The 144,179-nt window shown below is 40.5% G+C and overlaps 1 protein-coding gene across 2 annotated transcripts; it reads left to right on the top strand.

Annotated features, from left to right (window-relative positions):
* Positions 1-7,649: 7,649 nt before the first annotated feature.
* Positions 7,650-105,577, top strand: LOC311427490 (transducin-like enhancer protein 4). 2 transcript variants are annotated; one of them, XM_084504891.1, is made up of 20 exons: positions 7,650-8,455; positions 8,851-8,948; positions 10,032-10,095; positions 11,561-11,605; positions 39,826-39,888; positions 48,734-48,808; positions 61,718-61,922; positions 62,351-62,367; positions 91,025-91,144; positions 91,680-91,733; positions 92,394-92,546; positions 93,784-93,916; positions 94,206-94,399; positions 94,601-94,677; positions 98,285-98,534; positions 99,615-99,862; positions 100,863-101,010; positions 101,562-101,712; positions 102,051-102,127; positions 103,835-105,577. In XM_084504891.1, exons 1-20 carry the CDS (start codon positions 8,411-8,413, stop codon positions 103,940-103,942), a joined length of 2,325 nt encoding a protein of 774 aa, XP_084361017.1. In that variant the 5' UTR covers positions 7,650-8,410; the 3' UTR covers positions 103,943-105,577. The 2 variants fall into 2 exon arrangements, with proteins under 2 accessions (XP_084361017.1, XP_084361018.1); XM_084504892.1 differs by having other exon boundaries at positions 61,721-61,922.
* The last annotated feature ends 38,602 nt before the right edge of the window (positions 105,578-144,179 follow it).

Consider the following 144,179-nt stretch of genomic DNA (forward strand, 5'->3'; position numbering starts at 1 on the left):
TTTAAGTGCACACGATGAATTTTAAAGATGTTTCCTCAGAAGGGGCAATAAAGTATTATGGAGGAGTGACACATTTGATGGATGGGTAGGTTCTGAAAAAACACATTATCAGTTACTATTTCTTGTTTGGTTCCGGTCCAGTAATTTTTATTTGAACAGGCCACATGCTAGCATGGTTTTGACTGCAGGAAGACTGTTGTTAAAGGAGGTACAGTTTCATCGACTGTATTCAGGTTTACTCTACCTCTACCCCTCTTTTTTCTTTTTCTGATAGGGACTCCTATGGCAGGCACTGTTTCAAGTGTTAAGGAAAAAAAAATAAAAAAATATGTTTGTTTAGCAGATTACTCCTTGTTTTGTTTTCAGTCACCTCCCAGTTCAACTCAGTGTATCTTGCAGATCATTTAGGAAAAAAAGCAATTTTATTGCTTCTCAAGTTTATTTCCCAAATAGTTTGACCCTCTTGGTTTTGTTCCTTCTCTCTTTTTCACCAATATTCATCCAAAGCAGTGTCATTAAACCTGATGGAGTCGCTTCACTTGAGCTATGAGCAATCAGGGAGCAAATCCCCATTCATTGTTTACTTAAGTAAACTTTTCAGAGCCTTCGTGAGATTGCCTCATCAAAAAGGATTAGTTGTCAGGAAGAAAACTTCACTGTTTACCTTTCAAACAGGTGTAGGTTAAAGAACTGCTGATACCTGGAGTACCTGGAGTGAGGATGACTACATTATACCCAGTTACAGAGATAAGAACAGTCCTTCAAATAACAATCATTTCCCATTTACTTTCTTTAACTGTGGATTGTCAAGGTCCACCCACAGCACCCAGTGAAGAGAATGGCATTGTTTACACTCAGTTTTCAAGGAGAGACTTAACTGGAGAGGAATTATTCTTCTTATTTCTCAAGAATTAAAGGTGTATTTAGAGTACAACCCTGGTTCTTCATTGGATGAAAATACACTGCCATTGAATAGAGTTTTCTGTTGTTTTAGAAGAATAAACACATATACAGAAGCTATTTTTTTGAATTAGTCTCTGCTAAACACATTAATCTACTAGTAAATCTAGCTACTAAAAGAGTATGTCTTAGTCATGAATGTTGCTCCTGAGGAAGGTGCAAAGACAATAAAACTGTTTCACAATACACAGTGTCTAAATTTCTGATTCCCAGTGCTTGCTGAGTCTGCAGGACAATAACAGCATGCAAGTCAACAGCAATGTATGACTGCAAATTAAAAGAGCAATGGTGTCTTCTCCCTTTCAGAGCAAGCGGGAAATTTGCAGTATAATGTGGAAAAAGAGATCTTCAAAATCTTACTTGCATTCTGAATACATATATCTCTCTCTATATTTAATTCTCATATATTTTTGATCTGTGTAGTTTACTCACTTTTACCAAAGTAAAGTTAATATAGTCATTATTAAGAACATTAAATATTTTTAGATTCCATATAATATTATAAAGGAATATCACATTAAACTATTTTTTCTTTCTTTTGACCTCTTGGAAAGTACTCCTTTCCTTACGCTATTAATGTGCCTTGAACTTGTAAAATTCAATTGGTTTACATAGTTTCCTTGCACGGCAAGATATGTGGTTCTAATACATATCATTCCACAACGTTAATTCCTAAACAGCGATGCCTTCCTTCTCAACAATTCAATGTGAAAACACATCCCCTTTTAGCTTGGTATGTACTTTTAAAAAGCTAAAGATTCAAAAAATGTGAAATAGTATTCATTGCACCTAAGAAGCCTTGAGTTAAAGATTTAACTCAAAGAATCAGATTTATTCATTAATTAATATGTGCCAGAGGCTAAATAGTGACTTTCATTGATGGTGTTGCAAAGGCTTGGGGAATTCTCTTTACTTTCAGAGGCATGAAGTGTATCTTGGGTAGCAAGAAGGCATGCTAAATCTGTTCTTATCTTCTAACACTGCTAGCAGACTCAACATTGCAGTAAGCATTGAAGCCTGGTTAGGGAAGGTGGTAAGCCACATGTTTTCAGATAGTCACAGCTTCTAGGATGGAAGTCCTCATTCTTCCTGTGTTGGGGGTGACTGCATGTGAGGTCTGTCATGTGAGTGAGTGACTTCCTCCTCATCCTAACTCTGCCTTTCAGCACTTAGCCAAGCCCACACATTGTCTTGTGAAAAAAAAAAAAAAAAAAAAAAAGACAATTACTTTTTTGAAAGCTAAGGAAGATTTGGACCCAAGCCTGCAAATGAACTGATGGATTTTTTCCTGAGATTAACATGTGTCCTGTGAATAAAATGCACTAAGAAATATTGTTGCATTCTCATCAGAGTTGTAATATTTATATAGCTAAGTTGTGACTATAAATGTGACTATAATATGTGAAAATACTTGATTGAGGTCCAGCTTTGCAGATCATGTCATATCATTATCAGTCCATGTTTATTATAAACTAGAAGAATGGAAGAATGTTGATACAAAATGTGGGTTAAACAGCTTCATGGCTATGGCCATTTAACAAATATTGTAGAGAGGCCTTAAGACTAACTCCTTGCCTTGCAGAAAGCACTCATATCTAGAACCTGATAATAAGGTGCATATGAAATTTAGAGAAGCATGGGATTTTGTAAGACTTCTATGAGGGAGTTTTCTTCCCAAATAAATTGCAGTGGTTTTGCCACAGGGAAAAAAAAAAAAAAAATCCTTACTGGTAGTTCTTGTTTTTCAATGAGAAAGGGAGCATTTGTCTACGAAAAATTACTTTAATTTCAAGTATCTGCCTAAGCCATTTTGCACTGTTCACATTTGCAAATCCAACCTCTAGTATATGACAGGCCCTAAAATGCTACCCTTCCTGCTGATAAAACTTCTGTGGAGTTTAACAGAGGTTTTCCTGCCATATCCCAAGAGAATTTACTGTAAGTAGAATTGTGTCATTGCAAGAAGTTTGCATGAAATAAATCAGGCAGGCCTGCAGAAATAAACAAATTAAGACCATGAATCCAAAACACCAATGCCTGTAAAAATTAAAGAAAATGGGACTTTGGCAGTGTTGAAGAATGTATAGACTTCATTAAGAAATCTAGAACATAAAAACTGCTTTGCACAGATTTCTGTTTTTTGTGAGAGGGATACTTATTAACTGACATATAAATCATCATATTAAACATAGTATCATAAGTTCTCCTAATATGCTTATTAACAACATACCCCTATGGTCACTAACAACTAACTTAGGAAGTTGTACACGGTGATGGTTTACTGAGACAAAGTCACTTGATAGCACTTGTAAAACACAAGTACACAAAATGGGTGTCATGTTGTCACATTCTTCTACCAGTAAAACCTGGCTTAACACCCTAATTAAAAGTTTAAAGCAGAGGGAACTTAGTGCCAATTCAACTGAAAAACTCCTTGAGTTTATCTTTTTGAAGGTTTGTTACATGATGTATTTAAATATGTCTACTAATTTAGGACTCAGTATAAAGCATTTTGAATTGATTGATTTGTCAAAGAACTTCTCACCTTTATTTTTGTGAACATGTGTGCGCATGCATGTGTGTTTGTGAGTACACAGCTGACCAAGCAGGGTGACCTGGTAACTTGGTCTCAAATTAAAGTGTAATAAGTTGCAGCAGTAGGCACAGCCCTGTTGGTCTTCAGCTACAGTCATTCCAGACAGGAAATCTGTGGGGTTACATACCAAATGGCCTCAGGATTGGACCTGTTATTAAAAGTCCTCTGGTACTGATAAGTCTCTGTATTAGGGTTATGGCTCAGCTATAAAAAGATCACCAGAGTCTGTGAGTGGGTTAGACAACCTTAGCCGGAAAATAAAATTTCCTCTCTTTTTTTTTTTTTTCTTTTTTTTTTTTTTTTAACCTATCCTTTAACATACATATATAGGCACACATTGTTCTGTTCATTTTAGACCTTAGATTTTAAATGTAAGTAAAAGCAGACTAGTTCTGAATCAATAAGACTGAAATAACCACTTCATAGGAGAAAAAGAATGGATGAGACACTTTGCAGCCCTTAGCCTCTCTGAGATATTTCACAAGGCTTTTTTTTTTTTTTTTTTTTCACCAGCCCAAACTCAACACACTTACTGTGCCTGTAAAACTGCCTAAATATTTCTTGCAGTTGATTCACTTATGAGAAATCTTTAGCAAGATGTGTAAAACATTTAAAAGCTACCTTCTCTACTTGCTAAATAATAGTACAGGTTATATAACCTACCATAAAAGATTTTTCATAAAAGAAGGAAAAAACAAGGAACTTTAAATACAAAACAACCTATATTTAAAGATCCATCAAGGCTGTGTCAGAAGTGACAAAAGACTGGAAAATAGAATGACATTGACATCCTGATCTTAATTCACATCATTTAAAAGTGGCAAGTTATAGCGCACTTTCTCTTAAACTTCAGAGTTTTATGGATCTTGCAAGAATGTTGCAAAACTGGGCAAAAGTGCACATTGATTCATTTGTTAAAGAGTTAAGTAAGTACACACAGTCATTTTGGTAAAGCTCAGCAAATCTAGCTCTGTCGGTAGGACAGAGCAACATAAATTCACTGAAGACAAGAGAATGAACTATGCTGAGGCATAGATAATGTCATTGCCAAAGTGCTCTCCAAAAGAAGAGGGACAGCTTTGATGGCAGAGCTCTGTCTGTTTGTCTGCTAGTGTGCTGAAGACCTTTCGCTCTGGAACTCTGTACTTCACGCAAAACGAAGGCAGGGCTACAGAGAACACAAAATCCTCCTGTTATTTCAGAATTCAGTATCTTCAGACAGAGCGTTTATTTTATAACCGGACTAGTCCTTCTCTGCATTGAGGATCCTAAAATTATGGTCTGAACCCGCCCATCATATTTCCAGAAACACTCACAACTCCACAGAGTCCCATAACTGTTCTGTTCTTGCAAAGCTTTTAAGCACCTGGGTGTCAGGCACAACACTAAAGCATTTGCAGGCTTTGCAGCCATACCTCTGAATGTCGAGACGTGCTCCTGGCATGTGGTGAACGTCCTCCATTTCAGAGGAGCTGAAAGTGCTCCACTGCTTCATGCAGGATGCTTGTGACCAATCCTTTAAAAGCATTTCTGGTGCTGGACAGTTCATACACAAGCAAAGTGGTATTTTCATAATTATTCAGGTGCTTTATCTCCATATCTTCGAACAGTATTTAGAGGCCTAAACTCCACTGGGGCACTGATTATGAGCTCTGTAAATGTGAAAATACCAGCCGAAATGAAATCTGCAAGCATGACAAAGCCTGAGTACTACAATGGCTAATGAAGCCAACCTTGTAGGCATTTTTGGTCACAGAAAAACAAAAGGTGAGAAGAACACATTTTGGTCAATTTCCCAGTGACCCGGATTTTATACTAGACAAAAATGGCTTCAGAAGGGTTTAGAATCACTTGCCACAAAACACTCTAGGTTACAGTACATGCCAGATTGCAAGCAGACTCTGGTTACAAACTCCCCTTCAAAACAGAAAGGTGACAAATTTCTGCCCTGCACCTCCTAAACTCTAGATGGGAATGGAAGATGGATGTCATCACCACCTTCTTCAGGTGGACAGATGGTGTCATCACCACCAACACCAGCATCCTGAGGTCCTGACCACCGGACCTGCCCTTGGTCCGGTGCCAAGGAAGGCAGAACCTTGGTGAAGTGGTCCATCAAGGCCTCAAGCCGCTCAGCAACTACAAGCCTTAGCCAGAGAGAAGGGGGTGGTAAAGAGATTTTAGTACTACAAATGCAAATATGTGTACGTTAGCTACCATTATTAGGGCACTAATTGCTGAGTGAAAGTTTTGAGACTATGGATTTTGAGCACAGGCATCCAAAGTGACGTGACTAAACCACATCTATTTTGCATGCAGGTTTAAACGGCAGATCTTCAGGAGTACAAACTGCTCGGAGGCAAATCTAAGCATGACAGGCGCAGACCAAAAAAAAAAAAAAAAAAAAAAAGTAGCCTGAGCCTATCGCTTGCATGTGCACCGGTGCATGGTGTTGGCTGAAGTGGGGCTTGGCAGGAAAGTTGCCATGGGGTCTTTCTAGGACACGGCACCGAGCGGTGCGGGGCTGCTTTCCGAGAAGTTAGGGCTGCTGGAGGGGGCAATGCAGGCGGGCGGGCGGGCGGGACAGGCCTCCCTGGGTGTGTTCCCTCCAGCCTGCAGACCACGGAAGCCACCGCAGCCGCAGCCAGGCTGCCTGTGGGACCGCACAGCTGTCAGCGATCTGTCGCTCCTTGCGGGTGGCTCACGGGAACAGGCTCCCCGCACCTCCAGGGACACCCGGCCCGTGGGATCCGGCGGCCCCTTCGCTCCCTGCGTGTCTTTAGGAGGGCGGCTTCAAACGTCGGGGCCCCTCCGCCCGGCTCCGGCTCCTGCCTCCTCCTCCTCGCCTCCTCAGGGCGCCGCTTCCGAGAGGAGAGACCCCGTCCCTGAAGCGCTGCCAGCGGGGAAGAAGAACAACAACAAACAAACAAACAATCAACAAAAAAACTTAAATTATGTCACCTTCAGACGACAACGACACCGGGAAAAGAAATAAAATGATTAATAAAAAAATAAAAGAAAAGCACAGCGCGGGGAGCTTCCACCGCGGGCGGGCGGGCGGCCTCCGGGTGGGGGTCTGTGGGGGGGCTGCCGCGCCCTGAGGCGCCGGCCGTTACTCGACCGTTACCCGACCGTTGCGCGGCCGCTGGACGCCCCCATCCTGTATGTGGGGGGGGTAGAGGGGGACAGGGGGCTGTGAGGCGACGCCGCGGGGCCGCGCTGGCCTCTTGCAGGCGAGGCTGCCCCCAATTAGCGCGGCCCCCCCCGGCGGGGGCGATGCGGAGGGGGCGGAGGCCGCCGCGTCCCCGTCCCCGTCCCCCCCCACCTCAGCTCAGCTCAGCTCAGCTCCCGCCGCGCCCCCGCCCCGCGCTCTGGCTGCGGCGGGAGCGGGGAGCGGCGGCGGCCGGCAGCGCCCCACGTTACTTTGATTGACAGGTGAACAAATGTTTCCCCTGTTCCAGCGCCGGCGCTATGGCACGCCGGCGATCGCAAAGCCCCGCCTCGGGCGGCGGGGAAACAGCGGTGGAGAGGCCCGGGCGGCCGCCTGATTGGCCGCGGGACCTCGCGGCGTCACGGCCCCACGTGGGGGCCGGGCGCGGGGCCGCTCCCCCCTCCCTCCCCTCCCTCCCCTCCCTCCCTCCTTCCTCCGTCCCGCACGCCCATTTGTCAGCGGCGAAATGATGGGCATTAATACAGAACGGCGATTAATGCGCGGGCGGCGCTGATTGGTCGGCGGCGACGCCCTTCGTGGGCGGGGCGAAGGAGGGGGCGAGAGAGGGGGGCGGGCGGCGCCGCGGTGCCCGCCGGGAGGGGGAGTCCCGCGCGCTCCGCCGCCCGCGCGGGCCGGCGGTACCGCGGGCCCGCGAGGACTACAGCTCCCAGGGTGCCCCGCGCGCGGCGGCCCCCCGTGCGCCGTGAATATGTATCAGAATGTTAATGACGAGCCGCTGCTAAATTTGGGCAAAGGAGTCACCGCGCCACAGCGTGCTGGGGGAGCGGCGCGGAGCGGCGGCGGCGGCCGGGCTGGGCTGGGCCGGGCCGGGCAGGGCTGGGCTGGGTTGGGCCGGGCCGGGCCGGGCACGACCCCTCCGCTCCGCTCCGCTCCGCGCGGCGCCGCTGCCGCTGCTGCTGCTGCCGGCACTTCCCGGAGTTCCGCCCGGCGAGGAAACAACCAAAACAAACACAAAAGAGAGAGAAATACGTAAATAAAGCAGCCCGGACCGTGGTTTCTTCTTCATCCTTTCACTCCTTTTTTTTTAAAAAAAACATTTTATTTTTTTTTTTAATTTTTCTTTTACCACCACCAAACCACCAACAACAGCAGGGACCGGCCACGCAGCAGCGCCCGGCGCGGGGGATGCGGCCGGGGCGGTAGCAGCAGCAGGACCCGCTCCGCTCCGCACCGCTCCGCGCCCCGCTCCCCTCGCGAAAAGTTTGCAGGAGGGGAGGAAACTGCGAGCGGGGCGCGCACCGCCGGAGGGGCTCTCCCCGCCCTCCTCCTCCTCCTCCTCCTCCGCCGCCGCCGCCGCCGCCGCCGCCGCCTCGCACGGGGCTCGCCGCCCGCCGGAGCGCTCGGCTGGGCTCGGCTGGGCTCGGCAGCCCCGCTCGGCGCCGCCCGGGGGCCCCCGGGGGATGTGGCAGCGGCCCCTGCGCCCCGGGGACGCCGCCGCCGCCGCCGCCTCCGCCGCGCCTCGCTGCCGCCGGGGGTGCCCCGCCGGCACCGGGGCGGCGGGGCCGGGGCGCCCCTGCCCTCCGCTGCCGCCGCCGCCGCCGTCGTCGCCGCCGCCGCCTCCTCCTCCTGCTACTCGCCCGCAGCCCTGATCCCGGCCGCCAGCGCCCCCCGAAGCGGCGTGGATGATCCGCGACCTGAGCAAGATGTACCCGCAGACCCGGCACCCGGTGAGTGGCGGCGGGCAGCGCTCCGCCGCGGGCAGCGCGCACTTGGAGCCATTTTCTTATTGTTGTCCAACGCCGCCGCCAACGCCGCCGCCCCGGGCTCGGACCCCGACCCCGACCCGGACCCGCACCCGCACCCGGACCCGGACCCGGGATGGCGCCGAGTCCCGAGTTGCCCCCAGCCGGAGCGCGGCGGCCCCGGCGTCCCGGCGCCCTGCCGGGGGGTCCCGGCGGCTGCCGGCTGCCGCCTCCCCCCGCGGCGGCCCCGTCGGGCGGGAGCGCGGGGAGCCCCCGCGGGCGGCGGGCGGGGGCGCGGGGGGCCGCGGCTCGGGGCGCCGGCACGACCCGCTCGCTGCCTCTCCTCTCTCTCTTTCTCTCTGTCTCCCCGCCGCTTGCAGGCTCCGCACCAGCCAGCGCAGCCCTTCAAATTCACCATCTCCGAGTCCTGCGATCGGATCAAGGAGGAGTTTCAGTTTCTGCAGGCGCAGTACCACAGGTAACGCCGTCCCGCCGGGCACACCGGGCACCCCGCGGGGACACCCCGCAGCGGGGACCCCCCCCCGGCACCGCCACCGCTCCCGCACCCGCACCCGGGGCGGCGGGGACGGTGCTGAGCTGTGCGAGCCCGTGGGCGGGGGGGCTGTGGGGGTTATTGTATTTTTGCCCCCTTCTTTTCCCCCATTTTTTGTTTTCTTTGTGGGATGGGGGGTGTAGGATGAAAGGGCGTCCGTCGGGGCGCACCCCCCGCTTTTTTTCTGGGAAGCGGCGCTCAGGACGCGCATCTCGCTGTGGCTCGGCCCCCTCGCGCCTTCCATTGACATGTCAAGTGCTGATAACCTGGGAGCGAGGCGGCCAGCGATTTCATTATCCCGAGCCGGAGGAGCGGCGTGTGCTCCAAGTGACAAGTGACTTCTGGCAGGACTACTTAGCGCGCCTCTGGAAGCAAACAAACCGAAAAAAAAAAAAAAAAAAAAGGAAAAAAAGAAAAAAAAAAAACGATGGATGTGTTCGTGTTTACCGCAGTATTCCATAAATTACCTGCGGTATTTTCCTAGTCATCACTAACAGCCCCCCCCCCCCCCCCCTCCCCCAAAGAAAAAAAAAAGAAACAACAAACAAAAAAAAAATCACAGCAACTTTTTGCTTCTTGAAGCAGTGATACACATTTGATTCCTCTGTGGGCTGGGTGGAAACAAGAGGTGTTTCCAAAGCTCGTTTAAATAAAAGCTAGGAAAACCAAAGCATGGATTTCTGAGTGGCTTCTCAAGCTTAAGTGTTATAGGTGAGGACATGTGTGCCTGTCTTCTGTGAACCAGTGTTTTATTATTTTTTTTTGTCAGTGAAAAATGCTCTCCTGCGTACTGTATGCAGTTCGCTTAGGAGGTGAGGATGTTGCACAATCTCTCTTGAAAGATGAAAAGTATAAACCCCACCCTGAACTCCCAGGCAGGTGCTGGAACGTGCATTTCTGTTTGTGTCTTGGGGAAATGCTCGAAAAGGGGAGTACCTTGTGCTTAGAAGAATGTCAGTTTTGTGTTATGAAGTACCCATGTTTTTTTTTTTTTTATGTCTCAAACAGTTTGAAGCTAGAATGTGAAAAACTGGCCAGTGAGAAGACAGAGATGCAGCGACATTATGTCATGGTAAGCAAGCTGCATAACAAATTCAAAATGTCTATTAGCTTGGTGTGCTGAGACTGAAATACGTTCGGATTGCTGGAGGCGAACAGAAAGATTATAGTTGGTGCAGCTGCTGCTGTGGAGGTTGCATCCGTGCTGCCATTATCCACCCTTGGTTTCAGGGGTTTGTAACTTGTTTGTAGCAGTTAGTTTCTACGTGAAATCCGCTCTTCAATGTTTCAAGCAACTGGGGATATTTCTTCAAAGTGGTAGCAGGTTACTTGTCAGCCCTTTTAAGGCGTGTACAACTTCAGCAATATTCCTGGGGACGATGTATTTTTCACTTAAACTGACTTCTCCCAGCTACTGTGCCTCTGTAAAGCAGTTTGGGGTCACATTTTCTTTTTTTTCTGTGATGGCAGTAAGCCCAAATTGCACATGTGTGTCTCTAAACCTGAAGCCCCCGTCCTTAGAAGAACTGTTGCTTCTGGGCTGCTGGTTCATTGTTTTACTGAATTCAGAGCGGCAGGGATCTGAGCTGTGAAAGGGATTTCCTCGATGGTTGTGGTCTGCCTGGTTAAATAACGTGCATAGGAAGACATCCCTAAATACATAATTGCATGATGGATCGTGATAACTCCAGAGGAGCTCTTGCTATCCTCTCCCTTGTGCATCTATGAAGGATTAACTGTTTTCCATTTGTATGTGACAAATAACACACAAGTATTCACAAAAAAAAAAAAAGAAAAAAAGAAAAAAAGAGCAAATAACCTGGAAAAATTCTTAACCAAGAGCACAAACATATGTTAAGGCTTGCATTTGTCTTTTTCATGTCTGATTTGCTTAAGTCTTGGAGATTGTTTGGTACTAACAGAACACACTGACCTGAGTTCCCTGAGATGCTCAGGCACATCAGGGGATATGTAGGGTGGTGTGTCTGCTTTGGCTCTGAATTTACATGCTCTTTCATTTTTCGCATCCCTGCAATTTAATTGTAGCTTTTTTGTGTTCTTAATTTAAAATACTGAATAACCGGTCTGTTAGTCGTTGCTGATTTATATGTGTGTCTGGCTTCAAGCACTTTGGACATTTTTTGGCATCTTTTATGTGTGCTAGAGAATAAAATCTTGAGTATTTTCTGTGTGTGTGTTTTTTTTTTTTTTTCATTTTTTTTTTCCTCTGCTTCTAATCTTTAAGTCTGGTTGTGATTACTTCTTTTGATTTTTTTGTTGTTGTCTGGGTTGGGCTTTTTTGCTTGGTTTATGGCCATCTTTTGTAGATTTGTCAAGAAGCAATGTAGATAAAATAAAAATAAAAAAAAGAGAAAAACAGTTTACTGTGAAATGCTGTCACAAATTCCAGGAGCTCTTCTAGCTAGTAAACGTTTTAGGTCTCTGTGTCTTTGTACAGATGATGTTAGAGTCAAAGCGAATTTGGGAATGGTTTTCACAATTGCAAGGTCTAACAGAGGCATTTTCTTCTCTCATAGTATTACGAGATGTCCTATGGGCTGAATATAGAAATGCATAAACAGGTAGGTAAATATTTTGCTTTGTGTAAGAGTGTTCCCTGTAATTTCTCCCATCAGTCTTAAAACAGATGTCTATTACGTGCGAGCCGCTTTAATTGCATGCTTAAGTGCATTGGAAATTTTTTGTGCTGCACGCTGCTCTGAAACTTGCACCTTGTGTGCGGTGCATGGCTCTGCGGAGGCAGCGGTGTTGTTCACCAGGTGTGTGTTTGCTGTGTTGACTTCTCCACGTGCAGCCCCTGTGCACGCGGGGAAGATGGAGGCAAGCAGGGATGGAAGGGGTCTTGGGTGGTGGTTTCAGATCCGACCAACCTCACGCCATTGGGGTTTGCTTTTTGGAGTGATAGTAACATCGTAAATACACGTTGGGTGCAAAGGGACGTGTGTTTGCATGTGGGAAAGACTTCCCTTTGGTTAACCTGGACAGATTTAAGCTGGAACTACAATAGCTATTGATGCTCAGCCATGTTCCTGTCTCCCTCAGGTCACTTACTTGGACCTTTGTCCAAAAGCAGAGTCTCAGCTTCTCATCCATGGAAAGGGTGAATGAGCTTTCCACAAGGATGTTAGCTTGCTCAGTATTGTGCCTTGAAGTCTAGCACTTAGGCCGAGATTAGCAGGAGATTACTCGGATGGAGCATGGTAGCGTAAATCAGAATTTCTTACTCAGTAATGTGTGTTTTTAACCTTCTCCAGAGGAGAATGAATTAAACATCTGACCTCTTTTCCAGTGAGGGAACTTTTAATATGGTGGAATTTAATACTGACAACTCATTTTAGCAAACGGTTGAGCAATTCGCCAGTGTTGCTTGAGAGTGTAAACTGCAGAAATAAAGAAATGGTCGAATGGGAGAAGAAAGACCATCTGAAAATTGGTTTGTATGCGCTCCTGTTCAAAGTAAGGGGTTTGGAACTTCTCCGGGTTGCTGAAATAGGATTTCTTTATCTTGTTGAGAGCAGACATAGATATCAAATGTTCTTCCCTCTTGTTTATTATTTATTGTATTTTGTATGCCATTAGCATCCCAACCCAAATGACTGGGGACATTTGCGTTGGGTGGCACGCAATCCCGAGGGCAGCAGGTTTTCCTGCCTCGCAGTGTTTCGCGCCCAAGGCCCAGACCTTCAGAAATGTAGGTGCGAAACGTGCATGTGAAGGCTCGAGGGGAGCAGTGAGAGAACTGCTGGCGGGAGCTGGCAGCACTTGCAGCGGAGCAGCTCGTGCTGAGTGGGATGATGCAGGTCGTGGGTGCTGCTGGACGGGCTGATGGCAGCCTCTCAGAGGTGCTGGAGCTGGTGAATGAACGCCCAGGTTGTTCCAGGTTCTGTCTGAAAAAACAGCACTGACATAGTGGGTACGAAAGCAATCCACCAAGTCCGAGTCCTCCTTGCAGGCCACCTACGTAGCAAATGCTTGCATGCACTTGAAAGCAGCCATTGCAGTCAAACTTGTTTATGTTTCTAGGCGCTCTGTTTTTACAGCAGTTAGCTGTATGTGGACTTAAACTGACTGTGCAAAATTATGTGGGACAATGTTGGCTTGCAAGTGAAATGTGTAATTAGATTGTTTTAAGCAGGGGAAACCCGCTTAAAACCAAACCCTTTTTAATTTCTAAACGCTTTACTTCAGAAATTGTATACAATTATGGCAATGGAGACGTCAGTGATACTCTGGAAAAATTAAACACCTAGTTACAACTAAATGTGGGGATTACGAAGGACGGTTTTAATCAAACACCTTTTTCCATTACTGTTGAGTCTGTTCAAATTAGTAGTTTAAGTATTCTGCTCTCATGCAAAACACTTAAATATTTTGTCAGACGTTGATTCAAATCAACTGTGGCTAAGAAACTTCTTCGCTATCATTCCTAAATCTGACGCTAGTTCTGTATCTTTCATGCCTCCCCTTCTATTCCCACAGCATTTTTATCCTTCCTCTTGCTTCAGCGACCGCAAAATATTTCGCATCTTGCTTTATGATCACAGTGTGGGGGCCCAATTTTGTACATATAGGGAGCTGATTGTTTCATTTGACGCGCACAAATCTTTTTTAGTCTTCCACCTTAAATCCCCTTTTCTTCCACTCAGATCTTTGAATTTTACTTGGCTGAAATTGAGCGATTCACCCTCCTCCCCTCTTCCCCCCCCTTTTTTTCCCTAGCTTTCTAAATTCAATCATATCAAAAATCCTGAGGGCAGTTTATCACATTATGAAATACAGACAGCCCTGCAAACCACCTACTTATTATATTTTCTTTCTTTTTTTCACTTTAGCACAGAGGCATATCTGTCTTTATTTGTTTTTCTGGGCAGACAGCCTTGGTTCCTCTTAGGTTCTTTTCCAGATGTACTCGCTGGATGCCCTTGTAATGGAAAGCAGGCAATAATGCAGTGAAGTTGCCCTTCGGCGTAATTGGGCCTAGTTCTCGAGATCAGGTTAGGCTTATTCACTTATTAGATTTGCGTCTCAAAGGGTTCAAGAGCAGGACTCCCTGGAGTCCTTGGAAGTACCCTAGTAATTGGTGGCCCTGATATTTGAAACCTTTGTGTATTTTTCTGTTAAAGCTTCTGTTCTTCTTGGCTGCTCCCAGCCACAGAGTATTTATTTTTAGAGAAATTTTTCACTGGAACAGAAAATGATGGCTGTGATGGAGTCATGACTCTGTGACTTAGCAAATTGATAAAAGGATAAACGTGGAGCGCAGCGATAGTGTGTGTGCACGGCGGGCGGGGGAGCGGGGGGAGAGCATTGCTTTTCCCACCCCTCATGTGATGCTCATCATCAGTCATCCTGTGTTGATTTTGATAGAAGACTATTAAAGTGAAACCTATGGGGAATTTGTCATTCTGAAAGGAAAGCTAATGTAATTAGTACCAATTAAAGTACATTTAGTAAATTGGATTTAATCTTAATTAAGCCTGCATAATGTTGCCAATTTTTAACAATTATGTTTGAGAACATAATTAATTTAAATTTTGGTAACTGAGTAAATAGCATTAGACTGGTAGAATTAGTCATTTGTATTTTTTTAAAAAAGACAAGTGTGGGGTGTGTTGTGACATGTGGTGTTATAGCCTAAAACAGTAAGCTAATTTTTGATATTCTGTACCACTAGGATCAATAGAACTTCAAAATAGACAGATTCCTTCCCCCCCGTCCCCCCCCCCCAAAAAAAAAAAAAGAAAGAAAGAAAAGAAAAGAAAAAGAAAAAGAAAAAGAAAAAAAGCCAGCAAGTTGGGGATTTTGGGTTACAGTATGTACAGATACTTCCCTACAGTTTTTAATTTCAGCATTAGAACAAATGGAAATGTTTGAGTGTGGTCTGAAGATGTCCATTTCTTACCAAGTTGCTTTTTTTTTTTTTTTTTTTTTTTAAGAGGCTCAGTGGATAGTTTATGAATGAATAGTTGAATAGAATGAATAGTGCTGCTCTATGTTTCTAATTCAGTGTTGCTACTTCTTGTTGGTGGTCATTTGGTTTAATTTCTGAAATTAGGCTGTTTTAATGTTATGGTAAACAGTTTATTTAAATTGCTGTAATCAAACGTGCTTTCTGAAGGTTTTAATTGAGAATTGTAATTATCACTTAAAATAAGTGTCTGTATTTTGCTACAGACAACAGATACTTCTGAATGGGACTGATGGAAAGCATAAATAGGATACAGCATTCACTTCTTATTTCAATTATCGTTTTGGGGGTGGCAGTACGTAAATGCTGATTCTTTCTTCGTGGTTAGGCTCTGTCTTTGAACTAATTCACGTGCTGGAATGTCGGATTTCAGCATTTTTGAAGGAAAATTCAGATCTGTTAAGAAGTCAGGTGTTAAAAAATAAATGAAATGACTTCTTAAGATCACAGTAAAGAAAAAAAATAAAAACAAAAACATCACCATTTCAGTCCAATCCATGTAAATTTTATTACGAGACTTGGGCAACAACCATTTGAGTGCTGCTAAAATATTAATTGGATAGAAATGAAAGGGCTCTACTAGCTGATAGGATATCATAATCATAGCTGCAGTAGTCGATGGTAAATGATGATAAATGGCATTAGGAACCTTTTAGCAAACTGTAATAACTACGAGGAGGGAAGCAGTATGGATTTGCATTATATCTGATACCCTCTAGTACCAAGTGGATTGCCAATACTGCTTGTTTAGCATTTTCTAAGGGCAATAGGATATTGATTTCTGACTTACAAGGAACGGCTCTATTTTCACCATTGAAAAGTATTGCAGGTTGTTAAGAAGAAATTGACTTGAAGAGGCCTGACTGCTGCCCATCATGGAGCAAATAAAGCAAAACTGCCGAAGCATGGTGGAGCAGCGAGATGGGGCCCTCAGCAATTTGTTGCTATTAATTTACCATGCTCGACAGCAAATCAATCGGCATCTACTTCATCTGCTGGAGAAAATGCTGTCCAGGGCAGATAAAAGGCCCTGCGTGGTATGGGGAATAGGCTGGATTGGCCAAACGGAGGCTGCAGTTAATGTGTAAATAAGTGAAATCAAGGCCACTGTTGCCGAGAAAGCTGTTTTTAATTAGGTTGGGGCTTTATAGTGAGCTATTTAAGAAAGTAGTATGGAGCTTGGAGAGTAAGGGGAGATTTATTGCCGACTGAGTTAATATATGGGTTGTACTGCATCCCAGCCTTGAGCCTGCTTGCTTCTTAAGCCTTAGTAAATTATTTTGGTAAAAGGGTAAAGATGGGAATCAATTTGTTTAATATAGGGCTGAGTTTTGACCATTTTTTATCTTCATGGCCATAAAATGCATGTATCACAGAGAACTGTGTGCTATATACGTAACAGAAAAGTACTTTTTTTTTGTTTCATTAACAATGGGTTAGACTTGGCATGAATGCGTGTGCATACATGTGTGTGCACACCTTGTTTTTTTAACACAGTCTGCAGGTGAATGCATATTGTCTTCCGTTTGAAGAATAGCTGGAGAGCCAGCTGAAATTATACTGGCTGAATTTGTTCTCCATTATGAACAGTAGGAAAGATTTAATAGAGATACAGGCAGTGGGTAGTCTGAACTGAGCTGGAAAACTTCAAAATGCAAGGGCTTAGACATGAAATCTTGAAGACTGCAGCTCACACAGGACTATTAAGGAGGAAGGGAAAAACAAGTGTTTTTTCCATCAAAGTCACAAAATATAAAAACTAGGTTGTCAAATCAGTTTGACAACTGAGGCTTGTTTGTCCCAGTTTTAGGTTATTTAGCCTCTGAAGCCAGTAGAATAGCTTAGAAGCTTATGAAAAGTTAGAAAACATGTTATTCTGCAGTTAAACCAAAAACCTTTTACTTTGTAATAACTGCTGAGTTCTTAAACAAGATTCTGTGTTTTTTTTTTTTCTTTTTTCTCTTGATACAATTGTTAGACAGCCTTCCTGTTAATTACTTAGAAGTTTGTTGTTTCTGCTTCTCTGCAAGTTGCTGTTGAACTAACCTTCCCCCTCAAACCACAGAATAACATGTATTAGGACAAGAACTTCTATGTCATCCTGGTTTTGCCGTTCATAAGCAAGGGAAAATGTCATTTTCTCCCACTTATTTTGGCAACTCAGGCAGATGCCTAAGACACAGGAAGTAGCACAAAACATGCTGAGCAAACTTTTAAATTAAGACATACGTTCTGTTTTTACTGGCAAAAGGCTGTACTTGACAGTGCTTAAACATAACAGCATTTTTCTGCCTTTGAAAGATGCTAATTGCTGTGATGCTGCCTCACCGGCTGTGTTAGTTTATAGGCATGCTTGTAATTACTGAGGGGGCCAATGGTGATCCTATGGTTGGGGCTGCCTAACGCTTTCTGGTGTAAAAAAATTATTGGAAAAATGTGTATGTGGTTGGTGCTTTTTTTTTTTTTTTATTCCTTGCAAGAAACTGTCACCTTGACTATTTGCAGCAAAGGACCTTGTTGTGGCAGGAGCCCTGTGTTCTTTTTCAGCAGCAGGGGAGAGGAAAGATAGGAGGCAGAAGGAGGTGGTCTGCAGCTCCTGCCCGGCACGGCCGGCTGCCACGGCTGGAAGTACAGCTCCAGCGCGAGGCTCGTGCTGAGCCACCAGAGCTCACCGCCTGCGATGCATCTGACAGAGGAGGAGAGGGAAGCCATGTCACTGTTTCATATTTAATTACATTTGCATCTTTTTCTACGATGAGGTTTCCTCCCGTTCAGGGGCAAAAAAGAAGTACCGAGGCTGTTAAACACAGGAATAAAACATCAGTGGACCAGTTTCAAAGTGAGGCATTTGGTTGCTGGGATGCCCAAGCTTTACAGCATGCGTGTTAGTTTGGTCCTGCCCTATTGTGTATGTGCATTGTGGTGCAATTTTTAGTTACACACTATCCGATCTCATTACCAGTTTTCCTAGAGGACCTCTTTCACTGCACAAAATAGACATTAGGAAAGTAGAATTAAGGTTGCAGAGGCAACTGTAAAGCTGGCTGGAAAATGTTTGGCTGCTTGGCTCTGCAACCAAAATAAATAACTTTTAACATAAGGATTTAGGGATGTGAAACAACAGTGATTGGAAGCTCCTCAAGGCAGGGATTCTGTTTTTGTGTGGCAGTGAAGGGGATGTCCTCACAGGTCAATCACAGCATATGCCATGGAGTTAGTGTATTAAAGCATGGGAGCAGATTTTTTTTGACACTAATACCAAGGCCAACAAACACCAAGAATTCAGAGCTATCAATTTGGTCTTACTTTTATTTTATTTTTATTTTATTTTAATGATAAGATCCAGCATATTACTTGTGGAGTTGATGGAGTGCTGGGTTTTTCAGAAACGCGTGCCAGCGTGAACAGAGTGATTGTAATTGTTACAGAAGTCACTTCTGCTGCTGTCTGCAGATTGAGCACATCTGTTGCCAGTGACTTTCAGAAAACCTATTTAGCCACAAGGCACAGAGGGAGCAGAGCAAAGATGATAACGTGAAACACAGGAAGTATAAAATGATGCTTGCATTAACTAACAGATGACAATACACTTGAAGCTAAACCTATCCATAATCAAGAAATCTGGTTCTATGAAAGAAATTAAATGTTTGAATGAAAAAGTAATCTTTATTTTCAAATGTAAAAATATGAGGTGTCTTTAAGAATACCTGTTTGTGCCTCTGCTTATCTGTGTGTTTTTACAAGTTTGGCTTTGGTTCAAGATGATATTTTTACGTTCCACTGCTACCTTGAAGTACTTCTTATGTGAAAATTTCCCCTTGATATTGTTTATCTTAGTGGTGACACAAATGTTGTAGTAGTTAAGTGTAGTGGGAAGCATATTGGCACAATGTCAAGAGCAGGTGTTTAACTTTTTAATTTTTTTTTTCTTTAAAATATAATTAAAATATATCAGAAGTAGTACATTGAAGTCTACACAGTATTTTCTTCCCTGTGGGGACAGGATTTAGACTTACAGAATCATCTTTACTAGACCAGGACAGGTATGTAATGTTCTGGCATTGAACACTGTGGCGTTATGGCTGAGATGTTTAAATGCACAGATGTCAGGCCAGTCAAAGTTATAGTCCCCACAGTAAACTTGAATTGGTCTCTTTATGGTTATGTATTTGTTTGGTACGCTGTATTGCCAACTCTAAATGTTAAATCATGCCAGTCCCCAGAAAATCATGAGATTGGCTTAAATTAATCACAGGATAAAAATAATGTATTTGGGGTTCTTTTTATTTCCCTTCTAATCTTAAGCTGCCAAACTACACTTGGCTCATGCTTCTTAGGTTTTTCTCCAGCATTCTTCTATAATCGTTTTTTGCTAGTAAAGTGTAAAACATCGTAAGATTCACAATAAAGTCAAGGGAGCTGGATATGTGTTGCAGCTGGCAAATTTTGTCATGATTTCCTGTTCTTGGAAAGTGTGTGAGGTGTACTCTTCTAAGAAAAAATAATACCAAGTTAAAACTATGTACGTACTCAAGTTAGAATAACTTGTTACGTTTTTGAGGATTATGTACCATGATGCCACAGACTTGCTGGTGGTGATTTCCCCTTCTGCATCAGGAGGAGAAGGAACACAGGATGTAGTCTTGAGTGCAGGTCTTCTAACTTGGCCTTTCTTTTGGTCTGCTTAAATGGTTTCTCCACAGGATCTTATACTGCCAGAGGTTTCTGACATTTGCTGGATGAGATTCAACTTCTTCAAAGGAGGAAAAAGCCTCTTGCTATTATGTTTGGGATGTGGAACATTGGCAATGAGAATGTGTGCTTTTCTTTTTCTTGTGTTTGCTTAAAAACCTCAGCAGAGCATCTCACAGTTGAGCAAAAATCAAAATCTGTCCCTTTCATGCTATAAAGAGTCTGCATAATAATAGGTCCTGCCACTAGATTTTGTTTGGCTCGTGTTGAGAGCTCTGTGCATGTTGTGGATGATCACTGAAAGCACTTTAAATTTTTAAAAATGCTGTTCTTTCCTCCATCTTAAATGCAATAAACTTGTCATGTATTTGCTCCCATCTCTTTATGTGCCTGGCTACTCTTGGTGTCTTGGTGGCTTGGGAAATACGACAATGCAGGAACCCCTAAACCTGTTATCTGTGGCTTAGCCCAGAAGGAGCAGTGGCTGCCCTGGGGCTGGCTAGTTGGTAATAATAGATGGGCACCCCCTTACAGTAGGTAGCCTCTGTCTAGAGAGCATGGTAAGGCTGTTGCTGGCCCATCTGATGGGCTTGTTACTTGTGTGGCCAGTGTTTGGAAAGTCTGGCTGGCAAAGTGCTCAATCCGACAGCACTTGGATGGCTGAAGCTGTCATTTGCTGTATTGACATGATAGCATTATTTAAAATTAATCATAATGCAAAGTATAGTGAGTTTTTCACCTGGGGTCAAGGGAGAAGAGGACATTTGAGTCGCTTGTTTTCTTTCTCATGTCCCTCTGCTCAACAGCAGAGATTGAACTTCTTTTTCCTCATTTCTTAGGATGCAGGTAGCTAACAGGGCTTCTAGTTTTATGCATTTGGATATCCAGTTAACGCATGAATTACTCCTATTTATTAGTTGATTCAAATTTTAGCTTCTAAAACCCTGGAGAAAGTGGAGCAATCCTAACATTTATCTTGGGCAACCACTTTTTGCCATTTCTCAGCTTTCCCAGGGATGACTAAGGAATTTGCAGCTGTGCTTCGTGGCCAAAACACTTCTGGACCTAATTTTGAAAACACAGCGGTGTTCTCTTTCCTATTGATATAGGTATGAGAGCCAAAATAACTGCAGTGCAGCCCAGCCGAGGCTTGGGGAAGAGTCAAATATGGACTTCGCAATGTTTGTCCAAACATTTTTATTAAAACCACTTTGCTAGCGACTGTTCAGGGCTGGGTGTCTCTGACTGTCCTCTTTCCTCACCTGGGTGATCTTGCTCAGGGTTTGAGGTGGTCAGGTCATCATCCAGCTGGCTCACAGTCAAGAAGCCAGGGGCATTTTGGACTCTGCAAGGTCATGTAACTCCAATAGCTGAAACAAGATGTGTTGTGGTTTTGGCATTAAGAGAGGTGTGGGGCTCTGCTGGGCTTCTGTGGTATCTGCAGGATGAGGAGATGTGAATTCAGTATTCATCCTGTGTGGAGTACTGTGGGTCTGCAGAGAAAAGCCACTGGTGATATGTGTCCTGTTTCCTGCTGTAGATACTTGTAGAAGCTTCCATATGTCCTTGGGTATCTTAGATCTGGAGAGGAGACCATTCAAATGGTGTGGCAATTTGGTAGTTGTGTTTTCTCTGACTGTGGGCTCACACTCTGTAGCCCTTTGTGAGAATCTCTGAACGTTTCTGTGCTTCTGTCTCCATCTCTGAAATGGTGATGATATTTACATGACAAGAGTGATGTAAGATTTAATTTGTTAACTTACATTATTAGATGAGAGGCTCTAGAGAATCACAGGATATTGAATGAATATATGTTTGCTGTGGAGGAAAGAGGACTCCTTCCAAACTCGTGTCAGCTTTGTAACGAAGTCCAGCAATACCTTTACTACTGTGTGTTTTCCTTTATCCTTATGCCCCAGGAAATAACAATAGAGATGCAAGAGGTGTCCTCCTGCTTGCTCCTCTGTTAATTTTGTATTTGGAGATGAAAGTTGGAAATGGGGGCCTGGTCCTATGATAACATTCGGAGAAGGAAAGCAAAGTGTGCAAGGCCAAAGCTGACCAAAACCCTTACGCTAGATTTTTGATTTGAGGGGGAAGCCAAAGAACAAGGAATGATTAGAGAAAATTAGTTAATTGGTTTTCTTCTCACATCTCATATTTCCCTGCAGTACCATTCACTCTGTATGACAGTCATCCAACTTCACAGTGCCCCCTTGGAAAGACAGCACTGTGGTGATGTGCAAGAGAGTCAGCTAGAATGCCACTACTGTCTGCCCTTTGTAATTTCATAAAGCATGTGACTACGTAAAGCACATTGATACCTCTTCTTAAAATATCTTGTGTTTGAATAACACAAGAAGCTTGGAAAGACTTTGTACGTAAAATACACTCTGTGTGTTTGTGTCGGCGTGTCAACAAAGAATAGATAGGACATTCTTATATGCAGTTTAACCAGTAGGCTTTCTGTCCTAACTGCAGAAAACTGTTACCATCTGAAGAGGTTGCTTATTTGCAGGTCCTATCAATGTTCCTTAGTTTCTGGGGAGAAACAGTGTGTTTTTTCTTTAGTCTCCTCTTAAACAAACAAACAGAAAAAATGCAAGCATTGATGAGGGTCTCTTCTTTGTTGCTTTAAAACACTAACTGTGGGGGAGACACTGATTTCTCTGAGCATCAAAGGACTTTTTTTATGTCAGAGTCAGTTGCTGTGTATTTGTGCATGAATAAACATGGTGATGTTACTGTTTGAAAGTAAGTTACTTACAGGTTCTTGGTTAATGCGATCAAGAGTGATGTCCTGTTTCCTTTGCAGCTGTGTGCTTCCACGTTCTTCTAGAGATGGCTGTTAAATCAAACAAGGCTAATAATGTGTCTTTAACATGGATAACACGAGGAAAAGGGCATTTTCCATGCATTGCTAGAAGACATTTAGCTCTCTCCTCCTCACCACTCTCCGTGGTTTATCTCTGCAGACTGGTGACACCATGATGTTTCAGTTGTTGGCAGCATAAAGAAAGTCTTACAATTCTATGCCTGTGGCATCCTGGAAATTTCTGGGGAAAGTTTGTTTCTGACATTCTTTCTAAAACCACATTTAACTGGAGATGACAATTGTTCATGTTCTCAGGTTTGATCATGTAGATAGATATGTAAAAATCAAGAGCACCACAGAACTGTACTAGAGTCCCGATGAGCATATGTGTGGGGTGATTTTTTTCTGAGGTTGTGGATTTCCACTGAAGATGAGTTTTCAAAAATGTTTATGAGACACTTTTCAGACTAGCCATAGCAGCCTCATTATTATCCATTTTCAAACTCTTATCTCTGTTATGTAATACCTTCCTTTGAATGTAGAAATGTCCAGCTTATTTGTGTATGCAGTGTGTTTTTCAAATACACCTTTGGCCAAATAGGCTTATATACTTTGCAAATGTATGAAATATTTTGTCTTTTATTTAGATGCAGGTTACTTAGCTCTGTTTTCTGCCTGGAACTCAGGTGGGTATTTCTTTTAAAGCATTGATTTTTACCAAGTCTTTTGTGTGGGTGAGAAGAATCCTGGGATAATCTTAGTTTACACATTTTCAAAGAAAAATGCCGCTGTAAGTATGCACTGTATTAAGGGTCACGAGGTTTGTTTAAGCCTGCAACAGAACCTGGAGAGCCTGAAAATCTGTAGACACAGGAAATACCTCTCAGTATTAATATGAAGCAAAGCACAAAGCTCCCAGGTAGATGAAATAAAGCATCTGGGGATTGTGGAGACCAGGTGCAAGTGTCTGGTCTGTGCTGTTAGAGGCTTCCTGAGACCTTGGACCATGCACTGCTCCCGCTCCCAGCTGAGAGGCTGGGGCATTGCAGCAGACACTCTTGCACCACTGGTGGGATGTAAGGACAGCAGAATGAAGGCAGAGGGAAGCTTGCAGCGTGTGGGGCAAGCCGAGTGACTCATCGTGGAGCCAAAGAAATCCAGCACGTACAGCGGGTAGCTCACAGGGAAATGTTGAGGTCATGGGTGTGCCCTACATCTGGCACTGCTTGAAGGCTGAGACACCTGAGGTGGTGCTGCCAGGACATGCTGCCTTCACTTGGTATTCTCAGACCAGAATTACCTTTAGAAGAGTGATTCCTGATTTTCATCTCTCCCAGGAGAGTGAGTAGAGACGGGGCTATCCAGCCGAAAGCTGGTTTGTGTGAGATAATGGTTCAGTAGAGCTGAAAGAGGAGGGATGCTGTGCTATCGCCCTGGAAAGACTGTGGCCAGCTGGAAGGGGTTTTGCTGGGTTCCTGCCCCAGTCCCATTTATATTTTGGCCCACGGTGGTTTTTTCACATGCAAGGATTGCGAGCAGGATCTGGAAAAGGGACTTTTCTTTTGCAGTGGAAGAACTGGGAGTATTTCCTTCCCAGAGTTCACAGAAGCCTATTAGGTAGGGTGTGCTAAGAGGTGGGAAGGAGAAGTAAAGAAAGATTTAAAGTAATGTATGTAATGCTCTGATTAAATTCTTTAACCACTAAGCTGTTACATAGAAGTTTCTCTGTTCTCCACCCCTTTTTATTTTTTTCAAACGTGACTGCTGCTGTGTTTCATGTGGGAATCGTCCTGGCAGGAGTTCCCAGCTCCCTTGGGGACATGGGTGGAGAAGCACTGAGTTGGAGGGGGGTGTTTGCCAGGGCTTAGTTGTGAGCTGGGTTGGATGCCAAGGACACTTCTGAACATGTCTGGGAAAGGGACTTAGAAGCGTTTACTGGGGAGCTTCAGTGCTGGAGACAGACACTCCTGCGTGCTTCTGGTGACTTCAGCGTTGCGTGTTCCCAGAACACGTCCCTGTAGGTGTGTTTAGATGTTCCTCTGTGCTTAGGAATTCTTGAAGAATCATCTTGGGCACTTATCTGCTGACTTTCTGTCCAAATTAGCAGGTTTAGGCATTATTAAAAATCCCATTACATACCTTCTTGAGACTTCACATGTGGCCTTTGCTGCCGGAGTTCTCTGTCTGGGAAGTGGAAGTAATACCATTGCTGAAGCATAACCACAGTGGAATTTTTGGAGACTGATATGTTAAGTAATAAGAGGTGGGATATTATTACATGGGAGTCACTTAGAAGTGGCTGTCTTTACCTCTCTAGACTGTAAGATGCTTGGGGCAGGGTGTTATTTCCCAAGACAGTTTTGTCCTCGTTTTGCCTCCCATGTGTGTTCTGCTGTCTTTTCCATCCCAGCTGCAATTAGCATGCTCCAGTGATGTGCCTTTCGGCAGTAATGCAGTCAATGCTTTAATTTGTATTAAGGAGGCTTGTCCCTTGGTAATCTGTCTTCCCAGCCTCTGTTCTCCATCTGGAAAACAGGATAATACTATTACTACTTTTTTTTTTTTTTTTTTTTTTGGTAGGATTCTGGGAGGAAAGATGAAACTACACAAAGAGCTTTCTCACGTTGTGTAGTGTGTCCCTATCTTCTTTCTGCATGCCCCCTGGCAGGGACCAAGGGTTTGCCCAACCCTTAAAAAATGCCAGAAATAGGGCTTATTCCCATACACCAACTGGCTGCAGCACAGTGGGATCATGTGTCTCTTGTACAAGTCATTTTATTGTCAAGTTGAAGAAAATGTAGGTGTTGATGAAGCCTTTCATACCTCCTGGTTCCAGGCAGAATTAGCCTGGGATAGGCTTCTGGTGTAGATCTCAGGTACCTTAATTTCCAGTCTCCTCAACTTCATTGGAATTACTACCTGTCCATTTTTTGGCAGGGTCTGCAACCTCTGCAACCAATTTTGGCAGGGTCTGCAACCTCTGCAACCAATTAATTGGTTGCAGAGGTTGAAAGAAGATAATGGCAATATGAGTTGTCAGAAGATTAGGCAAACCCTCTTAGTATTAAATAGAGAGGATCACAGCTTTGCTTGAGTCTTAGCACATCAATGCCCCATGTGTGAGAAACTGTAAATGTAGTTTTGATGGTAAAAGGCAGTTGGACATTGAACAAAAATACTAGTCAGAAGGCTATTTTAAATACAAAATAGAAGAAGAGTTTCATATCTGATGTTTTTCACTGAAATACTGCTGTGCTTTTCCACCTTCTTGAAGCAGTGGGACTTAGAAAAAACAGGTCACTGTCTCTATGTGAGCATCACGTTGCTACTACCTTTCTTGGTAACTAATTTTGGATGCAGAACAGCTGTGAAGTTAGTAGGACTGTAACAGCTCTTGGTGCATAGTCTACTTTGGTCTGTGGAGGTGGAGAAAGCCTCGTTTACAACTAGATCGTATGGGCTATACAAAGGTTTTGCAACAGATTTTGAGAGTAATTTTGTATAGCCAAGGGTAGCACTGGCAGAAAATGACATCTGTTTTTAAAACTTCACTTAAATGTCCTCACTTAAGATAATGTGTGGTTTGTGGTGCATGTAGATGGTATCCAGGAGTGTGACTGAAGTATTCAGAGGTGTGCTTTGACCACCTTTGAACAGACTCTCTCAGGTCTTGCTGACTGAGTAGCCTGGGAGTCTGGAGGTCAGCAAGGGTTGATTATGTTGAGTATTTCTCGGTCAATTCTTCAGGTAGTTTAAGGGAACTTCTGTTTTGTGTTCATGAGCTGAAGTTATGCCTGTGTTGGCAAACTCGATGCAACAAGGTTTGATGACTGAAAATCCTATTTCACTTTTCTTTCCTTTGTTGTCACCTATGCCACATGGTATGTTATAATAGTGAAAAGTGACTTTTTCGATAAGGAAGTCAGTCACTTTAAATTGCCTTCCCTTTATATTAAAGGTTAATATTTTCCAACTTAATTCTTTTATCTTCACTGAAGCTCACACAAAGAAAATCCAGTCTGAGCTATCCAGTAGTCATCAAACCTATTTCCCTTCCTCCTCCCCCTGGCTTTTTCCATTGTCTTTGTGAAAAACAGACAGTGATTATTCACGAACAGGTTTGCAAACAAATTGTAGGTAGTTCAGTGATTTTAAGGTTTCCCTGTATTCTGGCAAATTTCTAATGCAAACAGAATCGCACAACTAAGTCTCTAATTGTCATGGGAAACTACTGTTATGAAAGGGAATAATTATAATAGTTTGTGCAAAACAGACTCTCATAAAACAGAATAGATACAACCTTTGTCTGTTTTTGTGGGTAAAAATATTAGGATTTGAATAAGTGCTTTTCATATAAACACTTGCCTGAAACCTTTTTGATTAAAAGGGTGGAGAGATTACAGACCTAGCTAACTAAATATGAAATTAACAAGCCCAGAGACTGCATTTTGGTAAACCATAGAATTACTCCGTGGCAAAAAGCCACATATCCATTAAAAAAAAAAAAGAGAGAGGGAGAGGGGGAGGGACACATGGAAATGTGGTTTTGCTGTCTGTCATGCTGTCTGCTATAACTGAAAAATATACATTGTTTTGAGTCATTTTCTTTCACATTTTTGACCACAACATTTAATTACTTAATCTGACCACTGCCAGGCTAGTAGTCCACCACTCATTTTTACCAGTAAGTGTTTATTATTCTGAATTCACTGCACAATTGCGCCTGGGTGATTTGGTTTACCAGATGATCTAAGCAGTGGCTGCAAAGACTAGTTGAAACTTGCAGCTGAAACAGATCATGATGCTAACTCGAGAGGTGAAAAGGTTGTTGTGTGGTTGATAGGAACATGTCTTGGTTGCAGCATAGTGGAGGAAGTGAAACAGAGTGCCTTCCCATGCTGAGAGGAGTATCGGTATATGTCACAAGACGAGAGCAGCTTGCCAAGAGCGCTGCGGTGTGGTTTGCTCTTTTAACTGTGTTCTTGTTTTCTGGCTTAAAGGAGGAAGGTGTTGAGTACTCACAAGAAGTCTAAGCATAGAGGCTTTGGGTGTCTGAGACTGCAGTTTTCTCTGCGCTTCGAGCTGGCAACAGATGGCATTGATAATGAAGGGGGTGATCCAGCATTTGACTTTATATCTCCTTCTGTGGGTTAACCCTAGGGTAAACTGGGTCTGGGAATGGGATTTGTATTTAAAAAAAGAAAAAAAAAAAAAAAAAAAAAGGAAAAAGGAAGTTTGGGTTAGTTTCAACTTGGATAAGTTCCTGGTTTGGTTCACCACATATCCAAGAAAAGGCTAGCAGCACAAGGGTGGGTTGAGCAGGAGCAGCTGGATTAGAGGATCAGTGGCACATTTCAGTGCCTGTTTTTACACCAATTCATGTGAAAACCACAGTGAAAGCCTTCTGTCTCCAAAACAGGTACAGCGTAACTGGTGAGAGCACTGCCCATGTTTCTGACCCAGCTGTCTTTACAGGGGCGTCATGGGTGCTGAACTGGACTAACTTTGTGGAGGAATCCAAAAGTGACGATGAGAACACATCTTAAGGCAAAACACGTTCGTGCTATTATCACATGGTTAATCTGTTGATAGAATTGATCGTTTACCCCTTTGATGTACTTGCTTTTGACCTATTTCCCATGTTCTAGATGTTTTTGTTAAAGTCTCTGTATGCAGAATGATGAGGAGCACATTTAACATATGGCACATCTTGAGTATTTGTCTGAAATTAATGCAGTTCATAGGAACTCTTCACATAAAGTGTGATCTCACAGGGAGTTACAGCACTGGAAGAGGTTTCACAGAACTTACATTTCTCCACCAGAGAGTTTTCCTTTGCTCCATACCTCACGTCATGCTTTTTACAGCGTTTTCTTAAATTTCATGTTTCTTTAAAAAGTTATGTTAAGTTGAAATCCTTCATGGATAAAAAGTATTTGAAAACTTCTATAATGGTGATTTAATTTCAAGATAAATGTAATTTAGTGTTGCTTGACTCAGAGTCTGTCCTGGCAGGAGTTTTACTGGGGAAATGCCATTCAAATGAATTGAATATGAAGATGTACTTAGTGTATCCAGCTGTCTTGGACAAGCGAATTTCCTGGATGTATTAAGCATTCATGTCTTACAAGTGTCTTAACATTTGCTTTGCAAATGTGTCCTCTTAGAAGGTTAAAAGGCGTATTGTAAACTGCCTGATTATTTTAGATGTACTTCACTAGCGAAACTACCACTTGTTAGATATTCACATTTTGAAGGATAAAATTACCTGTTCTTTTCTAGTCCTCCTCCACTTAAGAGAAAACTGGTGAGTGCTGCAGGGAACTCTGGCTGCAGAAATGCTGAAATCCGAATAGAGTTATTGTCAGCAGAGGTAGTTATGGTCCGCAGTGATTGAAATTATGAGCCATGACAATTCATATCAATATTTTTTCCTCTATAGGAGTCAGGGCTACAGACTGTTACTCTGTTGTTGCTCGCAGAAAAGCAGCATTTTGCTGCAGCAAGAATCCTTTCCTGTTAAGCTAATGGTGGCACCACGTTTTACTTAAAAAAAAAAAAAAAAAAGTTGGTACAAAGCAGTGTTGTCTGAGTGGCGGCAGAGATGTGTGAACTGCTGGAACATTCAGTGTTTCACTACTGTGTGAATCTACTCAGTGTGCCGGCTCCACGGTGCTGTCCCACCTACACTGTGGGCAGCCTGCCCTAGAGAAGAGGAATTAGGATCCTGCTGGCTGTGCCAATGTGTGTGGGGTGAGGTGGTGAAAGCCCCAAGCCGCAGGGCTGGTGGCAGTTCATCATCTCTTGCCTGTCTGCAGGATGCCATGGCATTGAGGTTCTTGGCTGGTAACTTCATTAGAAATGTGGTATCGTCTCATCATCTCAAAACATGATGAAATCAAGAGTTGGCACCTGAAGTTGAAATTTCCAATTATGTTCCGAATAAAAAAAACTTGTGCTCTACTGTACACCCTTAGAATTTTATATAACTTTCATTTGTCTATTGAGTGTTGATTAAAAAAAAAAAAAAAAAAGAAAAAGTTCTCTATAGGTGGGAAAGGGAGAGAGGTATCTTAAATGTAATCAGATTCTGAGATAATGTCTTGATTCCAGAGGAAGGAACTTGGTAAAATACCTCCAAGCGATACAATAGAACATCTATTTATTTATCTTCAGAAAGATTTAACAGGTATCATACTTATACAGGGTTTAAAAATTGGGATGGTAACATGCTTCATTTGGATATGTGTCACTGCAAGCATCGAAAGTGGATGTTTGATTATAGCATTGCTTTAAAATCCACTGCACTATTCTTTCTTCTCTTTGGGGGGCATAATTAAAATTAAATGTTTTTGTGTACTGGCTTAAGAAGGGTAAGATTTTTATCTACTAAATTATGTCAAATACCAAAGTTTGTTACCTTAATGTACGGAAATTACATCTGAGTATTGCTCATTTTCATAATAGAACAGGAAGGTGCAGTGGAAAATGAGTTAAAATGTTGTTTCCTTTGCATAGACTACTTTTCCTTAAGTAAACATTTTTTTTTTTCTTCTTCTTCTTCTGAATTTCTTAACTAAATGATAACTATCCAACACATAGTGTGAAATCTTTGGGCAGGAAGAAAAGATGAAGGATTGGAGACGAAACAAGACAGTGTTGGAATTCTTGTAACCAGACCCAAGAAATCTACTGCACAAATCAGTGTGCTGATTCCTAGTATTTATCATTTTAGAAGCAAACATAAACAAATGTAATTATAAATGAATTGAGCGGGCTTTGGGCTCCAACATCCATGATCTGCAAGGATGTGGTAGCAAAGGCAACCAGAAGTGGAGGACAAGTAGTAACCATATTCCTGATGCAGAAATGTGGGTTCCTGGTCTCCAAATGAATTTGAAAGTGAATAAACTGAGTTCAGTAGTTAGCTTTTTTGTTGTTTGTTTGTTTTGTTTTGTTTTGTGTTTGAATGGAGACTTGCTTTTTTTTTGCCCTTTTTGTAAGTTTATTGGTCAACTTTTTGTAGTTCATTGAAACCTGGGCCAGCACAACGTTTGCTGGAAAAAATAATTTTTATTTTTTATTTTTTTTGTCTGGAGGAAAGCAGAAATGTGTTGACAGTGGTTGCATGGAGTTGGTGGTCAGGACTGGACTTGTACAAGCTCATACACATAACTGGAAGTCTGGCACAATCTTCATAGTTCTAAGGCTTGATAGTGTATCAGCTTCTTAGTGATGACATTGGGAGCATACTGCTCCAAAGTAAACACTGGAACTGGAGAGTGGAGGTCAGATAATGGGGGCCTATTGCTTCTTCTGAATGTTTTCTTTCTTCTTTTTTGTCTACTTGCAAATGAAGGGCGAGTGTTGGTGGGGATCAGGAGTGAGAGCTGGGCACTTGAACCAGCTCTAACTATTTTGTGGAGGGAAAATGATTTTAGTGTTTCTTTTGTGTTAACACTTGAAAAGAGCATCGGAGTCCCCTTTCCTGAGCACTGTTTGTATAAGTTTTAAAAGCATGGTTTTGTCTGAATTAACCTGGTAGAGGCATTCAGCCTTTTGCTAAAAAGCTGGCTGCTTAATATTTTGCCAGTGCATCTAAGGACATCCCAAAATAACGACAAGTCTACTGAGAACGGGTTTTGACTCTCACCTTTCATTGGTTCTTTATGATGTACAGATTGAAACTACTGATCAGCAGTATTTCTCTTTGATTACAATTCCTTCAACTTCTGAGAAACAGAGTATGAACTTGTGATGTAAATAAATAGGGGACTTACTGGACCCGATTAAATGAAACTGTGCATTAAAAGCACTATATCTATGTATTTTTATGGCCACTCTGAGGTTGACTCATGTCATTTCCAGTAGGTACGGAAGAACTGTGTTCAGACTGTTTGGACGGATGTGTGAGGGGAAGGGTCAAGCAGTAAGAGAGCAGTGATGGTGCATGTTCCATCATTTCAGCTGTTACGGGCAAACGTTAAAATGGAAAATTCTGACCTAATTAGTTATGAGATGGACACAAAAGATTGAGCTCAGAGCTCAAGCTGCTTTAGTGGGATGCCACAGGTTTATAAGCTTAAAAAAGAAAGAAAGCTTAAATAAGCTTAAGAAAGAAAAAAAACACAACAGCTATGAAGTCAGATTCCTTGAGATGGTGGAGCAAGCTGGAAACTTCTCATTCTTATAGTATGAGGCCATATTTTACAAAGTCTGTAATCCTATGAAGTGTCCTGTGTGAGGATTGCTGGTAAGTGGTGGTATAGTACCTTTCAGGGTACTACAGTGCTCTACTGATGTCTTTCCTGAAAGACTGCCATGCTTCACAGTGGTCCCTTCTTACTTGTTTCAGTCTGCTTTTTGGGCTGTCTTGGAAGAAGGGAAGTTGAAGCCAGTTTCTGTCGTTTTAAATTCCATTTGCAACCTTTCTTCTGGATGCTCTGCAAGTATTTCTGGCATGGCAAGACAGGATGCAGCTTGCTACCTAGTGGCAGCCTGAACTGAAGATGAGACACTCCAGGTAATGTGTTTCTGTGTCGGTACTTGCTGGAAGACATTGATATTAACAATAAACATGAGTTCCTCAAGTGACAGGCTTGAAGCAAGTTTATGTTACCTCACTTGATTTTCTTTTTATTGTCTTAATCATGAATGGTTCAATATGTATCTTTTCTTGTTCAGTTGAGGTCCATGTCGTTCTTGAGACATTAAATAAAAGCTATGTCTTATCACTTCAGCAGCCCACATATTGGGATATATGTTAGTAAATTGATTTTGAAAATTCTGCCACTCTAGTCTATTGCTTATATTGCTGTCCTCAGTATTTTGTACAAAATAAGCACTTTAATTTATTAAAGAGTAATTATCAAGTTTACAGTACTCTATAGGCTTAGTTGCAATGTTTATAAAGGAGGTTGATTAGGAAAGTGAGGGGAGGTAGGTATGTGTGTTTATTTAGCAGGATCTTGTTGCATTCAACTCTCTAAGTACATTTCATACAAATAAAAAATAAATCTTCTATTGCTCAAGTTTAACGAAGAAGTTTTCTGTTTAATGTCCCTCTCACTAGAGATCTTTGTCCTCCATTCTCTTTGAGTACAGGACTAGATTCTTTGCATCTCTGTTTCCAAACAACATTCCTTAATGGCTGAAGAGGAATTTTATATTCAGGGCTTGCAATATTTTCTCCAGTTCCATAGAACTGGAGTAAGCACTTCCAGACAACAGTCTGTGATTAAAACAAAACACATTCTTCTTTATGAAAGAAGAGTTAATTTTCTGTGAAATACTAAGATTAGCTTTTTTGCTCACTTTATTCAGAATCGTGATATGTCTCATACAGTGTAATAATGTTTTTTCTCTCACTAATTTGTGAAACACTTGTTTAGATACTATGGGTGTGTGCATGTGTTCTTGGTAAGCACTTAATAAACTAGATTGATCTTTTTGGCAAAGGCTGCATTGTGTAAAACAAATTAAACCTGAAATAACAGTTGTTTCAGATTATTTTTCTGAAAGTGTAATTGCATATATTCTTTTTCCTACTGGCTGCTGAAATGGGTTTCCCAATAGTGTTTTATTATTCTGTTTTATTTCAACAATACATATATAGTAGTTTTGTTTCCATTCCACTGACAGACCTACAGCCTCCAGTGGTAATTCTTTACCAGCAATTTTTTATAATTGTAATAACTATGGAACTTCATGAAATGTAGTGGAAATATTTTTCCTGAAGTTTATATACTATAAATAAAATCCCAATTTTGCTTTTTTCTCTGATAAAAAGGAATGCAAATGGAGATTTTTAAAGCAACAAATGGATTCTCAACTCTGTACGTGTTAGAACATTTTTGAGTATTTCAGTATCTGAAGTTTATATGACTCTTGCTTCTCTCTGAGGCTCCAATTCTGTTAAGAATTGGGACATATGCTAAAATACTTACCAAGGTACTTAAACACGTTCCCATATTTTATCATGTGCTTAAGTCCAATTCTTGCTGTGTGCTGCAAAGGTGAATTGAACTAAGTCCATAGGTGCTACCATCAGAGGAATTTGGGAGTGTGGTGGTCTGTTGTGTTCTCTCTCATGCGTGCAGCCGGTGGCTGCTGGGCAGCAGTTGTGCCATGAGCACTCTGACACCAGTAACTAGCTCTGTTCTGGGTTGGGCTGCCTCATGGGGGCTTCTTCTGCACAGCCTTGCCCACAGGCTTATCTGCTGAACATTTTTCGGGAGTACCCAAGTTTTCAGAGGCACTTGTGTATTTGAAGGTCAGATTTTTAAATATACTGGTCTGTGTATGTAGGCAATTAAGCATCATTTAAATACTGCTCCCTCATTGCTTTGGTCAAAAAGATGTTGGCTGAGCTGTGGAATTAAGCAGTTGCTCTTGTGTTGTATCCTTTTAATAATTTTGAGGCACTATTGATTGATACAGGTCCTCATTCCTTTACATGGGTCAGATTCAGGCACAATTATTTTGTTATCATCTCTTTATATGCATACCAAAAACGTAAGGGAAAACATATTTATTAACATTATAGTTAGGAAATGTTTAACCATTCATTTAAAGAAAAAAAAGCAACAATGTAAATTGTTTTGGAGAGCTTAAAACTGTTAAAATAGTGTTTTTTCTTAGGTGGCTCTCAGAGGGAGTCAAACAATACAAGCTTGTGTTAGATAAGTAAAAAGACAATTCCAACTCGAGCCTTCGCTGCCTGCCTCTCCCTCATCCTTTCTGCTTCCATGCTGGTGTGTTTTTATGCAAAACCAAACATCTTTTGTGTTTAGGGAAAGGAGTAATAGAAGTGTCGGTGTTTGTTAACATATTTGACAAACTATGGCAGCAAAAGCTATCCTTTTTATATTTTGGCATGAACAATTGCCCTTTTATTGGGCCATTAATGCTATTTCAGAGCATCATGCTGTATCCACAGGCAATAATTTAGCAGCTGTTTATCAGGAGCTTTCATAAAGCTTTGAATAGTATTATAACATTCAGTAACCCTAACAACAGCATTTCAGAATCTGTGCCGGTTTAAATGGGATATCTGTGAATGTAGTTGTTCAGGGATGCGTGACCCACATAACCTATAAATTTGATTGGAAGTTACAGTGCTGGCATAGGCTGATGGATAGCAGATTAGAGCCCTGATTAACCATGTGATTCACAGGCTGGGAATATATTGTCCTAAGAAAGATTCATCAGATGCAATCAGAATTTCAAGTGGTCAGATGAAATTCAAATGCTCTCTGTGCTTCTTCTTTTTTTTCCTTGTGCTTTTTTTCCTTAGGTTGCCCTCCGTTATTTATTTATTTATTTATTTTATTTCCAATGCTGAAAAATACTTCTTTGATGAATCTGCTCCTCACCCTAAAGCTGTCTGTCTGTTATTCATCAGAAAGCAGGTCGCAGTTCAGTGAGCAGAAGAAAAGATTTTAATAGAAGCTGTGCCAAGGGCTGTAATGCATCATTTTAGGGCCCTAATTACATTACAATGACAAATATCAATGGTGACAACAGCAATAACCTACATCCTTTAATGGCTATGCTGGAAAAGGAGTTTGGGCGCTGCGCCATTAGATTAGACTTGGTTTCAAAACATAGGCCATTAGAAGTGTGTGTCCAGCATTATTGGCCGATAACTGAAGCCCAGTGGAAAGGCCTGTAAATAAATGATGCCTCTCTAAAGCTTGGTCCCATGGGACAAAAGAGGCAAAATTAGATGGCCGTGGAAGCAGCAGTGTTTCCGAGGCAACTTTAGCTTTCAATGTGAGGAATTGGCTGCCTTATTTTATGAAATCATACTTTTTCCTTCTCCTGCCAATTAGGCTGATCGTGAAAAAAACATTGGTATGACATCTAAGAGAAAATAGAAGGTCTTAAACTGGTATTAAAATGTATATTTTTAAAAATCTCTGTCAACGTGGAAATGTAAAGCAGACTTGTGTTTTTGTTTTGTCTCTTACTTTGTACATTACGCCAGTGGGAGTTTTCAGGTCTTGTCTAATTGCGGTTGTAGTAGGCCTACCAAGACGCTAGCCTGCATTATCAGTGTCTGCACCTTCAGATCTTAGGGTGTCCTTGTGAGAGATCCACTCTGACTAGCTTTAGTTGGTTAGCTTTTTGTTACATTGCAGTTGTAATAAGCACTTGAGCGCGTTGCTGTTGGATTAGTCTATGCAGTTAATTGCAAAAGTGCCATGGCAGAGGATACTTTGTATTTACTAGATTAAACTGTCTGTTTCAAGTTTTGTTTTGTACATCACTTACTTGTGTTTTTTTTTTTTTTTTCATATTAAGCAAAAAACAAATACACAAAAGGTGTGTTTTGGCTCTTGAGTTGTTACGGTTTGAGATCATTGGTTTAACACCTAACACTGAGCAAGGCAATAAGAAAACATTCTTGCATCGCTGAGTGTTGTTGTGTTAACTATTCAATTCTGGACCACTGGAAATGCTTACTGCAGACAACATTCCTCAGGCAAAACGAACAGTATCCTCAGGCATCCCTGCCATCTTTACACTTAAAATAATAAGCATTTGTTTAAAAATGCCTTTCACATTTGACGGTTTGAGTACACAGCATGCATCAGGAGACTTTACTGTTAAAACACTAAACATGTTTCATGTCTTTTTTTTAACCATGTGTTCTCAGCTGCTTATAAAGCCACTTTGAATTCTCAGATCATACAGCTTTCTGCCTCTGATAACCTGCTCATTGCTATAAGCTGACAAATGTGCTGTGAGCATACAGCTTGCCCATACTTTTTGCTATAAATACTTGCTGATGGCTAAAGAAACAAATTGTTGGTATGAAATTACAATTTAGAGAAATTGTATGAAAATTTATGAAAGAAGCAAGTTCCCCTTAAAATTTTGTATGCTGCTTTGGGCATCATATTTCAGTCCCAAGCGCTGAATGTCCCTCTGCCATTGAGTCCAGCACCTCTGTGGGGTTTCAGAGTAGCTGGAAGAAGGGTGGACTGAAGTGCATTTCAGATGCTTTTGGCAACACTTGTAGGAACATGAACATAACGTAAACCTAGGTGAACTTCATCTGCAGGCCATGCTTTTGACTAGTTTGTAAAGAAGCCTCTGATTTTTTTCTTTTCTAAATTTAAGGACTAATTGAAGTGTAATTAAAGTCTTCCCAGCAATATCTGCAGGCACTGGAGGGCTAATGCTGAAGTGTAACTCTTTCTGGAATATTTTTGAGATTTTTGAAGACTTCATCCTTGAATATTCAAGAATAGGTCAGTGTCTGTTTTACAGTTCTCAATGTCTGCTTTGGAAACAGCAAGAGGCATCCAAAGACAACTTTCTGAGAAAATTGAAATGCGGTTGCTTTATAGTCAAGCCCCAAAGCATTGTGAAATAATAAAGTGGATTGCGTATCCTTTGTGAAGTCTCCCCATCTCTGGCAGACAAAAGCAGATCATGTCTTTTGAGGTTGTCAGACTGCACAATGTGTCATGTCCTTCATAGCATTTGTGCATGTACCTGGCACTTTCTTTCCTGTGATCTGTGATCTCCAGGGCCAGGCAGTCCATGTCTCAGTCGAGCTGTACCTCTGCAGACCCTCGGTGAAGTCCCGTTGCTTCTCTGGGGTGTTTCCTTGCTGCATGCTTTCTTTGCCAAGGAGCAGAGAGGTCTGCTGAGTGCCATGCGAAGTGGCCTACTCCCAGAACTGGTGTTTTGACTCACTCTTCATCAGGTGGCTCTATCACTGCCTTTTGCATAGCAGCACCATGAGATGATGCGTACTACTTATTACTGATCACTTCCTCCTTTTGCTTCCCTTGCCAGGACCTTGTAGTAGTTATTTTTGCTCTTCAAAACAACTGTCTTTCTGCAAACTGCTCTGAATTTTATTGAAGCATTAGTGCTGCAGGTGGTAAAATTCAAGTGTACGCAGAACCACACAATGAGGAAAGCTCATTGCCACAGGAATTGAAGACCATTTTAACAAGGAAGTCATCTTACTTCTAAAGGCTGTGCCTAGGAAGGGCTTCTCAGCTCTGTTGTGACTGGTCCAGCAGGTCCCATAGCTAGCTGAGAACTATGGCTGAGGGATGTCTCAGCATCTCCTAAATCCCTCACTGAGCTCTTTTTCTTCTCTGTACATTGGGCCAGGTGCTTTCTCGCTGATTCCACCTTCCTGCATGAAAGGATCCCCACTGTTCTGTACCCTGGTGCAGCTGATACCAAGAGGTCTGTTCAGGTTGTATAACTGCTCGTATTCCATCAATGAGTTTGAGTTGTCCAGCTGAAGTGAGGAGTAGTCTTTTGCTGAGCATAGCCAAGGGAAAAGTCACCTGGGGACTGTGTGGGAGGTGTGTGTAGTTGTGACAGGCATTTTATGTGTGGAATTTTTTAGGAGGAGTTGTTCCATAGTGAGGAAAGCATCACTTCCTTCTTATTACTGCTTAAATGGTAGGCCAGAGGGACTCCAGCTTGAGTCACAGACAGCAGTGCTTTGGTGTTTTCTCTTTATGTGGAAAAGCCTTTGAGAGCAGGACATGTAGTTTTCTTTTTGGTTTTAAGGCACTCAGGAGATTCCTTAGGGGAAAAAAAAATGTGGCTGGGACCCAAAATTTGGAAATGACTGAATTAATGGTGCTTGAACTACTACAGCACAGGTACTTTGTAAGAGTGCGTTGTATTACAGTCTACAATTCCTTAATCAAATATTGCTTCTCAAATAATGCAGTACTAGATCACAAAGCCTTTCTGGCTGAAGCTTAGACACACACATCTCGTAGCTCCCTGTATTGCTTAATGTAACAAGCGGTTCATAAATCTCAGGATGAAATAGCAAACACTGTCTATTTAAAGGAGTATTTAGGTTTTGCATTGTAGCATGTCTGATATTATAGGCATGTGTAGACCTTTGAAATCAGCAGATAATTTAGCTTTGTGATGAACATATTCTCAAGTGTCATTTAAGGTGTCTATGCTTGCTGGTAAAACAGAAAACGTCCAGTAGATGAATGTCAAACATGTATTAAAATGCATAACTTTAGTGAGATGGGGACTTGCATAAATCATGAAGATCAGTGAGAAGATGCTGGGACAGTGCAACATTGAGATTGATACATAAATAACCTATGGGAGTTTAAATGGATTTTGGAGAAATGAAGAAATTGTATTGAGAAGTAGCATGTGTAAACACGAATGTGTCACAGTACGCACAAGGGGGCAGAGTTAGTTTCATATGTGCCCTTACCTCCAGCATTCCATGTCTTCTGATTATGTAGCTGTCTAACTGTAATATTCCTTGTACACGGGTTTATTTTCTGTGTAGTACTGTCTTTTTTAATGTTAGTTCTGGGCCTTTCTGTTCTGTCGGTTCATTTCTAAGGTTGTGCAATTTAAGAGACTGCATAGCAAAAAGGCCAGAGGGGTTGTTGATAAAAGAAGGAAGCCCAAATTGCACAAGTTTATATGTCTTTGTCACATGCTTAGTGATTTCGCAAGAGGAAGAGCATTCTGTCCTACTGTATAATGAAGAACTGGCCCTGGTTATAATTTATTATAAGAAAGTTACAATTTATTGTAAGGAAGTCTACATCACTTTAAATATTCTGTCACTAAAGCTGTAATTCTTGTGTTATCTCTCCAAATCTCCTCTGTCTCTATTGAGATTTGCAGATTAGATACACAGAATAAGAATTGATCTGCAGTGTGGAAATAAAGCATCATATATTATCCGTTTCTGATCATGATTATGGTCTGTATCATGAAAGTAACTACTGTTAACCTTGGATTTGATAATGGCAAAAATATGATACAATTATGTAAGAATATATAAATACAAATTTATAAAATATGTGTAAAATTATTATCAGTGAAGTTGTATGTAGTATTGCTAATGTTCTCCCAGTGTACATATAGAAATATTTGGTTTATCTGATCCCTTCACTTACAGTGGCATTGCTGTAATTTGAAATGATACTTCCTTTTGCCTTTTAGGAGAGATTTTAGTGCAACACACGGTATTTTGTTTTTCTTTTTTGTTAAATCTCCTGAAGAGTCTTTCCTTAAAAACAAATGTCTTTGTTTATATAATGAAAATTAACTTCTCTTTGTATTATATGGAAGTTCTAAACTGTAGAACTTTTTAGCCAGAAATGACTGTCTGCTAGGAACTATTAAACCGGCTCCCAAATGCTTCTGCTAAGCTATCCTAGCCAGAAGATGGCTAGAGATGGATACAAACAAAAATATGTCCTGTGCTCATAGATAACAGTTGCGTCTGAGAATTTATATAATTAAAACTTCTTTCTTCTTGTCATTTGCAGGCAGAAATCGTCAAGAGGCTGAATGCTATATGTGCACAAGTTATTCCCTTCCTGTCCCAAGAGGTAGGTAGTAGTCTGCACTGGTACTAATCTAAACAGTTGCCTCATCATATCTGTTATAAAAATGGGACTTTGTGTTGAGACTGTTCATTTATGAATCTCATAGTGCTTGTAGATGACTTTCCACTGCGTTGTCCTCATTGTAACTTAATTATCCTCTCCAATTCTATTATAATATCATTTAAATGTGTTTATGAAATGGAGAGTGTTGTAATGTGTTAAGCAAAATTTTAGTTGTTTAAATACTTTGCTGTCACACACAAATGCAGTTTTGCTCACAATTCTGACGTTGTCAATCTGAAATCATAGGGTAGCTTGCAAAAACGCTAGAAAGGCATGATTTGTGCTACATTCCTGGCAGCGAGCTTTAAAGTTTGGCAGAAACTTCTGTTTTGGTGAAACAAGTCGTGGTGCTCAACAGAGTAGACCTACAAATGCAGCTTTTTTTCTGCCTGTTTTCTCTCTGCATCCCAGATTACTTATTACCGTAAATCCTTTTATGTTTTCTGTGTATTTGGGGAATATAGACAGAAGATTGAAACTCACTGTGAGCTAATTTCTCTAAGCACTAATTTTCTCCAAATTACTCTTTGTCAGTATTATCCCGAGTGCGTGGTAGATACTTGGAGGGGCACTGGGATTTGGGGGAGTTGGTTGGAGCTAGCAAGGGAGCCTCAGAGCTGCAGGTATGTGCAAAGTGAAATGGCAGCGTGGCTCATGACAGGAGATGTCAGGTGCGTGATGGCTTCCCCTGCCCACCCTACTGGGGGAGAGGGACTGGGAGGTGGGGTCTGCCAGTGCCCGCTGGTGCGCGTCTGTTTAACGTGTGGTTTCGCTTCAGTAGCTGAGAAGTCAAAGCTGAAAGCTGTATTTCTTTGTGTTGCATACATAAAACATCATATCCGTGCCTGAGAATATGCTAGGGCTCTTTCCACCACCTTTTCAGCTGCTCCGTAAAGTGCCATTGCATTTCAAGAGAGCTGCTCATCCTGCTACATACCAGGGGCCGTGTGCTCCACGCCAGCATTCAGCTGATGCTGCCTGTGTACATGTGCCCGTGTCTGAAACGAGAATGACGCTATCAAAACTAGGACCTGGCAGTGTTTGTGAGTGCAGCAGTGCTCCTTGCCTATAAAGATGGGTTTGTGGAAACTAAATGATGTGTAATGATCTAGTTAGATTGCTGGGGGACCAGAATTCAAGTGCTGCATGGATCTAAAATGGGTAACTGTTGATTTTGTACTTCAGCTGCTACGGAATTGCTGTACTTCTAGTTAGGGGGTTTTATTTGCTGCTCAGGAATAACACGGCATATAAAAATGAAGTGTAAAGCTGATTCATACTCATGCTAAAGCAAGCATGAAAATGTCACGATTTTGAAACAAAGGCAGGGGTGAGTACTTGGCAGGCAAAGCTGTGATCTTGGCAAAGGCACACGATCAGTATTTCCATGAGACATCTTCTCCTGAGTATGTGATACAGTGTTTAGAAACTCTGTACCACTAAACTACTACTGGTACTGCTATTTTCAGATGAAATCCTAAGCAGAACTCTGGTACACAAGCAAGTTGCACTGCTCTGCCTGTCTGCTTCCAGAACCTAGCCTGTTTTCCTGGAGCGGGTCTGGTTCTTGCCAGGGAGTACATCTGAAGTGAGATGTGTTTTTTTCACAGTGACTGCTAAATTTTGGCCTTTGGCTCTGATTTTGAAAGTGTTAGTGTCTACCCCATCTATGGGGAATGTTTTTTTTGTTTTTTTTTTTTTTTTTTTTTTTTTTAAAAGACACCAAAAAAAAGGGCAGTGAGGTTTTGAGCTTAAGTGTTAGTGGCATCCCACATAGGTGAGCACAGACTCTCTCCTTTTTCTCTGCTGTTTTGCATCATGCTCTTCTCGCTGGTACTAAATCACCCTGGAGTCATTCTCCTGAAAGCTGGTATTGGTACAGTTTGAGTGCATGTATTAGAGAGAGGAGGCACTGTGATGGCTTCACATCATGCTTCTTGCTTTTCCTCAGTCAATGTGAACCTTCCTTGTGATGCTCACATGTTGTAACTTTTGAACTATAAGCTAAAGTCTCTGATTTGACAACCTCCTGGCCATCAAGCCAGGCATGGAGAACATAATTTTAATATAATCATGAACTTAACCATTTCAGTGGCTTTCTCACTAATATACTTGTTGTAAGAACTATATAGATAGACAACAGAGATGATGCGGATTGTAAATTTAGTAAATGATGTTGTCCTGCTTCTGTCATGGGTACTGTACTGTTCAGTAAGGGCTTAAGCGCACTATTGTCAGTATGCTTTGTGACCACCATTTTCTTTTTTAGGCTTTAAATCAAAGCTTTTAGTTAAGTTTTTAGATCTGAAAACAATATCTCTTATGGTTTCTGTGCTAGTGAGCCTTTGCTTTTCAGAACCATGGCCCATAAAGTTTTCTTCACCTGTTTGCATGTCTTGTTTACCAAGTCCTACATCTGCTTCTCTGTGCATGCTCTGTGATGTCAAAGCTCTTCAGGCTACAAAGGAAATGGAGAGGTCAAGAAAAGTTCACAACTTCAGCATTTTTACATGCATTAACAAAGACAAAAGGGAACACTTCCAAAAAGGCAGTGTACACATTTGTCTTGCTTGGAGGCAAACGTGTTTTTTAGTTCATCTAGCAAGAAGGGAGCAGGGCTAGACAGCAAAGAAAGATTGAAACGGGAAGTGCAAAAAAACTTTTCACGTTTCTTGACAGTGCCACCGCTGGTGATAGTTTTCATATCAGGGTTAAGAAAATACTGGTGACTGCATGACTCCTATAAGTACAAACACTTCTTAAAATCAGGTTATTTCGGCAGCATATGCTGACGAGACAAAAGAGAACTGGTCTCCAGTTTTGAGTGTTCTGCTAGTCTTGGTTTCTATCTAATTTGTATCTTTAAGAAGTGAGAGTCTTAATGGAAGCCTCTTTATTTCATCATCTAGATTAATAGAGAATTGAATTGCAGCATGCTTTTGCTGTTTATGCAGTTTGCATACAGTCTAATTGTGGAATAGTGGCTGAAAAATGTGATCAGACTCCTTTGTATTGTGCCTGAGGGAAAAATGAACAAAATACAGTGGTTACATGCACTGATGGCAACATTATTGCCTCATAATAGCACCAGGTTAACTTGTCTTATTGCTTGTTAACTTTGTAAGGAATCAATGGCTTGCGATAACTCACTTAGAAGTAAGAAGTCGTGGCCAAAATCACTAGAGATCTCATGAAAAGGATGCAATTACAATACGTCACCCTACTGTGCCTTACTGCCTGCTTTGTTTCAAGGAGCAATCCAGTAAAATATTCAGGAAGTTCTCCAGACACAAAACTTGAGTTAGTTTTACAGTGCTGTAGATTACCTAAGTATACCTTGAAAATAAATTTTTTAACCTGCCTAAATATGCAGTCAAGTGGTACCTTGTTTTTACGTTGACTCCAGCTTAGGAAGACTGTAAAGAATATCATCAAGAAAGACAAGCTTCCCATTTTGATAAGAAAGAATGACTTTGTGGTCGGGGCATGAGATGAACCTCAGGGGTGATCAGCGTTCAATTTCTGTTACTGTTGCAGACTTCCTGTGTTGCAACAGCCATTTTCCACCTCTGTGTGATGTTGTAAGATATCGGTGTGCTCAAAGTACTTTCTATTATATATGAGGAAGGGGGTGCCTACAAGCTGTAGGTAAATACTTGGAGTAGCTGTTAGCACTCAGTTAACTTAGTGTAGATTGGCTGAAATTGGCATAGGTAGCTGATGTTCATATCATCTGATGATTTAGCCAGTTAGACACTATTCATTTGGGGTCTAAAGCTGTAAATTATGCCTCTACTGATTTATGCTGCTTCTCTGCTGAGTGTACCAGCTGCAGCACAGCATGGCGTTTGCATAACCCTGCAGCTTTCAAATGGAGTCTGGTTCCTGTCTGGTCAACATGGTGTGTGTGACTGGGTGCAACCAGTGACTATTGCCTTTCGACCCTGATAGTGTGCCCTGAGAAGCAAATGATCTCATGTGCTGGAGTGCTGTGTTTGTTCAGTGTGACTACTGTTACTCTTATATCATGGTTACCTGATTTTGAGTAAATATTGACTGTGTTTATATTCATGCAGACGCACCACAAGCTGACTGATTTACAGCTAACAAAGTAGTCGTGGCAGTCTGGAGCTCAGCACAAGCTACAAACGTTGCTTGAGAAGCCAAACAAATGTTCATAGGATTATCCCATGTCGACTCTTGCCACACTTCAAGCATTATGTAGACTGGAGGAAGCTATGAGAAACATTTTCTGAAGGTTCACTATACCTTCCAAGTACCAGTCAACTTAGATAATAACAAGCCAAACAACTTGCTCTTTAATAGAGGTCTTCAGTTTCCCATGCAAAATAAGGTGGTCATGTTTACTTAGAAGCACAATCAAATGCCAAGCAATGTGCAAATAAACACTCAAAAATGAAATGCTGCATGTGTTACCAAATCCAGTCTTTTCTGCTCAAACACCTTTATATTAGCGGACGGTTTCCCTTTTGCAAGATAGATATGGGCCATAACGTGCTTGCTCTTCTCTGTATGTGTATTCCCAGGAGGTGCTTCTAAAGAATTTGGGTGAAGAGCATGGTACACATTATACAGAAGCAGAGCAAGAGTCTTTAAATGTTATTCAAAAGGAAGTAATTGTTGGTCTGGGATATGAGAGGCTGAGAAACTCTGAGAAAACTATCTGCCTTCATCTAGGGCTTGCCCAAGACTAGAGCTGAAACAAGTAAAAGGGAGCTGTCAGGTATCTGTAATCCTTCTACCAAGAAAGGCATCTTATTAGCAATTTATGCATATATCACCAGTAGTTTTCTTAGGATTTTATGAAGTGGTTGTTATCTCTTGTCTGAGTTACAGTGCGTGGATTCAGTGACCCTGCTGGTCCCTTTTAGTTTTCTAAGAGTGCTGTACTCCACTGTAAAAGTGTTTTTTCTCTCTGGTTCTCACTAGTGTTTTCAGCACTGCTTCATCTCATTATGCTGTCTCTAGATCAGGCTTTTCAGAATGACACTGCCGCAATTCTTAAGCAAGACCTGGTTTGTACTCCCGCTAAACAGATAATACAACAACAAAATAATATGAATAAAACATAGCAGAATCCACTTGCTTCTGCAAAGTCAATTGTTCATCGAGTTTTGCATCAGGTTTTGTTAGTGGTGCTGAGAAAGGCTGGAATTAAGTATTTTTAACACCAGCTCCTGTGCATGCTTGTCAGGAAGAATTTCTGCTGCTTGGCTGCCGTCAGCATGGCTCACCTGTCATTGGAAGCAGCAGGGAGCTCTTACATGTTATCAAAAAAAACAAAACAACAAAAAAAAAAAAAAAAAAAAAAAAAAAAAAAAAAACACCAGGTATTTTCCACCATGCTGCAACGCATGTGCAGCAGCCAGGGCTAGGTGACAGACAGTGTGATAAGACAATATGATGGTGAAAACGCCTCCATCCTACTTGTGGTCTCTGTCGCTACCTGCCATGAGACTGAAAGGAGAAGATTTTCCAACAGAAGGCAACTGCAGACACCGTTCATTACAGAAAACAGAAAGGGATGAAAAGAAGACAGAGGGAAGAAGTTAAAAACGAGAAATGATACTAGTCAGGGTGACGGGCAGGGCAGGGTATTGAGTTCATTGCTCTGGCCTGTTAAATGCGATGCAAAATACTGTTTTCTCATATCTGAAGAAAACCAGTTTGTCATTTGCTTGTGTGCAGGGAGGAAGGCTAGCATTAAAGTGTGTGTGAAAGCTGCAAACCTGTGTCTTTCTCGATTGGAGAAAAGAAAAAAAAGTCACATTTTTATTTATTTCTCTATTTCTTACTTGGTTTTAAACCTTTCCATTACCACTTGAGGGGCAGGCTACTGTGTGGTGTTAACATGGTGCTGCAGCAGAATGCCTCCAAACATCTGTCTGGAAGTGGGGCGGTCTGTCCTTCCGTGCTGCCGCCCTGATCACTGACTGCATTGCCTGCCCCTCACCTGGGCTTCGGGTTGTGCTGGGACCCCGCAGCGCTGCCCTGTGCCTTCTTGTTTGCTCTGCTAGATCTAGAGGTCTTTACCCATTACAGGGCTGTGGTCAGTAAGTGGATCCCACTGCTCCCTTACAAGGGGACAAATAAGCTGGGGTCCCCGTGCCAAGAAGGTGCAAGTCAGCGCAGGGACTGCTCAGTTTTCGCTTGCTGTGATGCTCTGTTGTGTTTTGTTTGCATCTGTGACTCAAAAGTAGCTTATGGGTCACTGGGGACAGGCCCCCGGTGGGGTGTCGAGGAGCAGGGAGGGAGCTGGATGAGAGTGGGTTGCTGTGCTGAGTTGGAAATGATGGAGAAGCTAATTACAGACCATCTATTTTGGGTGTTGTGCATACCGTGCCACTGAAGATTAAATCAATGTTAAAGCAGCTAGCAATAGAGAGTTTTAATTGTTTCTACTATACCTAATTTAGGTTCAGTGTTATAAGGCCCATGGGTTTTCTCCTCTCTATGAAGGCTTGATCCCAAACCTATTAGAATCAATGAAAGATGCCTTGTGAGACTGCTTAGGGAATTTCTGTCTTACAATGCTTTTCAGCAAAAATCTTAAAGTGAGATTTTGGTACTTGACCCTTCCACCTTCTGTTCTTCTCACCTGGGAATGAAACGATGTTTTTCCCAAATACTCTTCAGAGCCATTCTTTGTACATTTGCTGTAAAGGAAAAGAAACCATTTAAACTGTTGTGGAGTTGACTTATTTTTTCAAAGCCTGCATGGAAATTGGAGTCATTTCCGCAATAGCTTTGATGTTTTAGGCCAGCTTTCTGCAGGTTCCTCAGAAGTTTTTCTTTTCCTCCCCATGGCCCTGGGAACAGGATTTAAGTAAATGGGTGTTGGAATTGTAAAGAGTGCTCTTATGTACAAATCAAGAGCTACATTCCTGTCTTTATGTCCATGTAAAATGATGGCATTGCCTAGGGCATGTTAGGAAAGCAATGATGACTGTAAACCTCTCAGTAAATGAGGTTGGTTGTTTTTGTTTTTCAAATGATCAGTTGTGGTGTTTTCTTCTTTTCTTTAATATTATTTTTTTTTTATTTATTATTACAGGATCAAACGCTTGATCCTTTTTTGATATAATTGACCTCCACCAGCAAACGGTGTTGTAATTTTTATGGTCACCCTCTTGCCTTATAAAGCCACGTATCACAGGGCTTTCAGCTACATTATTGATGCAAGCTGTACCTGTCCTCATCACGTGATGACCTGGAGATGATAACACATCATCAGGAACTCAAGGCTTGAGAATTGTAATTTCCTTTTTAGCGGTTACCCGTGATGGTGATACATCAGTCACTGCAGGTTTTTTTCCCAAATGCCAAGAACACATTTGCTCATGTTCAGGCCTGCTTTTTGTTCTTTATGTTGGCTGCTCTTAAGTGACAGATTTGGTTTATGTTAGCACTGTAGCTTTAGAAAACTCTAAATGGGACTGCTGTGATTCTGTTTGCAGCAGTATGTTATTTGCTCTCCTGGCATTTCCGTCATTTAATTCTTCTTTGCTTAAAAACAAACAAACCTTAAAACCATTTTCTACCTTCCAGAAATGTTTCTAGATTACCTCTTTCATTATTGCAAGCATCCACTTCTCATAGCTGGGGGTCAACATTTTTCATGGTTATGGGTGGATTTTTAAGCTTGGTTCTCCTTGTCCCGAGAGCTTTTACAGGAAAGGACAATGCGATTTTTGTTTCTGTCTTGCAGACTCTGTTTTCCCTTTGTTACAAAGATAGTAGTGCGGGGAACACTGAGAACTGACATACCCAAGAGTGCCAAACCCTGGTGTAATAGAGCCTTTTTGAAAGGCCCTCACTCCTGTCCGAGCTCAGGCTGCCCTACCATGCTCAACTTGTGGCTGTAAATAAAAGGTGATTCACACCCAGTACCTATCATACAGCCTACTTGCAGTTCGCCCTGGCCCTACATTGCACCAATTTGTCACTCCTAGTGCTGATCCTGCAAGGCTGCATGTACAGATGAATTTGCCACCAGTGGAGCTCCAGACTGGCACGAGTCTGGTTGCAGGATTAGGACCTTGCTTTTATTTGTAGCTGATGTTTTCAGATAAATACCAATCAGTTTTCAGCATACAGCAATTTTGAATTTACTGCAGTAATACAGTATCACTCAAACTGAGATAATATAACCACTGAAGCTTGTAAACTGTGTTGTTAATTAGACCATGTGTTTTTGATGGACTTTTTAAAGCTATTAAAATTTACATGTTGGGGATTGAAATAATTAGTTCTCTTTCACATGTTTGACAGAATTGTGAATGGCATTTTAAATTTCTTTCTTACGGTTGAGCTGCTTTGAAATGTACCAAGGAAGAGAATCTGTATATCCTTCAGTGATGTGGGCACTGTGTGGTTGTTGAAAATACATACCTTTCATTTTCCAGTGTGCCTTTTTTTTTTAATGAAAAAGTTTCCATGCCTTTGAGGAAAGTGGTTTGCTTTTTAAGGTGGCATGTAAATTCAGGAGCACACTGTGCTTGTGAACAAAAGGAAGACAGGTCCCCCATACAGCCAGGTTATAAAATAGCTCTTTTTGGTGGCAAGGGTGTAATTCTTGTCAAGTAATAGCATAAATAAAATCCTACTCTTACCTTATACACAGAATTTGACTGCCTGTTAGAGAACAATTATTTCAAGCCCTGCATATGATTTAAAAGAAGAAAAAGTTGGAAAAAAAAAAAGAAAATTTGTGCGTAGTATTTTTTTTAAATAATTTTATTCTGTTTCTGATCTTCATTTATAGCACCAGCAACAAGTGGTGCAGGCTGTGGAGCGTGCCAAGCAAGTGACCATGGCAGAACTGAACGCAATCATTGGGGTATGTGGTCTTTCTGTTTCAGCTCTAATAGTATTTGAAAACAGCTTTCTTCTTCTTTCTTTCTTGTTTTGAACTTATTTCGATCAGGTGGGCAAAAGCTGGGGGCAGTGGGGAAGAGAGTTGGGTAGCTTGATCTTTGTAAAAAGCTGGTTGCTGCTTGAAAACTTCCACTTGTGCTATGCTGAGAAGACTAAGAGTGTTAATGTCTGTGTTGTATCCATTCCCTGAAGCGGAGTGGCTGTTTTCTGTTGTCCTTTTTAAGCCACATTGCTTCCTTTGCATACTGCTTGGCAGCCTGCTTCCCTAGCCATGCTAACAGATAGCCTTTGTATGATGCGCTGTGCGTTACTGAGGGGTTGGTTTATTCCCCTCACTGTTGCCCATGTGTTTTTCTGTGTGGTGTCCCGAGACCATAAATATCCGCCACACATTTCTCTCTGAATGCTAAGAAATAATTCAGCTACCTTTTGCTTAAATAAAGGAAAAAAAGCACAATAACCCTTCCCCAGTTCATTCACAGGATCCAGTCCCAGTTGTCTAAAAATACAGGTGTGGGGAGCCCCCCTTTTAAAAGCTTTACGACCAGCAGTATTGGCTGGTAGTACAGAAGCCCTGCAAGGTTTATGGGTGTGGGCAGCCACAGTGTTTACATTTTATGAGTGGAGAGGAAAGGCATAACAACAAAAGCCATGGCTGCTCACACTACGTAAAATAAAGGTGAGAAGTCATAGCTTAATAGCACATTATTCACATGTATAATTATGCAGCTGGTAAAAGCAGTTGTTTAAGTTATTCTAATGAAGACACTACAACTGTACTTCCCATATTCTGCCCCCTCCCAAACGCTTTTTCTTTTGTGTATAGATTATACATAAAAGTCTTTTCCTTTTTTTTTTTATTCAGTGTATCAAACACACTTTGAAATGCTAATTATTCCATTTACTTTCATTAAAATTCAAATTGCTGAGTGAAGATGTGGATAAGGGTCGCCGAATAATCAATCTGAAGTGAAGATATTGCTTCAATTATGCCTCTGTCTTTTAACAAGGAAATCAGGACTCTCTGATCATTGCTGACGGTAGTGTAGAGCAGTGGTCTGATTGTAGCTTGTTTTTAATAGGCTGTTTCTAACTCTATTTTGTATCCCTCTGACCACAAGAAAACACCGGTAGTCAATTAGAAGATATAAATGGAAAAGAGTAACCTTTATTTCCTCTGAAGTACCCGTTAGAAAGAAGGGGGTGAATCAGAGCGAGTCGTGTAGAATCATGAATAACATTTGTTGTACGTCTTTTACGCTCCAGTGGGGAGAGTGGGAGATGAATAATTTCCCAATTAGTTTTCATTACCTAACCAAAAATATTGCCTTCTATTAACATTCTTTGCATAAAGTAAGTAGCTAAAGGTTGGCTTCTTTGTTGTAGAAGTTTTTATATGTCTGCTTTGCATGTGTGTATGTAGTGTTGGTGTGTATGTGCATGTACCCTTGTGTGTGTGCGTGTGTACATGCACACGCATGCATACGAATATGTCACAGTCTGTGTACGTTTTTGTCATTCGCCCTTGCATATATTAGGGAGATTGTGAAAAGTACTTAGATTCCTAGTAAATGTTAAGTTTATTGATGTAGAGCATGTGGCATTGTAGATACTGCCTATTGCACTTGTTATTTAAGTTTACCCTGCCTTCATGAACTGCTAAACTACACAGAATAAATATACACAGGCTAGAAGCTTGTCTGGGAGCCTGGCAGTTACTTCTATTGGTCGGCCCCCAGCAGACGGAAGTGAATTTTCTATGTTGTCTGTTGCAGTCTGAATTTATCTTTTCAAGTCAATTGAGATTCCATTGCTTGAAATCTTTGTAATATCTGAGTTTTGTTTCTGTGGATTAAAAAGGGATAGCTCTCATCTCCCTCAGAAGAGTGATTTTTACCTTCCTTTTTTCACTCTTGTTTTATGTTGACTTAAAAAATGCTGTGTAGCCACCTATTTAATTTTAGAGAAACAGGAGCAATACAGACTGAAAATTTCATGTACATCAGATTTAAAGGGAAGTAATCTAATTCAGTCTTTGAGAGATTCATTAAAAATTGAATAAATAAGATAGCAAGTTATCAAGAGAGCTTAAGTTCTAGTTGCATGAATACCTACAATAATTTCATGCCTGCTCTTAGAGAGATTCAGAGTCTGAAAATGTAGCATGGGACTCAAAAAGGCTTGTCATAAGTAAAGTGAATAGCAATAAAAAAAAAAAAAAGCAGAGCACATAATTAGAAATCATGTCTTTTTTATATCTCTAATTATGTTGTTTTATATTATTTTGCTGCTTGGTAAGTCTGACAAAGTTTGTGTTCTTTTAACACCGATATTTAAAAAGCTTCCAGTGTTTGTTCTCTGTTGATAGTTTTTCAAAAGACATCTGTTAATTACCCACTGAATTGTGTATTGGAAGAAGGCAGAAGCAGTGTCTGAGTTTTTGAAATACAAATGTAGCGTAGATTTCTCAGTGTTTTGGGGCCATATTCAGTTCACCTCGTTGATGCTGAACTGTTTTTCGTTTGAGTGGAGGAACTACAGTTAGAGTTTAAAATGGATTTTACTGGAATGGAGTATGGCACAAGAAACAAATGTGCACAAATCATGTCTCTCTTTGTGTTTCACATATATATTTTTATATGAATGTTCTCTGATTTAATGGAATCTGATGAAGCACCTTTTTAACTTTGCAATATTATTCTATCTTCATTGGTAAATGAACCAAATCACTGATCCGTACAGTTTAAATGCAAAATACTGAAGTGAGCCTGGAACCTGGAGAGACTGCTTGTTCTCCTGACAATAAACTCGTTGTGTTTAATGGAATGAAACACTGTTATAATGACTTCTTTCACAGGTCATGTTCAGTTTAAAACTGTTGACGGACTGAAACAAGTTAAATATCATCCATCTTCTTCTTGCGAGATACGGGGAGAAAAACTAAACCAAAACTATGTATCATAAGCATGCTCTGCAAGAGGATTGTAAATCTGCATCTGGTGGTATTTGCCCTGGGCAGTGTGGTGCAGGATTCTTGCGTGGGGTACTTAGTAGGGCACAGTCAGTGTCCCTCTCCAGTTTCGGTGCATCGGCATGAGCAACATGATGCATCCAGTTGATCTTGTCATGTGCCATAGCTGCCGTGTTTTTAAATTAAAAACTGCAAGTTCACACTGTTGGAACAACACACAAATTGTAGCCTTAAATCAGTAATATGATCTAATTAGGAATGATGTTTTCATTTCCTGTATTCCTAAATTGAGCTGTCTAACTCTCTTAAAATTTTTTTTATTTTTATTTTTTTTTAAATCCATTGTACTATATAATCGGAACATGCTGTGTGAATGTGGTTACGTTTTAATAAGGGAGCCAGGGAATTTAACTTGCAACTTTATAAGAATTTTATCAGAGTATGTTTTTTCCCCCTGTTTTAAAATAGTCAGTTTTCAACAGCATTTGGATAGTAAGACAGAAATGGAGGCTACTGCCTGTTTATCACAGAAAGAGATAAATGCACCAAAAACTTAAGAACAGGTATGTGATGGTGTTCAAAGAAAATGCAGTTTAGCACAAGAAATGCTGAACCTCAATTTTTAGCAGTGACATTTTAATGATAGGAAGTCTGCAAAATTATTTGCCATCAATTGTGAAGGCAATAACAAGCCTTGGTGGTTTTTCACACTCTCTGTGTTAAGTGCTTTCAGAATGACAGCGTAAACTGTGTTAGAGAACTCCAAGGAAGTAAAACTGATTAAAATGTTCATGCTTGAATGGTGCTGATGGAATAGTTCATTTGGACTTTCTCTACCTCCTGCAGCTCAAGCTGAAATATTAAAATTCAGTGGATTTAAATCTCTCTCCCCTCAGCTCAGGAAAAAAACATTACATTTTAATAGGTTTTAAACTCATAATTCATTGGTTTGGAGCAGCACTATTAAATCTATTTAAATATTACTTGTATTACTAAGGAAATGATTTAAATGATTTTGCCTTTACCATTCTATACATCTGGGTAAAAGTAAAAAAAAAAAAAAAAAAAAAAAAAAAAAGGAAAGAAAAAAAAAAGAAAAGAAAAGCTTTGGTTTGATTTTTAAGCATTTTGTTTTATTATGTCAGTTTTATTGTCTTCTTTAAAAATAAGCAAATGGCATTTACTGGAAAAAAAGGATGCCTCTGTATTGTGACATATAACCATCAAGCTATAAAGTTCCTTCTTTAATACACTGCTTGTCAAAATCTCAATCCTGTGTTTGAGACGGAAGTGCTTGTTTGCTCCATCTCAGAAAGTATGTAATTTCTGGTTATTTTCAAGTGAGTGTTCCATTTTTACAAATGTGGAGAACAACGCCTGTTTAAGTAAATTATGTACCAACTTTATAGGTGTGCAGGTACACAAAGCTGTGGAAGCATTGAGATGCAGATAGGTGCACACAGGCTATAATAAAAAACTTAGCGTCAGCGCATGCTGTTGTTCCCGCGGCCCCCATGCTCCGGAGCTCCTGCTTCTAGGTGCGAATGTGTGCAATTTAGAGGCATTTCTGCCTCCTCGCGGATAGTGTTTTTTTTTTTTTTTTCTTTTCCTGCCTTTTGTGTGTGCCTGTGCAGTGGGGAAGAGAGGAGAGGTGCTTCTGGCTGAGCCGCAGCACTTGGTGGGCCGATGTTGCTGGTGGTACCTGGGCAGAGGAGGGCTGAGGCTCGGACTGGGAGCAGGGATGCTCTTTGCCACCCCATGCCCGGTGCCCGAGCAGAGAGATGACCATGGGGAGGTGTTGCAAAAGCTTTTCCTGTGTAAACTGTGAACATCTGCATTACGGTTTTTGTGGTAAAGCCATTCCTGCCAAATGTGTGCCTTCAGAAATGGGAAATTCAGCGAGGATGGGGAAAGGCAGCAAAATGCCCAGCTGTGTTGTGGCACTGGCACAAGCTGCTCATCTCTTGGCCCTTTTGTATTGTTTGTGCAAGGGCTGTGCTGGTGTCAAGCAGTGGTTGAAGCTTAGATGCTGTAAAACAAAGTGGCCAGCTGCTGTATATTGTACACAGATTGTTATAGTGGGAAGGTGGCAGACAAGGTTGACTTAATGGGTACGTGCTTTTGGTTGTGTTTAGTTGTGTACCTGAAGAAATAACCAAAATGCACTCCTCCCTGTTTAATTGCTCCTTTGCTCTTTGTATACTGAGAATGTGTGAGACATGGTCTGCAAATTTTTTGACACTGCCTAATCCCTGAAATTGAATCGTAGGAGGAAAAACATTTCTGCAAACATTTTTTTGTTTTTAATTATTCGTCTGAGGTATGGCTGGGTTGAAGACACTGCTTTTTTGGGGGGGCAGGAAGTGGAGAGTTATTTTTTTTTTTGCAGTGTTTTTCCATGTGGCAGCTTCAGAGAGAGACTTATAGGTAAGGCATGATTTAAATAAATCTCTTCCATATGCAGCATTATCCTGATTTAAGGAAGGTGAAAATGAAGTACACAAGATCTTTTTAGGGATTTTTGAGAGAAGTAATTAGAATGTAAATAATTCCAGGTTCCATATTTACTGAAAAAATGCTCTAAGGGTGGATTTTAAATGCTGTTTCTACACTTGGAATGGGCTGCCACTATTTTCCTCTTTATGCAAGCTGTTGTAGCTACTGAATTTATATTGGTCTATCACTGTAGGAGCAGTCAGTAACATGTTTCAGGGCGAAGTGCAGACCACTTATTACATCCCACTGCCAATATGCTGATGCCAGAGGCCCTGCTCGTTATGCTTAAGTAAGTGCATATGACACGAGTGCTACAGCTCACATGCTGTATCTGATCAGGCAGGAGAGCTGACTTCTGCCTCCATGTTTCTCAAGATTTTCCAAACTCTGGCACCACAGCTAATTGACCACCACATCTTTTCTGGGGGTTAGGATTAGTCAATGCAGATTGGAGGAGGATTTTCTGTGGAGATTTTTTCTTTGTGCATGAAGATCCCAAAGAAAGACAATTTGCTGAAATTCAACACAGCATGTATCTATAACTATTGGAAAACTGAAAGAGCTATGTAGTCTGTGCTTTTTGGCAATTGCTATCCAGAAATTTGACTCACTAGGGGTTCACTAAAAAAAAAAAAAAAAAAAAAAAAAGAAAGGCATTAAGCAAATGCATGTATGAGATACGTGATATGCATTTTATGCTAAGACTGCACGGGTCTTTGACTATACCTTGTGAGGAAGTTTAGAAGTGAATTACTGTTGCCACATTAAAAGCTCTGACGGTAGAATCGCTTATAGATTTAGCAACTCAGGTCTCTGTATGATCAGTGGCATTTCTTCCAGCTTTTACTGTTATTATTAAGTTATACATCTCAGATGGTTCTGACACCAAGTCGCAGTGGAGACACCATTTTCCTACTGTCTGTCCAGAGCAGAGAAAATCTCTTCCCAATGTCCATGGGTAGGATGTGAATAGAGTGTCTGGATAAATCAGGTTTGTGTAGATAGGATAAATCAGGACAGCGTGCACTTGTCCAGATCTGAATTTTGCCCTCTGTAAATGAAGACACCCCATTGCTGCTGTCACTATTCTTTTCTCTGCACTGGTCGTTGTAAATGGTTTTGAAGCAGAGGTTTGTTATGCGAGGCACATGTGAAGCCACTGGTGTTTCTTACGGTAAGACCTTGAGCACAGCTGAACTTGGTGCTTTCTGCCTTCTCTTGCAGATGCGAATTTCTTTTTCCCAAGCTAACAAGGGGACAGGGAAGAAGGAAGAGGACAGCTTAAGTGGCATGATTTATGCAAGAATTTCTGCCCTTTATTAAATGATAATACAAAGTGATTTTAAGGAGCGGAATTCTTCCTCCCTCCACTCCCAACGTGAAAATGAGAGAGGAGTCCTGCAAACAGAAAAATGAACTACTGAACTCTGAGATTCTGGGGAAAAATGCACTCGGCCTTTTGTGGCAAAAAGCTTCCCCCCATATCCCCCATTATTAAAATGCTGTCCTCTTTAACCACAGGTCTTTGATTTGGTGGTGGATCATATTTTTTTTGTTGTTGCTTTCATCCTCTCTCTTTGCTGTTTCACTGAGTGAAAAATAGTCATAAGGGGGGAAGGGAGGACAAATGGCGAAACGTATCCTGACAGATGTTCCTGTATATATGATTAAGAACGGAAATGTTCCCTGCATATATTGCCTTTCATCCCGCAATATGATTCTGGAGTTGACTTCTTATTCGTAGATCACTTTAAAGATCTTTAAGGCAATTTGTAGAGATATGAATCTGATAGTTTCTTTGTTATTTATGTAGGAGTTCTAAATGCTCCCCTTCTGATTAATGACAGCTATTGATTTTTCCCTTCCCCCCATAGTTTTCTCAGTGGAGCTTGCTTTCCTTCTGTGGAATCAGTATCCTCAAAGACAGAATATACTGATTCTCAGGGAGGAAGAATTTTGGCATTTGCTTGATGGTTTTTATTTATTTACTTACTTATTTTTTTATTTTTATTTCTGTTCTTTTAATTTATCTCATTTTTCTCCGTTTTTATGTTTTTAATTCTTTGTCCTGGATTTTCTAACCTGTGCATCTGTTTTCCTTTGTGAGCAGAAACAAGCACTGTGTTTGCTGCAGATGAGCTGTGTGTGAGGGTACTGAGTTCCCACCAGTTTCTGATGCCATCCTTTCACATTGGGCAGATGCAAAATGATCATTCTCTTACAAGTCTGATCTTAAGGATAGTAGGTTGCCATATCCTACATCTTTAACACAGTCTCTTTAAGACAAACTAATCATATGATATATGTGCGTGTAGCTCCAGGACTGTTCCACTGGAAGAGCTATTGCATGACTGTACTTCTATGCTGTTTTGCCATGTTGTACCTTAACATTAAAAACAACAACAACAACAAACTGGTTTGGGATGCTATGCCAGCAGATAAAGGAGGCAGAGACAGTGCTCATTATGTCAGGGGGTGCTAACAGGCATGACAGATAAAAATTCATATAATTTGAAACACGCTTAAAATTGTGTGTGCCAAAGCACTTCCTTTTCTTGCTGGTCTTTGAACCATTGACACTGTTTTGCACTCAAAAAAACCACTCAAGCCATTGTTTTTATCTCTTTATATTCTTTACCCTGATTAGCGTTTTGTGTGTATGCTATCATAATAATGTTTCTCTCTGAACAGTCAGTCATTTCACCTGAATAATTTCATGAAGCTAAATTAGTCAGATGCTTTAGTGTCCCCCCAGCAGTATATATAGCAGGTTTGTGTGTGATTACGTATCTTTTTGAGATGTTAGTTTGTTAACATTAGAACTGTCTTCGGGTTAGAGGAGTATGTTCAGGTTGTTTGGATAATGGCTGTGCACTTCCAGGGTCTGTAAAGGAAAAAGTGGTAGATTACTGTGACACAGAGCTGCTTGGAAATTATCCAGTAAAAACTTGAACCTTTTCCAGGAAAATAGGTTTTGAATGTGCTGACTATAACAAGAGAGCATTAGAAGCTAATTTGTTAGTGGGTTTATTATCACATTTTGCTTTAAATTTGATCTCTTAAGATGTGTGGGGAAAAGAATTAAGCTAAGCATCAATATTTATAATTCCAGTTGTAAAAATTAGTGATACTCAGATAAGAACCTTTTACAAAGCCTTTTTATGCATTTGTTTAGACGTGGCTTTGGGAATTATTTTTTCCCTTGTCACTGTAGATTAAGTAGAAGAAAATTCAGAACATTTAAAAACCAAAACCAGATTAATAGCAACTAGATGTTATCTTTATTTGATATGGCTTGGTAATTGTTGAAATTTTTATTTCATTTTTTAATGACAAACTGATTTGAGTGACTGTCTTCCAAAACTTATTACCAAAAAAGTGAAGTTTTCTTTTTTTTTGGCTTCTTTCTGACTGCTGATTTTACCCTTGCTCTTATATTTTTGTGTGTTGGATATTTCTTAAAAACAATCCAGTAGCATTCTATAGGGCATGTTTCTTGGTTGGTAACTGTAGCTGTTTTTATTTCTAAATAGTTCTAGAAAATTTACAGCATAATAAAGCATGGTGTACTGTTTTTGCAAGTTTTCACCTGTTATGAAAATGCATGCTTGATTTGATGCATACTGTAGTCAACTGTTCTAGGGTTGTCTAGTTAACCATATGCTAAGAGTTCACAAATGACATGACTAAGGATAATAAATTAAAGAGGAGATGGAGGAGTGGGAAGTGAAAGCATTACAGCAACATCAAAAAATTGTGTGGTTGCTCAATTGGTTTATTTTCAGGCATTCCTTGCAAGTTTTTAAATTGTATCAGATTTCATGATCTAAATTCATTCTATAGGCAGAATGAATGTAACCTGCTTTCCACAGGGGCATATTTGTGGGGAGAATATCTGTCAGTTTTCTTATTTCATATCTTCGGCATTTTGAGGACTAGAGAGAAGACCACATTTTTGTTTTTGTTTTTGTTTTTGTTTTTTCTTGCTACTTTGTAGCACTAACCAGATGCCTAGTGGGTAAGGAACTGCCCATGTTAGAAGTTTTTCTAACTTTCTCTGTAACCAAGCAGCTGTGTACAGGCTGGTCTAGAAGATAATACTCGCTATTGATGTTGATGGGTAGTGAAAAAGCAAAACCAAGCTGTGAATGTTGCAGACATTTGAACATAGTAATAGATTTCAAAGGTTTGGATATAGCAGCTGGGAAGGTGCTACCACTTCCTGGCTTTGCCTGGAGTATGTGTGTTAGAAAACAGTGCTTAATTATGTTGTAATTTACTTTTTTTTTTTCTTCTTCTTTTATGATTGCCAGCTTTGTCCCCAAAAGTCATTGTGTTCTGAGAGCAAAAGTCTGCCCAGTATTTCACTTGTATTTTTTTCATTTGTGTTTTCAGACCACTTTGGACATGTCTTACTTTGGACATACAACATTGCTCAACATGTTGGAGGAGCTCATAGTCCTTTTCTGTACTGATGCAGCCCTACTCCCAATCCACATGTTGTTGAACTTCCAGTCCTACCCCAATCTATAACTATGCACCACATTATCTGCAACTGCATGGCATAAGCAAGTGGGTCTATAACAGAATTTGGGCTGTTAACTTAGGTTAGCAGTCTGTTTTTCATACCAAAGTGTTTTCTCTGTGCCATTGCAGTGTAACTAAATCACACCAATTTTCTGCTGTATCAGTGAATGGCACTGTGCTACTATGGGGCCATCTTACATGCAGATTTCATGTTCCTATCACTTTCTATGAAAGATCTTCAGAGTCCCTTCAGAAAAGTTGTGTGCATGGTTTTCTGTGGCAGGAAAGCTGTGGGTTTGTTTTGTTTTGTTTTGTTTTTTTTTCACCTACTCTCTTCAGTTCTTTTCAGAGGTGTCTGCAACTCAACTTGCAAGGGAAAACATTTCAGTTCTTGGCCAAGAGAATCTGGGCCAGCCATGCAGTTCTGGGTGATCTCAAGCAGCTGCACTGAGGCGTCATTGCACATGCTAATCTTAATGCCCAAGTTATGTCCAGGAGGTGTTAACGTTTGGCATAGCCAAGATGCAGAGCCTGCGGTGCTGTATGGCTGAGTTATGTAGAAAAACTCCCAACAAAATCCAGTAAAAATGCCATTGCATTTGTACGGCCGTTTTCTTCAAGCTCCTTGGAAACCATCCTGTGTCCACAGAGGAGGTCATATAATGCAGATTAGGTAGATTGGTAGGCAAATGTCTATGGATTGTACAGAACTGTGCAATGAGTGACCCTTACTTGTATACTTTGATCAACAGTGAAAGAGTTAACAAGAACAAAACTCTGTCACTGCTGGTATTCTCTAGCTCTTATCAAAGCCACTGGCAAACTCAGGAAGACATCTTCTTGCATTGGTTTATAGCACATTTTCAAAGAGGAACGGGTAATCCATGTTTAAAATGAAATCCAAGATTCTGGATTACAGGGGCTTTTGTCTACTCATATTCTTTCTCTGTTTATCATCTCTCTCTGTCCTCTTCCCTCCACAAATCCAGCATGCCAGCTTGTTCTCTTGCTGTAAGGTAGCCCCATGCAAGTCCTAAAGCTAAGCAACAAACAGTTGTCTCTTGTTTCATTTTGTTGTAGTTAATTTTCAATTCTGAGCAATGAAACATCCTTCCATAAGAGCACTAAACAAACAAAAAGTGTTTGATACTTTGTGTGAAAAAGGACACTTAACTAGAGTGACATGGGCTCGCAAATAGGGAGAGGATTGATCTTTCTTTCCCACCTGCAAGAATCTTGTTTCTTTTTCTTTTTGTGTCTTTTTTTCTTTGTCCTTTTTTTTTTTTTTAATATTTGTGTTATTTTTTCCCTTCCTTTTGGGTCATTCATTTTCCATCCCTGGCACTGGGCTGAGTCAGATGCCATGTACGTGCTACTGTCACTCAGATTCCACAACCTAGATTGTGTTTTGAAAACTAGGAGAAGGATCTCTGCCTTCACAGGAAAGTGTGTGCGTGCAGGGTGCTGCATGAGTTATGTGGCGTGCAGTATATATGACTTGCATTCTTTTACTTTCAGCTCACCCATATGTAAAGATTCATGCTAGGGAGGGGAGGGAAAAATCAAGTGAACAGTATTATTGCCTCTCGATTGATTAGAGAGTTAGGCTGTGAGGTGGGAACTGAATTTAGATTCAAATGAAAAACAAATAAAAGAAGAACTTGAATCTCCGCAATTAGGAATTTAAAATGGAATGTTTTTATGCAAAGTGAGTTAAGTTTTTATTTCTTCCTCTTCCAAAGTCCTTTATGAAGATGTGCAGGGAAGAGAGCAATCCTAGAGGACTTCTGATTTGATTTACCACGAGTCCTGAGAAGTGACTGCTTGGAAACTAAGAGAAAATTTCAAAGCTAATCTAGTTTCTGTATGAACAGGAATTAGTTGGACAGTTAGTGGGCAAGTCTTGGACCTAAACAGATCTCTCTTGGGATGTATTTAACATAACATTTTTTTTTTTTTTTTCATGCCTTCCCATTCAGTAGCAACAAACTATCTACCCACGATGGTTAGCATAGCACAGAGCTTGATGCAGCCCTGGTTGAGGTCAAGCACTCCAATTCGAACCTCTCAAGGGCTTTCTCTATGTGTTGCCAGTGTACTGGTAAAAATGACTTTAAACTCTTGTCAGCGCAGTTACTGGTGCATGCATCACAGTCCCACTCAAATAAACCTGTCACAACACAGAGTCAGCAGCTAGAGAAGAGTACAAGGGCAGGCCTCTAGCTTTTCATTCGAGCATCACTAAACGTGCACAGAGTGCCCAATTATTTCAGCATTATTGAGCAAGCCTACAGGAGGACCCAAGCCTTGCTACATTAGATTTTCTTTAGTAATTTGCTCAAGTACCGCTGAGGACACTTAAAGGGCTTAAAACGGTGGCTGCAACCAGTTTCCTTTTCTGGATTGTTAATTCAGGTTTTCTCTTTCAAATTAACTCTCACTGCATGCTGTGCAGTAGCGCTGGGAGAACTGTTTAACACTAATTTTCTCAATTTTCAGCTTTTTTTTTTTTTGCAGTATATAACTGCTTTTATAGTTACATATGTTTTGATTAGGCATGTACGTGGTGTGTTTCTGCTAGCAAGAATAAAACGTAGCAGCTCTATCAGAGGAATAAAAAAAAATTCACTAAAACTGAAGAAAATCTCTCTTTTTTTTTTTTAAATTATTTTTGTTGTTAGTTCAGCCTGAAGTTTACAGATTGTGTTGCATCCAAACATATGGACATTTTTAAAATGCCAAGATGTTTGTGAGAGTTGATACATGGGTTGATCGGATGTATGGGTTGATCTGATCAGTTAGGTTTGATGTACAGGATCAGTCAGATAACCCCCATCTCCCTGAACAAATTCAATATCTGTGTTTCATTTTTCACAGCAGCAACAACTCCAGGCCCAGCATTTGTCACATGGACATGGTCTGCCCGTGCCGCTCACTCCGCACCCCTCAGGCTTGCAGCCTCCAGCCATCCCACCCATTGGCAGCAGTGCTGGTCTTCTGGCACTGTCCAGCGCACTGGGGGGTCAGTCCCACCTCCCGATCAAAGATGAAAAGAAGCACCATGATAACGACCACCAAAGAGGTAGGTGCTGCCAGATACGTACATGGCTTCATTTGTTTCTCATTCCTTCTTTCTTTTACTTTTTAACTCTCCATATGTTTTGAAAAACATGCAAACAACAAAAACAACAACAATATTCACAAGTAATTTTCTAAAGCTAATTGCTTAAGTATTTATTACCTTGTAGTAGCCAGAAAGTGTGTTCAAAAGGTGGAGTTCTGGTTTTATAAATCTGGCTGTAGGGTATTAATAATTAACTGTACAGAAAAGTTAACATCTGTGCAATTTATTATTTAACAGATATCAAGATTCTTTCTTCTGAGAATGATAAATGTGTAATTTTATGTAAACTAACTAGTACTTTTCTCTTTCTCTCTCCTTCCCCCCCACCTGCTCATCCCTGCTGCTGCCTCCTCCCCTCCATGCGTGTGGGGCTGCTCTGCATGCAGACAGAGACTCCATTAAGGTAGGATTCCATTTTGCAGGTGGAAGGATAGGCTCAAAAGAGCTGCACAATGCATTTTTCTGACATGTGGTCTGGAGTGGTGGAAGAAGTCACTGAGTGAAACCAGGGTGTGACCTTCATTATCAGAGTCCTGAATAGGCTGTGTATCACACATTGCTGGTCCTAATGCAGCTAGGATTGCAGGTGATGTACCATCATCCAGTGAGACTGGTGATCAGATCTCTGCCCCTTAGCCAACTCTCAGTGTTGAGGCTGTTCTCACATATGGTAAAGAGGACTGTCCTGAGTCGCTGTGTAAACTTAGGAGATAGAAAGAATTAGCCAGTGGTTTTAAGTCTTCAGAGGCTGTAAAACTATAATTCTGATATATCCACATAATACCATTTGCATTGCAGTTATGGAGAGCTGTGTCACTTGCAGGAAAGAAGCAGGGTCCCACCTGCTGTGGTTTCAGGAGCTGTTGGCTGACTAGAGTGAAAGGATCTGCAGAAAGCAGCACTCACTCTAAGAATCCTATGTTTCTCTTCCAGAAGTCAGTTTTCACACTCTTAATGACTCTGTGGTATAGATACGTGCACCATCCTGTGAATGATAGTGTTTATAAACAGCCTTAATACATACCTTGCAGCTCATGTAATTTTGAGCATTCAGTGATGCATACTGCAGCAATTCAGCATTTATTCCTGGGTGCCCGTCTGTACTTGATAACCATCAAAGTCTCACAGAGGATGCTGGAGTTTTAATGCTGCAAATGGAAAGGTGCATCTTGGATCTGCCCTCTCCTGGATCAGCCTCCTCCCCTTGCTGCCACTGGCCATTTACCAACTCACAGCGGAAGCGGTTGTTGCTGGTTGCACAGTGACCTGCATAGCCCTGGGTAGCTGGATGCAGTTACAGAGTAGGGTTTGAACAGCTTGCACAATCTTTAGGAGTGTAAGATTTAGCGGTTTTAGGTGATGGTGAGTGTGAAATGGAAGAGACGCTTGTCTTACAAAGGGCAAGACATGTGTACCTGTCTTACTGAACACTTGCAAACAATTTGTCAAGTTTTCAGTGGTGCTTATTTAAGAACCGTGTGATTCATTCTCGGGGGTGGCCAAACAGCAGAAGAGGTGTTCACAGCACAAGTTTTAGGAGCATTTGATGATATTGCCAGGAACTGGCCAGTAGTGTGTCCTCAGGGCTGCATTTTGGAGCCAGCTCTCTTCAGTGTTTTTTAAACAATCTGGATGCAGAAGTCAAATGCATACTAAGCAAGTTTGCAGATGATACTAAATTAAAAGGAGCTGTGGACTCCCTCAAACATAAAGAGGCCTTGCAGAAAGATCTTGATAGACCAGAAGGAGGGGCAGGCACTGAGCTCTGCTCTCTGGGGACAGAGACAGGACCCGAGGGAACGGCATGGAGCTGGGACAGGGGAGGGTCAGGCTGGGGGTTAGGGAAAGGGTCTGCACCCAGAGGGTGGTTGGGCACTGGAACAGGCTGCCCAGGGCAGTAGTCACAGCACCGAGCTGCTGGAGTTCAAGAAGCCTTTGGGTAATGCTCTCAGACACATGGTCTGGTTTTTGGGTGGTCCTGAGTGGAGCCAGGAGTTGGACTCAACGTAGGTCCCTTCAGCTCAGGATTCTGTTTTGCTCATGTGCCCTGGACAGAGTCAGAAGAAGCACAGTGCCAGGCACGGCCTTTGCCCCACCAGAGACCTGTCCCACCAGTGGGTGCTGTGTGAGGGGGCATGCCTTTGCTTCTCCAGCAGCTCCCAGTGGGGACGTGTCCCATGCCCTTCCCCACATATCTATTCTGCCATTGGCAACTTTGCTCTGTCCCAGCAGAATGAAATTGAGCTGATTGTTGTCAGTTTTACTGTTACCCACGTAGTTCTGCATAACAACCAGGAGCTGACAGGAACTGTCAGTTTTTACTGTGAGCAGCAAAGGCACTGAAGCTGTCTATCCACCGACACAGGACAACAGTGCATTGGATTTCACTTTAGCTTCTTTGTCACGAGGGCTAGAAACTGGGATTATTGCTTTGTGCAGTGAAACCAGGCACAGATGATTTCAGTAGAAAACCCCCTGTTCACTCTGAGCAAATAGTTTTAGCCGTTTTTCTTTTTTCTCCACATCCAAACAAACAAGTGCAAGTAGGGCAGATATCTAAATATATCTGAGAATATAAAAATGCTTGTTTTCTTTAGCAGGCTTGCATACTTGTATAGTTGAGACCACAAGCCTTTCACTCATGAAGGTGAATAAAGAGAACTGTTAGCATATAGGGTATGCCAATTACTGTTTTAAATAGATTTATTAGTCCTGTTTCTGTAATGTCTGGGAGATGTTGGGGTATTTATGCTGGTACGAGTATTGCGGATGTGTTTATACTGAAAAGACTGATTTTGTTTGGTTCATCTGAAATTACTTAGAATGATTCAAATGCACTGTTACTCATACAGCTTCTGACACTGAGAGGAGGGTGTCACTACTTTGTAGCAATTTATTTTGAAATGATAAGTAGATGTTTGTCTTGTACAGTGTTCAGGTTGTGAGTTGGCTTGTGTGTCAGCATTATGGGGCTTGCTGCCAGCCTTGCAAGGTGAAATAGTTTGCTAATTTCCTTAAATGTTTTCAGTGATGCCCAGAGTAGCAGTTAGTCGCTTGTTCTATTGATCTGTCCTCCCTTAAGTGGCTCCTGGTTAAGAGAGGCTTTTTATGATCGTCTGCTGTGTGACTTGAGATGTTTTTTGTCAGCCAGAACGTGCCAGTTGCCAGCAGCTGGAGTCTGTGTGCTTGTATGAAATAATTTATTCATGCAGGATAATGCTCCTTAACATTTAACAGGTAATGAACGTGACATAAATTTCCTTCTTGCTTTTAATTTTTCCCTTTCCTCTTCTAATGTGCAAACAGCCAGCTCTGGTACTCTAAATAATAAGTAATTTTTGGCCATCTGTCAAAAGGAAATTTCAATACAAATTTAAATTAATGGTGCCTGAAATTTTTTATAGCTCCTCTAAAAGCCTCTAATGTGCAGAAAATTCTGAATCTGCTGGTAGTAATTAGTGTAGCATGTAATGAGGATATGGGCAACGTTATACAGCCCCAGTGTAACGTTTTGATATGGTAGCAAAATTTTGATTTATACAAGGTTGTGCCTGGGTTTAATTGTGAGAGACACTTTAAAGTGTTTTCTTGCTGATACAGATTATTAAGCAGGGCAGATTTTAGAATAGCTCGTAAAGTGTAAATTTACGCTTTAGTGTATGATTCAGATAACGAAGGAATCCTGCCCATCGGTATAGAGGAGCTTGACTGAGGTGTCCCATTTCCCCTCGCCATTTCATGCTACCACTTCCTGTGTCTTTGATTTGGCAGGCAGTTTTCTTCGTGAAACTTGTTTCCAGTTATGCTCACCATGACCCTCCCTGTAGTTCTGCCCATGGAAAATGCTATGCTGGAGCAGCTGGAAATGCTGCTCTCAGTTCCTCAGCACAGAGAGGAATGAGCAGTGTGTGGGTCAGGAAGAGAAGAGCTGGGCTGGTAACACCTTTTGCATGCAAGATTTTACGGGTTCTTTGGAGGTTGTGGCAGGCAAGTTGTTCATGTCACCGGTGAGCACTGAAGCCAAGATCAGAGGCTGCAGCCATGGAGTAAGGCAGGCTGGCATCAAAAGGCTGTTTCTTTTCAGACACAGTCCCATTTCTGTTTGTATCACTCTTCTAAACATGACACTTTCTGCCTGATAAGAGAGCCCGGCCTTGCATCCTTCCCAGCACCTCCCTGGAGCAAGCAGTTCACTGCTGAAAACGAGTAGGGACCTTCCAGATAACATGAGATTGTCCAGGAGCTATTCCTAAATAATAGATCACCATCTGCACAGCAAGTTCGGTGGAGGAGGATGGCTTTGGGAACTCTCTGATTTTGTGTCAGATTCAGTCCTCCAAATCCTCTGCAAAGTTCGAAGTGAGGAAGAGCTCGAGATGCAGTAAACTGGGTCATGGGTCTGCTCTTCAAGGCAGAGGAGAGGGGAGGGAAGGGCAACAAGGGGCTGTGCTGACAGTGTAGTGGTGGCTTAAGGGGTCTGACAGAATAATACGTGTTTTGACACAAAGACAAACAAGCAGCTCCACAGTTAAAACATGTGGCTTTTCTGAGAAGACCTGATGTTTTCCCTCTTTAATGCAGTAAGCTTTTTTTTTTTTTTTTTTTATACTGACTAGTAAATAAATAAAATATGATTCTGCAGTGCTGCAGTGTGCCCTTGCTTTCTATTTGCACCCTGCAAGGATTTTTCCACCTCTTATGAGGACTGCTGAGTCAGGAGACATGTCATTCTTCCTGGCCCTGCTCCTCACCCACTGTCTCTGGGACAAATTTGACAAAAGTTTCTCTGGTCTGTAACAAAGCCCCTTCTGTAAAAATTACCCTCTGAAGAAGCTTAAGGAAGCATTTTGTGTGTGATGGTGTCATCTAGCAGACAGTAATCAAGTGGTAGCAGTCTCTTTCCATGACGTTGGCTGATATACCCGGACTAAAGGAAGCTCCCAGCTGCTTGCCAAGCTTTTGGTCTGTCACAGCCAGTGATGTCCCTTACCAACATATTCAAGAATTTCAAAGTCTTTCAAATCACTGCCCTGTACATGGGACTAAACTTTTGCAACTTTTTTTGTTGTTAATCCATTTCTGTTCTTTATACCCATGTGGTGTATCTTTCCTTATTCCTTTTTTTTTCTTTTTCTTTTTTTCATTTGAATTGTAAATTATTTAGGGCCAGGCCATACCTGTAGTACGATATGCCAACATGGTGGAAACTGTTCATTTCTATGAGTTCATCTCAGTCACAATAAGTCAATAATTAAAAGCTGCTATCTTGTGGCTGGAATAAAATAGCCTCTTTGAGATCCCTCTGGAAAAAAAAAAAAAAAAAAAGGTTTACATGAAAGGATAATTTTAGTTTCTGAAATAACAAATCAAATGCAGATTGGAGATGCATTTCTGTCCAACATGTTAGTGAACTAGAAGTCTGTCAGTGCAAATTCAAGTGGGTTTAGCAGTAAGATTACTTTTTCCTTAATCTGTGAGAAGGCTAATAATTATACATGTGGCAAATACAGAGAAAGGGGACTCGGTGGTGTGAGTCTCGTGTTCCATTTACATTTCTGGTGGCAGGTGCTCCAGTGCTTGCTAAAACCTGAGCCTGTCTCAATTTAGCTTCTCTGTTAGCCGCTATTAAGTGTTTAGACCTCTGTTCACTTAGTATGTAAGTAAGAGTAAGCTGCTTACTCCTGCAGCTGTTATTTGATACTTGTAATGCTTCTGAAAAGAACAAGGTAGTTTAAAATAAAAAAGACCGACATATATGATCAGAATTCTGGATATTACTAAATGTAATCGCATTGCTTGGACTTTGTTCTTCCACTGGTGGAAGAACACCACAAACTGATGTGATGTGCTGCAGTAGACTTCATCTTAATTGTTCCTCCAGTGATATGAGTCTCCTGCCAAACACCATTGCATTCAGTTTGTATTTAACGAGCCAAAGAAACATAGTTATCTGTTACATGCCTAAAGAAAGTTAGAGAATTTATTTCCTGATCATTTCATTTTGCCACTTTAATACCACTCAGCTGAAAAGCTCTTCACAGGCTTGTAAAAATCAAAACATGTTTCGTATTCGTGTCGTGGCTTCTGCGTGAGCCTTTCTCTGTACGGAAACAAGGCATTGCTTGTATTTTGCTTTCTGTAATGATGAAGTGGTAATTTTTGAGCTGAACACGTTTGAACTAAACTTTGCTCCACAAGAGTTGTGTTTTGATCTTCATGGGTGTTTTGGGGGAGCATTATCAAAATATAATGAGTAACTTCTGTTGGCTTGCGATACAATAATTTGTTCAGTATTAATTGATATCTGCCTCTGGGCATGTAAGCTGTGCTGAATGTAACAGGTGCTCTAATTCCAGAAAATGTGTTGTAATTGTTTGTATGTGGAACAGATGAATAAATATCTGTAGGGCATAGCTGGTCCTCAGGTGGTGAACGTGAATGGATTAATGATGTGATTGGGTGAGACATGCTTGTTTGTTGCAGTCTCGTCCAGTAACTGTCTGCTGAAGCAGAACAAATATTAATTAGCAGGGTCCTGTTTGTTGTCTTGGTCTATCCTATGGAGTTGATTTTTTGGCATTGCCCTTTTTTTTTTTTTTCTTAATAACCTTTTCATAGTTAGACTTGTAGCATGTCATTCAAGTCTGTGGTTTTTAACAGATTTTAAAACACAAAACTGAACCTCAGGTATGTCTCTCTCTCTCTTTTTTTTTTTTTTTAACTAAATTTTACATTCCTTTCTTTCATTCAGTGTCACATCATTTGCCTTTTTAATGAGGTCATCTGGGAATTTTAATTTAGTGAAGAGCATTCGTATGAAAGTAACAGCATGTACTCTACTATCAAAGAATTAATTGATTCTGCCATGTCTGATGTCTTCACTTCCTTTACCCAATGTTTTTTTTTTTTCTTCTTCTGTATATAAACTATGCTGGCCTCTTTGCTCGTGCCTGTTACGGCAGGGTGACTCTTACTCAGTGGTGTGCCCACATTTGGATGAGCTCCTGCAGCGCTTCTCACTATCAAACTTTATTTTGCCACTTGGTGATTTAGGGTAACTCAAATGTTCTCTCTCCAGATGCTCTCTTCACCCAGGAGGCAAACACTTACATGGGCTGTAATTTCTAACCTGAGCAGTCATGTCTAATTATTTCCATGGCAACAGACTGTGATGTTGATAATACAAGATTATGACTTCACATTGTAGAGTAGGAAGAGGAAGTTTGCTGGGGTGAGGAGGTGGGTGGAAAGGTCTTCTCCAGCGCAAAGTCTTTGACAGTGTAATAGCTAGGAGGAAAGAAGCAGAGGAAGGAGATGGATTTATTTATTGTCTTTTTTTGAAGTCCTCATTATAATGTAAGTGTGCAATTAAAATCATACCCCGAATGCTGGCATTCGTGTTTACACCAGTTTTCTCAGGGTGAACGTGTCTGGAATGAAGCACATGTTTGCAGGTTCGGATAAAGAGGTGTTAGCCTAAGGGATAGGAGAAGATACATAATATTCATCAACTTTTACTGAAGCGGGACACAAACTAGGTGGCTGCTTTATGTGCTTATGCCAGCACTGTGACAGGTTTTCTCTCTGCATTGAGCACTAATCGCCTATTTTAATTTTGAGTTGTAATTAAGACCTTTGCATCCAAGGTATTTGAGACATCCCTTATTTTAATGTGTATCAATGGATTCATTGGGCATTCTAATTATCTACTAGAGGGAGAAGAGGAAAAGAGATTACATTGTGGAGTCAGCAACATGGGCAAAATGCACTGCAACTTTCCATCCCCTGCCTGAAGTCGCCGAGTGCCAGTAGCAGGTTAATGCTGGTGTTACACAGCTCTTGCTGTCTCTTCCCCCGCGCTGGGAAAGAAGTAAATTCCCAGTCAGAGTGTTTTTGGTTTCTGAGGCTGATTTTAGAAGAAGCTGGAGGAAATGAGTGGTCTGACTGATTCCTAAGTTGTTATGAAAGATTGTCAAGTGCATCATGAATTGCAAAGTTTTAGATGTGTTTTTGAGCAATTACGCTGGCCAGCGGGAATCAGCCATTGAGGAGAATTTGCAGGAAAGTTACACTGGGCCTCCTGCCTCTCTCTGGTACACTTCTAATTGAGTCGAATAATTAATTAAATATCTAAAGCTCGATTAGCCTATTCTGCATGACGATTTGAAAAGTTTTGTGTTTTCTTGAGCGACATTTGGCCTTTTGAAGAACAAAAATTGGAAATGCTAATGTTTTTTCAGCCAACTAAGGGAAGAAAATAAAAATGTCTCCATAGCAACAAAGCTTCTTTCTAGATGGTTTCCTAAGATATGCCTGAACCAGAAGCAGATGTCTGATTTGAGAATCTTGCCTCCTTCAATGTAAACAAATAACTTCTAGGCAGGTGTTGGAAATAATATGGAAATCCTATTAAGGGGCCCTGGGTTCCTGTCACTCAGGAAGCCCTAGCCACAAAAGGGTTGGTTGTCTGAATAAAGGCGGCAGAGTAAATTCTCATTAGGCTTTAGCTTTTCCCAGGAAATGATTGTCTCTGCGTGCTCTTTCTCCCGCGAACCTGAATGTAAGCCGCTTCGGCCACTGATCCCCTCCGCCGCCCTCGCCTCCTCTCTCTGCTCTGCGGCTGGATTAGCGCCTCGTGCGCGCTGCTGCTGATGCCGGTGCTGCGAGAGTCGTGACAGTCGCGATCGCGGCCCCGTCGCCGGCCGGAGCGAGGGGAGGACGGGGAAGGGGCGGGGAGGCGGCGGAGCAGCGGCTCCTTTCGGGCGGGTTTGCGATCCAAAAACGAGACGGCGAGGTTTCCCTCACTGTGTCCGGGAAACTGGTGCGCTCCCCCCCTTTTTTTTTTCCTTCTTTTTTTTTTTCCTTTCTTCTTTTCCCCTCCGTACCGCTGCCGAAGCGGCTGCTGTCATGCTGGTGCGGCCCGCGGGACGGCTCCCGGCCGGGGTGGGCACCGGGGACGGGCTTTATGCGGGATGGGGCTTTGCAGCCTAGGGCTTTTGCAGGCTGGGGCTTTGCAGGCTGCAAGCGGGGATCGCTCCCTGCCCTTCCTCCCTCCCTCCCCGTCCCTTCCCCGTCTCCGCGTCCCGGGGCGCACTTGATGAAGCCAATGAGGTGCCCGCCGGTGGTCTCCCGTCGCCCTGGTAACAGACCGCGGGGCACCCTGTGTGTGAAACGTATGCACATCTGTGAAGTAACCTTTTTTTTTTTTTTTTTTTTTTTTTTTTTAAGCTTGTTCCTCCCTCAGCGCCGGGGGACCCGGGGCCGCCCCGCTCCGTCCCCGCGGTGCCGTCGGGGCGCTGTTGGCTCGCTTCTGGCCCCGCCGTCCCCTGGCTTCGCTGGGAAAACACCAGACCCGAGCGGGGGGAGGCTGGAAACAAGCTCAGCGCTGGCAGGGGGCGGCATGGACTTAATGAAGTGCTGGGAGCCAAACGCTGCCCCAGCCGGCTGATGTGCTCGGGTCGCCCCGCTCTCCGAGCTGCGGGCATTCAGCAATGAGCGCCCAGGCTCGCTGTGTTTGCACCCCGTGCCCCGGCCTCTCGAGGGACAGCTGGGGGAGTTTCCCCATCGCCTGGGGCGGGGAAGGGAAGGGTTTGGGCACGCCGCCTTCCTCCCCTGATTCGGGGGGGGGGGGGGGGGCGGAAGGGCTCTGCGCTCGTCCTCCGCGGGTCCGAGTGGGTGTCGGCACGGGTTTTGGCGAGCCCGGCGGGATCCCGAGCCCTTCGCTCGTTTTGTTTCAGTAACGAGCGGCCAGGCGATGCGGAGGTCACTGCTGGAGTTTGAAAGCCAGCGCTGACCTCAATAAACGCAGCCTCCCCTTGCGATGCTGCAGCGCCGGGCGTTAGGAAAGCACCGTAATTGGCTTGAAGTAATTATAATTGCGCCTTCGCTTGCCTTGTTTCTCCCTGATGTTTGCTGAATTTCTTTTTGTTGATGCCACAGGTCTGTCGCACCTCAGTTTCAGGGCTGCTTTTAAAAACACCAAACTGCAATTTATTGTGGCCCTGCAGGAAACAAATGTTATGTTTTTCCTCCCCTGCTTGGAGAAGGAGTTCCTTTCAATTCTTTCACCTGCAAATATTTTGTGGTGAGCTTTGCTGTCCCATAGTGGGGGGGGAAAAAAAAAAAAAAAAAAAAAGTGAGAGGAATTCTGAAAAACGTCTGAATAATGTGAAAATAAGCCTTTTAAAATCAATTACCAGTAAACCTTGTGGGGAGAGAGAAACCTTTTTTCTGCCATTCCCTTGAAGTAAGGTGTCTTTCCAAGTGCCCTGTCACTATGCATAATTGGTGTTAGAGTAGGAAAGGCACCCTGCTTTCAGCATAAAGACAGCCTGTCCAGGGTCAGTTTGGTGCCTTTGTAAAAAGCACTGTATGCTCACCACCTAGGCAGCCTGAAAGCTTTATATCACACCGCGGGGTATTTGAACGCAATTAAGCACTTAGCAGACCTTCTGTGGAACTCTTGTGTGCTTCACGAAAGTTTTCTGGTAGCTGTGTTGTCTCCAGCCATGGCACAGGCTGGAATTGCCGTTTTGGGTCCCTTCTTCCTGCTCCGTAGGATAGGAAGGGGGGGAAATTTGGTGTAATGTTGTCTCTCCCCCTCTCTCTCCCCAGTTCTCTTTAGAGTATCTAGCACCAAACAGTGCAGTCTTTTCTCCAGTTCGTGCAAGCTGAAACTTGTTTGATGCCAAGTGTTTTTTGTGCTGTAGTACCTCTCCTTTGTGCCTTTGGTCCCCATGGTCCCTAAACAATTTTACAAATATTGCTAATCAACTGAACCAATGAAGGTGCTGCTGTTAGGACTACTGATAAACAAACCTAGTGTTGCAAATAGTGCTAGTTTGATTTATAGTAGTAAATGTAACTGAAGTTGCCCACCAAGTGGAGTAGGGCTGGAATGCCTACAAACAGCTGCGGCGATCACAAAGTGACATAGCCGCATCTACGTACTAGATGAGTGTTTCATAATTGTTTTGGACAGGAATGGGATGAAATTTTTTTTTGACTGAAAAAGGTTTTTATGTTGACAACACAGAACTCCAGAGATTGTTACAGTGCAATCACTCTAAAACTGTTTTACAAACAAAATATGTTACAGATTTTAATTATAAAAACAAAAATATGTGCTTTAATTTGACATACAGACAGAATTTCTCTTGCTGTTTTGCTAAGTCTTAAAACTGCCAGGGATTCTCTTTGGAATACTAGATATTCAGCATGCACGACTGCTACTGTGGATGTCAAAAATAAAATATTTATAAATGTATTTGATAGTGTGTTCTGGCTCAAAATATGTATCCGTCCAACACTACACTGTGATGTATATGTAAACTGGTCGTAGATGAAGCAGTTGCTCTTATCTAGGCTTAGTGGTGCCAAACATAAGATTAAATCAAAATAAGCACCAATACTTGTTAACTAACATTTTCTTGAAGTTTAAAAACAGTATGTTAACGCAGTTATGTGGTTATGGCCAAAGCCAACATAACCAAGGAAATGCATGTTCTGAAGGTGGCTGTTCCCTGCACTGAAGAGACAACTGAGGGAAAAAATGAAATACCACTTAAACATTCTGCCTTGTAACACTGGTTTATGCTGCTCTTTGAAAGTGTAAATATGAACCCTCGTGAAACCTCTGGAGAAAAGCACGTGAACATTTGCCTGATAACTGAGGAGAAAGAAATACTGAGGTGGGTGATTAGGAAGAGATCAAATGAGCAGTGGAGAGAGAGATGTGGGAATAAACGCACGTTGCCTGTGTCCACCTTACTAATGGCTGTGCTTATTTTTATTCACGTATTACATATTCTCTGGAGAGGGCTCTTTTACAATTTACACTTGAAAAGAGAGGAAGAAAAATTGTAGGCAGCAGCCTTGATTATGCCGTATTAAGATCAGGCAACTAATAGACTGATGTGTACCTAACACTTGTATTTTAAAAACTTGTTTGCTTTCTATACAGTAACACCAGAAACAACGCATAGGAAGTCATTAATCCTCTGAACACTATGCTTTTCAGGATCATAGGTTGCCATTGTCCTCTGCTGTGTCAGAATTTGCTTAATGTTTCCTTTTCTCCTGTCGGACATCTGGTAGTTCCTGGGAAATATTTGAAGAGCCATCATTTAGTAGTTTACGGGGAAAGCCTTGAATAATTCAGACAACAAATGATTAGGCAAGCACTTGTCTACCTAACTGAATTATTCTGCATGTTTGCTGAAGCAGTAAAGCAGGAGAACAGCATTTCCTTCTCTGGAGGGTTTACAGTGGTAGTATTGACCCACCTAGTTATTGGGTTTCAGCCTTTTGTTGACACTGTTGTAAATGAAAGCAGCCTGGACAGGCACTGAGCAGCTGGGCTGGATAATTGTGAAGGATTCATGCTTGTTGCTGTTACCCCCAGTGTTTGTAGTGGGTTGTTTGCTTTGACTTTTGTTGAACTGTTGACAAAAGCATTAGATACAAATGGGAACAAATAAAGTGTTGAGATGCCAGGAGGGCTTGGCAGTAATGGTGGTTTTCATTCTGACTTAAATGGGGAATGTCGACACTTATCAGGATGGGAAATGGAAGGTGTGTTCAGTGTTTGTGTGCTCCCCCCTCCCCTTCTGCTTCCTTTACTCCCTGCTAAATATGTTTTGGCAAACACAGGTGAATAAAAACAGAGCAGAGGCAATTTCACCATCGCCTTAACTCTTTGGCACCACATTTCTGAAGCTCTTTCTGACTGTGGATGTCTTGCTGGGCAAATCCAGTTCCTGGCATGAAAGGATTAAGTATAAAAAGGGATGGGGAAAAAAAAAAAAAGGAAAGAAAAGGAGGGGGAGGTAGAAGGGGTAGAGTTGGGAAAAGAGGGGATTAAATAGAGCAGTATACACTGAAGTAGTATAGCCAGCAAAATTGAAGTCATTTACTGGAACGCTTTTAATTTGGTTTAAACAAAATACTCTTTTGTATATTCAAATGGGGAGTAGCTCAGCTGTTGTGAAGCCAGAAAATTAATGGTATTTTTAGTGAAATAGCAAAAGCATGTCAACAACATAGCTGAGGATGATAATGTTGGCATTTTATTCATGAGGAATTATCAATGCAGGTTACTGGACAACATAGTGTGACTGGAATGATTGAGCACAGGGGGGAAGCGGCTGTCCTTCTGTAAGATGATTTCATTTTGCATTTATTCTTTCAGGAAGAGAGGAAGGAGAGCAAAAGGAAGCGTTTAAAAATACGTGTCTAAGAGGCCTATCCTTGTGGTTTCTGGCTCCCAGAGTCTAACCTTTTTACCTCTGTCTGACTCACGGTTTTGCCACTTCTTTTTTTGTCAGCTGTCCTTTCTTTTCAAGTCTTTCATGACGGATGGCAGAAAATAGAGGGAAAAGAATAGAGTTACTTTAGGATATCTTTGCTGAAAAGGCTGTTTCGGCCCTGGAAGAGGTGCAAGTTCATTCTAGCTGTCTCTGGCTCTGAGCTTTGTGCCTGCGCATTGTTTGCATGGGACCCTTAATGCATTTAATGCATTGTGAAATATGGTTACCGTGGCTGGTCATGGAGGAAGTTAATGTATGATCTGGAAGGTCTTACCACTTAGCAGGAGAGATGCTTCATATTTGTTATTGCAGCTACAGTTTTCTTGTAACAATCAACCTCTGAGTATTGTGCAGGTCAACTGGAAAGTGGCAAATAGAGTTCACAGGGGTGAAGATGCCACTATGATGAGAGCAGAAAATGCAGTTTTTTACAGCTGTCTGAAGGCACACAAAGGTCTTCCTTGCTTCTGCTGCAGTGTGCGTGCCCAGTGGTATTTGAGGCACCCTGATGGTTTGGAGCACCAAAGTTGTCATATGCAGGTATTTTTTGTTGCCTGCCTTCGTGCAGCTTCAAGTTGTCCTAAAACCAAATGCCGTAGTAGCAAGGTAATCGTGGCATTTATGGACCCACTTTGAGCAATCATCCATGAGTGTTTTCTTTATTCCCCTTTGTTATGGTTGCCATATTGTTCCAAGCCTCTTCACAGCAACAAAAGGAGGGAAGCACAAAAAGAGATAAGGAAGAAATTGCCTTTTACTGCTGCCATTGCTGAGTGTTTTTTTTTTTTTTTTTTTTTTTTTGTAACTTGCAGTGTGTTTGTTGTGCCAAACCAGAGCCCTGTGGACGTCAGCAAGGAGTGTTTTGCCCGGATGTTAAATACTGTGGGATCAGGGCCTGAATTTGTTATTAATCCTACAAATATTAAAAGAAAGTGAAGAAATATCAAGCTATTTCCAGCAGGCATGTACTGGGAGTGGTGTTACTGTAAATATCAGCTTGTGCATGATGAATCCCCAATTCTTTTTGTCTCTCTCTTTAGGGAATACCCTTAAGAATTCACAGGGGGCTAAAGAAATTCTCATAGCAAATTTCAACCCTGAATGAAGGAAAAGTGAGAAATCTCTGAAAAATAGAGACTTAAAGCCCAATCAAAACAAATATATCCCATAATCATCTCTGCACAGCATTTGGGAAATCCAGTTTTGAGTCATCTAAATTATGCGAGAATTCAGAAGAAATAACTCATGAATGTTCTACAGCATTGCCTGGGTGCTTTTTAATCAAGCTTGGATAGTTTTCTGATTTCATGTGAAATGCACTTTCCCCTGTACTTGGTTACAGAGAGTTAGCTCTTTGGGCTAATCTGCTTTGCTCACGGACCTGTAAGAATGGCCCCAAGCTGTGCTTTACCAGGAGAAAGCACAAGTTTTGGGAAGCCAAGACCTGGAAGCAGGAAAGTGCTTCTGGAAAGAATTTGCATGGGAGTAACAATAGTTGTGAATGATTACAGCAGCAAGACGAAGGGAGATGAGTGGTGTACTACATAGGTTGAGAATGGATTTGGACTCACCCAAATTACAAAGTGATTACGCGTTACAGTGCAAGATTTTTTTCATAGACTGGCATCAGACGGTAAGAAAGCAGAGTGCCAGCATCCAGATAGAAATAAGAGCAGAGTTGGGAGAGGACATTAAAAATAGAGCATAGGAAAGTGTAAAATAATGAGACAGAATAAGAATAACAGAGAGATGACGCCCTAAATCAGTGATGCACAAGCCTTCAGCACAGAAGGTCTTTATTGGCAAGTTGCCATAAGCCAGTGGGCTGCACCTATTTTGCATATAATTTACATTGGATTTTAATCAGATAAGCACACACCCTGTTTGTTTGTTTTTTATATTGATGGAGTGCTGTAATTGCAAACACTGTGTAGCAGAAAGCAGGATATGGCTGCATACTTAGTAGGCTATAGTAAAACAAGTGATGATGGGAAGACTGGCTCTGCGAAATCAGAGAGGTTCATCTGACATCTGGCTGTCTTTGAGATGGCCTTATGCATTTTGAAGTACAGATCTGAGTTTATTAGGCAGCTGCAGGTTTGGCTTTGTTCACATTTCAAATGCATAAGTTTAATTTGAGAAAAATCATTTCAAAGACAAGCCTGTAGATAGCAGATTTCCTGTTTAATTCTATTACCCATGGGTAATTCAGAAAACAAACAAACTACAACAACAACAACAAACAAAATCATCAACAATAATAATAATAAAAAAACAATCTCTGAAATGTTGTTCTTTGGTACTTAGTTACTTCTCAGATGTAGCGGTTTTAGCCTCTCTGAGTTCTGCTGATGGCAGACTTATAAACAATGCAGAAGTGTTTCCTCTTTTACATTTCATATGTTTGTGTGATATGGATTTATGCAAATTAAGACAAGGCTAAAATTACTATTTGTAGACATATTAGTTGCTGGAGTATAGCCACTCTGTTACAGTATTTGGATTGCTGTGATTGTATTTTTGCTGATTCAAGGAATATTTTTTTCTTCTCCACCCTTATTTGTCCATTTCAGTCTCAGGTACTTAATGGATCCATCCCCATAATACTGAAGTACCTCCAAATCTTCAACACATTAATCCTCTCACCAACCCTATAAAGAAAAGAAAGGCTCTCTAGGCTTCTGAAATTATCCCTATCTTATAGATAATGAACTGAGACATGAAGAGGCTTAATTGACTTCACACAATCAGATAAAAGAGCAGACTACTGAACCTACGTTTCCCAAATATAAACACGATTTTTGATCCTTCCTCCCTTTCAATCTCTCAGTGCATTTGAGTCCTATTCAGGGCAAATGTATAGACGATGCTTTCTGATGGTAGCTCTTGTGGGTTAAGTTTGCCAGCTCAGTCCTTCAGGGCTAATACCTGTTTCAGCCGAGTACTTAGTCTCTGTACATTTTTTCAGAGGAGAAGCTTTAGCTGAACTCTCATCCTTCCTCAGGGTTTGATCACATTGCTGTTTTTGTGTGGAGCAGATCCGTCTGTAGTGCTGGGGGCTGTAGATGTGGCAGAATCAGGGGAACCCCCTTGCACTGCTGGGAGAGCCACAGCACGGGGAGCACGCCTGCCACGTCCCCCTCACCTAACCCACCCACTCAGCAGTCGATCACCATGCCGTGCAGCATGCCACTGAGACCCGTGGCTAACGTGGGGTGCTGAGGGGCTCCTAGACGCTCCCCCATGTCCTCTGGCATGTATGCAGAGGGAGCAGCCCCACAGGTGGGTATGGGAATGTGATTTTTGGCGGTAGTGAAAGCGCTCTGTGGGGAGATGGTGTAGGCAGAGAAGAAGGATTTCCATCTGCGGGCTAGAGCTCTGGATACAATTACGCCTGCTGTGAAAGAGCTTGTTACACTTTCTCACTGTAAGGGCTCCATCTGGTGCTCTAGGTGTCTTTAAATGGAAATTTACATTTACTGTCAAAACTAAAGTCTGCGTGCAACGCACAGTCTGACGATCTCACTGGCCACAACAATGCTAAAAGCCCTTCCCTAACTTCCACCCAGTAATGTGGAAATCGAGGGGAATGGACTCAGCGCTTTCAGCATCTGTCCCCTAATTACAGGAAGCACTAATGAAAATTCAAGATTTTCTCTAACCTAGGGGAGGATGTAGCTGTGTCTAGGAATAAGCAAGGTGGTGTTTCAAGGAAGCAGAGTACACTCTTGATCAGGCAGCCCAGATGTCGGTCAGTAACAGCAGTGTGACTTACAATTCAGCTTCTTAAATTCTAGTGAGAGACTTGCTGGCAGTTCTCTGTGCACACGGTGAAAAGACCCCACTCACTCATCAGGACAAGCGTGCCCTACATTGATGTCAAATTTGAATCTGATGTGTGCAGAGATCATCATAATAATAGTCAAGTCTTGCACTGGGAGACAGGTTGCTAGCAATGCTGACTTCTGCCTCAAAAAGTCACGGTCTTGGCAGCTACTAAGGAGAACAAATGCACTGACAAACTGCTGCAATCTGGGATCTAATAACACTTCCCAACTGAGAAACCCATTTTGCAAATTAGAGGCAGGCATCCTAATACACCTCCCCAACCCTTTTTCTTGCCTTCTCACCATCTAGCTGCTTGGAGTCTCATCTGGATCCGTCTTAATAGCTAAAACAGTCCCTGACTGTGCATAAAATCAAGCCACTTGCTTAGGTGTCCAGTAACATGTAGGTGTAAGCTTTTTACCTACTCCACAGCAAACTGAAAAAGGTTTATCTTTGCTGTTGCATTAGGAGAGTGAGTGGTGGGTAGAGGAAATTTCCTGTATTGAAGGTAGCTTGAGGAAGCTTTCTCTTAACACTGACTCGTTGTTTTATAGCATTGCTTGGGCCTTTGATCTCCATGTTCTTAATTGGCTCACAGGGTGGTTATTTACAGTCAACAAGGAAAGTACCTTGAACTTGTCATTTTAATAAACTTGTTACTAGCCAGCTTTTCTATAAGCATCCCAAATGGAAATAAACTCTTTTTGTTTTCTAAATAAATTTTAAAAATGGTTTCCTAGACAACCTTGATGAAATGACAACTTCTTTGCAGATCTAAAGCCACACCATAGGTATTGTCTCCATCCCTGCTGGGTAATTTGTACACTGCAATACTTTGTTTGGAAACATGCCTGTTGTTCTTTAAAATGTACTTAATGCTAGATTAGAGAACACAAGATTCCCGCCCCCCCCCCCCCCCCCCTTCCCCCCCCGTATTTCTACCAGCTCATTTCTAAACCATTTAAAATAAAGAGCTTGAGCATGTATGGTATTTAAAAAACCTTTCACATGATGTTTTTAAAACAGATCAATTTCAGCATTAAAATGTTAGGAATTCAGCCAAGGAAAATTCAACTCAGGATTGTATAGCTATAATGGTAATGTATTATACACATCTTCCTTGAAAATGATTGTAACAGTAGAGTTGAACCTAGTGAATTACATAATTTAAGGAGTGTTTGCCAGGATGCTGTTTTAGGGGGATTACTGTAGCCTTCCCTTAACAAAAGCAAAGGGGAAGATGGATTTTACTATGAAGAACTTAAATGAGAGAGAACAGTCTTCACAAATTATCTGAGATAACTCATTTGAATTGAACAGAAGGTCATATGTGTGCATGCCAGTTATCACACTTAACTACTTGGCAGAGTGTGTAGGGAGTACAAGAGGGAGATTTTTGCTTTTCCTCTCCTATAACCTGAATTAAAAATGTATTGGCTGCTCATTGCTGACATCAAAACATTTCCAGCTAGCCTGAAGTTAGTATTTGATTGTGCTTTTAACGTTTTAAAAAATTAACAGCATGACCTGTCTAATATAAATAATGAAAAGACCAGAAAAATAAAAGCTACTGCTGCTTCTCTTGGCAAAGCTCTAGGATGTTCAGGAGCTGTAATGCATCTAAAAATCTGGCAGAAGGACTGTGTGTTTTATTTTCTCAGTCTTCAAAGTAGGTGTTGTACATGTAATGTGCTATTATATACTGATGTAACTGCTTTAAGGCTGACTGCAGGATCTGTGTTCCTACCACTCTTCTATCCGTTCCACTTACCATAATCCTTGATTTGAAAAATAAGTTTGGGCACAATTATTTTTGCAACCAGCTGAGGTCCTGAGTCAGGGTAGCACACAGTAGGCATCCAAAGTTCAGCACATATGTACATTCTTCTGATTTCTTTATCTGCCTTGTGACTTCTCTGAGATCAAAGTGTGTGCCTCAAATCTGGCAACTGCTTGAGTGTTTTCCTGAATAGGAAATAGGATAATTTCCTGAACAAGGGTCTTGGGAACACAAGTAGGTGAGTGTAAATGAAGTGAGGCAAAGATACTGGTCTTGGATGTTATGTGGGCAGGGAGGTGAATGGTAGTGCTCAAAGATTTCTTTCTGGAAAATATTTTTTTAGATGTTTGAGAAAATGCTTTTCTTCAGAATCACCATGAACTGCAATTTTCCAATACTTCGTAGCACCCAAACATGTTTTATTTACCTGCACTGGTTGGATAATGAATTCTGTTTTCATGGAGGAGTAGCAGTGGCTCTGGTTTCCTCAGTCATGGAGGAGACTAGAAAAGGCTGAAGTATATTTGGTCTTCAAAAGCAACATAAGATCTGACACAGGAAGAGATGAGTGAGCAAATTGCCAGTCTCTGATTTAATATCCGAGATAAACATGAATGCTTTGCTGCTGATTGAAGCAATGTGGAAGTAAACATAATGTTTCTATTGAAATATAGGGTGCTTTTTATAATCTTGGTATCCTCCATAACTTCCTATCAAATCAGGAAAAAATAGGATTAAAAATAAGGGGAAGAGATGGATCAAGTTAGGAAGTGTGGAAAAAGATCGTTAGTATTTGAAGCCTTCGAAGTATTCAGTAAAAACAATCATTTGCATTGTTTTCTTGTCATCTCCTAGGTCGTCTCTGCAGCAAAGCAACTTTTGAGACAGGCAGAAAGAAAAAAAAAAAAAAAAGAACATGTTTTCCTCTGAAGAATTTATATGTATGGATACATTGGAAAGGAACAGAAATGTGAAAATGCAAATTGATGCTTTTGCCATGGATATAACCTGTGTTAGATGTAACCAAAAGTAAAAATGTGGGGCACTGTGGCAAAGTATCTGATCTGAATGTCTGCTGAAAGCAGCTAAATGGAATGTCCCACGAGACTGCCTTCAGACATGATCTCTGTGGTTTTACAGCAACAAAAAAGGCTAATTAGTGCCAGGTTATATCCTTCCGGTCAAAGTGAAGAATTAGATAGGGGACGTAAATCCCTGGAGAAAGTTGTTAGGACCTGTCACATGAAAAGTGAATCCACTTAGCTATCCCCAGAGAAGGTAAACCTTAAAATCTGGTTGTTATTACTTTAACATGGAAAATTTGGGGGGTGTATGTGTGTGTATTTTTACCTCCTGACCTCTGTTGCTAGTACTGACGATATTTTTTATAACCCCCGTGGCTTGAGCCACTGCGGGGAAGTGTTCGTGTTCAGCTTGGCTCAGTGCCGTACAGTCCATTTTAATTACTGTGCAAAGTGAAAGGATAACAGTTTTACTTTTGTACTCAGCCTGAGAAAAGGGCCAGCTGTTCTTCAGAGGGATTTCTTGATTCTTATAGATATTTTTTTAACGAAGTATAAAGCATACTGACATAGGCCTTTAATGGATACCATAAAACATTCCGTCTTTAGTGTTTTCTTACTGTTCTAAAACTAACCAAATTACCATGTGTGCTCTGTTTAGATTCAGCTGCTATGGAAATGTAATTAGTGTTAATATTCTAGAGATATGTTGGATGTTGGGAATTTTCTGTGTGCATCCGTCACCGGCTTTTGAAGAATGCTCACAGAGCGCCGCTGCTTTTCCTCGCATTGTGGCATGCTGCTGAATCAAAGCCTGTAATGCAGGCTGGTGGTTATCTGTCTCTCTCTGTTTCATGGTGGTGAGCCCACAATTAAATTGCTGCATTGAATGCTCTGGCTGGTTGAGCTTTTTCTCTTATCCTGTGATTGCGTGCTCTCCCTTGCTTGTTCTCTCTAGTTAACTCCCAACACTCTCCTCTCTCTTTCTGCCTCTATTTTGCTAGAGCTGCTCAAACTGTTTCAGGTCTCTGGTGAAGGAAATAGCATGAGAGATCAGTAATTGGAACCCCAAATAAATATTTGAGGAGAGCAGAGCTGTAGTTCTGTGTTTCCTTGGCACAGCTCTGTTCCTCAGATTTCCAGAGATGATTGTATTTACCCTCAGTCGTTCTGAATCTCTGTAACTCACTGGTCTTTGACCCCTCTGTTTCAGTGTCTCTGATTTTGGTTAAAATAACGTTTAGGATTCTGTACGCTGTGATGACTGATATGCAGGCTTGTCCCAGATTTTGGCATTTATTTTCCAATATGCCAGCAGCAGAATTTTCTCTGTCAGGTAGCATTTCTGCACTTGCACACCTTGTTTTTTCAGGAGTATTTATCTGTTCTGGCATCATTAAGGACAGAATTCCTTTGCATCTTGCATATGCCCTGGGGCTCTCACCCTCTGTATTCCCTGTACCAGTTGTAATTTATATGTTAACACCTTCTGGTAAATCTTTTCATTCTGTCCAAATCACCTGCTCTTCCGTGTGCTGAAGCCCATGGACTTGGTTTGGGATCTGTTCAAAAGGGAGGAGACTGAACTGAGGGACAGCAAGTGGGAAATGGATCAGGTGAATTGCTTTGCGGATTAAAGGGGAGAATGTTTGAGAATGCCTGGGTTGTGTTACCATCAATTAAATTCAATATTTACGAGTTGGCAGATGTGGACAAGAGTGGGCTTGATGGTAAATGTAATCTGTGAACTTTGAAGCTTCTGTAAACCTATCAGAAGTGTTTAACTCCTTTTCCTGCCCCGTCTGTTTCTTTTTCTTTTGTTCCCTGCTGAAACCAGGTCCTTTGTTCAAACCATCTTGCTTACCAAAGGATGCTTGTTATTCTTGCCACACTCCTTGATTTCACTACCTTCATGTGCTTGTGCTAAGATATACTTTAACCTAAACCTGTCTTTCCTTTTTGCCTCACAGCTATGCTCCTCTACTACTTCACTGCTTGTACTTAAGCCGCATTGGTTCTCTCTCCATCCTTTGACCCTCACAGTGTCAGAAGTGATTAGGCCTTATGTGTGTTATGTCCCTCAGCCAGTGATTACTGGAGAAGCTGTATTTTAAAGGATTTATTGCAAAAATCCATCTGTGAAAGGCTAGCCAGCAGCCCTCACCATTGCTTTAAACACCTCCTTTTCCTGCCACCACTGTGTGCCTGTATACCAGGAGGGACCGGAGAAACAGCAGCACACGCTGACAGGATTACATGTCAAAATTGCTGGGTATCTCCAATTTCTCCTGTGTGGCCGGCTCAGTTCATAGCAAATTGATAAGTGTATGTTAAAATACATGACTAGAATTAACATCCATGCTGTAGTGGTTTATTGTTCGTTTTATCACCCATTTTGTAACACCTAGACTTTGGTGCTTTTGATTAGGTTAGATTAGAAATCACAGTGGTACCAGCAGGGCAGGCAGATCACCCATGTAAACAGTTGCATGGTTATGTTTAAAGAAATTACAAGCTCATATGCATAATGGATATACATATCTATATTTTTATTCATGTAAAACTTCTGAGAACACTTGTCTTTCGAAGATGAACTGCTGAGCCCACACGTTCCTTTTACTGTGGGCTTTTTTTTACGGCCATTTTGTTGCTCTTACAGCAGCACTGCACATCTAGACTTTGATGTTTTTTTTATGACACCCTTATCCACTAATTAACTTCATTAATTTTGCAATTAGTGAAGTTAATTAGTGGGTAAAAATGCTATATAAAACTTCAAAGTTTGCATCTTAATCATAGTTTGTATTAAAAATAATTATCACACCCTTGATTACTAAGCTCAATTCAGTTAGCTCAAGCAGGGTCATGTGATATTAAAAACAGCTTTGTTCTGTGTCTTTCTTAGCTAGTTAGTAGCATTTTTCACTAAAGATTACTGAGACTGTGGTATCTGAAAACGCAGATACAGGGAAAAGGCAGTGAGTGAGACAAAAAACACAGCTTGATATTGATGTGGCAGACTAGGTTTTGGGTTTCAGTTTGGGTAACTAGAGAAATACATTGGAAACAGCAGGAAATATTTAAAATGTTTGTTGTGACTGGTGATATATGTGGGGAACAATACTTGGGTCTCTCCTCATTTGATGAGCCTATTCTGGGCTGTATCAGTGTGATCATAATGTAACGTGTATACATAATGGGATAAGGAAAAGCCAGTTGCCTAAATGAGGACAGCAAAGAGAGGATGTTGTTAAAATAATGCAAATAGCAGAAATTCAGTGAAGCTGGCATGGATACTGGGATGTAGTAATAGTGATAATAAGAGCAAAAAGCTGTAGTAGCAGTGGAGGTGTGGGTGACCTTAGGAACATAGCCCCTGTACAAACAACACCATACGGTACCTACAGAGCAGCCCACGGTATTTCACACCATCTCCCTCCATTTAATGGAAGTAATGTACATGTGCGTACAGAAGTATGTAAATGAATGCATTTTTTTTAAACAGATGGGTGTTCCCTTATAGCTGGAGCCATGAAGAACGTTTGATATGTGGGAGCTTAGTTGCAGTTTTTCTCCATGGGTGTGTGACATGGCCCTGGCAGCCTGCTCCAGACGGTTTTCATTACCTGCCTCTAAAAAGAGGAGTGGAGGTGAAGGCTGGGCGACTTGCTTCACCATTTCACGGAAGAGGCAAGAGGGCTCCTTGAAGCTGTTTGCCTCTTCCACACACGCATCTCCGGAGCTCAGTGGGGCAGCGTGTGATTTGTGCAGGCCTTTGTAGGAAACGTGGTAGCCAGTGGGGTTTTCTTCCATGACCTGAGGGATGGCAGCATGGTGACAATTCCTGCCTTGGCTTGGGCTGGTGCAGGCCATATCCTAAAGAGAAAGTGTCATCGCTCTGTGTCTGGTGACTGGTGCCAAGGTTCTGTGTGTGGTTCCTGGTTCCATGTCTCAAGGGAGACAAAATGGAGGAGGTACAGGGAAAGGCAGCTGAAACAACCAGCAGGATGGAGCAGCCTGTCTGATAAGGGAAGGCTGGGAAGGCAGAACCTCTTCAGTCTGGGGAGAAGACGGCTGAGTGATGATGTGTAAAACCACAAGATAGCAGGTAATGCCAGGCTGTGTTCACCAACAACTGCAGCCCTAGATCTAGGGGACATGAGAAAATGAGTGGGAAGATTGAATCTGAAACAGAAAAAAGAAAGCCCTTTTCACACAGATTATCTGAAGCCTGCTGTTATGAGAGGCAGCAGAGGCAGGATGGTCACCAGCAGTTTCAGAGGGTCGGGTGAGACAAACCCAGATAGGAGGTCTGCTGGTGGTTTCTGAAGGGGGTAGGAGGTCTCAGGTGGCTTCTGTGCAGCAGCCCAGGGTGCTGGGGAGGCTGGAGGGACGGAGCAGCAGCGAGTGCCTGCCCAGGCCTGGAGCAGTGCCTGCAGGTGGTCTGTGGCGGTTGTATGCCCACATACAAAATTGGTGCCAACCATCCAACCAAGCATCATTACTGTCCGGTCATCCCTGGACTGTGATGCATGCTGTATCCATTTTTATAGTTTCTTTTATACTTTCAACAGACTTTATAACAGCAATAATGTCATTCAGATAATTATACTGTAATTGACCTTAGCATTGAGCATCCTTGGCTTTTACTGCAGTTTGCTTAATACTTCAGGATGGTCAATTATCTCATAATTCCCACTTTGTTGGGAATTATTGTTTTAATTATTACACTCCAAATACATCATTTTGGCATAGCGGTAAGGGTACGCTGGGGAATGGTCATATTCATGAATGCTTTATAGAGTTACCAGCTTTATCATGTGGGAGGGCTTTTCATCCTGTCATCTCTAGTCATTACTTTTAGCACTTATTCCATTTAATTATCACTTAGTCTGCTCAAGCCAGGTCTTCATCTGCAAGAGCTAGCATATGGGGAGTTGGGGCTTACAGGATTTGAGAGAAGTTGGAAGGCTGCACAATCTGACCATATTGATTTTTTTTCTGCTGTGTTGCAGCATGAGTCATCTGTGTTAATGCAAGGAACTTCCAGTGGAAGCTGGGGTTAAAATGGTGATTGTGATTCCTCTGATTTTTTTTTTTTTTTTTTCTAAGCAGTCTGAAGTATTAATTATCCCAAGTAGACAGTGAGCACGCAGATGTTTGCCTTGTTACCGGCGAGAATTTTACGGCTCTGTAAGAGGCTTATATTGCCCTCTTTATGATCGTTTAATTTGTTACTATGTGGCACTGATACTCCACCAGGAGCAGCACCCTGCAAGCATTGGAGAGAAAATGGACTGCTTTATGAAACTCCAAATGGCCTTCATGATGGGTGATCTTCTTGTTTAGCACTGTGCTCAGCACTGCCCAAAATACACAGTGAAGTATAACGTGTCATGCTTTATGGTCTAGTGCAACAGATAGTGTGGATCCAGCACTAGAAACAGATTCACTTCTTAAGCAAACTACATGAACAAGGCAATGTGCTCAGCCTTTCTATAAATGTATCTGTTAAATATATATATTTTTTTGATCAGCATTTTGTGATGTATTTAACATCAATAAAAATGTCCTACCTAAGCAGAAAAATGAATAACTGGTACATTTTGTTAAAATGGAAACTAGGAGTAACCCACTTTTACCAAAGAATATTGTTTTTTGTATTTGATCTAATTATTATATGTGAGCAAACTCTAAGTTGATTAGTAGGAAAATGCTTCTCTCTCTAGTAGATGAATGCATTTTATTGAAGAAAACAGCAGTGCGAAAAGTCTTTATTTCTCAATAAATTTTAATAGTTACTAAAATGAGGACTCTGGCCCATTAAGTTACAGCCTGCCAAGGTATAATGCTGAATCACTTAATTTCTCTAAGTAGCTATCCTACTCCAGTTTCTTAAAGGCAGCTGTTAGAAGAGCACCAATGTTGTAATTGAGGAACAGGGCAGAGTCTGACAGCTAAGTGGTGTGCTTTGATGGAGGTTCCCTTGCACAGTTCACAAATGTAAGAATCTCTCTAGGAATATATATGTAGGCTTGCACACATGAGAACTAAGATGTGTGTGGATACAGGATTGTACATAGGAATTTGATATCGGTGGAGACCGTGAAGACATTGTTACGTCTAGGTATTTCTCATTTGTAGCTAGATCCTTACAGGTGTTGATAAGATGATAAACAATTAGCAGGAACTTGTTATGGGTCATAATGTTGTCCCTCACACACTGAAGTTAATAGGAGTTAGGTGCATGTGAAGATCTAGACCATAGCCTGTTGGCTGTTTGCTGAGCTGACATGCTATGGTCTTGACGTATCATTGTTAATCAGAGAGAAATTTAGATCTGTCAGTACCAGTACTAGAGATCCCATGAAGTTAGAGATCTCTGTGTGGCATGTGCATTAGATACTGAACAGAAAAGAAGCTGGTGGTGCAGGAGTGTTGATTTGTTGGGTAACTGGGGCACCATGCAAGAAAAGGGGTGAAATAGTTTTAAGTGAGAATGTTTAATTTGTTCTGTAGTAATTGACTCTTTAGGTAAAATACTGTTAATCCAAGTTCAGTGGCCAAATTTCAGTTTGGAAAATTAGATTCTTCCTGCTTTCTTCACGCCACTGATTTGCCCACTCTTCCCACCAGCTGTCATTAAGTTAGTTTTCTCCATTTTTTCTACTAGTGTCAGGTGGGATACCATCTTTTCATATCAGTATCAAGTCTGATCCATCTTTGAAGCAGTAAAACCATTAAGCACTACGCATTGCCCCAGTGCCCAATGTGGTGCTCATCCTTTATGTGCTACTGCTAATTAACTACTTTATCATTCTAGTAGGGAGCTTTAATTTATTACTTTATTAAGCAGTGAAATCAAAGATTAAAATGGTATCTATAGCACATAGCTAACTAGATTGTGAAAAATGAAACTATATGGTTTCAAATTTATGAAAATAAATATTTCTATTTAAATAAGTGCAGTAGTTTGCTTTAATTCTTTAGACACCACTCTAATTTGTAGTTTACTGGTGATTATTTTTCTTCGTTTTAAAGTAATTTGCTTTCTGTAGGGTGAACTTGAGAAATAATGAATTGAATTCACATTACAAGCTACTGCCTCCCAAAATGTAAATGAATATAAATGTAATAGGAGTATGCTATTAAAATCTCTTGCAAAAGACTATGCTATATTGTTGCAGTAAACAAATACATTCTTTCAAGCCATCAGTTCATTTAATACTGTATTTCTACTTGGCCTTTATTATAAGGGTTCCTGTGCCTACTGTCACTACTGCCTCTGAATGCCTTAACGTACATTGTCTTTTCAGAGCAAACAATAACATTTTTAATTTGTGTCATTTACAGTATAATAGTTGATTAATGATCTACTTTAAAGCTAGATCAGTGAACTCATTATAAGATGCACTTGCTCAAGATAGGAAATCCTTGTCTACCTATTGTATACTGTCAGGAAGGAGGAAGAGAGGGAAATGGGAAAGGCACAGGCTGTGCTCGGCACCGTCATTGTTCTGAAATTTTAATTTCCACTCAGTGTACTTAAAGGGTAAATAACGATCACCAATCAAAAATTGTTTTGTTTTGTTTTGTTTTCCAAATTCTACACTCATTAATCTGAGCTACTGTTGACAAGAACTGGAAATTTTAGAGAAGTAGAGTTCTGAGTGTCCCAGCAAGGAGAAATGTTCTCTTACGTGACTTGGGCAATGATCATGGCTCCGCTTCCGTGGTTAAGTGTTTTTCATTCTTACCAGAAGTTTGTGGTGTAATAAGTTAAGGAAAAGAAGAAATGCAGTAACAGCAATGGAAGACAAGTTGCACAATGTAAATGCTAATTCTTGGTTTTGCGTTCCTGGTGGCAGTGATTAAAATAAACCTAGGGAGGTGTTCCTTTAGAATCCCAAAACCAGAGTGTTGTATTCTACAGCTTTATGAGGAACAGCAACTGGTCATAGCATGTGGAAAAAGAACCCCCAGATGAGAGCTTCTAGATGAACAGGAGTGTCTAAAATCCAGTAGTAAGGACTTCATTAGTTGTTGTTCCTCCGAATCCCTTATATAAGGAGGATAGAGAGATGGAAACAGTCAGCAGGGTTTCGACTGAGGATTACTTTCATCTTCATTCCTGTCAGTTCCAATTCTGTAAAGTGCCTGAACACATCCTTACTTATGTACGTTCAACCATTGACTTCAGTGTGCGATAAAATTTAGCACATGGTTAAATGCTTTCTTGAATTAGGGCCAAAAGCTGCTGCTGCTGTTAAAATCAATCCCAGAGGGAACTTTGCATCTTTCATTACTTCCTTGTTTGTATACCAAGATAGAGGTTCTACCAAGCTCTGGAAATGTGGTAGGACTTGATAAATGTCACCTTTCCTGTTAAAAGGAGTAGAGCAGAAGTGCATAAAGTACAAATTACCTTCCTTTCTCTCCTGTCCCATAAATGTGCCTTGTAACCATCATTGCTAAGTGAGGGCCGCAGAATGACAAGAGACTCCGTGAGCCACTGTGTTGTGTTCCTGTCTACTGCAGACACACCTGGTAGTTGTAAAAGGAGACGGATTAAAATCAGTTTAGGTGTTTTCCCCTATTCTTTCCAGCTGCAAGATTGTTAGTTCAGAAGATTACTTCGGCCTTTGCTAGAAATCTTCGTTCAAATGTTTGCTGAGGTCTGACTTACCTTGAGTCATCTTCTTGTTTTGATTTCTTTGTTCTTTTTGTTTTGATTCCTGCATGCACACATACACACCCCTCTTCTTGGAGGTCAGTATTGATTTAACCCTGCATATTTGTACAGGAAACAAGGCAAGACCAGGCCAATGTACAGTACTCTTAAAATGGTCCAAAGTAGCTCTACATTCATTCTGTTGACACCACAGGTATCAAGTATTCAGTGATGTAAATTGTTCTCCTTTATATGTATCTCTTCCAATGCAGTGCACTTTTAACAGAAGAAACTTGCTGGGTAGCTAGCAGTGATTAAAACACAAAGTGCTGTCCATAAGAACAGCTCTAAATCACCTCATTGGCTTAAGTTGTATTGAGGGAATGTGACAAATAAACCCCTGTTTGGAATGAGCATCTGATGTGTTTTCGCCATCTCTTTTCTAACTGCAGAGCTCTTCTGTATCTCCCTCAGCCAGTTTCAGAACAGCGGAAAAGCACAGAAATTCGACAGATTACTCTTCAGAGAATAAAAAACAGAAAACAGAAGAGAAGGAAATAGCAGCTCGTTATGTGAGTAAAACATTTATGTTGTGCACTGTTAAACTTAAGTGTTCCTCAGTAATTTCACCAATTTCCTACTGCATAACTAATTTTAAAATTGTCGGTCAGGTTTTTACTATGTTATTATTATGTGCATCTGTGATAGGTAGAAGGTTTGGGTGAATATGATTAATAGTATTTTTGATAATACAGATACACAGCACCTCAAAGGCGGGGGACAAGGAAGGAGCATTAGGCTGGAACTTGAGAAATCTGGAATATAGCTTGGCTCCAACGTGCAGTACAACTTTGGGTGAAGATTTTCATCCTCAGGCTTCATTCACTGTTCTGAAAACTGGGAAGAATGCTGTAGCTGTGAAAAACTATTAAGGAGAAGCACCTAAATATTACATTTATTTTTACTCCATGAAATTTGATTAAAGTAAAGGATATATTACATAGTTGTGAGCAGCTTTGCATTTCATTGGCTTGTTTTTTTCTTTGTACTTAAGAAACTTCAGGATATTAAATATATATTTTTACACACTGTGATTTGTCATTGCAGGACAGTGATGGTGAAAAGAGTGATGATAACTTGGTAGTTGACGTTTCCAATGAGGTATGCATAATTGTGTTTTTTGTACCTTACACTAGCAGTGGTGGGGTTGGTTGTGTATTGAACGATTTCTGGGTGTATTGGGTATAAATAAGATTACAGCCTTTGCCTTCATAAGAGGGCCTGAAATGCCTAAGGAAGTCCAGTCAGGTCTTTCTTTAGAATGCAAATCACATCTCTAATACTTATTTCTACAAAGGACTTTTTTGTTTCTTATTCACACCAAAAGTCTACTTGAGATTTTTGAAGCCAGCCCAGCCCAGCAGATAGGATGCAGTTTGTAATGGTATCTGTGTTTTCTTTCACTGTGGCCCAGACTTCTTTTGTGAGCTTTATCAGGTCTGCCAAATGCCTTAAACCTTCCCAGTCTGTCAACTGAAAAAAATAGATTTATTTCCCTATTTCAATATCCATGGGTTTTAAATATTTTTCAGTATCCATAGATTTTAAACAGTTTTTCATGTTTAATGGCAACAAATTTTAAGGCTTTAAAACTATTTCATTATTCATATTGATTTTACATTTTTGCCAACTAAATGCTTAAGAACTGAAGAAAGATGTCACACTTTATGACAGAACTTCACTCCAAAGTGTGAATTGCTCAAGACAAGCACTAGTGGCTAGTATGAAGTTTTTATGCTAATCCACATTGCTGATGTTTAGGATCCTTCCTCTCCCCGGGGGAGCCCAGCACACTCTCCACGAGAGAATGGCTTGGACAAGACTCGACTGCTGAAGAAAGATGCACCAATTAGTCCGGCATCAATTGCATCCTCCAGCAGTACTCCTTCCTCCAAATCCAAAGAACTTAGCCTTGTAAGTGCTTCTGAAGTCTCCAAAACCTGTGATAATAAGCTGAAATAGATGCTTACCAGCTTTCTATCTAGACACCATTTGGATTTCCACAACTATCAGTAAAGCATCATGAAACATTAATTTCAAAAAAAAAAAAAAGTAAATTTTATAAAACAGTAAAGAGAAAGTCCACAGCCTTTTTTTTTGGTATAGAAAGAGGTTATTTTCATTGGTGGTGTGGGTAGATGATAGATGTGCTGTGCTGAGAGATGTTTTTCTCCTCCCCCATATGAAAAACTGTCAGTCTAAGAATAAATAAGAGTACACAGGGGTTCCTTGAGCTGTTTTCCTGCACTGTGGTTTATAGCAAATTCAGTTCCTGCTTGGATGTGATTTGGTTGTTAGCTTTGTTTGAATTACCAGGCCATATACAACAACAATAATTTTTATTTTCTATCTAAAAAGTAATCTGTCATTTACAAGAGCCTTCCTTGACTTGCATCACAAATCACAAGGCAAAAAAAGCGCTGCCAGCAAGTTGGGGGTTTTCTTTCCTTTCCTGTTTGTGACCACATTTAATCACATTTCTGAGCTGCACAGTAACTCCCATCTTCGTTCTTCACAGGTCAGGGTACATGATTATTTAAAGAAATAAAATAAATAAAAAGAAAGCTTAAAGTGAATGTAGTGCTTAGGAAAGGTGATGGAATGACATGTTCAGGCTCAGGAGTCTGATGAACAAGCCTGTCACAAGAGTAGCACTGCACAGTTCTGACTTAATACTCATCACTGTCTCCGTCCTATGTTACCAACCCCCAGTCTGGGTGTGAGTTGTTGGTCAGTTGTTTTTTCTGCTCTTCTTGTCTGCTGGGAAGTGGACCCTTGCAGAAGCTCATAACACGAGCACGTCCACCACAAGCAGACCAAGACCATCACCATATATCATGTGCTGCCAATATAATTGCCAGATGGCAATGATCTTCAGTCATTGACCTCATTCTGAATCACATGGATGCCCCAGGCAAGGAAAGCTGTGAAGGCTATAGTTAATTTGCAAAGCCATTCTGTCTTCTTCATTGTCTCTGTAGCTTCTTTTCATTGCCAGTGACTTTTGAAGCACAACCTCAAAAGCTAGATTTCACTAATTGTCGCGCATGCTCTTATTGTCTTCGACTCTTTTTTCAGACAGTACTCAAAAAGGTAACATAACGAACACACTGTTTTTCATTTTCTTTTTTTTTTTTTTTTTTGCAATTAGAATGAGAAATCTACCACTCCTGTATCTAAATCAAATACCCCAACTCCACGGACTGACGCACCAACTCCAGGCAGCAACTCCACTCCCGGACTGAGGCCTGTGCCGGGCAAGCCCCCGGGTGTGGACCCACTAGGTGAGTGTCAGTCTGTCTCAGCAATGTGAAACTGCTGCCATTCATTTCCTTACCATGGACCATGCCAAGTCAGAATGTTATGACTGCTTAAATTGGATGCTAAGCTGGTTCTTCGGTACTTACATGTATATGTTTTACATATGTATATATGTATACGTGCTTGTTTATATATATATATAAAAATTTATATGTGTATATATATAAAATAAAATTTAGTGGTTTAGGAAACTCATATTTCATTTAATGGGTCTGGGGTGGCTATGTGATTTCTCTTTTTTTCCTTCAACAGCTTCAGGTTTAAGGACACCTATGGCAGTACCATGTCCCTATCCAACTCCATTTGGCATCGTTCCACATGCTGGAATGAATGGAGAGCTGACCAGCCCTGGAGCTGCCTATGCTGGTCTGCACAACATTTCCCCTCAGATGAGTGCAGCAGCTGCAGCAGCTGCGGCGGCAGCAGCTTATGGGAGATCTCCAGTGGTAAGTGTTTGCTGCTAGTGCAGTTGGTGTTGAAAGTAATTCATATCAAATTTCATATCAAATGTAAGACCTGTGGGGTTATATCTAGTGCAGTCTCTTTGTAATTTGGGAAGTATGCTACGGAGAAAGTGAATTAAACAGTCTTCTCTTGCCTATCTCCATCTTTAATATACCTTTTTGTTTTGCTTGGGAAACCTATAGGTTGGTTTTGATCCACATCATCACATGCGAGTCCCAGGCATCCCTCCCAATCTCACAGGCATCCCAGGAGGAAAACCGTGAGTATCAAACATGCAACATCACAAATTATTCATCTGCTGAAGTTATGTTTCCTTGCTGGTTGGAATTCCCCTTAGCTACTGAAAATTATTGTGTGAATAGGAATAAATACAGCTGTTTGACAAAGGAAGGAGAAACTGTTTAATCTTAAAGTTGCATGTGTAAAATTTGTTTCAAAAACTAATAGCAGCTGGCAAGTATTGGGTGGTATAGAGTAGAGGAGATAGAAATAAATGGAAAAAGGAGCTGAGCTTCGAGGTATTACATGCTGAGTCTGACTGGTTAGTCTTATACAGAAATGCAAAATGGAATGGGATCTCAGCTTTCCTTCTCCACTGTACTCTGCTTCTCAGTTTAAAAAATGATTTCTTTGTTCACAAAAGCCTTGCAATTACTTGCAAACTTACCAGCTGCTATAAACAGCAGTGTGCAGAGAAAGGAACACTGAAATGTTTTATTTGATTGAAAATACTGGAAAGAATTATTGTATCATAATGTTCAAATTCATCCTTGATGGAACTGACCGTAAAAGGTGACCTGCTCTACCAGGCATCTCTTGTTGTGAGCCTCAGAAAAAGAATTACACAGATATGAAGAACTCTGCGCTCACATCCCTCTTGAGTTAGAGAGGGGAAAAAATGAAACAGCAATGCAAACCATATTGATTCGGGTTTTATATGACGGTCCTCCAGTTCCTGTGTGACACCCATGGGAAATTGTGGCTGGCTAATACTGCAGAGGTGGAAGGGCAGGGGACGTGGTTTGTGCTATTCCTTCTCTCTCTGTCTCACGTATGAACATGTTTGTGGGGGAGTGGATGGGAGATAGTCACGCACCTGCATGTGACTGAATGCATATTTACCTCCCACTGAGCTTGTGGACGTGCAGGATTAGTAACCTATCATGGGAGAAGTGATCAGTCCTAGTGCCTGTAACTTCTCTTGTACAAACATATCACAGGAATCATAAACTATATCTGACTCTCAGATTGCACACACTGCTGTTCGCCTCGGTTGACTTTCTGCCAGTTGATCTACTCTGATAGGCTGTTGCATAAGGTGGGTTTGGAAATTGTGTGCAGCAGCCACCAGGTCAGCTGTTTACATTAAAAGTTCTGCAGGGTGCAGACTTTCATTCTACACATACAGCGGGCACTTAGAAATTTCCTGATGTAACATTCAGATGTTTGCACTGTTCGGGTTCATCCTTGGTGGAGCCGGATCCAAGAAAGGTGACCAGCTCTGCTAGGGTTTGCTTGCTGTGCACTGAGAAATGTGAACTGTGCAGACCTTTCTGCTCATGTAGCAAACTGAAATCAAACCAGTTCAAGTTCTGTTACATCTCAAAGGATTTTGAATGTCATTGACATATTGATGACAGTTTGAAATGACAGTTGCATTTAAATATTTGTCAGCCTGCGTTTCTGAAACCTTTGAAATCTTCTACTCCTTTAGCATGACTGCATTCTTTTTTTCTTCGTTGTTAGGTACATTGTTTTTCAAAGCTACCATTTGGGATTGTTGCTTTCTCATTTACTCTTTCTTGTCCCTTAAAGCAAAAGTTGTGTAACTCTGCACTATTGAGCATTAGTTGAAATGCAGTTGGTAGCATGTGGCACATCAGGGGTCTGGCTACTAATAATTCTCTTTCCACTTTGGACATATCTCAGAGAACTGAGGATAGTACAATACATAAATAGAAAAGGTAGCTGATCTGGACAGAAGAAGAAAAGTGCTCACTGGGTGTTTATAGTGTCAGATATTTTGTAGGTTATTAGAGTATTTCAAATAAGCAACATGCAGTGTGATTTTATTAAAAAAAAAAAAAAAAAAAAGCAAGAGTTTAATCACATGTGCTGGTGGGAATAATGGTTAGAATGAGAACACTGTAGTCACTGATCGCTCCAGAACTAGGCTTTATTTCTGCGATTGTTCAAATTTGTTCCCTACGTACTTCGTAAGCCTGGCAAAAATCTCTCTGACTGATGAAAACAATATACGAAGTGTTCATTCTTACTCTACAGAGCAACTGAAACTTTAGGCAGAAATCAGAAGAGATGATAATGAAATTCCACTTGTTTTGTTAGAGATTTTAGCTTCTTTTTTCAGTACCTTACTGCAGCAAACAGGAATTAAGGAGATAATGGGGAAGATATTTCAGATTTCTGTGGTGATAATTGAACCCAAGATTCTACTTATATTGGCAGTTTGCTGCTTCTGACAACCACAGAAATCTGTCCTACCCTTCCCTGAATGTGTTTAATGTCAAAAAATGGAGAATGATGATACGATCTGTCACTCAGACCTGCCAGAACAAGAAACAGAGGGCAGGATGAGAAGAGTATGTAAAGCTCTGGGAATTGGGCAGAAAGGTGAAAATGCAGTTGCAATTTATCCTGCTGAAAATTATTGTTCAGATGTTAATGCACTATGAATCTTAAATAACAAAATCAGTAGTTGAATTCTGAAGCCTGCCTTCCTCAACTTTCAAGCTACAATTAAGGAAATGAGCTTTCTAAGTAGTATCATAAAATGATTTTTTTTTTTTTTGTGAGCTCTTCTCATTCTCACCATTGTGACAATGTTTTCTTTGTTTGTTTTTTGTTTTTTTTTTTTTTTTTTTTTCATCTGTATTTCTGTGATGTTTTAGGTCTAAGGAAATTAAAGATTTCTGTTAAGCATGCACTGGTGTGTTTAGGTGAATCCTCTTAAGTTTGTGCTCTTGTAATAGATGTGATGTGTCAGGGAGCATCTAAGAACAAGACAGTTTCACAACCTAACTGTTCTCCTTGGAAAATATTTTGAGATGAAGCTGTTGATAGGTTATTCACAGGCGGCATAGCTGGCAGTCACACAACACATTCTTTCTCAGTGAGAGTCCTGATTCTGGCAAGAAAAATTGGGATTTGTAGTTGTTGTGTCAGTTCCACAAAAAAAAATAAAATAAATAAAAAGGGAGAAAGAAAGTAAGCTCAAAAGAAGGAAGAACATCCCAATATATTTTTGCTGGTCTGTCATGTCAGGTGTCAGCAAGCATGCCTGAGGGCTTAACTCCTTGATGGTGGTGTGGTGGTGGTTTCCCTACACCCTTACACATACTGCTTGGCAGTTTCACTTGAGCTGCGTGTGATCTGTGGTGTGTTCAGGGCAGCTGGGCAGCAGTCCAGCTGAAGTCCACATATTAGTCAGTAAGGGAACAACCAAATGTCCACTGGCAGTCACCTAGCCCCAGTGCTCTGCAGCAGCAGGCCGGCTATTTCTGTCTGCCAGTGGGCCTTGACCCGTCCTTCCTTTGCATCTCTGCAGGCAGTGGTCTCCCCACACATTGCCAGAAACTGTCATTGCATAAGTTGTGAAAGCTCATTTGATTGGTAGATGGTCCTTGGCTTGTACCATTAAAAGCGTATGTTTTGAGATCCAGGCTGTAAATATCTAAAGGATTTTTTCTTTACATCCCTGAAAAAATTGCAAGAGGAACTAAGCAAACAATTTGATGAATGCCTGCATTGGAAACACATCTATAATTCTGTTTTCTTAAACAGGCTTGAAGAAAAACTTCTTCAGTCTTATTCCTCTCACCCCTATCTTTTTTTTTTTTTCCCCATAGAGCCTACTCATTTCATGTAAGTGCAGATGGTCAGATGCAGCCTGTTCCTTTCCCTCCTGATGCCCTCATCGGTCCAGGAATCCCTCGCCATGCCCGCCAGATCAACACTCTGAATCATGGGGAAGTTGTGTGTGCAGTTACCATCAGCAACCCCACAAGACACGTGTACACAGGTGGCAAGGGCTGTGTTAAAGTCTGGGACATCAGCCACCCTGGCAACAAGAGTCCCGTCTCTCAGCTGGACTGCCTGGTAGGTGAATGGTGGCGTATGGCAGTGGAAGAAAATGGCAGGTTATGTTAAGGTTGAAATGCTACTGGTAAGGTACAAAAGACAGTGGCTATTTGAGTATTGTCATTGGTATCAGAGCTTGGTATTTCATTTGTAATTTTGTTGTTCCTTTTTGAATGGAGTTTAAAGTATATTCCTTATAGTACTTGTGTCTTTTTTCCCCCAGTGAATCAAAACATTTTTAATATCCTAAAATTGTATTTGCAGGGGGGAAGATCAAAGACAGCACACCTGATATTGTTTATAAACTTTGACATTTGTTGGCAATGTTAAAGCTTGATATCCTATCATGCTAAAAATTGCTGTCTTGCAGCTGTATTCTCAGAGAATATTTGAAGATTGTCACATATTTTGTGTCTGTGTATGTGTGTGAATGCATCGCCCTGTCTTAATGTGACAATTAAAAATATCCCTGAGTGTTATTCACAAATTATTTGAATGTGCTAACAAGATGAACCATTGTTAGCAGCTTTTCTCGTGTCATTTACCAGTTCTTGGTAAGATGTTGCTTCTTGTTACAGAGGCAGTAAAATGAGAACTGTGCAGCACATCCAGACATATAATGAATTGCTACACAAATTGCTACACAAATGAAGAAAATTGCCCAAATATTTTTCTCTGACATCTCCGAGATGGTGGCAGCAAGTCTCACTGGAGCAGAGCGGGGGGGTGTGCAGTGAATTTGGTACTCCCCCATGCCGAGAGGTTAATGTGCTGAAATAAACAGCGTATGAAAATGTAACTTTCTACACAAGCTGTCGAATACAGCTATCTTGAATTGTTTGGGGTTGGGTTCAGGTCTTTGCATTCTGATGCTAATTAAGATTAAATATCTCTCACTACTGAATTTTGTAGATCAAGTTTAAGTACTTCCCTAATGTCATGTAATTTTCTGGCATTAATATACTTTATCATTGTCATAAGTATAAATGGCTCATTAAAACCAGGAGGGAATACAATACTTTTATGGATTTCTGCTCTCATGTTAATGCTGTTTTCCTTTCCTCATGAGTAATCTCTTGATGGCTTCTGTCTCCACAGAACAGAGATAACTACATCCGTTCCTGCAGATTGCTCCCTGACGGCCGCACCCTGATTGTTGGTGGGGAAGCCAGCACATTATCCATTTGGGACCTGGCAGCTCCAACTCCACGCATTAAAGCAGAGCTGACATCTTCTGCTCCAGCTTGCTATGCCCTAGCGATCAGCCCTGATTCCAAGGTCTGCTTCTCCTGCTGTAGTGATGGGAACATTGCAGTGTGGGATCTGCATAACCAGACTTTGGTAAGGTAGGTCGACAGAACCAGATCATCGGGTTGTGAAGAATTAATTAGACATAGCCTTACATGCTCTTCTGCATAAATACACTCTTTTTTTTCATGGTATCAGAGTCGCTGCTCCTTGTATTTCATTGCTAGGCAATAACTATGGTAGTACTTTGACAGAAGTCTATATAGTTGTTTGTAAGTTTTGAGAGTTTCATAATTTCAGGCCTACCAAACAGCCCCATAACTATAATTGCCTAAGATCAGCTGGTGTTGACACTGCTATAGGTTCTTTGAACAGATGGATTTCTTTCTTCCCATGCAGTACTCTGTGCTCACACTCTAATCTCTTTAATCAGTGCCCCAGCAAATAAGTTTCAGGTACAAGTGTGTGTAAATTACTGCATTGCACACCTCAGCTTCTTAGGAATATGGGTTGCTGTTCAATACTAATGTACAGTTAGCTAAGAGCCAGTCATACAGACCTTCTCTGTGCACTACACTTTGTACATGCTATTACATATCCTCTTTCAATATTGCATGTAAAGGCAGACTTTCACCTTCTAATATTCTCAGTTTTGCAGCTTTTTAAACAAACAAACAACAACAACAAAAAAAACACATCACCACCACCAAAAAAAACATTTTGTTGATGCCCTGCAGTTTATTCTTAAAGCAAGTGAATTTTGAAAGACATGCAGTCATGCTATTCTTTCAGGCGTATGTGATATTTCCAGTCAAATGGTGGGTGTCACACAGCAACAAAGATCTCTAAAATACCTAATTCATAAAGCATGCTTCTTGAGCTCTCTGGCCAGATTGATTGCTTCATCAATTCATCACAAAACACACACGTTCATCCTAGACTTTGGATTAATGCTGGATTTCCACTGACATACACTTTTCTGTTGTCTTTAATGGCTGCATGTCAGACACTGAAAGAAAAAGGAGGTATTTTGAGTACATGATCAGAACTCACTCGTTCCAATGCAAGAATGTGTGAACCTTCTTCTGATGTTTTCAGGCAATTTCAGGGTCACACAGATGGAGCCAGCTGTATTGACATTTCTAATGATGGCACCAAACTATGGACAGGAGGCTTGGACAATACAGTCAGATCCTGGGACCTCAGAGAAGGGAGACAGCTACAGCAACATGACTTCACATCACAGGTTCAATCTTAGAAGCTTTGGCATGTTAAGAAAAATCTGTCAAGCCCTTTATTTAAAAAAAAAAAAAAAAAAAGACATAGACAAATCCAAAGAATTTTTCACTTAGTCTCACACTTTTTTTTTGATATGGCAGCTAAAATTCTTTTTGGATTATAACTGTTTGACAGATTAGTATTTCTCCCATGAGAGCGGTAGAGAATCCTTTTTATTAAAGAATTGCCAGATTAAAGTGTTCTTGTACACAATCTGCTCCTATTTCTGTAGATCCTTGTTCAAAAATATTTTACAAAAATATTTTAAAATGCTGTCAGATAAGCTAGGACATTAACTTTTATAGCTTGATTCAGTGCTTTGCTATTACAGTTTTAATTGAGATTTGTTTACATGAACTAATTTATCTTGATTACTATAGTAATTGGATTATCATATTTTTAAAACTGTGGCAGACCAAAATGTGTTTTCGCATAGTGTTAACAGTGTCACAAGAAGTCAGTTTTCAATATCTCATTCTCATTCCTTACTAACTGAAGCATGTGCTGTGCTAATTCCAGATCTTCTCACTGGGCTATTGTCCAACCGGTGAATGGTTGGCAGTAGGAATGGAGAATAGTAATGTTGAAGTGCTGCATGTTACTAAGCCGGACAAGTATCAGCTGCATCTTCATGAGAGCTGTGTGCTGTCACTCAAATTTGCTCACTGTGGTAAGCAAATATTTCCATGCCAGTATTTTCCTTTCTTACTTCCTGAGTAATTCATTCAAGATCACCTTTAGATGAAAGTAGAGATATTTAAAAAAATAGATGTTAAATTGAAGTATTAAAATTTTTTAAAAATAAACAAAAATCTATATGGCTGCTTTTTTGTGAAAACTCCTTATATTGTCGTCAAACACCTTAGTGTAACCAGATGAAAATATGACTGTTCTTTGGATAGATATTTCATTAACACGTGAATGCATTGTTTTTATGACTAGTCTGTTTCTTGGGGTGCATTCCTTGAAAACAAAATGGAACAATAACATTTAAACAATCTGTTGCAGGCAAATGGTTTGTAAGCACTGGAAAAGATAATCTTCTTAATGCCTGGAGAACACCTTATGGAGCCAGTATATTCCAGGTAATAATCTCCTAAAAGCTGTTTTCCACTTCACATTACAGTGCAGTAGAGCTGCACATCCCACAGTCTGTTAGTAGCTCAAGGAGTTTATAGCAGAAATTCTTGGCTAATTGTTATGTTTCCTTAAGACTTTGTCTGTAATTAAATAGACATAAGCATTTGTCCTTTCTAATGTTTTAGTAATTTGTCTCTTACAATAAATTAACCATTTATTCTGAAGCTGTTTTTAATACCTTTCTTTCTCACCTGCTTGTCCATATTGCAGTAATATGCAGTAATACAGCACCCAAGTTATGTTAGGTTAACATTCACTGAAGGTCCTGTAGCTAAACTAGTGAAAGATGTATCCAACACATATTTTTCCTGTATGGAATGCATAAAGTTAGGAGATTGGACAGCCAGACTCCTGAGCTGAAGATTGTGCCCTTATGGAAGGATCCTGTGAAGTGTAACTGGGAGTTTTAACCTATCTGCAGTTTTTAGTCCCCCTGTGCCCAATTTTAACAACACTTCAGTGCCATTACAGAAAATCAGGATTTGGGGCATGTCTTTCTCTTCTATCACCTACAGGTACTTCTATGCTGGGATTTTTTTCCAATTAAGTTAGCTGGTGTTCAGGGTTAAATGGTCAGGTCTCACCTGTACTGATACCTGCTGTGGTTCTGCCTTTCAGGTTAGAGCAGTCTGTCTTGGCAAGAGAAATCTGAGTTTTCTTAATGGAGAGTATTGAGCTATGGAATGACCTGCCACAGGCAGTTTGAGTTGTCCTTTCAGGGGCCCATCTAACTCAAAACTATTACTCCTAGTATAGCTTTCTTAATAAGGAATAGAGAAATAAACTTCTTGTGCAGTGTAGCAGAGGTTTCTTTGCAAAAACTTATCATGACTGGATAGTATTTAGCTCTTGCAGTGACAGCCAGAAAAGAAAATGTAGACATATATATAGGAAACATGCAATAAAACAGCAAGTAAAATGTGACAATACATACACATAATCTGAAAAAAGGACAGCTGGGAAAGACAAAGCTACTGCATCCTGACATATCCTGTCTTCCATTCACCTTCTTATTACACCACAGTATCTTTTTTTTTATATTTACATCCTCCCTGATAATGTAAATTAATTTGTACAAGGGTTTTGTCTTCTGTGTTGAGCAAATACTGAGATGAGATATAGTTTCTTCTCTGGAACTGTTTCATACCTGTAGGTAGTAGGGCTCTGTAGTGCTTCTCCATAAGGTTTAAATCCAAAAAAAAAAAAAAAAAAAAAAAAAAAAAAAAAAGGAAGAAGAAAGAAGTCTTTTATTTTTATGCAAAGGCTAATGTATAAAATATAAATAAAAAAATAAATAAAATAAAAAATAAATAAAATAAATAAGTGCTCATTGCTTATAAAGTATATAGAAGGGACTGCTTGTTTTTGATGGATTGACAGATTATTTTAAGGTCCATAGCGTTGAATAGAACATTCACTTTCCTTTCTGCTGCCCTTTTTTGTTGTTATAGAGCCTTAGGTGAAACAAGTTTGGAGTAACTGTCTTGTAGGAGAAGTTGCCACCCTGTCACTTTAGATCTGAACCTATAGTGGTTGTATTTAAGTGAGCTTTCAATGTATTCCCTCTCAATAAACTCTTCTGATTAATCTTCAAACCCTTCTGGATGGAAAGATAGAAAATATATAATTTTCTTTTTGTCTTTTTCTTGTAGTCCAAAGAATCCTCATCTGTGCTTAGCTGTGATATCTCTGTGGATGACAAATACATTGTCACTGGCTCTGGGGACAAGAAAGCTACAGTCTATGAAGTTATTTATTAGAGACAAATCTAAATGCAGGCAGAACTCCTTCTCCTAGCACTTTGCTGTATTTCTTTTTTTTTTTTCTTTTAATCTTTTTTTTTATTCCCTTTTCTAAACTGAGAATTTAAATGCTCATCGCAGTTGTGAAATTTATTTTTACCCTCTTAAGTTGCTGTTGATTTGTGAATGCTCATTAACAAATTGTGATACCAAATTGTCAGATAGCTACTTGGAAGATTCAATAAGCATACTTAACAGTGAACTTGACTCTTTAATTATGTATTATAGCTGTAATGTATTTATTTTGTTTAAAGAAGGCTTTCTAACAATGAACTGACTAAATAAAGCTGTCTGGCCCGGCTTTAGTTTAAAAGGTGCATTGTATACTTTGTGTTTTTGCTAGTGGATAAATTGGGGATTTTGGAGAAGGATGTTCAGGAGATAGTGAAGGTTACACTAAATAGACTTGTAGTTTCTATTTAAAAAAATAAACTTTGTTATATTTTTTAGTCCTGTTCTTGGATGAGACCTCTTAAGTGTTATTACAGTATAATTATTTGGTGGGAAGATGCTGTAACTTAACTATTTTAGACAGTCTTGGAAACTTAGGAAATCGCAAACTGTAGCCAGTAATCTACATGCCTGTGATGAATGGCAAATTCAGTTCACATCTAAATTAAATTCACTTTAAGTAAGAATGTGCTAATTTATATATTTGCAATGTTAATATAGCATCTTGTGTACAGATTTGTTCTCAATGCTTTTCTGTTGATGAACATAAAGCATTTTGGTGTCAAGCTAGGTTTTTTAATATAAACACCTCTCTTTGTTATATTGTAGAGAGTACAATAAGTTGCCTCAAAGAATCACCTTTGTTACTTCTGGAAACTTTTGCAATGTTTCCTTGAAAATGGGGATATGTGTCTTTGGGCAATTTTTCAATTACAAGAGATTATGAAAAATATTTGATATGTTCTTTGGAAACTGCACTGAAATAAGAATGGATGCCTACCGATATACAAACTACAAAAGCAATGACCTCTGAGGTAGGATTTACAAGAGCACTCATTCCGACATACAAAGTGGAATGGAATCTCATTTGGGAAAAGGACTTGCTTTGTTTGCCAGCAGTTCAATCCAAGTCTTGATTGGATGTCCCTAAAACGGACATAGACTGAGCCATTGTGCCAGAGACAACGTGTTATCTTTTTATGTTGTTGTTGTTGCTGTTAAACTATGATCTGTGACTTTTTTTTTTTTGAATGCTTTAAAAAAAAAATCTTTAAGTCTGTGGATCTGCTGATGTACAGTGCCTTTGCTGCTATGGATCAAAATCAAAAGACCCGTGTAGATAAATCTTATTGTATAAGTAGAAAATTACTTAATTTCATACTAGAAATGGATTGATGCTGCAAGTTAAAATGGACTGTTCATTGAAGTTCCAAATGTGGTAGCAAAAAATGGTGTCTTAAGTGCTTAGTGTTTGATGTCATTAACAGTTTCGTAATACTCTACATTGTAGAAAGATTTTGATACTAAACTGTGTCATTGTACATAGTTCTAATGCATTGTATTGACCACCAGTACTTCTATAATGGTAGATTATTGTTTGTGCATTCAGACTTTTAAGCATTAAACATAAGTAACTTCTAAGATGTATTTTTCTAAGTCTTTTTTCCCTCTCATTCCTTTTGCGTACGACAGTCTCACCTGTATAGAACGCTATATGCAGGGAGAACTGGCATTCAGTCAGAGGGCGTGCCAGTACAGATGCATGCAATTTTGTCACTGATAGACAGTTTTAGATTTCACAAAGCTCTTCCCAGCCAGCTAAATCAACAAATTCGTAATTTCTTAAGTTTCTTGACTGCCTTCATTCTCAGCTTTTGGGGGTATCAGCGCTTGGAGGCCACAAGACTTCAAGTACGTCACCTAGGAGTTTGTCACCTCCTGTTTGTGTCATGGGATAAGATGACACAAATAAACTGACACAAACTATCTAATCAGATATATATATAAAGCTTTATGTTATCCCATATGTCCATGGGAGGGAAATTCGGAACAACTCCAGCTCCCAGGCCTGCTGAAGTATATAGAGCTCAGCAAGATAAGGGTGAGGGATGATGCACTGAAATGTTTCCTGGGTTTCCTCATCAAGGACTAAAACCTGTTCATACCAGTGCAAAGGCTTCTCTTGTCTACAGTAGGCTTTTGATTAAGAAGTCAATCCAGCTTCCATTGAGTTAGGACACGAAATGAACTATGGGAAATCATTAGGGGAAATAGAGTGAACTAGAGGAAATATATACTATTGAGGGAGAGGGAGGTTGTACTAGTCATAATGGGAGAAATGGAAGAAATCCAAGTGGAAATTGGAATTAAACCTTTCTCCTTTAGCCTGTATCTGAAAATGATGTGCATGTTACAAATTTCAGAGGTGTAAACCTCTTGTGCTTTGAGGTCCAGCCTATAGTAATTTCTGTTTCATGAACCCCAGGCTGAGAAATTACTGTTTTTCTGAAGTACTAAAACAAGGCTTAAGCTGATTAGGTCATTTACCTGCATTCTGAGTGATGGGGTACTACTTGTCAGTGAAGAAGAGTGTGGAGGGAAGTGCTGGTATTTTTTCTCTCAGAGTTGTCAGATTTCTTACAGTTAACGCTGAAGAGGAGTTTTCCAGATGTCCCCCAAAATAACATAAGGTTTCACTCACACGGAGATTCTGTGCTACTTAGTACAATAATGCATTGTAAAGATAAACACTGTGCAGATGCTTTCTGTTAATTGTTACTCTTGTCTGAAGAGATATAATTTACCTGTTATAAAATATTATGTTGGAGACACCTTTTATTTTCAAAGCCATTCAGAAATTTAAAAGGCTAGGGGTGTACTCCATTTACTAACAAAAGAGAAGCCATCTACTTAATGTTTGCAGAGGATATTGTATTTTTGTGTAATAGTTCAGGCATAAGAGATTACTTTAAACCCCTAAAATAAAGCTTTCCTTTAAAAAGAATAAAACACTGCATATCTTGAATTTGTACCAGAGCTAGTTTTGACAGTACAGTAATACAGTTTTAAAGCAACCTGCCATATATCTGCCTATTAATATATGTATTGATGGCTTGTAAACAGTCTAGGAATTAAATGTTTTAATCCAAGATTATCACAGTTAAATGTGTAATCATCCTAATTTTTCTCTCCTTCAGGGTTCAGTGCAAGTGAGAGGTGATAAACAGCTACATCGTGTTTTTCAGTTAAACTCACATAGGTGCACCTTCCTTTTTCATTCTTTAATTTCTCCTACCACTGCAGAGCATAACTTCATGCAGAAATGTTTTGTTACAGCTATTTTTTGTACCACAAACATGGCCAACATTCTCCATAGTACAAAAAAGCAATGTCTCTGTCTTGAATTTCTTTCCCCTCTCAAATGCTTTTTAGTGCAATGATGCATTAGGAAAGCCATTTCTTCTAATCTGTCTGTCTTTTCTTTCTGGCCACTATAGACATGTTTGGTGGGAGTACTTTCCATCAAAATGGTATTTTCTAAAAATATGCAACTTTAAATGTTATTTCTCCTGCGTGTACTTAGGCATGATCTTTCTCTCCTAGTTATTTTTAAGCTACTCAGTTACCTTATATGCTATATGTATAACTTGATGTGATTTCTCTGTATTTTTAAGTCTGTATTAGAATATTTAAAACAGGACTTTGTTTTCACTCTGGCACCAAAAACATACAGAAAATGATTTCTTCCCAAAATGCTGGTGAATGAATGAGAGAAACAGGAAGGTAGATTTGCAGATACACAAGTATTTGGAGTATCTTCTAGAGAAACACAGGTCATATCCTTTGCACAAGTGAATGAATCTGTTCTTAAGGCTCCCATGTCATATGCAGATGAAACTCTAGCTCTACTACATGGACGATCTAATCAAACTACTTTTTTGCTGGTGGTGGTGGTGTTTTGCTTTGTTTTTAACAGTTTGGAACCTCTTTTGTTCTACTAGCATGCTTATTTGGGATCACTCCCACTGAAATCCTGAACTGGCTAACTTCTATTCAAAGATTTATGGTCTGAAAAAATGACAAGCAAAATATTGTTACATAAAATATAGTCAAGTTTTTGCATGTACAGGAGTCAGTAAATTCAAAGCAGTAGTTTGGTCTGCAACTGTTTCTCATTTGCATTGAATTTCCTATATCTTTATGGTACCAAATTAACACTGAATTCAGCAATACAAAATATGCTTAAGAACATCAAGTATGGCTGCTGTGAGAAATGCCACTTTGAATTTTTCAGAACAAATGCATACTGAAGAGCTCAGCCAAAGAACTGCTCTTACATGGGATATGTGGGACGAGTAGTTGCATTCAGTATTGAAGACCTTCTCTGGAATTAACATTCTGTAGTGACCACAGTGCTGTTGAAGTGGGTTGGGCAGTGTGGGCTTGCACATGAAGACAGGTAGCTAGCCAGTTCTGCCATATATTTACATGAGAATCCCCTTCCCAGGCATAGCAGGAGATGAATCCTGGAGTAGTGTGCTGTACAAGATCATCTCTGACAAGCTCTTAAATAATGCACCTGCCACGTCTTCTTTTGAACCAAGAGTTACTGAACATAGCCCTTGAGATTTCACGTTTCTTCCGGTATTTGGAGTACAGTGTTTCCACCTCACGGCAAGAAATTTTTATGTCAAAACCAATAAATGTTCTTACTCTTACCAAATGATTTTCTGTCCTGGTTACAAGGAAACAGTATTATAGTGTCTTTTTTTATTATTAAAAATGGTGTAGTATGACATATACAACATGTCCATAAACCTGCCATCAAGTGCAAAGAAGCTCTTCTGGGGGTCACTCTGAGTCACATGGATGTGTTCTAAAATGTTGTTGCAGAAATATTTTTTTCCCCTGTTTTGGGAGAATTAAACAATGGTAGTACACATGTAGTATATACATTAAGTAAAGGACTTTTGCATCCATGTCTTGGACTTAGCCAATTACCCTAAAATGCTAAAATGCATCTGAAGGGTAAAATCAGTAAGTACAAATATTTAAGGATTTTTTTTTTTTTAAATATCTGCTGTTCTACGGTAATTATATTGACCCAAACTGTCTTTTAATGTCATATCAAGGCAAGCATCTGTATTACACCTTCTTTTCTTATTCAAATAAAGGAGGGGGTGGAAGAATTTAATGCTAATCTTTATGTTTCAATCAAATATGTTCTTTTAAAAAATACCCTAATGTTAGTGCTTGGAAGAGTAATTGTCTTGGTTTTATTATCATTATTCTTGAAGAAATTTATAATAAATGTGCTGTGGCACTGTCTACTGTAATGGTATAAATGGGGATAGGTGATGGAGTAACTATTAAAAATCAGTCTTTGGACAGTGCTGCTGATATAAAAAAAAAAAAAAAAAAAAAAAAAAAAAAAAAAGGCCAAATGACCTGGTAGTCAACGGTGTTACCTCATTTCCTGAGCAACAGGACCTGAATTTTTTGCAATACATTCAAGTGCATTTGCAAGTATATCTAGTGTGGCTTAGGGAAATTTTGATGGGTTTCAACAATTTTTTTTTTTTTTTTCCTCCTGTAGTTTAGTATTTGATGCAAAAAGTGGTGCTTTTTGATGGATTGGGTCCCAGGGCCACAGTTGGTGTCAGGTGGAGCAGACTGCCCCATGTTTGCTCTTAGGCTGCGCTCTGCCTCCTGGCAGGTAGCGAAATGATTTGCATGAGCCCTGTAGAAAATGTTTGTTGTTTTTTTTTACATTCTTCTGCACAAAGATATTATCTAAATACTAGATGTCCTGTACTTATAAGAATTTTTCACACCCAAATTGAAATATAGGGAGACATTTTCTGTTGGGAAAAAAAAACAAGGAGGGCCTCTGGGGAATCAAGCATTTCAATCCCTTATCATCACGGTAAATGTGCAAACAAGGCAGCCACACAGGTGTCTTACAGACTGTCAGTCTTCTGTCTAATGGCTGGAAGCTGCTAATGGGGTAGGGGAAAAATTCCTAAAATACGTGGTATGAAGATAATAGACTTCCTTGTGTTCCGGCATGGCTTTAAGGTGTTAGGTATGAAGTCTAATTTACATTTGTTTTAAAATAAACAAACATGAATGCTCTTGTGATACTAAAGATGGCATGGGTAGCTAGCTTACAAAAAATAGTGAGGTTTAAAGAATGAAGGTAGTTACCAGGCTTTCTCCTTGGATCACATTAAGCAGTAGTATACACAAAATTCTGCTCCCTTTGCAGTATAATCTCCTAAGTGTGGACAGCGTTTTTAATATTTCAGTGAAAATATTTCTTCCAGAGCAACGCTAATGGTGTCCCCCTATTCCCTCACACATATTTTTTTCTGATATAAAAAAAAAAATCCCATTTCCTTTGCAAATTAGCCTGTTTCATTCAGACCTTTAGGAAGCAAAAGCAAAAAAAAAAAAAAGCTTCTGTTTGTGGTATTGTGTTTGTGTGTGTGGCTTTGCTACTGCTTTCCCACTCCTTCCTCCCCCACTGAGAAATGTACCAAGGCTGAGGAGATTCTGTGGCGTGTGGCTTTTCTGGATCTTGGGGGCTGCTCAGAGAATGGGAGTGGAAAGTGTTTACAGGATTTGCCTGGCTGTAACAATTGCCGTGACAGCTGTTGCAGACTCGTTTATGCCTCTGTCTTCCTCTGAGCAGTCTTAAATAAAGAGATGCAGTAGGAGCAGCCCTCGGTCTAGCTGACCCTTATGCTTTACCAGGTTTCACAGGTGTTCATCAGCTGGAAATGATGGAGGAGGAGAAGGAGCGGAGTGTCCTGGCTGGGCTCAGCATGCCAGCAGGAGACAGCCATGAAAAAGACAAATGTGGTCTAGGATGTGTCAGGAGACACATTTGCAGCAGAGAGAGGGAAGTATTGCTGCCATTATATAAGGCACTGGCGAGACTTTGCCTGGAATAGTGAGTGCAAGTCTGGTCATCTGTGTTCAAAAAACTTAATTGAAAATGGGACTGATAGGGAGAAGGGCCTACCAGACAGACTAGAAAATTGAGGGGATGGAGACTGTGTCATGTAAGTAGAGTTTATGTCCTTTTAATCTAGTGAAGTGGCAGGCAGAGAGCAGATACGAATGTCATCTAAAAATGCTTCAAATGTTTATTCATCGAGGGTGAAAAGGTATTAAAACTGAAAGATAACGCTAGCACAAAAAGCAAGTGCAGAAGACAGGGTAGCCTGGAATTAAAGAGGCTCCTGTCAGAGCGGGGAGGTCCTGGAGCAGGCTTCCCATCCAGAGGAAGCAGAGAAAATCACAGACTGCTTTTAGCTGGAGCATGATGCATTTATAAAAGGGTGCCCGAGGCAGGAGGGCAGTGAGTCCACAGCACCGCGTGTCTCTTCCAGTCCTTGCTGTGTGTTTGACCTGCATGTATAAGGGGTGTATAATGGTAAGGGAATGAAGTGATGTTTATTTTGAAAAAAAAAAAAAAAAAAAGTTTGGTGTGAGGGAGGGAGAGAAGGGAGGTGGGTGAAGAGAGTGGGAGAGAAAGCCTGTCAAACAGAAAACATTCATTTGGAGTGCTTCACTGCTACTGAAAAACGAGTGCTGCTTGCTAGGTCTATTTATTATGACACTGCTTATCTAAAAACAATAGTTAAAAAGAAAACTGCACATTATTCAAGCTCTAATGCATCATGTTGCAGCCTACTTAGACTTGCTGGGTTTGTACTCTATCAGCCCAGACAAGTGATCTGGTTTCTCTTATAAGCCAAAATGTTTGGATTTTTTTTTTTTTGAGCTTGGAGACATGGCAGATGCTTCTCCACGTCTGTCACTGGTCATGTCTGGGGCATGTGGGCTCGGTGGAGTAACCCAGACTGCAGCTTGCAGACTGGTAGCTGTAAACTGCTCAGACTAACAGCAAGGGAAGAGGGAAGATTTACTTATTTATTTATTTACTTTTTTCTGCACAGGAGGGAGGCAAGATGATTACAGCTGGGGGTCATCAGTCGTACTGGCTGCTTACTATGCACTGCTGAGAGAGATGTGGGCTGGGGACAAGGATTGCTGAAAATTCCTTCACTTACCAGGAAGAGTAGGGGAAGATGGTATTAAAAGCCAAATAGTTCCATGTGAAACTCAGGCAGCTATACTACACCAGGCTAAATTTTATTAGCTTTGTCTTTGAGATGTCTTTTCTTAATGCTTAGCAAAAGGAAAATTCCTGATATGTTGCCAGAAGTATTTATATACTTTAGTTGAGCAAGGCTGCAGCTGGAAGAAATGTGAACATGCATGTACAGGCTTGATATATCACCTAGAGAGTTGTTTTATGTCTTCTCACTTCTTTTATTCCTTTTTTTTTTTCTTTTTTTTTTTTTTTTCATTTCAAACAGTATTTTCTGAAGCTGAACACCAGTCCACCTGAGAAATCACTGTCCATCACCCTACGTAGTTTTCCAGAACTTAATGTACCAAAGTGCAAAGGTACCAACAGAAGGAGAATCTGAGCTGAGTTTTGTGTGGCCTCACACCAGTTTTGGGTGTGAAACAAAAGAAAACAGAAACAAATAAAAAGTCTAATACAGCTGAAGTTCGGTGCCTTGCTGTTTTGATACTGAAGTAAAACAGGCAGGTAGGGAAACACCCAGAAGACAGAAAAGAAAAAAAAAAAAATAGATGGCTGTATTTTCTAATGCAGAAAACAGTTATAAGTGTGATTACAGCTGGCATACTCAAACAAACAAACAAATAAATAAAAGACAAGAGCTCTGCTCTGTTCTCCTGCACCTTGAGAATATGCAGTGGAGAATATGCACCTGTGCTCGGTAGTTCCTGTGTAACTTTTCATCACTCTCTTGCCATGACTTGTGAGAGGAGACTGCTGAAGACTCTTCCGGGGGCCTAACAGGATTATATGTCTACTGCTAGCACTGTGGTAACACTTATTCCTGGCATCTTTTATAGCAGCCTTCCCTTAGGGAATCACCTAAAATAACTAGTGACATTTATGTAGCACCTTCGTCCAGTGTATTTGACAAGCCACAGGCATAGTCCAGGGAAAGCTTTATTTACTGCTGAGCTCCAGACATTGCAGGATTGGCAGGAGGCAGCCACTTAGCAGAGCAAAGACACACTAAAAAATAAGTAAGGCTCTATGAACCTTTTTGAAAATACAGGACAGCTACTGGTGGGAATGTGCTCCATCATACCCGTGCTCATGTGAGCAGGTTCTGATAATCTTTCATGATTATGGTGTTGGAGAACCCAGTTGTTCACACACTGCCAGTAAGATTTCTTGAGAAAGAAGCACATGAAACAGTCATGGAGCACTGAGGTTTGTCTTACTGATCTCACTGAAAGGTTGACCCACACTGGAGGTACTGAAATCACTGGGATTTAAGGAGCATCAGTCTTTTCTACCTGGCAGTCCTAGGTTGGCATTGCAAGTCTGGGCACGGAGGGACTCCAGCTTCAGGCACATCAGTGCTGTGTGGTCTTCACTACCACACCATCCTGTGATCTCCTCCCACCATGTCTCACCTGCAGCTCTTCCAGCAGACTTCCAGCACGAGTGGGATTCCCATGCCCATGGTAACTGTATGAGAGGCATGGAAATCTGCTCTAAAGCACATGAAACTCCTGTGACTGGGACTGCTTGTAAGACAGGGGTATTTTGAGTTTTTATAAGGACTTTGAGTTTTTATAAGGACTTTTTTTCTCAGCCATTGCCACCTCATCTGAGATATGCCCTTCCTTTGAGATATAATGACAGTCACTAGTGGCGTCCCCCAGGGCTCGGTGCTGGGGCCGGTCCTCTTTAATATCTTCATCGATGATCTGGACGAGGGCATCGAGTGCACCCTCAGTAAGTTCGCAGATGACACCAAGTTAGGTGCGTGTGTCGATCTGCTTGAGGGTAGGAAAGCTCTGCAGGAGGATCTGGATAGGCTGCACCGATGGGCTGAGGTCAACTGCATGAAGTTTAACAAGGCCAAGTGCCGGGTCCTGCACCTGGGGCGCAATAACCCCAAGCAGAGCTACAGGCTGGGAGAGGAATGGTTGGAAAGCTGCCAGGCAGAGAAGGACCTGGGAGTGATGGTGGATAGTCGGCTGAATATGAGCCAGCAGTGTGCTCAGGTGGCCAAGAAGGCCAACGGCATCCTGGCTTGTATCAGGAACAGCAGGGCTAGGGAGGTGATCGTCCCCCTGTACTCAGCTCTGGTGAGGCCGCACCTCGAGTACTGTGTTCAGTTTTGGGCCCCTCGCTACAAGAAGGACATGGAGGTGCTTGAGCGGGTGCAGAGAAGGGCGACGAAGCTGGTGAGGGGCCTGGAGAACAAGTCCTACGAGGAGCGGCTGAGGGAGCTGGGCTTGTTCAGCCTGGAGAAGAGGAGGCTCAGGGGCGGCCTTATCGCTCTCTACAGGTACCTCAAGGGAGGCTGTAGCGAGGTGGGGGTTGGCCTGTTCTCCCACGTGCCTGGTGACAGGACGAGGGGGAATGGGCTTAAGTTGAGCCAGGGGAGTTTTAGGTTAGATGTTAGGAAGAACTTCTTCACTGAAAGGGTTGTGAGGCACTGGAACAGGCTGCCCAGGGAAGTGGTGGAGTCACCATCCCTGGAAGTCTTCAAAAGACGCTTAGATGTAGAGCTTAGGGATATGGTTTAGTGGAGGGCTGTTAGCGTTAGGTTGGAGGTTGGACTCGATGACCTTGAGGTCTCTTCCAAACTAGAAAATTCTGTGATTCTGTGATTCTGTAATCTCAACAAGTCTTTCAGGAAGGGAATTTAGTCTTTTATGTTGCTTTCTGATAATCTTTTCTATTAGAAAATAAGTTTGATGTAGACTCTTCAGATTCTCAGGACAGCTGCCTATTGTGTCCAATCAAAGCCTCTCAGCTGCTTCGCAGCCTTTGGTTTTTAGTTGTATTTGCAGCTCAACAAAAGTACAATTTTTATATTTATTTTTAAAGAACAGGCATAACTGAACACGTGAGTTAAAAAAAAAAAAAAAAAAAAAAAAAAAAAAAAAAAGGTAATTTCTTAAAGAATATTATTGAATTAGTTGAAAACATATGAAGTCTTTCCACATTTAGAGGTAAAGGAAAATATTTCATTATCTGCCTTTCACTCCACATCTCTACATTGCCTTAGCCCAGTGTGGGATAAAGACAAAAAAGAAGAGTATGACTTCCACAGTATGTGTGCTGCACAGTCATATTTGCCAGCCCAGCTTGATGAATATTTGCCTTCTATTATCATATATTTGCTTCATTTCAAAACATTACCTTAATAGAGATGCTGGTCATTCTTACGTTTAAACATTGCTAGGACATCAAATGCATCAAATTACAGCAAGTTAAAATCTTAAAATAATAATAACACTAATAATACTCCCTCCCTCCCCCCCCTCGGTAAATTAAAACACCTCAAGAAAAATGTCCTGGTTTTCCTTTACAGAAAAACTCAAATCATTTTACTAATTTACTTTTTTAATTGAAACTTTTATTTTAGACAAATTTAGACAAATTCAACTGGAAGCTTTCCCATGACTCAGAACTCAGTTTCTGCTGAAATTAAGACCTCCCTTCCAACATGGGGGCATCCTAGGCATGACCAGGGGTGGGATGGGAACCCCAGGTCCAGCCACCTGCTCTGCTGAGCTCAGCCAAACAGCTTGAACAGCAGTATTGCCAACGTGGCAGGCTACTGATCCAAGCCATCACATACACATCTGTGTGCCTGTGTCTATCATCTTTTTTTTTCTATCTTGTTTCCTGGGCTGCAGCCTCTTTAGTTTTTGGGACTGCCTCCTGTTCTGTGTGTGCAGTGCCTGGGCCTTTTTGAGGTCCTTGTGCCTTACCAGAGCACAAACAAAAGTCGTGTTCTGGTGACTGTGTCTAGAGATCTAGACTGAAACACAAGTCTAAATTTCCTTCTGAATTATTTTATAATCTATTTTACTGCTGATTGATATGAACTTTCACATTAATTGATTATAATGGGTCTAGGACTTTTTTTTTTTTTTTTTTTTTTTTTCTGTATTGGCAGTTAGAAAATGAAATATCAACTCCTACTAATCCTACTCTGACCAACCTAGAGGATCTTGAGGCATGTTCAATGTTGTTTTTTGTTATGATGTGTGTGCCTACAGACATGACTTCAGCTAGTATGAGATACTAGAGTCTGATGTAAATCATGTTCCTTTTTTTCTGTAATGGCCATAAGGGATCAGTTATTCCACAGTGACTCCTAATTAAACATTCGGATAATGTCTTACAGTGAAACCTACAGATTTATTTATCTACTTATTTATTTATTTATTTAAATGAAGATACTTTAACTTAGTTCTTCTCCATTATTAAAATTGATAAATTGTTGATAAATATGCTTATTCTTTTTGAGATACTTTGATAATTATGGATTAGAAGGGGGAAGTGTGACTATTATCTTTTCTTCAGGAATTACTTTATAAACTCTATAACATTATTTCAGTGGATGATTACATAAAGAATGGAAACATATTTTTAACACAGCAGCTTCAGGAAATTTGAGACCAAAAGACAGGCTAATGTGAAAACCTGACACATCTATAGATATTCCAGAATCCAGAATGCTTGCACATTGTGTCTCATTATGCAGGATCAGGTATAAAATGAGGTACCTCCCTGAGGGTTATCATAATGTCTGTCAGTTGGCATTTGCCTTGCACTGTGATGTTACTCTCAGATGTGCTGTTCTCTAAGGAGGACTTAATGTAACAGGGAGACTTGTAGTAGATTCCTGGGCAGACCAGAAACTTAAAATATTAAGCCTACTCTGAGTCTCAAAACAGCCTTCTATTAAATAGGTTATCACAACTGGAGTCTCATTTCTCCTTTTCTGAAGCTAGGTTCCAGATGGGTGAACTTCAACGAAAGATTGCATTATAGTTGAAAGCTTTTTCTAGTCATTGTTACGTGAATGGAGGGCATAGGGGCAAGTGTATAATAACTATATTTCTTTTTTCTTTCAAGTGCATCCTTGCTCATTCTTTATAATAATGGAATTGTTAGTTATGAAAGTCTGTTTGTCATATTATATTTGGAGTCCTGTATACTTGTTATACCACAAGTTGAGGTAAAAGTGTCATTTTCTGTGAAAGGAGACAGCTGAAGTTACTTGACGAGCAACAGAGGTTAGAAGACATTTTCATTAATTTACACTGGTCTCCTTGTTTGCATACCTATTCCAGGGTCTGCTTTACAAGAAACTGGTAAAAATATGTTGACCATAAACATTGTTTATGCAAGGATTTGAGACCAAAATGGTGGCAGTAGAATTAATATTTTGCAGAAGTTAAAGGAAATGCTGGGGTTTGCTAGAATCAGTGTTTTTCAAGATCCTCAGCTACTAAAGAATTTTAAACAGCCTCTTAGTAAACACAGAAAAATCTATGATTGGTTATGTAAAAGTGTTTCAATTTCTTCTTCTCTCATAAGTAATGTATGGTGAGTAGGTAAATTAATGTTCACAGTAAATCTCTTTATCACAGTAAAATAAAGGAATTTTTATAATTTTCCTAAAATGCATTTGGTTTTCAACAGATAAAAGACTATGAAATAATTTCTCTAAAGAAAACTATTTTCTGCAGTTGTTAAACCACTATTATCAGTATAGACAGTGTTAGCTTATTTAAGTGTTTTACCTATCCAATAGGTAAATGCTTCAGTTGCACGCAGGTAAGCTACAAATGAATGACATTTATCAATTTAATATTTTATCTAGAACAGAAATTATATAATTTTCATTTGGAGGTGCCAATATAGTGCACAGTTTCCATTGTGTGTTTTCCTGATGGCTTACTTATGGCTGACTTTTTTGTTTGTTTGTTTTTAACAAGTGAAACATCACAAGGTCATATGAACCATTATCATCCAAGAAGTTAAGGTAAAACATTTTTTTCTGTATAAACATTGGTAAATTTTGATGGACATAGGTTTCACCTTGTGCAGGATGGTTTGTGGGTGGCCTAGGCATTAGCTTGAATGTGTTTCTGATAGCTGAAGAATCTGATGTTCCATTTTTTTCTGAACTGAAGTTAAAAAATCTTGAAAACATTTTCATCGTTTTTTAAAGATGCAATCAGCTGTAATCTGCCTCCTTTCTTGCTGAAGACAACCTTATTTTTGCAGGCTGCTGGTATTTCCTCCTGGAGAGGAATGTTTTCTTCCACTTTGCTTTGCCCTATTTTCCACAGGACATCAGTTTTACTGAATAAACCTCTCTCATCAGTGCAGGCAGCTACCTGTAAAGTAGGATGGTGGGTATAGCCGTGGTGCTCCTCCCAAGACACTGGTAAGACCTCTGTGTAGCCTGTCAGAGCCCTGACACTGCATTGTCATTTATCTGAAGCAGAGCTGTTATGCTGCCGGATAGCAAAATGGGGTTGAAATTTGTTGTTGCTACTTTCACAGCTGTGTGTTAAGATCAGTGCTGTCCAAGTGATTGGTGATGTACTTACCTCTGTGTGCCCCTCCTGCACCTTCCAGCTTTCAAAAAAAATCTGGTATTTGATACTGAAGTAATTGACACTATAAATGTTCTCTACAAAATTCTTTTGAAATGAAAAATGAGCTAGATCTCTGAAGTTGGGTTCTTTTACATAATACATAAAAGGTGACTATGTATAATAATACAGTAGATGTGTTCACTCATTATGCTATAATTCATTTCATGTCCTATTGTGATGTGCCATTCTGTTTAATATCTGTAACTTGCTCAACTGAAGCACAAAAGTAGCAGAGCTGTAATCCAACCATTCTGAATGATATAGGGTGATATCATTTTCTTAAAGGGCCAGTCCCGTGATTTTCACCTACTCTTGCTTAGACAACATGCCTTTTACTTCCATATGTTTGTGCTTAGGGAGAAAAAAGTAATAATCAAACAACAGCAATAGAACCATGAAAAAGAAAAAATCATCTTCATAGAACAAAAAATAAACAAACAAACAAAAAAAACCTTAGACTGAGCCTTGGTTTATTTGCATTACAAGCAAGTTAAATATGAAGTACATACAGGCAGGAAAAATTATGATAAAAAATCTTTATAATTTATAAGCAATGTATTGCTGAAAAGAGCGTTCAAAAACGTAATATGTATTTTATGTAAATATGTATCTGCAAATGCAAAGATACAAATGTGAAGACAATTTTTGTTCATGCAGATAATACCTGTATACAAAAAAATAGGTCTGTGCTCTACAGAAAATAGGTGAATGTCTAATTGCAATCAACAGCAAGAAGAGATTCGTGTTGTTAAAAATAATTGTTATTATAATTAGACCTGTTGTAAGGAGAGCAGCAATCATCAAGGTAGTTCGAACTGTATAACCCCTTGAATATTTAAAATACAGAATACAAAGTAATGTTCGCTGTTAAAGAAAGAGTTTATAGGTTATGCCAAACAAAACTGGGATAGGATTATTCTGTTTCTGTTTCTGTTTCTGTTTCTGTTTCTGTTTCTGTTTCTGTTTCTGTTTCTGTTTCTGTTTCTGTTTCTGTTTCTGTTTCTGTTTCTGTTTCTGTTTCACCTCCTCTCTTTCTAATGTCCAAAGAAAACCGTTGGATGAATATGGTTTTGAACATGAGTTTCTACCTCCAACATTAATTTGTTTATATAAATACTGCAGACAACCCTAAGTGGATGAAGGCCTGATTTGGTCAGCAAACAGTTCCCCTCACAGTATTGTAAACAGTCATTTTTTAACAGGGCATTGTAATTATTATGTGTGTGTGTGGTGATGGGAGCAGAGGAAGAAAAAGAACGTGAATTCCCTAACAGATTTCACAGACCTGATTTCTTCTTCAACAGAGAGAGAATAGATAAATGCCACTTAACTGATCTTCCTCCCTGAGAATTCCTGCCAAAGGTCTTAAAGAGGGTGGTTTGAGGTTTTCTCACCATTCAGACATCTACTTATTGATTATGATACAAGGTGTTTTTTGTGTACACTCGCCGAGGAACTTAAACTGAAATGTTTTTAGGTCAAATCAAGCGATTCATGGAAACAGCAGAAGATCAAGAGCTAAGCCATGCAAAACCACTCTTGTGGCACAAGCAACTGGAGCTCAAGAGTCTGAAATTCAGCTGCAACTATGCTTATTAACAAAAGGGTATTTCATAAAATGTCTTGTCCTTATCTTGTATAGGGATGGCAGGGACTTAGTGATAGTGATGCCTGATGTTATAACACCGCATGATTGTGAAGAAATGCTGATTGTTCTCCTCAAAATATGGAGACATGGTTTAGAAGTCACACAGGAGTCCTAGCTAAATGATTTCTCAAAATCACAAAGTCATGACTGTATAATAAGGAGGATATAATATAATGAGCATATAATAAGGAGGTGATATGTGACATGGCTTGTCTAAGGCCAGATTGTACCTGACAAATGTGGTGTCCCTCTGTGATGGTGTTACAGCATTGGTGAAGAGGAGAAAAGCAGCTGATGTCATCTACTTGGACTTTGTTTTACATTATCCCCTGTGATATCCTTGTCTCTAAACTGGAGAGGTGTGGATTTGATCGATGGACCACTCAGTGGGTAAGAATTTGGCTGGATGGTTGCACTCGAAGAGTTGTGGTCAGTGGCCGACATCCATGTGGAGATCAGTAACGAGTGGTGTTCCTCAGGGGTCAGTATTGGGAACAGTACTTTTAACATCTTTGTTGGTGACACGGACAGTGGGATTGAATACACCCTCAGCAAGTTTGCTGATGACACCAAGCTCTGTGGTGTGGTTGACATACTTGAGGAAAGGGATGCCATCCAGAGGGACCTGGACAGGCTTGAGAGATGAGCCTGTGCTAACTTCATGATGATCAACAAGGCCTACTGTAAGGTTCTGCACCTGGGTCAGGGCAATCTCAAGCACAAATATGGGCTTGGTGGGGAATGGATTGTGAGCAGCCCTGAGGAGAAAGACCTGGGGCTGTTGGTTGATGAGAAGCTTGACATGAGTCAGCAATGTGTGCTTGCAGCCCAGAAAACCAACCACATCCTGGGCTGCATCAAAAGCAGCGTGGCCAGCAGGGTGAGAGAAGTGATTGTCCCCCTCTGCTCTTCTCTCATGAGACCCCACCTGGAGCACTGTGTTCAGCTCTGGGGCCCCCAGCACAAGAAGCACATGGAAGTATTAGAGCGAGTCCAGCTGACGGCCACAAAGATGATCAAAAGGCTAGAGCATCTCTCCTATGAAGAGAAGTTGAGAGAGTTGTTCAGCCTGGAAAAGAGAAAGCTCTGGGGAGCTTGTAGTAGCCTTCCAATACCTAAAGGGGGACTACAGGAAATCTGGGGAGGGACACTTTGTCAGGGAGGGTACCGATAGAACAAGGGGGAATGGCTTTAAACTAAAAGAGGGTAGATTTAGATTAGATATTCAGAAGAAGTTCTTTACTCAGAGAGTGGTGAGGCACTGGAACAGGTTGCCCGGAGAAGCTGTGGATGCCCCATCCCTGGAGATGGGGCCAGGTTGGACGGGGCTTTCAGCAACCTGGTCTAGTGGGAGGTGTCCCTGCCCATGGCAGGGGGAGTGGAATTAGATGATCCTTAAGGCTCCTTGTAATCCAAACCACTCTATGGTTCTATAATGAGACAGATGTCATGTATTGCAGCTGCAGTCTGCTTATTGGCAGAGCAGTAAACAAGTGTAAACGGTATTTTCTATCTCAATTTGTTCTTAACCACTGGGGAAATAATTTCTTTTCCCCAGCTCAACCTACTAACACCTCACACTTTTTTTCTGCATTTATATATATATATATATATATATAAAAAAAAAAAAAAAATCTAAGTCTATTCCTTATGAACTCATATGGGTTTGTATTTTGTACTAAAACTCCAGTCCACATTCTGATTCTCAGCCTGTATTGCTGGCTGGGAGACACTATTAGGCAAAATGAAATGAGAGAGCAGGAAGAGAAGTTGCACTTGTAAAGATGAGAGTGATGGGCTGGGTGAGTGGGTACCTGGCCCTGATGCCATTTGCTGCCACTTTCAAGGAGACCTTGAATTGCAGGAAGGCAAGGGAGAAGGAGGATCATCTTGCAGCACTTTCAAAGCTTCAAAAGCTACTGCTGACAGGTGTGCAAAATTTAGAGCAATGTGTTACAGCATCTCATCCCTAATTTAGAGCTAAAGCATGTTTCCAAGAATACGCTGACTGTTGCAGTAACCACCAGTACAATGCTGAGAAAGCTCCTCTCAGCAAAAGCAACCACATTAGAGAATAGATCCTGCTATGGGCCTAAAATCAGAGCTGGCTGCCTGCCAAGGGGCAAATGCTTTTGGCAGCTCAGGAAAAGGATCCACAAAAGAAAGTCTGTTAACACAAGAACAACTATCAGTTGCCTCTGGAAATATATCCTGGTTTGTGGAAAACCAATTAAATACAATCACTGAATCCTTTCAGCTTTTTTTTTTTTTTCTTTTCTTTTCTTTTCTTTTCTTTTCTTTTCTTTTCTTTTCTTTTCTTTTCTTTTCTTTTCTTTTCTTTTCTTTTCTTTTCTTTTCTTTTCTTTTCTTTTCTTTTTCTTTTTTTTTTCTTTTTTTCATTTGCATGGATTACATTAACATTTTGAAGTGTAAAAACTGTATTTTTGCTAGTATGAAATAATGAGATTCTTCAGACTTACTATAGGTCATGCACTATTTTATGCTGTTCACATTGTGTAAAAATATATACTTATTATACTCTGGAAGTAAAATAAAGAAAAATGTCCTTTAGCTGAGCTTAAATTCTTATTAGTTGTATTACAGGTATTAATCACATAAAAGATATAAGTATTAATCACAATAAGAGAACAATTAGCAGTAATACTTTCAAAGGCACCTAGCCATCTCATTCCCATCAACTTACAATGGAAAATTTGGCAGCTAGAGTACTGAATTGTGCTTTGAGACTCTATTCCTCACTCCTTTTCCAATACCACGATAAAAGTGAAAGCACGAGTGGCTACACTTGAGAATTTCAAACCTTTTGGACCTTAAAGATCTGAAAGAACCTAGGCTGTAGAGACTTCCAGTTGTCTTACATGCTGTCTCTGAACAACAGATTTCTTTACATAATATGTTTTTTTGCTTGTTTGATTGCTTGTTTGTTAGTTAGTTTGTTTTAGATGTTTTCAGAGTTGTATGCCACAATTCATTGTTGAACTTTGTAGTTTAGAAGAGAATTACTAGACGATTGTCTAGTGTTGACAGACTCTGACTTTACAAGTTCACTTTCTTTGGAAAGCTGAACTGCACCAGGCTGGTTCTGTAGTCTGAAACCATATTTTTATTAAAAGTTATTAAGTCATAGAATCATAAGGGTTGGAAAAGACCTTCAAGATCATCTGGTCCAACCCTACTACCAATATCACCCACTAAACCATGTCCCTAAACACCAGGTCCAACCTTTCCTTGAACACCCCCAGGGATGGTGACACCACCACCTCCTGGGCAACCCGTCCCAGTGCCTGACTGCTCTTTCTGAGAAGAAACGTCTCCTAATTCCCAAGCTAAACCTCCCTTGGTGCAACTTGAGGCCATTCCTTCTAGTCCTTTTACTAGTTAACTGCAAGAAGAGGCCAAGCCCCAGCTCCCCAAATGTCTGTAAATGTTTAACAGGGCTATCAAACAGGATGTATTACATATATAGGCTTTATACAGGTAAATACAGCCATGTTCAAGTCTTGATGGCAGTCACAGTCTGCCTGCTATCTCAGGGGGTGGAATAGATTACACAGTGTTGACTTCTCACACCATAAACGGGTGAGTGTACTTTGAGGGTATCTCATGCCAGCCACATTCCAGGCCTGTTCTGAGTGCCTAAAAGATTTTGATTTTTTTGGTTTGTTTGTTTTAAAAGTCAGTTGTAACTGATTATATGTATATATATAAAGCTTTTTTTTTTTTTTCTTTTTTTTTTTTTCTTTTTTTTTTTTTTCTTTTCATTTCCTTTAAAGGAATCAGCTTGCTGATAGGACTAATCTCTACCAACAAGTCCTGGCGCATTCAGCTTGTGTATACAATGGTGTAGTTTTGTTGTCTGGTAAGATCAGTATGCCATGAAATTTATAGATCATGTTTCTGGAACTAGCTGTTTTTCACTCTTTCAATTCCACTTCTTTCTTTGAATCTTTGGAAGCTTCCAGGGCTGCCACCTTCTCTTTTAGTTATATGATAAATACTCCTGGCTTCCCAATGAATTTTGTTTGTTTGTTTGTTTTATTGTTTAGGAAAACCTGATAATGAAACTATTTACATTAATTAAATAGGAAGGAATTAGAGGAAGGAATGTTTATGATGGTTGAAGTTCATAAATAATAGCTCATTAGAACTTGCATTCAGAGCTTGAAACTTAGGTCAGCCTTTATTATAGTAAGATGGAGCTGTGAGAAGAAGGAAAAGGTGCTGGGAGGGACTTCTGTTTGTGACTCTCATTTAAATGGATTTTCAACCTAACTGCAACCTGAATCCTCTAGTTGCTTAGAGGGTCCTTTACAGGTCACATTTCTACACTGGTTATGCAATTAATGTCTGTTTTGCTCAGCAAAAACTCTTACAAACTCTTCTTTTTTTACTCACCCTTGTTTTGATCATTATATTTTGTATGAGGCCATGGAATTATAGTATTATTGGCTGAAAGTCTGTATATCAGTTATAATAGAAGAAGATAGATACCCTTCCCTTCCCTTCCCTTCCCTTCCCTTCCCTTCCCTTCCCTTCCCTTCCCTTCCCTTCCCTTCCCTTCCCTTCCCTTCCCTTCCCTTCCCTTCCCTTCCCTTCCCTTCCCTTCCCTTCCCTTCCCTTCCCTTCCCTTCCCTTCCCTTCCCTTCCCTTCCCTTCCCTTCCCTTCCCTTCCCTTCCCTTCCCTTCCCTTCCCTTCCCTTCCTTTCCCTTCCCTTCCCTTCCCTTCCCTTCCCTTCCCTTCCCTTCCCTTCCCTTCCCTTCCCTTCCCTTCCCTTCCCTTCCCTTCCCTTCCCTTCCCTTCCCTTCCCTTCCCTTCCCTCCCCTCCCCTCCCCTCCCCTCCCCTCCCCTCCCCTCCCCTCCCCTCCCCTCCCCTCCCCTCCCCTCCCCTCCCCTCCCCTCCCCTCCCCTCCCCTCCCCTCCCCTCCCCTCCCCTCCCCTCCCCTCCCCTCCCCTCCCCTCCCCTCCCCTCCCCTCCCCTCCCCTCCCCTCCCCTCCCCTCCCCTCCCCTCCCCTCCCCTCCCCTCCCCTCCCCTCCCCTCCCCTCCCCTCCCCTCCCCTCCCCTTCCCTTCCCTTCCCATTTCCCTCCCCTCCCCACTTCAGGAAATTACTTAAGCATATATTTTGATTCTTTTCTGTCCAGGGCAAATCTGTACTTTTATTACTGTTTCAACAGCTATTACATTTTTTTCTTTGATAGTGTATTGCATGCTTGTATTCCCTATGTAAATATTTATGTAATCATTTCTCAGAATGGAAGAACAGGAGATGTGCAGATCTTCTGAAATAAAAAAGAAGGATTTTATGTTGCTCTTTTCTATTTGGTTATATATCTTAGTTTGTAATATTTCATCATGAGTATTAAAAGAGGATATACTCAAGATTTGGTTAGTTTCCTGAAGGTTCTCTACTCACAAGACACTGTTGATCAGCCTACTATTGGTAACTTTCTTAGGATAAAGACTTGGTTTCCAACTGCTCTTTGGAGTGCTTATGTGGACATAAGTTGCAGAAGAGACTAAACTTTATGGTCCTGAATGTTTATCATTACTGGTGTTACTGGGATCAGAAAACCCAAAATCAAAGCAGTAAGACTGCTGAAACCTTGTCTAGTACTAGTAGAGAATGTGACATTCTGGGAATAAAATAAATTTTATTTTGATTTGGTTAAAAACTGCAAGCATAGTTTTCAGAATTCAGAAATCTTAATTTATCTGAATTGCAGCTCTGTTCTTTTTCAGTTTGAGAAATTGTTCATGACTGTTAAAATAAGAAAGAAAAATATGGGAATGAAACAGATGTTACTTTGCCTGCCAGATCAAGAGATGGCTAACACTGAATATATCTCTCTATAGTCTTAACAGATACTGCCAAATTACTGAATGAAAAGGGTGTGTACTGGATCTGAAATATGTGTATATATATATATATATATTACTTAATATATGCATGTATATATGCTATGTATTAAGAATTACTTTATAATCTAATCCTTAGTATAGCTTGAAATGGGCATAGAATTATAGAATAGAACCATAGAAGATCCCGAGTTGGAAGGGACCCATAAGGATCATCCTGGCGCCACACAGGTCTACCCAAAAATTCAGACCACGTGACTAAGAGCACAGTCCAAACGCTTAAACTCCAACAGGCTTGTTGGAGTTTACATCCCTGGGGAGCCTGTTCCAGTGAGTGACCACCCTCTTGATGAAGGATCTCTTCCTGATATCCAGCCTGAACTTCCCTGTCACAGCTTGACTCCATTCCCTTGGGTCCTATCACTGGTCACTAAAGAGAATAGACCAGTGCCTGCCCTTTCACTTCCCCAAATGTACTTTGAATACTCTATTTTTTTTATTTTTTATTTTTTTTAATTTTTTTTTGTTATTAAGTCTATGTTCATTTTACATACACTTAAAATATGATTTACTACTTGAGTAGTGTTTGGAAAATAGCTTTCCCTACAGATATTGTATCCCTACTTTGTCAAAAAGGTAGTATTTCCAGAATAAAGTATGATAAATAGACATTCCATTCCATAACAATATATCTTTGGAGGGGAGAAGGTGTCTTGCAGTAACTGCTTCAGTGTTTTTCCCAAAATAGACAAGCTTCCAGTGTTTTCTTCAAGTGAAGATCAGTCTAAAGCATGTCTAAAGGAGGCCAGTATTTCTAAAGAATGATAAAGTCCATCACTGCCATTGCTAGTAGCTAACATGAGGTTGAGTACGGATAGCCAAGTTAATACAGACATTTGGCACCATGCTCAACTACTTCTGTGTTTCTAATAGGACACTGGACTGAGATTCAGAACACAGTGTGTGCTATTACTGGTACCGTGAGTGGTCTCAAACAGATTACTCACATCACATTTTTTTTGGCAAAATGCTTGAACACATACTTATGTCCCAATGATCACAAGATGCATTTCATGGAACATAAGAAATTGTCTCACTGCCACTTAATTTCTTGCATGAAAATGAGGAAAAACACTACCATTTTTCTGTCCCTCTTTTTCTGCCTGTTTTTCTTGAACTGTCAGCTTTCCAAGGCATGAAATTTGTTTATGCTGGAGAAACACCACTTTTTTTTTTTTTTTCTTTATGCTGGAAAAAAATTATTGCAATTCATGTTTACTCAAAAACTTGGTTCAGGATTATCAACTGTCATCACTGGCTCTCTAGCGGTGGTTACTTTTCCCTGAGGTTTCTTGGCACAGCTGTTTGAGTAGGCATCCTCTATCCTGCTTCAGCCAAATCACTAAAAGTCCTGCTATTGAGCTTATTTTTTTCCAGCTAATTTGTGCTTAGATGAGGTCCTCATGTAGGAGCCACGATATCTCCTGACACTACATAGTTGTCAGAAACAGGGAGTGGTTGTATTTTCTACTGGTCCAATTGTGGTCAAAAGAGTTTTATGGGTCCACAGCTCTCTTGTAGACATGATAAATACAATGCAGCTCTTTCTGCAGAGATCCTCAAACTGTACAGCTGTAGAAAAGTCTGTTATACTTTCTTTTACTTTCTTTTTCAGTGACTGGTCTGTCATCTGACAGTCCTATGTGTACTTGTAACATTTATGAAATTTCATTTTTTTTCTTACATCTGTGTATCTTTTTTTTTTTTTTTTTTTGCTTTATAATATGCTTTTATCTTGGACACATGAGATTTTGGTAGAGTTGGATGTTTGTTATTTTTGAACACTTAGCCAGTATATTTTATATCCTTAAAACATACATATAATTTTGTGCTTTAAAGCTATAAGAAGTTATTTGTCAGTCAATCAAAATATAAATGTCAGAAATGCTAGAATTGTATTTTCTTGACTGAAACTGCCAATCCCTCTTTCGAGACAGTAATATTACCTTTTCAGTCTTACTAGCTTTCTATTTTACCATTTAAGAATGCAATTTCATAGCGAGAAGATATTTAAGATTATGTTCTGAAAAGTAATGAAAACCATATGCAACATGCAGGAGACCTGAACCTATAAACACTCCCTTTTTTATTTGCACCCTACATGTTAAAATTTAGGATCGGCTCTTCATTTGAATTCCATGTTCATTCTTCTTTATAACATCAGCCTTTGAAATGGCAAATTGAACTAAATGATATATTTATAGAAAGTGTGGAGAATAGAATCATAGAATTGTAGATTATCCTGGGATGGAAGGGACCCACACAGACATCATTGAGACTCCTGGCTGCACACAGGACCACTGAATGTCAAAAATCAGACCATGTGTCTGAGAGCATTGTACAAATATTTCTTGAATTCCAGCAGGCTCAGTGACATGACCACTGCCCTGGGCAGCCTGTCCCAGTGCCCGACCACCCTCTGGGTGCAGGCCCTTTCCCTAACCCCCAGCCTGACCCTCCCCTGTCCCAGCTCCATGCCGTTCCCTCGGGTCCTGTCGCTGTCCCCAGAGAGCAGAGCTCAGCGCCTGCCCCTCTGCTCCCCTCGTGAGGGAGCTGCAGGCCGCCATGAGGCCTCCCCTCAGCCTGCTCTGCTCGGGGCTGAACAAACCAAAGGACCTCAGCTGCTCCTCATATGTCTTCTCCCCCAGACCTGTCACCATCTTTGTAGCCATCCTTTGGGCAGGAAGGAAGTTTTATGTCCTTCTTATATCGAGGCACACAAAACTACATGCAGTACTTGAGGTGAGGCCTCCCCAGTGCGGAGCAGAGCAGGACAATCCCTTCCCTTGACTAGCAATAACATGCTTTGTGCACCCCAGGGTACAGTTAGCCCTTTTGGCTGCCAGGGTACACTGTTGACTCATATTCAACATGCTGTTGACCAAAAACTCCAGATCCCTTTCCACAGGGAAAACTCTTCCCTCTTGTCCCCAGTCTGTACGTACAGACAGGGTTGCCCCTTCCCAGGTGTGGAATCTGGCACTTGATCTTGTTAACCTTCACATTATTGATGATTCCCCATCCCACTGGTCTGTCACGATCTCTCTACAAGGCCTCTCCACCCTCAAGGAACAGCTCTTCCAAATTTAGCATGGTCCACAAACTTACTTAGTATATTCTCAAGTCCTGCATCCAAGTCATTTATGAAAACATTAAAGAGAACTCATATGAAAATGAAGCCTTCCAAAGACTTCTGAAAAATAATTAAGAGAGGCCTTACAATGACATCAGCCGGCTCTCTGAGTACCCTGGGATGAATCCCATCAGATCTCATAGACTTATATGCATCCAGTCGGAGCAGCAAGTCTCACAGAAGTTCAAGGTTTTCTGGGAATTTATCATTACCACAGTCATGGTCCCCCAACTCAGGGCACCTTGGGTCCCAGAGAGATGTTGAAGACATAGGTAAAGAACCATCTCTGCTTTGTTTACATCTCTATTCGTGTGGTGAACGTCTTCATCAAGTAATGGACCAATGTCTTCTCCAGTCCTCCTTTTCTTGTTAACATATTTAAAAATATATTCTTTCTTATTGTTCCCCACAGTACTGGCCAACTTTAACTCTAATTGAGCTTTGGGCACATGTTTTATCCTTACGAAGGCATGTAACATTTCTGTAGTACTCCACTGTTGCCCAACCTCACTTCCAGTGGCCATACCTTTTCTTTTTCCACCTGAGCTCTACAAGAAGATCCCTACTTAGCCAAGCTGATCTTCTGACCAGCCTGCTTGACTTCTGACATTTTGAAATTGCCTGTTTCTGTGCTCTTAACAGGTGCTACTTGAAAAGTGACCAGAACTGATGGACCCCAACATCTTCAAAAGCAGTTTCCCTGGGCATCTTACTAAGTAGTTGCTTGAGCAGCTTGAAGGTTGCTCTTCCCATATCCAGTGTCAAAGTTTTCCTACTATCACCAAAGATAACTTGAATAGCTTACCAACTTGAGTAGCTCATGTTGACAGTGGCCAAGTCAGCCACCAATCGCCACTTCACCCATGAGACCTTCTCTGTTTACAAGCAAAAAAAATCTAGAACTTTCATAGTTGTCCCCCTTAATACCTGTACCTGTTGCCAATCAATAGCTTATCACAGATGGACCTGATTTTATCCCTTTCCCCTGTTAAGTCTAGTTTAAAGTCCTATTTATCAGCCCTGCTAACTCCTGTGCAAAAATCCTTTCCCCCCCTCTAAGAAAGGTGGATTCCATTCCAGTAGGCCAGGTGTTGTGTGGACCATTCCATATTCAATGAACCTGAAATCCTGTCAGTGAGACCAGCCTCAGAGCCAGGTATTCTTCAGCTGGGTCTACCTGTTCCTTTTAATATTGTTCCCTGCTACTGGAAAGAAAGAGAAAAACACTATGTATGTGCCTGATCCTTTAACAAATTGCTTCAAAGCCCTAAAGTATTTCTTGATTGCCCTTGGAGTTCTCTTTGCTACTACATCACTGCCAACATGAAAAACCAATATTGGATAATAATAAAAGGGCTGTACCAAGTGAGTGTCTTTTCTAGTAATGTTTCTTACTCAGGACCCATGGAGGCAGAAGACTTCCCTAAGGGTTGCGTACAAATGGCGTATCAGGCCCCCTGTTACCCTCAGCAGGGAGTTCCCTATGGCAATAACCCTTCTTTTTTTCTTGATAGAAGTTATTGTTATATGTAGGGTAGGCTAACTTGCCTTAGACAACCCCTCATGTGGCTTATGTGGCAAGGTTTTAGCAGTGGGGAGCTGCAGGAGTGGCTTTGTGAGCAGATCCCAGAAGCTGCCCCATGTTTGAGAAGGGCCTGTTTCAGCTCGTTCCAAAGGGACCTGCTGCTGGTCAGAGCTAAGCCAACAAGCAATGCTGTTTGTGCCTCTGTGAGAGCATGTTCAAGAAAAGGAAAAAAATGCTCCGTAAGAGCAGCTGGGAGAGTGAGGAATGAGAACCAGCCCTGCAGCCCCCAAGGTGAGTGCAGCAGGAGGGCAGGAGGTGCTGCAGGCAGGCAGCAGCAGTTCCCCTGCCGCCTGTGCAGGGAGAGGCCCCTGTGGAGCAGGCTGTCCCCCTGCAGCCCATGGGTCCCACATGGAGCAGATCTCCACGCTGCAGCCCCCCCATGGGTGGAGGAGCCCCTGGTGGAGCAGGTGGATGTGACCTGGAGGAGGCTGTGGCCCATGGAGATCCCCCGCAGGAGCAGGCCCTGGGCCAGAGCTGCAGCCCGTGGAGAGGAGCCCACGCAGGAGCAGGGGTCTGGGGGGAGCTGCCGCCCACCCGTGGGGGACCCGTGTTGGAGCAGTTTGCTCCTGGGGGATGGATGGACACCATGGTACGGAGCCGTGTGGGAGCAGGGCTTGGAGAGCTGCTGCCTGTGGGCAGCCCCCGCAGGCTCAGTTCAGGAAAGATGGCATCCATGGGAGGGACCCCACGAGGAGCAGGGACAGAGAGGGACCGAGAAGACATGGAAGAGACGAAGCGTTAGGGACTGACCAGAGCCCCATAACCCCGTTCGCCTGCACTGCCCGGGGGGGAGGAGGTAGAAGAAGGTGGATGAGGGAAAAGGTGGGTTGTTGTTTATTATTATTATTATTATTATTATTATTATTATTATTATTATTATTATTATTATTATTATTATTATTATTATTTTCTCACTGCTCTAGCTTGTTAGTAGTAGGTAATAAATTACATTAATTTCCCTATGCTGAGTCTATTTTGCCCATGATGATAATTGGTGAATAATCTCCTTATCCTTATCTCAGCCTTCAGTCCCTTTGCATCATATTTCTCCCCCCTTTTTTATTTGCAAACGGTGAGTGAGAGAGTGATTTTGGTGCAGGTCAGCTTCCCAGAGGAATACCCTGGGCAGCTGACCCACCACACCCCTTCAGCTTGGATGGATCTTCATCCACATCTTTTCTTGCCTGTCCATCAAGTTTCAGAGACTCATACCTGTTGTATAAGGGCACCTTGGAAGGTGAGGTAGGCAGGGAGGGCTCACATGCCACCATAAACCTGCTTCCATTCCCTTTTCTCTCTTGGGTCCTCTCCTACAGCCTGGTGGCAAGAGGGTAGGGTAATCCCACATTTCTTGTGCTGTGACTGGTCAATGTGTCTGTCTCAGGGACAGTATAGTATGATTCCAACTATGAGATGATTCCAGGTATTATCTCCTCAAACTCCCCGATATTCCTCAAGCTGCCCACCTCCTCCTGGAGGAGTATAGATAGATCACTCTTGGTTTCATTCATTCATTTATTTCTTCCACCTATCCCGAGCCATGCCCTCCATCTCATTCTTCAGCTGAAGTTATTTGCGGGAATTATTTTGAAGATTGCTGATGTTTTCTGAGCTTATAATAGATAAAGTCCATAAAATGATTGTACCTCACTTATAAAGATGCTATGTGAGATCTGAGTACAGTCATATGTTGCTTTTTCCACCAGCCTCAGAATTACAGATGGTGATCTATACATAGGCCTGGTTGGCTATCACCACAGCCTTTTTGGTATTGCCAACTGAAAATCATCTTCAGGCAAGAGGTGTTGAAAACTTTTAATTATCTCTGTGCATTTGCTCCATATTCTGTTTTAGTGTTGACAAGGCATTGCTGTTGCACGTTTTCAGTTTAGTTTTTAGTTTAGATCAGGCAGCTGCATCAGATCTTTCTCACTTGTCTCAATGCATTCTTTACTGTTGGGTTTTGGGTTTGTTTTGATTTTTTTCTGACAGTTGATCTTGTTCTTAGCTTATTCCCATTTACAATTTTTTGGCTTTTTTACAGTTGCCACTTATGTACAGACACGTACGCACATTTCTTCTCTTAGCTTTGTGAGGATAACTTTTAATTCCTTCAAACATGTACTATATTTTGGATCATTTGTCATTCTTTGTGAAGTTTCTAAACCTTTACATGATGCAGCCCATGCAGATTCCAGATCCCTTAGTTATTTCCCTTCATCTGCTTGATTCCTCTCTGTATGTCTGCAATTCCTCCTTATCACAATGGCTGATCCTGGAGATGCAAATGTATTCAGATGTGTGAGCTTCTGCATATACATCACACACACACTTGAAGACAGATCTGCTCCATCCAAAACACTATATCAACACTATTAGGTTATTTTCAGTTATCTGAAGGACCACAAATATGTACATACAAATTTCAAATTAGAAACTAACACACCAGGTATTAGTAGAAGCTATTTTAACCTGAAATATTGTTGCAGACCCTTCAAATAAAATCTTTTCAGTTTTCTTTAATATTTTGCTCTCCTTATTATCTACAGAATTGGTTATCCTAAGTAAAATCACCCTCTTATCTTTCTGAGAGGCTGTGTGTAGAGCAGGAAAAAAGTGGAAGACGTAAGACCACTGTGGGGGCTCTGTGAGTAACTCTAATAGGGAGTGACATAGTTGTATCACTGCCTGTACTAATCACTGCAAATTTGCTCTCCTCCTGGAGCTTCATACCACCCATATTCCTTAAAAAAAAGTGTTTGCATTAATGTTTTGTAAACTGCTTTGGTCCAAATGAACCATGTTAGCAGAAAGAGCAGCTGAAAATGAGCCAATCTGATTCACTTTGGAAATCATATGTGAGCAAACTCAGCTGGAAAATCTGAAGGGATAGTGACTTTCATCAGGAGGGCATAAGAATCAGATGTGGAAGCTGATTACAGTAACTTCCCTATCCAGAACAGGGAGGTCTTAAGCTCTCACTATAACTTAATTATCTCTCTTCTAAGAAAAGACAAGCTCAACCAACCAGCATTACTGCTTTTGTCATTTCCACAGATTCTCTTATATTAAAAAAAAAATAAAAATTAAAGCTTCAACAATGTTTTAGATAAAAATTAGATGGGGGTTTTGATTTGATTTGATTTTTAGAAAACTCTTGCCCCATATAAAAATATGGTTTGGAATTTATATTGAATATTTATATTTCTCTTAAATGTGAGCTGAGGTTTCATCCAATGAGTTGCAATAAAATTATAGAATCACAGAATGGTTTTGCTTGGAAGAGACCTTAAGGATCATCTATTTCCAACCCACCAGCTATGGGCAGGGATACCACCCATTAGACCAGGTTGCTCAAAACCCCTTCCAGCATGGCCCTGAACCACTCCAGGTATGGGGCAACTACAGCTGCTCTGGGCATCTTGTCCCAGTGCATCACTGTTCTCGTAGTGAAGAATTTCTTCCAAACGTCTACTCTAAATCTACTCTTTTTCTTTTTGAAGCTATTACTCCTTGTCCGATCACTACACTCAAAAGCAAAAAGTCCATCTCCTGCTTTCTTTTATGCCCCCTTTAGGTGTATAAAGTATAAGGTCTGACCAGAACCTTCTGTTCTCCAGGTTGAACTACCCCAATTCCTTCAACCTGCCTTCACAGGAGAGGTGCTCAAGGAACCTGGTCATCCTTCTGTCTCTCCTCTGTACTCACTGTAATAGGTCTATGTCCTTCAACAGTTTCATGTTCCATGACTGATGTTTAGATAGGCTGACAAAACCAAACAACAACCATAACAAAACCATTAATCAAACAACAACAATAAAAAAACGATGACAACAACAAAACAAAACAAGAAAAAAAAAAAAAGATTATCAACACAGTCTAGTACTCCTTTGGTAGAAAAGCTGAAAATTGAGAATGATTGCTTGCACAATGCCTTGACATCTGAGTCTCCAGTTCTTTTGATATAGCTATAATTAATAGCATAGTGACAGTGGCTACATCAATATGAGAGTCCTGTTACCCTCAGTAGATAGGGAGGCTTACTTTAATAGTATGAGTCAGAATGCAGTAAGTGACTTTCCCTGGGATATGTGCATGTGGATGTGGGCATCCTGCATACTTTCTGACCAGAAGATTGAGAGAAACTGAAAAGGTTCATCTTGGTGTTATTAAATTTAATGTTATATTTCCTGTTGATCTGGTAACTTCAGGACTGGAGTTCTGTGTAAGCAATAATATTCCAAGATATGTCAGTTTGCTGATGACAGAACAATCCTACTGTACAGCTGTAAGTGCTCTCTAAAAGTGAAAAAATAACAAACATCAAAGGGCAAGCTGACATGGTAAACAATCATCAATTATTGAAAATAATTCTGTGAAAAACTGCAATACTTTATAAGTTTCTAACATGAAATGTGAGAAAATTAATTATTTCAAATCACCTTCACCAGAAATTGAAAATTGAGCAGTATGTTTCTTCTTTAAAACCAATATTCAGTGAAGCTCCTTTCATTTAATACTAGTGAGTTTATTTTGTACTGACTCTGTAGGAGTACAAGGGTTAGCCACCAATCTTATGCTTCTCCTGGAGAGTGCGGGTTGTTGTCTTGGTTTTGTAGCTATTCAGCCTTGCTCAGCCTTATGCAAGTTATCCTTAACCGAGGACAAACATATTAGGGCAGACATTTTTAGTTCATTGAGAAACCACCCCACTCAACTCCCCTTCTGCAAAGGTGCTTTATGCATCTTGTATTACTGTTGAATTCAGTAGCACTGTGTGTGCGCCTGAGCACCCGCTTAAGTACATTGCTTACATTCGTCTTGATATGAGACTTGATCCTGCTGTTATTTTCAGGTGAGTGGTGCCACTGTTGTAAGAGTCTCTTTAAACTTCAAATGGGTAAGCGCTCCTTGTAAAAGTAAGTGCTTCCAGAACTCTACACTTGTAGTATGTAACAGATACCCTGGTTTCAATCTTATTTGATGTACAGTTCAGACATATATCTAATGGGATGCACAGTAGCCAAGTACAGCAAATAAACCAGGGGAGTTGATTCTACAGCCTGTCTATAGGATTACAGCACAAAGCACTGCACAGTTAAAATTTCATGTCCTAGATGATTTGTAATCCCAGATATCAGCATGCTTGATCAGACATGTGAAACAAACAAACAAACAAACTGGGTAGGCTTACACAAGGATGAAATAATATATTAACCTTTCTCTCCTTTTCCCTTAGAGAAAGTGTGTTTTAATGTATATATCTTTTTATGAAATTTTAAAAATATTGCTGTTTGTTTTTGATTCTAACACACCACGAAAGTAAATAAAAAAATGAGAAAAATCATTTAAAACATATGTAAAATGTACCATTTTTTATTGATTGTGTTAGTGTTTTTATGCGCCTATTAGCTTGGCATAACTCTTTATGTGTTAACAACAATGCTGTAAAGTAGTAAATCAAAATACACCAGGCAACAGCTGTCTTCCAATGTTGCTGCCATTTGCAGAATATAATTTGTGGAAAAAAGACCAGAGATTCTGGAGAGTGGATAAAAACCCAACATCCACTCTGTCAGAATGATTTGAGACTTAAAGTGGAGATAGTCAGCTCTTCCTTAATGCTTATCACCTTGTGGAGTTGGAGGCCCTTTCTAGAGGTAAACTGGTATTGTGCCTCCAGGCACAACCAGGATACAGCCCTGAAAGGAAATGGACCTACATTCAAGTGGTATCAGATGTAAAGTGCATCACAGCTGTGATACTTTGGACATGTAGGGATGGGAATGGTGGCCTAGAGAGGAAAAAAAAAAAAAAAAAAAAAAAAAAAAGGAGTCTGGGAGGGTGAGCCACAGCCATGAGAAGATAAGTGAAGTTGTTTCAAAAATGCTGAGCAAGCCCTTTCCCAGAGGTGGGTAATGGTGAGCACAGAGAGATGTGGCCTGGTCATATGAGTAGACAGGGAGCAGCAATGGTACTATTTAGAAGATATTTATGCTAATGTTGCCTTCACAGTTAACAAGCTAAATCTGCAACAACGAAGACTTTTAAATATTTACTACTTTGCTTCTAAGGCAATCATTTCTGACAAGCTAGGAAGTAGCATTAAAGCACTATGGAAAATGGTTTATAATCCTCTTATATTTATCACTCGTATTTCTGGGGTCAAAGATGATGTCATTTTTCAATGGTTGCCAGCAGCCATATGCTCTGAAATTACAAACAGTGGTAAGAAAAACCTTCACTTGTCAAAAAATCCAGATTTTTTTTTTTTTTAAGTGCTTTCTCTATGTCATCTTCCAGAGTTCAATTGTTTCCCTCATGAAATAAATACTAAATGTTAATCCTTTTAGCCTTGTTAGACATTGCAGAGCTATATAGGGCTGGTATTACAGTCCTCATTTAGTTGTTTTTGAAGCATCAAGACATGGTTTGTTTAAAAGATGCACGAGCCCAATATTTTATCTGATATCAAGGATGTTTTCTTTATAATCATTCATTACCACTATTATAAAAGTATGATGGCAAAGAGAAAAGTATCTCACTGTAAAACACTAGTAAGATATTCTCTTCCTTCTCCCCCGCCCCCCCAAATTACAATATGATGTGATTCAGTGAAGCAGGCAACGACTTAACTTGCAAAATCGTTGTTCAGCATAACACATAAACACACACCTAAAACACTTTGCAGTTGGTGTTTAAATTTAAACATGTGCTCTTGTATTAGTTGAATCCCATTCATGATACACCCAAGTATGTTTTTTTAATGAATAATCTTTTTTTTTTCTTTCTTTCCATTTATTTTAAAACTAGTCAAACCACATTCATTTTGGTTCCCTGTGTTAAGCATTTGATCTTTTCCCAAATGTTTAGTTTAAGAAAGGGTTCTCTTCTCATACTGTGACTTTATGATTGTGAGAATTCTGTTCCACAATTATGACTTTATGATTGTGAGAATTCCTCTGCAGCAAAACTGTTGAGAGCTTGCCATATTTTCCATCTTATCATTTCAACTTGCCTCCAGTAAAAGCTGGCTTTATTGGCAAGCTAGGTGTAAAATAAAGGTGATCCTGAAGTGGAAGATAAATCGTAACTATAAACATAATGATTGTTTGCATTATTTTGTACACAGTAGGTACACTGCTCCAAGGTAAAGAGTAATTTGTTTGGGAATTAATAATCCTAATTCTAAACAGGGATAAATTACATCAAAGTAAACCATTTTATATCAGGCTATCAATGCTATACCAGCCATGAGAATATATATTTCACCAATGAGACAATATGTGTACTGAAATTCTTGTTGCAGACAGATCTTTAGTGGCTGTGCTAGAAGTGGTGGAGCTTGCAGGGATGCATGATCCAGTCCCTCTCCTAGTCTTGCACACTGGAGGGAGGGAGGGGCGGTGGATGGAGTGCGGGCACAGCTGCTGTATGACTTGTAGGATCAGGACAGACTAGTAGCATATGTCTGTAAACAGGACAGGTGTATGTTCCCTGGTGCTAACTGCTGTTTCTCCAGCCTTATCTGACCACCACATGGGGTTGTGGAGAAGGGAGGTGAGGGGAGAACAGGGGATGGAAAGGAAGGGGAAGGGAGGCAATTTTTTTTTTTTTCCAGCTTTTTAAAAATTTATTTTAATTGGGTTATTATTTCACACCAAATCAAAATATTAATCTTGGTTTAAATCTGGGCTGTATAAACTGCTTTTATGTGTCCTCTAGCCCTTCTGTTAACATTCTTGCATTTTTATGGGAAAGTTGCTTTAATTGTAAGATTTCAGGTAATCTCAGCCAGACTATAAAAAATGCAAACATCAAGAAAAATGTTGGCTTGTATACATGCTACTATACATGCTAGTGGTACTCAGGGAAAGTACCTTATTTGTCTGTTAAATTTAAAAGAAGAATTGAGAAAGATGCAATTGCTTCTCAGAGAAGAAAATAGAAACTGTATTTCCAGGAAACCAAATATGAAGTCCAGCTTTCCTAACAGCAATTCTACATGAATGACTTCCTTTTTATTAATAGATTTGTTAAAATTGCTATTTCTTTTTAGGTGGCAAATATTTATTAAGGAAAAGTGTAAAAACAATCCTGAAACATTTGCGTACCTGTGTGTGATGAATGTCCATGTATACAGACAATTTTTACACTGTGTCCTTACTTAAAATGGAAGAAAACATAGTGAAAATAATACATTATTAGGCTAAACTCTGGCACATGGAATTCCATTAGAAACACACTTCTTGTAACCAATTTAAAAATTTCTCACAAAAAAAAAACACAACCCAGCTCTTATAAGCGGAATGATTGAATACAAATAGTCACTTAATTGAATCACGGTCTAATAAGTTTCCCTGCAGTATTTTAACAGTTACTATATTGTCTTACTTATTCAAGATAAACATTACCGTTAATTTACTTCCAACATATGTTAGATAAAAAACCACACAAAAAACAAATCCAACCAACCAAACAGAATGATTAATTTTATTGGTAAAACACTGATTGCCACGGATTTTAAATCCTGTATGGTAGCACAGCATTTTAATACCAAAGTAGTCAAGGTGTTTGTCAATCTTGTTATTTTATTTATCACTTTTTTTCACATACTTGTTGATAAATAAGAGATATGAGTCATGTACTCTTAACCCATGTCTTTGGGCCTTAGACCATCATAACATTTAAATATGGAGTTTCATATAATCCCAAATAAATTCAGAAACTTGGTAAATAAAGTTCATTATGTGATTTAAAATAAGAACCCCTCTCTGGGGGATGTAAAAATTCCTCTGCAGTGATGTGCCATGTAAATAAAATCTACAATTCTTTACTGTAACTCTTTCGTCACTACTAAATACAACAGGAATTCCCACTTTTCTGAACTACATTGGAAGCACTTGCACAGAAACATGATATTCTGCAGTTGTATCCTGCTGGAGCCCTCTTTTTACTTCTGCACCTTTGAGAGCTGAGTTTCCTGTATCTTTTGTGGAATTAACAGTGTTGGCTTTTCTGAATGATGAGATTGGTTCTTCACAGCTTGGGATCTGGGAGACTGGCATTTTTAGCTTACCTGTCGTAGTGGAATCTGGTTCTACAGATTGAAGAATTTTCGAATGTGAAGAATTCTGTGACTTGATGGTAGATTAACATCTAGAGAAGGCAGAAAATTACCATTTCTTTCAAAAAATGTATACCCCTGAAGAATGAAACGACAGATGTATAACATTATTATGTGGATTAATCCATACATGTGGTTTTGGTAAGCTAGCAAAGTGATTTGCAATCCAGTAGTCGAAGTTACATCAGGGTAATATTTTCTTCTCTCAGAAAATATTAAGACCCTCAGTGAAATCACTAAAAGAGGCAAAGCAATTTGGGAAAAAGATACAGTATTGTTATCTATTATTTAAACTATAGTATTAAGAATTCTACTTCATGAAAATAAATACATCAAAACAAACAGAAATGTTGAACATGAATATTATGAGTAACTAGGAGGCAAGCTGCAGATATTCTGGTAGTGTTAGTCTTACAACTTTGACTACAAAGTATATTGCAAGAATATGGTGTAAATACAAGAAGAAGCAGGAGACAAACTCATTTTTAGAAATGAAAAAAAAAAACAAAACAGAGAAGGAAAGAGAACAGTGACAATGTTTTAAAATTCCTTTTTACTGCTCTTACTATAAATGGAAACATTTTTCCATTACTTTTATGCATCAAACCTGACTAAATATTACAGAAATAATCTAACCATATTTTCTGAATTTCAGGAGAATGTTTTGTTAAATTTGTATCTCTTCATTATTCTATTAACTGCAAAACAGCATTGCTGAAAATTTTGTTACTGTGAAAAGTTTATTTCTTTTGACTACTTCAACTGGGAAACTATTGTTCATTATGTGATTTAAAATAAGATCCCCCTCTAGGGTGTGTAAAAATTCATTTGCAGTGATGTGCCATATAAATAATCTCCATGAAAAAAAAAGATAGCTAAAAAAAAATAAATAATCATCCCTCAATGGACAATTTTATTTCTGTGCAGGTGCCTTACACAGATTTCAAAATGTCTGATCCTTATGGACTTTTTAATTTTAACTATATTTTCTTTAGTGAAATTACTAAATTAAATATATATACAAGAAGGGCCATAATTAAGCAATAAATAAATAAATAAATAAATAAATAAATAAATAAATAAAAATCATATGCTTCACAGACAAGTTCCAGCAAAGCTTAAAAAATCTTATTTTTCTAACTGTACGGGAAACTCACTCTTTAAACCAAGCACTTAAAAACCACACAATGGCATGAAGCATGAATGTGTTGTAATCCAAAGGATAACATTCACAATACTGCAGCAACAAAGGAGGAATGACTTTTTAAAATTATGTCAGTTTTTTAGGTCAAGGTGACATCAAAACTGTCGAAGAAGCTCAAGTTATGGTCTGTGAGTCATTGTTCACTGTTCTGTTCAAAATAGTTTTCTGGCGGGTCTTATGTTCTTCAGTAATGGTAATGGAAAAGAAATAAAATAAAGCTATGAGCTATGAATAGACTCTTCTCCTTCTATCCCCACTGATCTGTTAGATAATTAAACATCTCAAAATATCTCAAAGGTTCTCTCAAAATATCCCTCTGAGAAACTAATATGAACAACTTGCATTTTGTTAATGATAAAATTAGGCATGAGAGCTTTGAGAAGTACAGCTTTTTATTTCTGTTTGATGGCAGGCAAAAGCTGAGTTCAAAAGCTGTGGCAGAACTTCAGCAAGATTATATAAGGACCATACAGGTAGAACAGTCTTTTCAAATTAGGAATATCTTCCTGTGTATTATGTGGATTGTGCCAAATGCAATCGATCAGTTATATCATAGACACCTTCTGAGCCAGGGGGGGCTTTGGTTTTCATGGGTAAAAGGCTCTAAATGGGAAAATCATGCCATGCAGCAAATGACGGGTGAGACCCATGTTATAACAATAAAGAATCAAGAATTAGTTTCAATCTAGAACTGTGATATATTGCTAGATGTGTCTGTGAAAAGTAAAGAGGTTAAACTCTTCACTGACCTTAAAGCTGTAGGTAGTGGTAATGCTATTACCAGATATCCAAATGTATGAATTAAATAAGCAGGGCTAAAAGTCTATTTTTTATATAGCTAGCAAAACAATAATACAATTAATTAATGAAAAGGACTTTCATTATTGCAGTTAGCTTAAGCTGTTTTCTTACCATGAGTAGAAATTTTGGTATCCGGCTTGGTGAAACTACTGCTTATTCAGGTGTGGTGAACAATTTCAGCTCAGCTGAAATACTGTTATCTTCATAACGAAAATAGCATTTATGTTTGCCTCAAGCATGTATGAGAAATTGACGCATATAGCAAGGGAGAGAGGGATGTGGACAAGCCCTTGTCCGTATATTATATTTTTGGCTTGTTTTCCCTTTTCGATTTCTGGACGAAAACCAGAAAAGTTGCTGTGCCACAGGAAGCTCACACAGATGGTGAGGTACCAGCACCAGGGAGCAAATAAGCAGGGGGGAGAGGAGCCTTGTCTTGAAAAAGTGGATTTGCAGAGAGGTACTCTTATCTTTCAGGCTACTCTGGACTACTAGCTGTAACGTGTACACTGCAGATGAAATTCTTCCCAGGAATTTTGTGGTACAATCAGCAGGTAGGTTTCCAGGAAGTGGTGGAAGGTGAGAGACCATTCCTGCTTCACAGAGAAGGAAAGCTTGAAGCCAGGGAAAAGCTGGAGAGCAACATTTTTTTGTATTCACCAGCCCCAGAAGTCTATTTTTTCTACCTGCAGGAAATTACCTTTTCAAAATCTACTACAAGGTTGGTGTTGTTTTGTTCTGTTTTGTTCTGTTTTGTTTTGTTTTGTTCAAATAAGTGACCTGGCCCTGCTTTGCTGTTGGAAGTGGGATATAATGTTTATTTGCATGACACATGCTATTACATGTTACTTTATATAGCTGACTGGAAAGGGTAGATGTATGAATGACATGTTCTCTGTGACATCAGTGGTGTATCAAAAGCATAAGTGGGGTTGATGTGAAAGAAGTAATGGACTTTAAATTATGTTGTGCATAACTCAGAAGCTTCATGACCCCAAAATTGGTACAAACATTTTCTTTGATTTGTGGAGAAATGGATTTGCTTTCCCACATCTTGCCTGTCAGATGTCAGATCTCCCAGTTCTAAGTTTCATCTTCTTTCCCATTTTGCTCACGGGAAACCATTATATCTGTGTGATGTCAGCATGAAATCAAAGGTCAACTTAACTGCTCTTGTATGTGAAACACCTGAGAAGCTTGTAATAAGCTGTAAACCCACTAATTTTCATGTTTGTCTTGCATACTGTGAGACTGTTTATTATTCTGTTTAAGGCTTTTTATTTGTGTGTACTTGATTGTAAATAATTTGTATTTCTTTCCAGTCAAACAAACAAACAGAACAAAAAACAACAACAACAACAACAACAAAACAAACAAAAAAAACAAACAGCAACCAAAAAAAAAAAACAACACCTGGTCAGACAGCCAGAAAACCAACTAATACAAATCTTCCATATTCTGAAAATATACTTTTCTTCCTGTTGGAGCTTTTTTGTTCTGGAAGGGTTTAAAAAGGGAGAAGGTCAAAACCTTTCATCAGTTTAGCAGAAAGATGTAATAACTATGCTACAAGTGCCTGGGAGAGAAATCCCTGCATAACAAAATTTTTGTTTGATGACTCTTGGCCCTGGACTCTGACTCTCATTTGTGTTATAGCGAGTGTTGCACAAAGGAAGGCAAAACTTCACTCTTAAGCCCTCATTTCTTCATGGTTTAGAAAATGTGAAGGTTGTTATCCCAACAGCACAAATCAGTGGGGTCTGTCAGCAGAGCAGAATGTGAAAGGAGAAGCAGAAAGGTGGATGAGATCTCTTTCTCATAATTGCTAAGCTGGAACTTGTCCATGGTTTTCTACCTCTTGCTATACCAGCTACTGAAGACAGCTTAGGTGCTGACAAGGCGTAGACAATTTTGTTATAGATAACTTTTTGATATGTTGCCCAAATGTCCTGATATTGCAAGATAAACATCCTTACTGACTGGAAACTAGCCAACATTATACCAATCAACAAAAAGGGAATGAAAGACAACCCAGGAAACTACAGAGCTCTCAGTCTAACCTCAGTACCTGGAAAAGTTTTGGAGAATATTGTTTTGGAAGATATTGAAAATCAGTTAAAGAAATTAAGGAAGTTAAGGAATCAATTAAGGAATCTATTAAGGAATCTATTAAGGAATGTATTCTATGCTATGCTATGCTATGCTATGCTATGCTATGCTATGCTATGCTATGCTATTCACTCTTGTCATTCAGATTAGTCTG

This window comes from Aythya ferina, assembly GCF_964211825.1.
Source record: "Aythya ferina genome assembly, chromosome: Z".
In the NCBI taxonomy this organism is placed as follows: Eukaryota; Metazoa; Chordata; class Aves; order Anseriformes; family Anatidae; genus Aythya; species Aythya ferina.

Coding starts and splice junctions, on each gene's coding strand:
- LOC311427490 (XM_084504891.1), top strand. CDS start 8,411: ATGATCCGCGACCTGAGCAAGATGTACCCGCAGACCCGGCACCCG. Junction 92,547..93,783: donor AATCCAAAGAACTTAGCCTT/GTAAGTGCTTCT, acceptor TTTTGCAATTAG/AATGAGAAATCTACCACTCC. Junction 99,863..100,862: donor CATAACCAGACTTTGGTAAG/GTAGGTCGACAG, acceptor TGATGTTTTCAG/GCAATTTCAGGGTCACACAG.